The sequence below is a fragment of the Chlamydotis macqueenii genome, chromosome W, assembly GCF_036417535.1.
Source record: "Chlamydotis macqueenii isolate bChlMac1 chromosome W, bChlMac1.mat, whole genome shotgun sequence".
Classification (NCBI taxonomy): domain Eukaryota; kingdom Metazoa; phylum Chordata; class Aves; order Otidiformes; family Otididae; genus Chlamydotis; species Chlamydotis macqueenii.
Genome location: NC_141592.1, coordinates 10667060 through 10805848, shown reverse-complemented (window position 1 = coordinate 10805848; position 138789 = coordinate 10667060).

Below are 138789 nucleotides of genomic sequence, written 5' to 3'. Positions count from 1 at the left end.
GTCCACCAGAAAAAAGGTCCACCTCAGCAGGTCCACCAGAAAAAAGTCCACCAGAAAAAAGGTCCACCTCAGCAGGTCCACCAGAAAAAAGTTCCACCTCAGCAGGTCCACCAGAAAAAAAGTCCACCAGAAGAAAGGTCCACCTCAGCAGGTCCAGCAGAAAAAAGGTCCACCAGAAAAAAAGGTCCACCTCAGCAGGTCCACCAGAAAAAAGGTCCACCTCAGCAGGTCCACCAGAAAAAAGGTCCACCAGAAAAAACGTCCACCTCAGCAGGTCCACCAGAAAAAAGGTCCACCAGAAAAAAGGTCCACCTCAACAGGTCCACCAGAAAAAAGGTCCACCTCAGCAGGTCCACCAGAAAAAAGGTCCACCAGAAAAAAGGTCCACCTCAGCAGGTCCACCAGAAAAAAGGTCCACCTCAGCAGGTCCACCTCAGGAGGTCCACCAGAAAAATGGTCCACCAGAAAAAAGGTCCACCTCAGCAGGTCCACCAGAAAAAAGGTCCACCAGAAAAAAGGTCCACCTCAGCAGGTCCACCAGAAAAAAGGTCCACCTCAGCAGGTCCACCAGAAAAAAGGTCCACCAGAAAAAAGGTCCACCTCAGCAGGTCCACCAGAAAAAAGGTCCACCATAAAAAAAGGTCCACCTCAGCAGGTCCACCAGAAAAAAGTTCTACCAGAAAAAAGGTCCACCTCAGCAGGTCCACCTCAGCAGGTCCACCAGAAAAAAAGTCCACCAGAAAAAAGGTCCACCTCAGCAGGTCCACCGGAAAAAAGGTCCACCTCAGCAGGTCCACCAGAAAAAAGGTCAACCTCAGCAGGTCCACCAGAAAAAAGGTCAACCAGAAAAAAGGTCCACCTCAGCAGGTCCACCAGAAAAAAGGTCCACCAGTAAAAAGGTCCACCTCAGCAGGTCCACCAGAAAAAAGGTCCACCAGAAAAAAGGTCCACCTCAGCAGGTCCACCAGAAAAAAGGTCCACCAGAAAAAAGGTCCACCAGAAAAAAGGTCCACCTCAGCAGGTCCACCAGAAAAAAGGTCCACCAGAAAAAAGGTCCACCTCAGCAGGTCCACCAGAAAAAAGGTCCACCAGAAAAAAGGTCCACCTCAGCAGGTCCACCTGAAAAAAGGTCCACCAGAAAAAAGGTCCACCTCAGCAGGTCCACCAGAAAAAAAAGGTCCACCTCAGCAGGTCCACCAGAAAAAAGGTCCACCAGAAAAAAGGTCCACCTCAGCAGGTCCACCAGAAAAAAAAGGTCCACCTCAGCAGGTCCACCAGAAAAAAGGTCCACCAGAAAAAAGGTCCACCTCAGCAGGTCCACCAGAAAAAAGGTCCACCAGAAAAAAGGTCCACCTCAGCAGGTCCACCAGAAAAAAGGTCCACCAGAAAAAAGGTCCACCTCAGCAGGTCCACCAGAGAAAAGGTCCACCAGAAAAAAGGTCCACCTCAGCAGATCCACCTGAAAAAAGGTCCACCAGAAAAAAGGTCCACCTCAGAGGTCCACCAGAAAAAAAAGGTCCACCTCAGCAGGTCCACCAGAAAAAAGGTCCACCAGAAAAAAGGTCCACCTCAGCAGGTCCACCAGAAAAAAGTCCACCAGAAAAAAGGTCCACCTCAGCAGGTCCACCAGAAAAAAGGTCCACCTCAGCAGGTCCACCAGAAAAAAAGTCCACCAAAAGAAAGGTCCACCACAGCAGGTCCAGCAGAAAAAATGTCCACCATAAAAAAAGGTCCACCTCAGCAGGTCCACCAGAAAAAAGGTCCACCTCAGCAGGTCCACCAGAAAAAAGGTCCACCAGAAAAAACGTCCACCTCAGCAGGTCCACCAGAAAAAAGGTCCACCAGAAAAAAGGTCCACCTCAACAGGTCCACCAGAAAAAAGGTCCACCTCAGCAGGTCCACCAGAAAAAAGGTCCACCAGAAAAAAGGTCCACCTCAGCAGGTCCACCAGAAAAAAGGTCCACCTCAGCAGGTCCACCTCAGGAGGTCCACCAGAAAAATGGTCCACCAGAAAAAAGGTCCACCTCAGGAGGTCCACCAGAAAAAAGGTCCACCAGAAAAAAGGTCCACCTCAGCAGGTCCACCAGAAAAAAGGTCCACCTCAGCAGGTCCACCAGAAAAAAGGTCCACCAGAAAAAAGGTCCACCTCAGCAGGTCCACCAGAAAAAAGGTCCACCATAAAAAAAGGTCCACCTCAGCAGGTCCACCAGAAAAAAGTTCTACCAGAAAAAAGGTCCACCTCAGCAGGTCCACCTCAGCAGGTCCACCAGAAAAAAAGTCCACCAGAAAAAAGGTCCACCTCAGCAGGTCCACCGGAAAAAAGGTCCACCTCAGCAGGTCCACCAGAAAAAAGGTCAACCTCAGCAGGTCCACCAGAAAAAAGGTCAACCAGAAAAAAGGTCCACCTCAGCAGGTCCACCAGAAAAAAGGTCCACCAGTAAAAAGGTCCACCTCAGCAGGTCCACCAGAAAAAAGGTCCACCAGAAAAAAGGTCCACCTCAGCAGGTCCACCAGAAAAAAGGTCCACCAGAAAAAAGGTCCACCAGAAAAAAGGTCCACCTCAGCAGGTCCACCAGAAAAAAGGTCCACCAGAAAAAAGGTCCACCTCAGCAGGTCCACCAGAAAAAAGGTCCACCAGAAAAAAGGTCCACCTCAGCAGGTCCACCTGAAAAAAGGTCCACCAGAAAAAAGGTCCACCTCAGCAGGTCCACCAGAAAAAAAAGGTCCACCTCAGCAGGTCCACCAGAAAAATGTCCACCAGAAAAAAGGTCCACCTCAGCAGGTCCACCAGAAAAAAAAGGTCCACCTCAGCAGGTCCACCAGAAAAAAGGTCCACCAGAAAAAAGGTCCACCTCAGCAGGTCCACCAGAAAAAAGGTCCACCAGAAAAAAGGTCCACCTCAGCAGGTCCACCAGAAAAAAGGTCCACCAGAAAAAAGGTCCACCTCAGCAGGTCCACCAGAGAAAAGGTCCACCAGAAAAAAGGTCCACCTCAGCAGATCCACCTGAAAAAAGGTCCACCAGAAAAAAGGTCCACCTCAGAGGTCCACCAGAAAAAAAAGGTCCACCTCAGCAGGTCCACCAGAAAAAAGGTCCACCAGAAAAAAGGTCCACCTCAGCAGGTCCACCAGAAAAAAGTCCACCAGAAAAAAGGTCCACCTCAGCAGGTCCACCAGAAAAAAGGTCCACCTCAGCAGGTCCACCAGAAAAAAAGTCCACCAAAAGAAAGGTCCACCACAGCAGGTCCAGCAGAAAAAATGTCCACCATAAAAAAAGGTCCACCTCAGCAGGTCCACCAGAAAAAAGGTCCACCTCAGCAGGTCCACCAGAAAAAAGGTCCACCAGAAAAAACGTCCACCTCAGCAGGTCCACCAGAAAAAAGGTCCACCAGAAAAAAGGTCCACCTCAACAGGTCCACCAGAAAAAAGGTCCACCTCAGCAGGTCCACCAGAAAAAAAATCCACCAGAAAAAAGGTCCACCTCAGCAGGTCCACCAGAAAAAAGGTCCACCAGAAAAAAGGTCCACCTCAGCAGGTCCACCAGAAAAAAGGTCCACCAGAAAAAAGGTCCACCTCAGCAGGTCCACCAGAGAAAAGGTCCACCTCAGCAGGTCCACCAGAAAAAAGGTCCACCAGAAAAAAGGTCCACCAGAAAAAAGTTCCACCTCAGCAGGTCCACCAGAAAAAAGGTCCACCAGAAAAAAGGTCCACCTCAGCAGGTCCACCAGAAAAAAAGGTCCACCAGAAAAAAGGTCCACCTCAGCAGGTCCACCAGAAAAAAGGTCCACCATAAAAAAGGTCCACCTCAGCAGGTCCACCAGAAAAAAGGTCTACCAGAAAAAAGGTCCACCTCAGCAAGTCCACCAGAAAAAAGGTCCACCAGAAAAAAGGTCCACCTCAGCAGGTCCACCGGAAAAAAGGTCCACCTCAGCAGGTCCACCAGAAAAAAGGTCAAGCTCAGCAGGTCCATTAGAAAAAAGGTCCACCAGAAAAAAGGTCCACCTCAGCAGGTCCACCAGAAAAAAGGTCCACCAGTAAAAAGGTCCACCTCAGCAGGTCCACCAGAAAAAAGGTCTACCAGAAAAAAGGTCCACCTCAGCAGGTCCACCAGAAAAAAGGTCCACCAGAAAAAAGGTCCACCTCAGCAGGTCCACCAGAAAAAAAAGGTCCACCTCAGCAGGTCCACCAGAAAAAAGGTCCACCAGAAAAAAGGTCCACCTCAGCAGGTCCACCAGAAAAAAGGTCCACCAGAAAAAAGGTCCACCTCAGCAGGTCCACCAGAAAAAAAGGTCCACCGAAAAAAAGGTCCACCTCAGCAAGTCCACCAGAAAAAAGGTCCACCAGAAAAAAGGTCCACCTCAGCAGGTCCACCAGAAAAAAGGTCCACCAGAAAAAAGGTCCACCTCAGCAGGTCCACCAGAAAAAAGGTCCACCAGAAAAAAGCTCCACCTCAGCAGGTCCACCATAAAAAAGGTCCACCAGAAAAAAGGTCCACCTCAGCAGGTCCACCAGAAAAAACGTCCACCAGAAAAAAGGTCCACCTCAGCAGGTCCACCAGAAAAAAAGGTCCACCTCAGCAAGTCCACCAGAAAAAAGGTCCACCTCAGCAGGTCCACCAGAAAAAAGGTCCACCTCAGCAGGTCCACCAGAAAAAAAGTCCACCAGAAAAAAGGTCCACCTCAGCAGGTCCAGCAGAAAAAAGGTCCCCCAGAAAAAAAGGTCCACCTCAGCAGGTCCACCAGAAAAAAGGTCCACCAGAAAAAAGGTCCATCTCAGCAGGTCTACCAGAAAAAAGGTCCACCAGAAAGAAGTTCCACCTCAGCAGGTTCACCAGAAAAAAGGTCCACCAGAAAAAAGGTCCACCAGAAAAAAGGTCCATCTCAGCAGGTCCACCAGAAAAAAGGTCCACCAGAAAAAAGGTCCACCTCAGCAGGTCCACCAGAAAAAAGGTCCACCAGAAAAAAGGTCCACCTCAGCAGGTCCACCAGAAAAAAGGTCCACCAGAAAAAAGGTCCACCTCAGCAGGTCCACCAGAGAAAAGGTCCACCAGAAAAAAGTTCCACCTCAGCAGATCCACCTGAAAAAAGGTCCACCAGAAAAAAGGTCCACCTCAGAGGTCCACCAGAAAAAAAAGGTCCACCTCAGCAGGTCCACCAAAAAAAGGTCCACCAGAAAAAAGGTCCACCTCAGCAGGTCCACCAGAAAAAAGTCCACCAGAAAAAAGGTCCACCTCAGCAGGTCCACCAGAAAAAAGGTCCACCTCAGCAGGTCCACCAGAAAAAAAGTCCACCAGAAGAAAGGTCCACCTCAGCAGGTCCAGCAGAAAAAAGGTCCACCAGAAAAAAGGTCCACCTCAACAGGTCCACCAGAACAAAGGTCCACCTCAGCAGGTCCACCAGAAAAAAAATCCACCAGAAAAAAAGGTCCACCTCAGCAGGTCCACCAGAAAAAAGGTCCACCAGAAAAAAGGTCCACCTCAGCAGGTCCACCAGAAAAAAGGTCCACCTCAGCAGGTCCACCAGAAAAAAGGTCCACCAGAAAAAAGGTCCACCAGAAAAAAGGTCCACCTCAGCAGGTCCACCAGAAAAAAGGTCCACCAGAAAAAAGGTCCACCTCAGCAGGTCCACCAGAAAAATGTCCACCATAAAAAAGGTCCACCTCAGCAGGTCCACCAGAAAAAAGGTCTACCAGAAAAAAGGTCCACCTCAGCAGGTCCACCAGAAAAAAGGTCCACCAGAAAAAAGGTCCACCTCAGCAGGTCCACCGGAAAAAAGGTCCACCTCAGCAGGTCCACCGGAAAAAAGGTCAACCTCAGCAGGTCCACCAGAAAAAAGGTCCACCAGAAAAAAGGTCCACCTCAGCAGGTCCACCAGAAAAAAGGTCCACCAGTAAAAAGGTCCACCTCAGCAGGTCCACCAGAAAAAAGGTCTACCAGAAAAAAGGTCCACCTCAGCAGGTCCACCAGAAAAAAGGTCCACCAGAAAAAAGGTCCACCTCAGCAGGTCCACCAGAAAAAAAAGGTCCACCTCAGCAGGTCCACCAGACAAAAGGTCCACCAGAAAAAAGGTCCACCTCAGCAGGTCCACCAGAAAAAAGGTCCACCAGAAAAAAGGTCCACCTCAGCAGGTCCACCAGAAAAAAGGTCCACCAGAAAAAAAGGTCCACCTCAGCAAGTCCACCAGAAAAAAGGTCCACCAGAAAAAAGGTCCACCTCAGCAGGTCCACCAGAAAAAAGGTCCACCAGAAAAAAGGTCCACCTCAGCAGGTCCACCAGAAAAAAGGTCCACCAGAAAAAAGCTCCACCTCAGCAGGTCCACCAGAAAAAAGGTCCACCAGAAAAAAGGTCCACCTCAGCAGGTCCACCAGAAAAAACGTCCACCAGAAAAAAGGTCCACCTCAGCAGGTCCACCAGAAAAAAAGGTCCACCTCAGCAAGTCCACCAGAAAAAAGGTCCACCAGAAAAAAGGTCCACCTCAGCAGGTCCACCAGAAAAAAGGTCCACCTCAGCAGGTCCACCAGAAAAAAGGTCCACCAGAAAAAAGGTCCACCTCAGCAGGTCTACCAGAAAAAAGGTCCACCAGAAAGAAGTTCCACCTCAGCAGGTCCACCAGAAAAAAGGTCCACCAGAAAAAAGGTCCATCTCACCAGGTCCACCAGAAAAAAGGTCCACCAGAAAAAAGGTCCACCTCAGCAGGTCCACCAGAAAAAAAGGTCCACCTCAGCAGGTCCACCAGAAAAAAGGTCCACCTCAGCAGGTCCACCAGAAAAAAGGTCCACCAGAAATAACGTCCACCTCAGCAGGTCCACCAGAAAAAAAGGTCCACCAGAAAAAAGGTCCACCTCAAGAGGTCCACCAGAAAAAAGGTCCACCTCAGCAGGTCCACCAGAAAAAATATCCACCAGAAAAAAGGTCCACCAGAAAAAAGGTCCACCTCAGCAGGTCCACCAGAAAAAAGGTCCACCAGGAAAAAGGTCCACCAGAAAAAAGGTCCACCTCAGCAGGTCCACCAGAAAAAAGGTCCACTAGTAAAAAGGTCCACCTCAGCAGGTCCACCAGAAAAAATGTCCACCAGAAAAAAGGTCGACCTAAGCAGGTCCACCAGGAAAAAGGTCCACCAGAAAAAAGGTCCACCTCAGCAGGTCCACCAGAAAAAAGGACCACCTCAGCAGGTCCACCAGAAAAAAGGTCCACCAGAAAAAAGGTCCACCTCAGCAGGTCCACCAGAAAAAAGGTCCACCAGAACAAAGGTCCACCTCAGCAGGTCAACCAGAAAAAAGGTCCACCAGAAAAAAGGTCCACCTCAGCAGGTCCACCTCAGCAGGTCCACCAGAAAAAAGGTCCACCAGAAAAAAGGTCCACCTCAGCAGGTCCACTACTAAAAAGGTCCACCAGAAAAAAAATCCACCTCAGCAGGTCCACCGGAAAAAAGTCCACCTCAGCAGGTCCACCAGAAAAAAGGTCCACCTCAGCAGGTCCACCAGAAAAAAGGTCCACCAGAAAAAAGGTCCACCTCAGCAGGTCCACCAGAAAAAAGGTCCACCAGAAAAAAGGTCCACCTCAGCAGGTCCACCAGAAAAAAGGTCCACCAGAAAAAAGGTCCACCTCAGCAGGTCCACCAGAAAAAAGGTCTACCAGAAAAAAGGTCCACCTCAGCAGGTCCACCAGAAAAAAGGTCCACCAGAAAAAAGGTCCACCTCAGCAGGTCCACCAGAAAAAAAAGGTCCACCTCAGCAGGTCCACCAGAAAAAAGGTCCACCAGAAAAAAGGTCCACCTCAGCAGGTCCACCAGAAAAAAGGTCCACCAGAAAAAAGGTCCACCTCAGCAGGTCCACCAGAAAAAAGGTCCACCGAAAAAAAGGTCCACCTCAGCAAGTCCACCAGAAAAAAGGTCCACCAGAAAAAAGGTCCACCTCAGCAGGTCCACCAGAAAAAAGGTCCACCAGAAAAAAGGTCCACCTCAGCAGGTCCACCAGAAAAAAGGTCCACCAGAAAAAAGCTCCACCTCAGCAGGTCCACCAGAAAAAAGGTCCACCAGAAAAAAGGTCCACCTCAGCAGGTCCACCAGAAAAAACGTCCACCAGAAAAAAGGTCCACCTCAGCAGGTCCACCAGAAAAAAAGGTCCACCTCAGCAAGTCCACCAGAAAAAAGGTCCACCAGAAAAAAGGTCCACCTCAGCAGGTCCACCAGAAAAAAGGTCCACCTCAGCAGGTCCACCAGAAAAAAGGTCCACCAGAAAAAAGGTCCACCTCAGCAGGTCTACCAGAAAAAAGGTCCACCAGAAAGAAGTTCCACCTCAGCAGGTCCACCAGAAAAAAGGTCCACCAGAAAAAAGGTCCATCTCACCAGGTCCACCAGAAAAAAGGTCCACCAGAAAAAAGGTCCACCTCAGCAGGTCCACCAGAAAAAAAGGTCCACCTCAGCAGGTCCACCAGAAAAAAGGTCCACCTCAGCAGGTCCACCAGAAAAAAGGTCCACCAGAAATAACGTCCACCTCAGCAGGTCCACCAGAAAAAAAGGTCCACCAGAAAAAAGGTCCACCAGAAAAAAGGTCCACCTCAGCAGGTCCACCGGAAAAAAGGTCCACCTCAGCAGGTCCACCAGAAAAAAGGTCAAGCTCAGCAGGTCCATTAGAAAAAAGGTCCACCAGAAAAAAGGTCCACCTCAGCAGGTCCACCAGAAAAAAGGTCCACCAGTAAAAAGGTCCACCTCAGCAGGTCCACCAGAAAAAAGGTCTACCAGAAAAAAGGTCCACCTCAGCAGGTCCACCAGAAAAAAGGTCCACCAGAAAAAAGGTCCACCTCAGCAGGTCCACCAGAAAAAAAAGGTCCACCTCAGCAGGTCCACCAGAAAAAAGGTCCACCAGAAAAAAGGTCCACCTCAGCAGGTCCACCAGAAAAAAGGTCCACCAGAAAAAAGGTCCACCTCAGCAGGTCCACCAGAAAAAAGGTCCACCGAAAAAAAGGTCCACCTCAGCAAGTCCACCAGAAAAAAGGTCCACCAGAAAAAAGGTCCACCTCAGCAGGTCCACCAGAAAAAAGGTCCACCAGAAAAAAGGTCCACCTCAGCAGGTCCACCAGAAAAAATGTCCACCAGAAAAAAGCTCCACCTCAGCAGGTCCACCATAAAAAAGGTCCACCAGAAAAAAGGTCCACCTCAGCAGGTCCACCAGAAAAAACGTCCACCAGAAAAAAGGTCCACCTCAGCAGGTCCACCAGAAAAAAAGGTCCACCTCAGCAAGTCCACCAGAAAAAAGGTCCACCTCAGCAGGTCCACCAGAAAAAAGGTCCACCTCAGCAGGTCCACCAGAAAAAAGGTCCACCAGAAAAAAGGTCCACGTCAGCAGGTCCACCAGAGAAAAGGTCCACCAGAAAAAAGGTCCACCTCAGCAGATCCACCTGAAAAAAGGTCCACCAGAAAAAAGGTCCACCTCAGAGGTCCACCAGAAAAAAAAGGTCCACCTCAGCAGGTCCACCAAAAAAAGGTCCACCAGAAAAAAGGTCCACCTCAGCAGGTCCACCAGAAAAAAGTCCACCAGAAAAAAGGTCCACCTCAGCAGGTCCACCAGAAAAAAGGTCCACCTCAGCAGGTCCACCAGAAAAAAAGTCCACCAGAAGAAAGGTCCACCTCAGCAGGTCCAGCAGAAAAAAGGTCCACCAGAAAAAAGGTCCACCTCAACAGGTCCACCAGAACAAAGGTCCACCTCAGCAGGTCCACCAGAAAAAAAATCCACCAGAAAAAAAGGTCCACCTCAGCAGGTCCACCAGAAAAAAGGTCCACCAGAAAAAAGGTCCACCTCAGCAGGTCCACCAGAAAAAAGGTCGACCTAAGCAGGTCCACCAGAAAAAAGGTCCACCAGAAAAAAGGTCCACCAGAAAAAAGGTCCACCTCAGCAGGTCCACCAGAAAAAAGGTCCACCAGAAAAAAGGTCCACCTCAGCAGGTCCACCAGAAAAATGTCCACCATAAAAAAGGTCCACCTCAGCAGGTCCACCAGAAAAAAGGTCTACCAGAAAAAAGGTCCACCTCAGCAGGTCCACCAGAAAAAAGGTCCACCAGAAAAAAGGTCCACCTCAGCAGGTCCACCGGAAAAAAGGTCAACCTCAGCAGGTCCACCAGAAAAAAGGTCCACCAGAAAAAAGGTCCACCTCAGCAGGTCCACCAGAAAAAAGGTCCACCAGTAAAAAGGTCCACCTCAGCAGGTCCACCAGAAAAAAGGTCTACCAGAAAAAAGGTCCACCTCAGCAGGTCCACCAGAAAAAAGGTCCACCAGAAAAAAGGTCCACCTCAGCAGGTCCACCAGAAAAAAAAGGTCCACCTCAGCAGGTCCACCAGACAAAAGGTCCACCAGAAAAAAGGTCCACCTCAGCAGGTCCACCAGAAAAAAGGTCCACCAGAAAAAAGGTCCACCTCAGCAGGTCCACCAGAAAAAAGGTCCACCAGAAAAAAAGGTCCACCTCAGCAAGTCCACCAGAAAAAAGGTCCACCAGAAAAAAGGTCCACCTCAGCAGGTCCACCAGAAAAAAGGTCCACCAGAAAAAAGGTCCACCTCAGCAGGTCCACCAGAAAAAAGGTCCACCAGAAAAAAGCTCCACCTCAGCAGGTCCACCAGAAAAAAGGTCCACCAGAAAAAAGGTCCACCTCAGCAGGTCCACCAGAAAAAACGTCCACCAGAAAAAAGGTCCACCTCAGCAGGTCCACCAGAAAAAAAGGTCCACCTCAGCAAGTCCACCAGAAAAAAGGTCCACCAGAAAAAAGGTCCACCTCAGCAGGTCCACCAGAAAAAAGGTCCACCTCAGCAGGTCCACCAGAAAAAAGGTCCACCAGAAAAAAGGTCCACCTCAGCAGGTCTACCAGAAAAAAGGTCCACCAGAAAGAAGTTCCACCTCAGCAGGTCCACCAGAAAAAAGGTCCACCAGAAAAAAGGTCCATCTCACCAGGTCCACCAGAAAAAAGGTCCACCAGAAAAAAGGTCCACCTCAGCAGGTCCACCAGAAAAAAAGGTCCACCTCAGCAGGTCCACCAGAAAAAAGGTCCACCTCAGCAGGTCCACCAGAAAAAAGGTCCACCAGAAATAACGTCCACCTCAGCAGGTCCACCAGAAAAAAAGGTCCACCAGAAAAAAGGTCCACCTCAAGAGGTCCACCAGAAAAAAGGTCCACCTCAGCAGGTCCACCAGAAAAAATATCCACCAGAAAAAAGGTCCACCAGAAAAAAGGTCCACCTCAGCAGGTCCACCAGAAAAAAGGTCCACCAGGAAAAAGGTCCACCAGAAAAAAGGTCCACCTCAGCAGGTCCACCAGAAAAAAGGTCCACTAGTAAAAAGGTCCACCTCAGCAGGTCCACCAGAAAAAATGTCCACCAGAAAAAAGGTCGACCTAAGCAGGTCCACCAGGAAAAAGGTCCACCAGAAAAAAGGTCCACCTCAGCAGGTCCACCAGAAAAAAGGACCACCTCAGCAGGTCCACCAGAAAAAAGGTCCACCAGAAAAAAGGTCCACCTCAGCAGGTCCACCAGAAAAAAGGTCCACCAGAACAAAGGTCCACCTCAGCAGGTCAACCAGAAAAAAGGTCCACCAGAAAAAAGGTCCACCTCAGCAGGTCCACCTCAGCAGGTCCACCAGAAAAAAGGTCCACCAGAAAAAAGGTCCACCTCAGCAGGTCCACTACTAAAAAGGTCCACCAGAAAAAAAATCCACCTCAGCAGGTCCACCGGAAAAAAGTCCACCTCAGCAGGTCCACCAGAAAAAAGGTCCACCTCAGCAGGTCCACCAGAAAAAAGGTCCACCAGAAAAAAGGTCCACCTCAGCAGGTCCACCAGAAAAAAGGTCCACCAGAAAAAAGGTCCACCTCAGCAGGTCCACCAGAAAAAAGGTCCACCAGAAAAAAGGTCCACCTCAGCAGGTCCACCAGAAAAAAGGTCTACCAGAAAAAAGGTCCACCTCAGCAGGTCCACCAGAAAAAAGGTCCACCAGAAAAAAGGTCCACCTCAGCAGGTCCACCAGAAAAAAAAGGTCCACCTCAGCAGGTCCACCAGAAAAACGGTCCACCAGAAAAAAGGTCCACCTCAGCAGGTCCACCAGAAAAAAGGTCCACCAGAAAAAAGGTCCACCTCAGCAGGTCCACCAGAAAAAAGGTCCACCGAAAAAAAGGTCCACCTCAGCAAGTCCACCAGAAAAAAGGTCCACCAGAAAAAAGGTCCACCTCAGCAGGTCCACCAGAAAAAAGGTCCACCAGAAAAAAGGTCCACCTCAGCAGGTCCACCAGAAAAAAGGTCCACCAGAAAAAAGCTCCACCTCAGCAGGTCCACCAGAAAAAAGGTCCACCAGAAAAAAGGTCCACCTCAGCAGGTCCACCAGAAAAAACGTCCACCAGAAAAAAGGTCCACCTCAGCAGGTCCACCAGAAAAAAAGGTCCACCTCAGCAAGTCCACCAGAAAAAAGGTCCACCAGAAAAAAGGTCCACCTCAGCAGGTCCACCAGAAAAAAGGTCCACCTCAGCAGGTCCACCAGAAAAAAGGTCCACCAGAAAAAAGGTCCACCTCAGCAGGTCTACCAGAAAAAAGGTCCACCAGAAAGAAGTTCCACCTCAGCAGGTCCACCAGAAAAAAGGTCCACCAGAAAAAAGGTCCATCTCACCAGGTCCACCAGAAAAAAGGTCCACCAGAAAAAAGGTCCACCTCAGCAGGTCCACCAGAAAAAAAGGTCCACCTCAGCAGGTCCACCAGAAAAAAGGTCCACCTCAGCAGGTCCACCAGAAAAAAGGTCCACCAGAAATAACGTCCACCTCAGCAGGTCCACCAGAAAAAAAGGTCCACCAGAAAAAAGGTCCACCTCAAGAGGTCCACCAGAAAAAAGGTCCACCTCAGCAGGTCCACCAGAAAAAAAATCCACCAGAAAAAAGGTCCACCAGAAAAAAGGTCCACCTCAGCAGGTCCACCAGAAAAAAGGTCCACCAGGAAAAAGGTCCACCAGAAAAAAGGTCCACCTCAGCAGGTCCACCAGAAAAAAGGTCCACTAGTAAAAAGGTCCACCTCAGCAGGTCCACCAGAAAAAATGTCCACCAGAAAAAAGGTCGACCTAAGCAGGTCCACCAGGAAAAAGGTCCACCAGAAAAAAGGTCCACCTCAGCAGGTCCACCAGAAAAAAGGACCACCTCAGCAGGTCCACCAGAAAAAAGGTCCACCAGAAAAAAGGTCCACCTCAGCAGGTCCACCAGAAAAAAGGTCCACCAGAACAAAGGTCCACCTCAGCAGGTCAACCAGAAAAAAGGTCCACCAGAAAAAAGGTCCACCTCAGCAGGTCCACCTCAGCAGGTCCACCAGAAAAAAGGTCCACCAGAAAAAAGGTCCACCTCAGCAGGTCCACTACTAAAAAGGTCCACCAGAAAAAAAATCCACCTCAGCAGGTCCACCGGAAAAAAGTCCACCTCAGCAGGTCCACCAGAAAAAAGGTCCACCTCAGCAGGTCCACCAGAAAAAAGGTCCACCAGAAAAAAGGTCCACCTCAGCAGGTCCACCAGAAAAAAGGTCCACCAGAAAAAAGGTCCACCTCAGCAGGTCCACCAGAAAAAAGGTCCACCAGAAAAAAGGTCCACCTCAGCAGGTCCACCAGAGAAAAGGTCCACCTCAGCAGGTCCACCAGAAAAAAGGTCCACCAGAAAAAAGGTCCACCAGAAAAAAGGTCCACCTCAGCACGTCCACCAGAAAAAAGGTCCACCAGAAAAAAGGTCCACCTCAGCAGGTCCACCAGAAAAAAGTTCCACCATATAAAAGGTCCACCTCAGCAGGTCCACCAGAAAAAAAGGTTAACCATAAAAAAGGTCCACCTCAGCAGGTCCACCAGAAAAAAGGTCTACCAGAAAAAAGGTCCACCTCAGCAGGTCCACCAGAAAAAAGGTCCACCAGAAAAAAGGTCCACCTCAGCAGGTCCACCGGAAAAATGTCCACCTCAGCAGGTCCACCAGAAAAAAGGTCAACCTCAGCAGGTCCACCAGAAAAAAGGTCCACCAGAAAAAAGGTCAACCTCAGCAGGTCCACCAGAAAAAAGGTCCACCAGTAAAAAGGTCCACCTCAGCAGGTCCACCAGAAAAAAAGGTCCACCTCAGCAGTTCCACCAGAAAAAAGGTCCACCAGAAAAAATGTCCACCTCAGCAGGTCCACCAGAAAAAAGGTCCACCAGAAAAAAGGTCCACCTCAGCAGGTCCACCAGAAAAAAGGTCCACCAGAAAAAAGGTCCACCTCAGCAAGTCCACCAGAAAAAAGGTCCACCAGAAAAAAGGTCCACCTCAGCAGATCCACCTGAAAAAAAGGTCCACCAGAAAAAAGGTCCACCTCAGAGGTCCACCAGAAAAAAAAGGTCCACCTCAGCAGGTCCACCAGAAAAAAGGTCCACCAGAAAAAAGGTCCACCTCAGCAGGTCCACCAGAAAAAAGTCCACCAGAAAAAAGGTCCACCTCAGCAGGTCCACCAGAAAAAAGTTCCACCTCAGCAGGTCCACCAGAAAAAAAGTCCACCAGAAGAAAGGTCCACCTCAGCAGGTCCAGCAGAAAAAAGGTCCACCAGAAAAAAAGGTCCACCTCAGCAGGTCCACCAGAAAAAAGGTCCACCTCAGCAGGTCCACCAGAAAAAAGGTCCACCAGAAAAAACGTCCACCTCAGCAGGTCCACCAGAAAAAAGGTCCACCAGAAAAAAGGTCCACCTCAACAGGTCCACCAGAAAAAAGGTCCACCTCAGCAGGTCCACCAGAAAAAAGGTCCACCAGAAAAAAGGTGCACCAGAAAAAAGGTCCACCAGAAAAAAGGTCCACCTCAGCAGGTCCACCAAAAAAAAGGTCCACCAGAAAAAAGGTCCACCAGAATAAAGGTCCACCTCAGCAGGTCCACCAGAAAAAAATGTCCACTAGAAAAAAGGTCCACCTCAGCAGGTCCACCAGAAAAAATGTCCACCAGAAAAAAGGTCGACCTAAGCAGGTCCACCAGGAAAAAGGTCCACCAGAAAAAAGGTCCACCTCAGCAGGTCCACCAGACAAAAGGTCCACCAGAAAAAAGGTCCACCTCAGCAGGTCCACCAGAAAAAAGGTCCACCAGAAAAAACGTCCACCTCAGCAGGTCCCCCAGAAAAAAGGTCAACCTCAGCAGGTCCACCAGAAAAAAGGTCCACCAGAAAAAATGTCCACCTCAGCAGGTCCACCAGAAAAAAGTTCCACCAGAAAAAAGGTCCACCTCAGCAGGTCCACCAGAAAAAAGGTCCACCAGAAAAAAGGTCCACCTCAGCAGGTCCACCTCAGCAGGTCCACCAGAAAAAAGGTCCACCTCAGCAGGTCCACCAGAAAAAAGGTCCACCAGAAAAAAGGTCCACCTCAGCAGGTCCACCAGAAAAAAGGTCCACCAGAAAAAAGGTCCACCTCAGCAGGTCCACCAGAAAAAAAGGTCCACCTCAGCAGGTCCACCAGAAAAAAGGTCCACCTCAGCAGGTCCACCAGAAAAAAGGTCCACCAGAAAAAAGGTCCACCTCAGCAGGTCCACCAGAAAAAAGGTCCACCAGAAAAAAGGTCCACCTCAACAGGTCCACCAGAAAAAAGGTCCACCTCAGCAGGTCCACCAGAAAAAAAATCCACCAGAAAAAAGGTCCACCAGAAAAAAGGTCCACCTCAGCAGGTCCACCAGAAAAAAGGTCCACCAGAAAAAAGGTCCACCTCAGCAGGTCTACCAGAAAAAAGGTCCACTAGAAAAAAGGTCCACCTCAGCAGGTCCACCAGAAAAAATGTCCACCCGAAAAAAGGTCGACCTAAGCAGGTCCACCAGGAAAAAGGTCCACCTCAGCATGTCCACCAGAAAAAATGTCCACCAGAAAAAAGGTTCACCTCAGCAGGTCCACCAGAAAAAAGGTCAACCTCAGCAGGTCCACCAGAAAAAAGGTCCACCAGAAAAAAAGGTCCACCTCAGCAGGTCCACCAGAAAAAAGTTCCACCAGAAAAAAGGTCCACCTCAGCAGGTCTACCAGAAAAAAGGTCCACCAGAAAGAAGTTCCACCTCAGCAGGTTCACCAGAAAAAAGGTCCACCAGAAAAAAGGTCCACCAGAAAAAAGGTCCATCTCAGCAGGTCCACCAGAAAAAAAGTCCACCGGAAAAAAGGTCCACCTCAGCAGGTCCACCAGAAAAAAAGGTCCACCTCAGCAGGTCCACCAGAAAAAAGGTCCACCTCAGCAGGTCCACCAGAAAAAAGGTCCACCAGAAAAAAGGTCCACCTCAGCAGGTCCACCAGAAAAAAAGGTCCACCAGAAAAAAGGTCCACCTCAACAGGTCCACCAGAAAAAAGGTCCACCTCAGCAGGTCCACCAGAAAAAAAATCCACCAGAAAAAAGGTCCACCAGAAAAAAGGTCCACCTCAGCAGGTCCACCAGAAAAAAGGTCCACCAGAAAAAAGGTCCACCAGAAAAAAGGTCCACCTCAGCAGGTCCACCAGAAAAAAGGTCCACCAGAAAAAAGGTCCACCTCAGCAGGTCCACCAGAAAAAATGTCCACCAGAAAAAAGGTCGACCTAAGCAGGTCCACCAGGAAAAAGGTCCACCAGAAAAAAGGTCCACCTCAGCAGGTCCACCAGAAAAAAGGTCCACCAGAAAAAAGGTCGACCTCAGCAGGTCCACCAGAAAAAAGGTGCACCAGAAAAAAGGTCCACCTCAGCAGGTCCACCAGAAAAAAGGTCCACCAGAAAAAAGGTCCACCTCAGCAGGTCCACCAGGAAAAAGGTCCACCAGAAAAAAGGTCCACCTCAGCAGGTCCACCAGAAAAAAGGTGCACCAGAAAAAAGGTCCACCTCAGCAGGTCCACCAGAAAAAAGGTCCACCAGAAAAAAGGTCCACCTCAGCAGGTCCACCAGGAAAAAGGTCCACCAGAAAAAATGTCCACCTCAGCAGGTCCACCAGAAAAAAGGTCCACCAGAAAAAAGGTCGACCTCAGCAGGTCCACCAGAAAAAAGGTGCACCAAAAAAAGGTCCACCTCAGCAGGTCCACCAGAAAAAAGGTCCACCAGAAAAAAGGTCCACCTCAGCAGGTCCACCAGAAAAAAGGTCCACCAGAAAAAAGGTCCACCTCAGCAGGTCCACCAGAAAAAAGGTCCACCAGAAAAAAAGGTCCACCTCAGCAGGTCCACCAGAAAAAAGGTCCACCATAAAAAAAGGTCCACCTCAGCAGGTCCACCAGAAAAAAGGTCTACCAGAAAAAAGGTCCACCTCAGCAGGTCCACCTCAGCAGGTCCACCAGAAAAAAGGTCCACCAGAAAAAAGGTCCACCTCAGCAGGTCCACCGGAAAAAAGGTCCACCTCAGCAGGTCCACCAGAAAAAAGGTCAACCTCAGCAGGTCCACCAGAAAAAAGGTCCACCAGAAAAAAGCTCCACCTCAGCAGGTCCACCAGAAAAAAGGTCCACCAGAAAAAAGGTCCACCTCAGCAGGTCCACCAGAAAAAAGGTCCACCAGAAAAAAGGTCCACCTCAGCAGGTCCACCAGAAAAAAGGTCCACCAGAAAAAAGGTCCACCTCAGCAGGTCCACCAGAAAAAAGGTCCACCAGAAAAAAGGTCCACCTCAGCAGGTCCACCTCAGCAGGTCCACCAGAAAAAAGGTCCACCAGAAAAAAGGTCCACCTCAGCAGGTCCACCAGAAAAAAGGTCCACCAGAAAAAAGGTCCACCTCAGCAGGTCCACCAGAAAAAAAGTTCCACCTCAGCAGGTCCACCAGAAAAAAGGTCCACCTCAGCAGGTCCACCAGAAAAAAGGTCCACCAGAAAAAAGGTCCACCTCAGCAGGTCCACCAGAAAAAAGGTCCACCAGAAAAAAGGTCCACCAGAAAAAAGGTCCACCTCAACAGGTCCACCAGAAAAAAGGTCCACCTCAGCAGGTCCACCAGAAAAAAAATCCACCAGAAAAAAGGTCCACCAGAAAAAAGGTCCACCTCAGCAGGTCTACCAGAAAAAAGGTCCACTAGAAAAAAGGTCCACCTCAGCAGGTCCACCAGAAAAAATGTCCACCCGAAAAAAGGTCGACCTAAGCAGGTCCACCAGGAAAAAGGTCCACCTCAGCAGGTCCACCAGAAAAAATGTCCACCAGAAAAAAGGTTCACCTCAGCAGGTCCACCAGAAAAAAGGTCAACCTCAGCAGGTCCACCAGAAAAAAGGTCCACCAGAAAAAAGGTCCATCTCAGCAGGTCCACCAGAAAAAATTTACACCAGAAAAAAGGTCCACCTCAGCAGGTCTACCAGAAAAAAGGTCCACCAGAAAGAAGTTCCACCTCAGCAGGTTCACCAGAAAAAAGGTCCACTAGAAAAAAGGTCCACCTCAGCAGGTCCACCAGAAAAAATGTCCACCAGAAAAAAGGTCGACCTAAGCAGGTCCACCAGGAAAAAGGTCCACCAGAAAAAAGGTCCACCTCAGCAGGTCCACCAGACAAAAGGTCCACCAGAAAAAAGGTCCACCTCAGCAGGTCCACCAGAAAAAAGGTCCACCAGAAAAAACGTCCACCTCAGCAGGTCCCCCAGAAAAAAGGTCAACCTCAGCAGGTCCACCAGAAAAAAGGTCCACCAGAAAAAATGTCCACCTCAGCAGGTCCACCAGAAAAAAGTTCCACCAGAAAAAAGGTCCACCTCAGCAGGTCCACCAGAAAAAAGGTCCACCAGAAAAAAGGTCCACCTCAGCAGGTCCACCTCAGCAGGTCCACCAGAAAAAAGGTCCACCTCAGCAGGTCCACCAGAAAAAAGGTCCACCAGAAAAAAGGTCCACCTCAGCAGGTCCACCAGAAAAAAGGTCCACCAGAAAAAAGGTCCACCTCAGCAGGTCCACCAGAAAAAAAGGTCCACCTCAGCAGGTCCACCAGAAAAAAGGTCCACCTCAGCAGGTCCACCAGAAAAAAGGTCCACCAGAAAAAAGGTCCACCTCAGCAGGTCCACCAGAAAAAAGGTCCACCAGAAAAAAGGTCCACCTCAACAGGTCCACCAGAAAAAAGGTCCACCTCAGCAGGTCCACCAGAAAAAAAATCCACCAGAAAAAAGGTCCACCAGAAAAAAGGTCCACCTCAGCAGGTCCACCAGAAAAAAGGTCCACCAGAAAAAAGGTCCACCTCAGCAGGTCTACCAGAAAAAAGGTCCACTAGAAAAAAGGTCCACCTCAGCAGGTCCACCAGAAAAAATGTCCACCCGAAAAAAGGTCGACCTAAGCAGGTCCACCAGGAAAAAGGTCCACCTCAGCATGTCCACCAGAAAAAATGTCCACCAGAAAAAAGGTTCACCTCAGCAGGTCCACCAGAAAAAAGGTCAACCTCAGCAGGTCCACCAGAAAAAAGGTCCACCAGAAAAAAAGGTCCACCTCAGCAGGTCCACCAGAAAAAAGTTCCACCAGAAAAAAGGTCCACCTCAGCAGGTCTACCAGAAAAAAGGTCCACCAGAAAGAAGTTCCACCTCAGCAGGTTCACCAGAAAAAAGGTCCACCAGAAAAAAGGTCCACCAGAAAAAAGGTCCATCTCAGCAGGTCCACCAGAAAAAAAGTCCACCGGAAAAAAGGTCCACCTCAGCAGGTCCACCAGAAAAAAAGGTCCACCTCAGCAGGTCCACCAGAAAAAAGGTCCACCTCAGCAGGTCCACCAGAAAAAAGGTCCACCAGAAAAAAGGTCCACCTCAGCAGGTCCACCAGAAAAAAAGGTCCACCAGAAAAAAGGTCCACCTCAACAGGTCCACCAGAAAAAAGGTCCACCTCAGCAGGTCCACCAGAAAAAAAATCCACCAGAAAAAAGGTCCACCAGAAAAAAGGTCCACCTCAGCAGGTCCACCAGAAAAAAGGTCCACCAGAAAAAAGGTCCACCAGAAAAAAGGTCCACCTCAGCAGGTCCACCAGAAAAAAGGTCCACCAGAAAAAAGGTCCACCTCAGCAGGTCCACCAGAAAAAATGTCCACCAGAAAAAAGGTCGACCTAAGCAGGTCCACCAGGAAAAAGGTCCACCAGAAAAAAGGTCCACCTCAGCAGGTCCACCAGAAAAAAGGTCCACCAGAAAAAAGGTCGACCTCAGCAGGTCCACCAGAAAAAAGGTGCACCAGAAAAAAGGTCCACCTCAGCAGGTCCACCAGAAAAAAGGTCCACCAGAAAAAAGGTCCACCTCAGCAGGTCCACCAGGAAAAAGGTCCACCAGAAAAAAGGTCCACCTCAGCAGGTCCACCAGAAAAAAGGTGCACCAGAAAAAAGGTCCACCTCAGCAGGTCCACCAGAAAAAAGGTCCACCAGAAAAAAGGTCCACCTCAGCAGGTCCACCAGGAAAAAGGTCCACCAGAAAAAATGTCCACCTCAGCAGGTCCACCAGAAAAAAGGTCCACCAGAAAAAAGGTCGACCTCAGCAGGTCCACCAGAAAAAAGGTGCACCAAAAAAAGGTCCACCTCAGCAGGTCCACCAGAAAAAAGGTCCACCAGAAAAAAGGTCCACCTCAGCAGGTCCACCAGAAAAAAGGTCCACCAGAAAAAAGGTCCACCTCAGCAGGTCCACCAGAAAAAAGGTCCACCAGAAAAAAAGGTCCACCTCAGCAGGTCCACCAGAAAAAAGGTCCACCATAAAAAAAGGTCCACCTCAGCAGGTCCACCAGAAAAAAGGTCTACCAGAAAAAAGGTCCACCTCAGCAGGTCCACCTCAGCAGGTCCACCAGAAAAAAGGTCCACCAGAAAAAAGGTCCACCTCAGCAGGTCCACCGGAAAAAAGGTCCACCTCAGCAGGTCCACCAGAAAAAAGGTCAACCTCAGCAGGTCCACCAGAAAAAAGGTCCACCAGAAAAAAGCTCCACCTCAGCAGGTCCACCAGAAAAAAGGTCCACCAGAAAAAAGGTCCACCTCAGCAGGTCCACCAGAAAAAAGGTCCACCAGAAAAAAGGTCCACCTCAGCAGGTCCACCAGAAAAAAGGTCCACCAGAAAAAAGGTCCACCTCAGCAGGTCCACCAGAAAAAAGGTCCACCAGAAAAAAGGTCCACCTCAGCAGGTCCACCTCAGCAGGTCCACCAGAAAAAAGGTCCACCAGAAAAAAGGTCCACCTCAGCAGGTCCACCAGAAAAAAGGTCCACCAGAAAAAAGGTCCACCTCAGCAGGTCCACCAGAAAAAAAGTTCCACCTCAGCAGGTCCACCAGAAAAAAGGTCCACCACAGCAGGTCCACCAGAAAAAAGGTCCACCAGAAAAAAGGTCCACCTCAGCAGGTCCACCAGAAAAAAGGTCCACCAGAAAAAAGGTCCACCAGAAAAAAGGTCCACCTCAACAGGTCCACCAGAAAAAAGGTCCACCTCAGCAGGTCCACCAGAAAAAAAATCCACCAGAAAAAAGGTCCACCAGAAAAAAGGTCCACCTCAGCAGGTCTACCAGAAAAAAGGTCCACTAGAAAAAAGGTCCACCTCAGCAGGTCCACCAGAAAAAATGTCCACCCGAAAAAAGGTCGACCTAAGCAGGTCCACCAGGAAAAAGGTCCACCTCAGCAGGTCCACCAGAAAAAATGTCCACCAGAAAAAAGGTTCACCTCAGCAGGTCCACCAGAAAAAAGGTCAACCTCAGCAGGTCCACCAGAAAAAAGGTCCACCAGAAAAAAGGTCCATCTCAGCAGGTCCACCAGAAAAAATTTACACCAGAAAAAAGGTCCACCTCAGCAGGTCTACCAGAAAAAAGGTCCACCAGAAAGAAGTTCCACCTCAGCAGGTTCACCAGAAAAAAGGTCCACCAGAAAAAAGGTCCACCAGAAAAAAGGTCCATCTCAGCAGGTCCACCAGAAAAAAGGTCCACCGGAAAAAAGGTCCACCTCAGCAGGTCCACCAGAAAAAAAGGTCCACCTCAGCAGGTCCACCAGAAAAAAGGTCCACCTCAGCAGGTCCACCAGAAAAAAGGTCCACCAGAAAAAACCTCCACCTCAGCAGGTCCACCAGAAAAAAAGGTCCACCAGAAAAAAGGTCCACCTCAGCAGGTCCACCAGAAAAAAAATCCACCAGAAAAAAGGTCCACCAGAAAAAAGGTCCACCTCAGCAGGTCCAGTAGAAAAAAGGTCCACCAGAAAAAAGGTCCACCAGAAAAAAGGTCCACCTCAGCAGGTCCACCAGAAAAAAGGTCCACCAGAAAAAAGGTCCACCTCAGCAGGTCCACCAGAAAAAATGTCCACCAGAAAAAAGGTCGACCTAAGCAGGTCCACCAGAAAAAAGGTCCACCAGAAAAAAGGTCCACCTCAGCAGGTCCACCAGAAAAAAGGTCCACCAGAAAAAAGGTCGACCTCAGCAGGTCCACCAGAAAAAAGGTGCACCAGAAAAAAGGTCCACCTCAGCAGGTCCACCAGAAAAAAGGTCCACCAGAAAAAAAGGTCCACCTCAGCAGGTCCACCAGGAAAAAGGTCCACCAGGAAAAAGGTCCACCTCAGCAGGTCCACCAGAAAAAATGTCCACCAGAAAAAAGGTTCACCTCAGCAGGTCCACCAGAAAAAAAGGTCCACCTCAGCAGGTCCACCAGAAAAAAGGTCACCAGAAAAAAGGTCCATCTCAGCAGGTCCACCAGAAAAAAGGTCCACCAGAAAAAAGGTCCACCTCAGCAGGTCCATCAGAAAAAAAGGTCCACCTCAGCAGGTCCACCAGAAAAAAGGTCCACCTCAGCAGGTCCACCAGAAAAAAGGTCCACCAGAAAAAACGTCCACCTCAGCAGGTCCACCAGAAAAAAAGGTCCACCAGAAAAAAGGTCCACCTCAACAGGTCCACCAGAAAAAAGGTCCACCTCAGCAGGTCCACCAGAAAAAAAATCCACCAGAAAAAAGGTCCACCAGAAAAAAGGTCCACCTCAGCAGGTCCACCAGAAAAAAGGTCCACCAGAAAAAAGGTCCACCAGAAAAAGGTCCACCTCAGCAGGTCCACCAGAAAAAAGGTCCACCAGAAAAAAGGTCCACCTCAGCAGGTCCACCAGAAAAAATGTCCACCAGAAAAAAGGTCGACCTAAGCAGGTCCACCAGGAAAAAGGTCCACCAGAAAAAAGGTCCACCTCAGCAGGTCCACCAGAAAAAAGGTCCACCAGAAAAAAGGTCCACCTCAGCAGGTCCACCAGAAAAAAGGTGCACCAGAAAAAAGTCCACCTCAGCAGGTCCACCAGAAAAAAGGTCCACCAGAAAAAAGGTCCACCTCAGCAGGTCCACCAGGAAAAAGGTCCACCAGAAAAAAGGTCCACCTCAGCAGGTCCACCAGAAAAAAGGTCCACCAGAAAAAAGGTCGACCTCAGCAGGTCCACCAGAAAAAAGGTGCACCAGAAAAAAGGTCCACCTCAGCAGGTCCACCAGAAAAAAGGTCCACCAGAAAAAAAGGTCCACCTCAGCAGGTCCACCAGAAAAAAGGTCCACCATAAAAAAAGGTCCACCTCAGCAGGTCCACCAGAAAAAAGGTCTACCAGAAAAAAGGTCCACCTCAGCAGGTCCACCTCAGCAGGTCCACCAGAAAAAAGGTCCACCAGAAAAAAGGTCCACCTCAGCAGGTCCACCGGAAAAAAGGTCCACCTCAGCAGGTCCACCAGAAAAAAGGTCAACCTCAGCAGGTCCACCAGAAAAAAGGTCCACCAGAAAAAAGGTCCACCTCAGCAGGTCCACCAGAAAAAAGGTCCACCAGTAAAAAGGTCCACCTCAGCAGGTCCACCAGAAAAAAGGTCCACCAGAAAAAAGGTCCACCTCAGCAGGTCCACCAGAAAAAAGGTCCACCAGAAAAAAGGTCCACCTCAGCAGGTCCACCAGAAAAAAGGTCCACCAGAAAAAAGGTCCACCTCAGCAGGTCCACCAGAAAAAAGGTCCACCAGAAAAAAGGTCCACCTCAGCAGGTCCACCAGAAAAAAAGGTCCACCTCAGCAAGTCCACCAGAAAAAAGGTCCACCAGAAAAAAAATCCACCTCAGCAGGTCCAGCTGAAAAAAGGTCCACCAGAAAAAAGGTCCACTAGTAAAAAGGTCCACCTCAGCAGGTCCACCAGAAAAAATGTCCACCAGAAAAAAGGTCGACCTAAGCAGGTCCACCAGGAAAAAGGTCCACCAGAAAAAAGGTCCACCTCAGCAGGTCCACCAGAAAAAAAGGACCACCTCAGCAGGTCCACCAGAAAAAAGGTCCACCAGAAAAAAGGTCCACCTCAGCAGGTCCACCAGAAAAAAGGTCCACCAGAACAAAGGTCCACCTCAGCAGGTCAACCAGAAAAAAGGTCCACCAGAAAAAAGGTCCACCTCAGCAGGTCCACCTCAGCAGGTCCACCAGAAAAAAGGTCCACCAGAAAAAAGGTCCACCTCAGCAGGTCCACTACTAAAAAGGTCCACCAGAAAAAAAATCCACCTCAGCAGGTCCACCGGAAAAAAGTCCACCTCAGCAGGTCCACCAGAAAAAAGGTCCACCTCAGCAGGTCCACCAGAAAAAAGGTCCACCAGAAAAAAGGTCCACCTCAGCAGGTCCACCAGAAAAAAAAGGTCCACCTCAGCAGGTCCACCAGAAAAAAGGTCCACCAGAAAAAAGGTCCACCTCAGCAGGTCCACCAGAAAAAAAGGTCCACCAGAAAAAAGGTCCACCTCAGCAGGTCCACCAGAAAAAAGGTCCACCGAAAAAAAGGTCCACCTCAGCAAGTCCACCAGAAAAAAGGTCCACCAGAAAAAAGGTCCACCTCAGCAGGTCCACCAGAAAAAAGGTCCACCAGAAAAAAGGTCCACCTCAGCAGGTCCACCAGAAAAAAGGTCCACCAGAAAAAAGCTCCACCTCAGCAGGTCCACCAGAAAAAAGGTCCACCAGAAAAAAGGTCCACCTCAGCAGGTCCACCAGAAAAAACGTCCACCAGAAAAAAGGTCCACCTCAGCAGGTCCACCAGAAAAAAATGTCCACCTCAGCAAGTCCACCAGAAAAAAGGTCCACCAGAAAAAAGGTCCACCTCAGCAGGTCCACCAGAAAAAAGGTCCACCAGAAAAAAGGTCCACCTCAGCAGGTCTACCAGAAAAAAGGTCCACCAGAAAGAAGTTCCACCTCAGCAGGTCCACCAGAAAAAAGGTCCACCAGAAAAAAGGTCCATCTCACCAGGTCCACCAGAAAAAAGGTCCACCAGAAAAAAGGTCCACCTCAGCAGGTCCACCAGAAAAAAAGGTCCACCTCAGCAGGTCCACCAGAAAAAAGGTCCACCTCAGCAGGTCCACCAGAAAAAAGGTCCACCAGAAATAACGTCCACCTCAGCAGGTCCACCAGAAAAAAAGGTCCACCAGAAAAAAGGTCCACCTCAAGAGGTCCACCAGAAAAAAGGTCCACCTCAGCAGGTCCACCAGAAAAAAAATCCACCAGAAAAAAGGTCCACCAGAAAAAAGGTCCACCTCAGCAGGTCCACCAGAAAAAAGGTCCACCAGGAAAAAGGTCCACCAGAAAAAAGGTCCACCTCAGCAGGTCCACCAGAAAAAAGGTCCACTAGTAAAAAGGTCCACCTCAGCAGGTCCACCAGAAAAAATGTCCACCAGAAAAAAGGTCGACCTAAGCAGGTCCACCAGGAAAAAGGTCCACCAGAAAAAAGGTCCACCTCAGCAGGTCCACCAGAAAAAAGGACCACCTCAGCAGGTCCACCAGAAAAAAGGTCCACCAGAAAAAAGGTCCACCTCAGCAGGTCCACCAGAAAAAAGGTCCACCAGAACAAAGGTCCACCTCAGCAGGTCAACCAGAAAAAAGGTCCACCAGAAAAAAGGTCCACCTCAGCAGGTCCACCTCAGCAGGTCCACCAGAAAAAAGGTCCACCAGAAAAAAGGTCCACCTCAGCAGGTCCACTACTAAAAAGGTCCACCAGAAAAAAAATCCACCTCAGCAGGTCCACCGGAAAAAAGTCCACCTCAGCAGGTCCACCAGAAAAAAGGTCCACCTCAGCAGGTCCACCAGAAAAAAGGTCCACCAGAAAAAAGGTCCACCTCAGCAGGTCCACCAGAAAAAAGGTCCACCAGAAAAAAGGTCCACCTCAGCAGGTCCACCAGAAAAAAGGTCCACCAGAAAAAAGGTCCACCTCAGCAGGTCCACCAGAGAAAAGGTCCACCTCAGCAGGTCCACCAGAAAAAAGGTCCACCAGAAAAAAGGTCCACCAGAAAAAAGGTCCACCTCAGCACGTCCACCAGAAAAAAGGTCCACCAGAAAAAAGGTCCACCTCAGCAGGTCCACCAGAAAAAAGTTCCACCATATAAAAGGTCCACCTCAGCAGGTCCACCAGAAAAAAAGGTTAACCATAAAAAAGGTCCACCTCAGCAGGTCCACCAGAAAAAAGGTCTACCAGAAAAAAGGTCCACCTCAGCAGGTCCACCAGAAAAAAGGTCCACCAGAAAAAAGGTCCACCTCAGCAGGTCCACCGGAAAAATGTCCACCTCAGCAGGTCCACCAGAAAAAAGGTCAACCTCAGCAGGTCCACCAGAAAAAAGGTCCACCAGAAAAAAGGTCCACCTCAGCAGGTCCACCAGAAAAAAGGTCCACCAGTAAAAAGGTCCACCTCAGCAGGTCCACCAGAAAAAAAGGTCCACCTCAGCAGTTCCACCAGAAAAAAGGTCCACCAGAAAAAATGTCCACCTCAGCAGGTCCACCAGAAAAAAGGTCCACCAGAAAAAAGGTCCACCTCAGCAGGTCCACCAGAAAAAAGGTCCACCAGAAAAAAGGTCCACCTCAGCAAGTCCACCAGAAAAAAAGGTCCACCAGAAAAAAGGTCCACCTCAGCAGATCCACCTGAAAAAAGGTCCACCAGAAAAAAGGTCCACCTCAGAGGTCCACCAGAAAAAAAAGGTCCACCTCAGCAGGTCCACCAGAAAAAAGGTCCACCAGAAAAAAGGTCCACCTCAGCAGGTCCACCAGAAAAAAGTCCACCAGAAAAAAGGTCCACCTCAGCAGGTCCACCAGAAAAAAGTTCCACCTCAGCAGGTCCACCAGAAAAAAAGTCCACCAGAAGAAAGGTCCACCTCAGCAGGTCCAGCAGAAAAAAGGTCCACCAGAAAAAAAGGTCCACCTCAGCAGGTCCACCAGAAAAAAGGTCCACCTCAGCAGCTCCACCAGAAAAAAGGTCCACCAGAAAAAACGTCCACCTCAGCAGGTCCACCAGAAAAAAGGTCCACCAGAAAAAAGGTCCACCTCAACAGGTCCACCAGAAAAAAGGTCCACCTCAGCAGGTCCACCAGAAAAAAGGTCCACCAGAAAAAAGGTGCACCAGAAAAAAGGTCCACCAGAAAAAAGGTCCACCTCAGCAGGTCCACCAAAAAAAAGGTCCACCAGAAAAAAGGTCCACCAGAATAAAGGTCCACCTCAGCAGGTCCACCAGAAAAAAATGTCCATTAGAAAAAAGGTCCACCTCAGCAGGTCTACCAGAAAAAATGTCCACCAGAAAAAAGGTCGACCTAAGCAGGTCCACCAGGAAAAAGGTCCACCAGAAAAAAGGTCCACCTCAGCAGGTCCACCAGAAAAAAGGTCCACCAGAAAAAAGGTCCACCTCAGCAGGTCCACCAGAAAAAAGGTCCACCAGAAAAAACGTCCACCTCAGCAGGTCCCCCAGAAAAAAGGTCAACCTCAGCAGGTCCACCAGAAAAAAGGTCCACCAGAAAAAATGTCCACCTCAGCAGGTCCACCAGAAAAAAGTTCCACCAGAAAAAAGGTCCACCTCAGCAGGTCCACCAGAAAAAAGGTCCACCAGAAAAAAGGTCCACCTCAGCAGGTCCACCTCAGCAGGTCCACCAGAAAAAAGGTCCACCTCAGCAGGTCCACCAGAAAAAAGGTCCACCAGAAAAAAGGTCCACCTCAGCAGGTCCACCAGAAAAAAGGTCCACCAGAAAAAAGGTCCACCTCAGCAGGTCCACCAGAAAAAAAGGTCCACCTCAGCAGGTCCACCAGAAAAAAGGTCCACCTCAGCAGGTCCACCAGAAAAAAGGTCCACCAGAAAAAAGGTCCACCTCAGCAGGTCCACCAGAAAAAAGGTCCACCAGAAAAAAGGTCCACCTCAACAGGTCCACCAGAAAAAAGGTCCACCTCAGCAGGTCCACCAGAAAAAAAATCCACCAGAAAAAAGGTCCACCAGAAAAAAGGTCCACCTCAGCAGGTCCACCAGAAAAAAGGTCCACCAGAAAAAAGGTCCACCTCAGCAGGTCTACCAGAAAAAAGGTCCACTAGAAAAAAGGTCCACCTCAGCAGGTCCACCAGAAAAAATGTCCACCCGAAAAAAGGTTCACCTCAGCAGGTCCACCAGAAAAAAGGTCAACCTCAGCAGGTCCACCAGAAAAAAGGTCCACCAGAAAAAAAGGTCCACCTCAGCAGGTCCACCAGAAAAAAGTTCCACCAGAAAAAAGGTCCACCTCAGCAGGTCTACCAGAAAAAAGGTCCACCAGAAAGAAGTTCCACCTCAGCAGGTTCACCAGAAAAAAGGTCCACCAGAAAAAAGGTCCACCAGAAAAAAGGTCCACCTCAGCAGGTCCACCAGAAAAAAAGGTCCACCAGAAAAAAGGTCCACCTCAACAGGTCCACCAGAAAAAAGGTCCACCTCAGCAGGTCCACCAGAAAAAAAATCCACCAGAAAAAAGGTCCACCAGAAAAAAGGTCCACCTCAGCAGGTCCACCAGAAAAAAGGTCCACCAGAAAAAAGGTCCACCAGAAAAAAGGTCCACCTCAGCAGGTCCACCAGAAAAAAGGTCCACCAGAAAAAAGGTCCACCTCAGCAGGTCCACCAGAAAAAATGTCCACCAGAAAAAAGGTCGACCTAAGCAGGTCCACCAGGAAAAAGGTCCACCAGAAAAAAGGTCCACCTCAGCAGGTCCACCAGAAAAAAGGTCCACCAGAAAAAAGGTCGACCTCAGCAGGTCCACCAGAAAAAAGGTGCACCAGAAAAAAGGTCCACCTCAGCAGGTCCACCAGAAAAAAGGTCCACCAGAAAAAAGGTCCACCTCAGCAGGTCCACCAGGAAAAAGGTCCACCAGAAAAAAGGTCCACCTCAGCAGGTCCACCAGAAAAAAGGTGCACCAGAAAAAAGGTCCACCTCAGCAGGTCCACCAGAAAAAAGGTCCACCAGAAAAAAGGTCCACCTCAGCAGGTCCACCAGGAAAAAGGTCCACCAGAAAAAAAGGTCCACCTCAGCAGGTCCACCAGAAAAAAGGTCCACCAGAAAAAAGGTCGACCTCAGCAGGTCCACCAGAAAAAAGGTGCACCAAAAAAAGGTCCACCTCAGCAGGTCCACCAGAAAAAAGGTCCACCAGAAAAAAGGTCCACCTCAGCAGGTCCACCAGAAAAAAGGTCCACCAGAAAAAAGGTCCACCTCAGCAGGTCCACCAGAAAAAAGGTCCACCAGAAAAAAAGGTCCACCTCAGCAGGTCCACCAGAAAAAAGGTCCACCATAAAAAAAGGTCCACCTCAGCAGGTCCACCAGAAAAAAGGTCTACCAGAAAAAAAGGTCCACCTCAGCAGGTCCACCTCAGCAGGTCCACCAGAAAAAAGGTCCACCAGAAAAAAGGTCCACCTCAGCAGGTCCACCGGAAAAAAGGTCCACCTCAGCAGGTCCACCAGAAAAAAGGTCAACCTCAGCAGGTCCACCAGAAAAAAGGTCCACCAGAAAAAAGCTCCACCTCAGCAGGTCCACCAGAAAAAAGGTCCACCAGTAAAAAGGTCCACCTCAGCAGGTCCACCAGAAAAAAGGTCCACCAGAAAAAAGGTCCACCTCAGCAGGTCCACCAGAAAAAAGGTCCACCAGAAAAAAGGTCCACCTCAGCAGGTCCACCAGAAAAAAGGTCCACCAGAAAAAAGGTCCACCTCAGCAGGTCCACCAGAAAAAAGGTCCACCAGAAAAAAGGTCCACCTCAGCAGGTCCACCAGAAAAAAAGGTCCACCTCAGCAAGTCCACCAGAAAAAAGGTCCACCAGAAAAAAGGTCCACCTCAGCAGGTCCACCAGAAAAAAGTTCCACCAGAAAAAAGGTCCACCTCAGCAGGTCCACCAGAAAAAAGGTCCACCAGAAAAAAGGTCCACCTCAGCAGGTCCACCAGAAAAAAGGTCCACCAGAAAAAAGGTCCACCTCAGCAGGTCCACCAGAAAAAAGGTCCACCAGAAAAAAGGTCCACCTCAGCAGGTCCACCTCAGCAGGTCCACCAGAAAAAAGGTCCACCAGAAAAAAGGTCCACCTCAGCAGGTCCACCAGAAAAAAGGTCCACCAGAAAAAAGGTCCACCTCAACAGGTCCACCAGAAAAAAGGTCCACCTCAGCAGGTCCACCAGAAAAAAAATCCACCAGAAAAAAGGTCCACCAGAAAAAAGGTCCACCTCAGCAGGTCTACCAGAAAAAAGGTCCACTAGAAAAAAGGTCCACCTCAGCAGGTCCACCAGAAAAAATGTCCACCCGAAAAAAGGTCGACCTAAGCAGGTCCACCAGGAAAAAGGTCCACCTCAGCAGGTCCACCAGAAAAAATGTCCACCAGAAAAAAGGTTCACCTCAGCAGGTCCACCAGAAAAAAGGTCCACCAGAAAAAAGGTCCACCAGAAAAAAGGTCCATCTCAGCAGGTCCACCAGAAAAAAGGTCCACCGGAAAAAAGGTCCACCTCAGCAGGTCCACCAGAAAAAAAGGTCCACCTCAGCAGGTCCACCAGAAAAAAGGTCCACCTCAGCAGGTCCACCAGAAAAAAGGTCCACCAGAAAAAACCTCCACCTCAGCAGGTCCACCAGAAAAAAAGGTCCACCAGAAAAAAGGTCCACCTCAGCAGGTCCACCAGAAAAAAAATCCACCAGAAAAAAGGTCCACCAGAAAAAAGGTCCACCTCAGCAGGTCCACCAGAAAAAAGGTCCACCAGAAAAAAGGTCCACCTCAGCAGGTCCACCAGAAAAAATGTCCACCAGAAAAAAGGTCGACCTAAGCAGGTCCACCAGGAAAAAGGTCCACCAGAAAAAAGGTCCACCTCAGCAGGTCCACCAGAAAAAAGGTCCACCAGAAAAAAGGTCGACCTCAGCAGGTCCACCAGAAAAAAGGTGCACCAGAAAAAAGGTCCACCTCAGCAGGTCCACCAGAAAAAAGGTCCACCAGAAAAAAGGTCCACCTCAGCAGGTCCACCAGGAAAAAGGTCCACCAGGAAAAAGGTCCACCTCAGCAGGTCCACCAGAAAAAATGTCCACCAGAAAAAAGGTTCACCTCAGCAGGTCCACCAGAAAAAAAGGTCCACCTCAGCAGGTCCACCAGAAAAAAGGTCCACCAGAAAAAAGATCCATCTCAGCAGGTCCACCAGAAAAAAGGTCCACCAGAAAAAAGGTCCACCTCAGCAGGTCCATCAGAAAAAAAGGTCCACCTCAGCAGGTCCACCAGAAAAAAGGTCCACCTCAGCAGGTCCACCAGAAAAAAGGTCCACCAGAAAAAACGTCCACCTCAGCAGGTCCACCAGAAAAAAAGGTCCACCAGAAAAAAGGTCCACCTCAACAGGTCCACCAGAAAAAAGGTCCACCTCAGCAGTTCCACCAGAAAAAAAATCCACCAGAGAAAAGGTCCACCAGAAAAAAGGTCCACCTCAGCAGGTCCACCAGAAAAAAGGTCCACCAGAAAAAAGGTCCACCAGAAAAAGGTCCACCTCAGCAGGTCCACCAGAAAAAAGGTCCACCAGAAAAAAGGTCCACCTCAGCAGGTCCACCAGAAAAAATGTCCACCAGAAAAAAGGTCGACCTAAGCAGGTCCACCAGGAAAAAGGTCCACCAGAAAAAAGGTCCACCTCAGCAGGTCCACCAGAAAAAAGGTCCACCAGAAAAAAGGTCGACCTCAGCAGGTCCACCAGAAAAAAGGTGCACCAGAAAAAAGTCCACCTCAGCAGGTCCACCAGAAAAAAGGTCCACCAGAAAAAAGGTCCACCTCAGCAGGTCCACCAGGAAAAAGGTCCACCAGAAAAAAGGTCCACCTCAGCAGGTCCACCAGAAAAAAGGTCCACCAGAAAAAAGGTCGACCTCAGCAGGTCCACCAGAAAAAAGGTGCACCAGAAAAAAGGTCCACCTCAGCAGGTCCACCAGAAAAAAGGTCCACCAGAAAAAAGGTCCACCTCAGCAGGTCCACCAGAAAAAAGGTCCACCAGAAAAAAGGTCCACCTCAGCAGGTCCACCAGAAAAAAGGTCCACCAGAAAAAAAGGTCCACCTCAGCAGGTCCACCAGAAAAAAGGTCCACCATAAAAAAAGGTCCACCTCAGCAGGTCCACCAGAAAAAAGGTCTACCAGAAAAAAGGTCCACCTCAGCAGGTCCACCTCAGCAGGTCCACCAGAAAAAAGGTCCACCAGAAAAAAGGTCCACCTCAGCAGGTCCACCGGAAAAAAGGTCCACCTCAGCAGGTCCACCAGAAAAAAGGTCCACCAGAAAAAAGGTCCACCTCAGCAGGTCCACCAGAAAAAAGGTCCACCAGTAAAAAGGTCCACCTCAGCAGGTCCACCAGAAAAAAGGTCCACCAGAAAAAAGGTCCACCTCAGCAGGTCCACCAGAAAAAAGGTCCACCAGAAAAAAGGTCCACCTCAGCAGGTCCACCAGAAAAAAGGTCCACTAGAAAAAAGGTCCACCTCAGCAGGTCCACCAGAAAAAAGGTCCACCAGAAAAAAGGTCCACCTCAGCAGGTCCACCAGAAAAAAAGGTCCACCTCAGCAAGTCCACCAGAAAAAAGGTCCACCAGAAAAAAAATCCACCTCAGCAGGTCCAGCTGAAAAAAGGTCCACCAGAAAAAAGGTCCACCTCAGAGGTCCACCAGAAAAAAAAGGTCCACCTCAGCAGGTCCACCAGAAAAAAGGTCCACCAGAAAAAAGGTCCACCTCAGCAGGTCCACCAGAAAAAAGGTCCACCAGAAAAAAGGTCCACCTCAGCAGGTCCAGCAGAAAAAAGTTCCACCAGAAAAAAAGGTCCACCTCAGCAGGTCCACCAGAAAAAAGGTCCACCAGAAAGAAGTTCCACCTCAGCAGGTCCACCTCAGCAGGTTCACCAGAAAAAAGGTCCACCAGAAAAAAGCTCCACCTCAGCAGGTCCACCAGAAAAAAGGTCCACCTCAGCAGGTCCACCTCAGCAGGTCCACCAGAAAAAAAGGTCCACCTCAGCAGGTCCACCAGAAAAAAGGTCCACCTCAGCAGGTCCACCAGAAAAAAGGTCCACCAGAAAAAACGTCCACCTCAGCAGGTCCACCAGAAAAAAGGTCCACCAGAAAAAAGGTCCACCTCAACAGGTCCACCAGAAAAAAGGTCCATCTCAGCAGGTCCACCAGAAAAAAGGTCCACCGGAAAAAAGGTCCACCTCAGCAGGTCCACCAGAAAAAAAGGTCCACCTCAGCAGGTCCACCAGAAAAAAGGTCCACCTCAGCAGGTCCACCAGAAAAAAGGTCCACCAGAAAAAACCTCCACCTCAGCAGGTCCACCAGAAAAAAAGGTCCACCAGAAAAAAGGTCCACCTCAGCAGGTCCACCAGAAAAAAAATCCACCAGAAAAAAGGTCCACCAGAAAAAAGGTCCACCTCAGCAGGTCCACCAGAAAAAAGGTCCACCAGAAAAAAGGTCCACCTCAGCAGGTCCACCAGAAAAAAGGTCCACCAGAAAAAAGGTCCACCTCAGCAGGTCCACCAGAAAAAATGTCCACCAGAAAAAAGGTCGACCTAAGCAGGTCCACCAGGAAAAAGGTCCACCAGAAAAAAGGTCCACCTCAGCAGGTCCACCAGAAAAAAGGTCCACCAGAAAAAAGGTCGACCTCAGCAGGTCCACCAGAAAAAAGGTGCACCAGAAAAAAGGTCCACCTCAGCAGGTCCACCAGAAAAAAGGTCCACCAGAAAAAAGGTCCACCTCAGCAGGTCCACCAGGAAAAAGGTCCACCAGGAAAAAGGTCCACCTCAGCAGGTCCACCAGAAAAAATGTCCACCAGAAAAAAGGTTCACCTCAGCAGGTCCACCAGAAAAAAAGGTCCACCTCAGCAGGTCCACCAGAAAAAAGGTCCACCAGAAAAAAGGTCCATCTCAGCAGGTCCACCAGAAAAAAGGTCCACCAGAAAAAAGGTCCACCTCAGCAGGTCCATCAGAAAAAAAGGTCCACCTCAGCAGGTCCACCAGAAAAAAGGTCCACCTCAGCAGGTCCACCAGAAAAAAGGTCCACCAGAAAAAACGTCCACCTCAGCAGGTCCACCAGAAAAAAAGGTCCACCAGAAAAAAGGTCCACCTCAACAGGTCCACCAGAAAAAAGGTCCACCTCAGCAGTTCCACCAGAAAAAAAATCCACCAGAAAAAAGGTCCACCAGAAAAAAGGTCCACCTCAGCAGGTCCACCAGAAAAAAAGGTCCACCAGAAAAAAGGTCCACCAGAAAAAGGTCCACCTCAGCAGGTCCACCAGAAAAAAGGTCCACCAGAAAAAAGGTCCACCTCAGCAGGTCCACCAGAAAAAATGTCCACCAGAAAAAAGGTCGACCTAAGCAGGTCCACCAGGAAAAAGGTCCACCAGAAAAAAGGTCCACCTCAGCAGGTCCACCAGAAAAAAGGTCCACCAGAAAAAAGGTCCACCAGAAAAAGGTCCACCTCAGCAGGTCCACCAGAAAAAAGGTCCACCAGAAAAAACGTCCACCTCAGCAGGTCCACCAGAAAAAAGGTCCACCAGAAAAAAGGTCCACCTCAACAGGTCCACCAGAAAAAAGGTCCACCTCAGCAGGTCCACCAGAAAAAAGGTCCACCAGAAAAAAGGTGCACCAGAAAAAAGGTCCACCAGAAAAAAGGTCCACCTCAGCAGGTCCACCAAAAAAAAGGTCCACCAGAAAAAAGGTCCACCAGAATAAAGGTCCACCTCAGCAGGTCCACCAGAAAAAAATGTCCATTAGAAAAAAGGTCCACCTCAGCAGGTCTACCAGAAAAAATGTCCACCAGAAAAAAGGTCGACCTAAGCAGGTCCACCAGGAAAAAGGTCCACCAGAAAAAAGGTCCACCTCAGCAGGTCCACCAGAAAAAAGGTCCACCAGAAAAAAGGTCCACCTCAGCAGGTCCACCAGAAAAAAGGTCCACCAGAAAAAACGTCCACCTCAGCAGGTCCCCCAGAAAAAAGGTCAACCTCAGCAGGTCCACCAGAAAAAAGGTCCACCAGAAAAAATGTCCACCTCAGCAGGTCCACCAGAAAAAAGTTCCACCAGAAAAAAGGTCCACCTCAGCAGGTCCACCAGAAAAAAGGTCCACCAGAAAAAAGGTCCACCTCAGCAGGTCCACCTCAGCAGGTCCACCAGAAAAAAGGTCCACCTCAGCAGGTCCACCAGAAAAAAGGTCCACCAGAAAAAAGGTCCACCTCAGCAGGTCCACCAGAAAAAAGGTCCACCAGAAAAAAGGTCCACCTCAGCAGGTCCACCAGAAAAAAAGGTCCACCTCAGCAGGTCCACCAGAAAAAAGGTCCACCTCAGCAGGTCCACCAGAAAAAAGGTCCACCAGAAAAAAGGTCCACCTCAGCAGGTCCACCAGAAAAAAGGTCCACCAGAAAAAAGGTCCACCTCAACAGGTCCACCAGAAAAAAGGTCCACCTCAGCAGGTCCACCAGAAAAAAAATCCACCAGAAAAAAGGTCCACCAGAAAAAAGGTCCACCTCAGCAGGTCCACCAGAAAAAAGGTCCACCAGAAAAAAGGTCCACCTCAGCAGGTCTACCAGAAAAAAGGTCCACTAGAAAAAAGGTCCACCTCAGCAGGTCCACCAGAAAAAATGTCCACCCGAAAAAAGGTTCACCTCAGCAGGTCCACCAGAAAAAAGGTCAACCTCAGCAGGTCCACCAGAAAAAAGGTCCACCAGAAAAAAAGGTCCACCTCAGCAGGTCCACCAGAAAAAAGTTCCACCAGAAAAAAGGTCCACCTCAGCAGGTCTACCAGAAAAAAGGTCCACCAGAAAGAAGTTCCACCTCAGCAGGTTCACCAGAAAAAAGGTCCACCAGAAAAAAGGTCCACCAGAAAAAAGGTCCACCTCAGCAGGTCCACCAGAAAAAAAGGTCCACCAGAAAAAAGGTCCACCTCAACAGGTCCACCAGAAAAAAGGTCCACCTCAGCAGGTCCACCAGAAAAAAAATCCACCAGAAAAAAGGTCCACCAGAAAAAAGGTCCACCTCAGCAGGTCCACCAGAAAAAAGGTCCACCAGAAAAAAGGTCCACCAGAAAAAAGGTCCACCTCAGCAGGTCCACCAGAAAAAAGGTCCACCAGAAAAAAGGTCCACCTCAGCAGGTCCACCAGAAAAAATGTCCACCAGAAAAAAGGTCGACCTAAGCAGGTCCACCAGGAAAAAGGTCCACCAGAAAAAAGGTCCACCTCAGCAGGTCCACCAGAAAAAAGGTCCACCAGAAAAAAGGTCGACCTCAGCAGGTCCACCAGAAAAAAGGTGCACCAGAAAAAAGGTCCACCTCAGCAGGTCCACCAGAAAAAAGGTCCACCAGAAAAAAGGTCCACCTCAGCAGGTCCACCAGGAAAAAGGTCCACCAGAAAAAAGGTCCACCTCAGCAGGTCCACCAGAAAAAAGGTGCACCAGAAAAAAGGTCCACCTCAGCAGGTCCACCAGAAAAAAGGTCCACCAGAAAAAAGGTCCACCTCAGCAGGTCCACCAGGAAAAAGGTCCACCAGAAAAAAAGGTCCACCTCAGCAGGTCCACCAGAAAAAAGGTCCACCAGAAAAAAGGTCGACCTCAGCAGGTCCACCAGAAAAAAGGTGCACCAAAAAAAGGTCCACCTCAGCAGGTCCACCAGAAAAAAGGTCCACCAGAAAAAAGGTCCACCTCAGCAGGTCCACCAGAAAAAAGGTCCACCAGAAAAAAGGTCCACCTCAGCAGGTCCACCAGAAAAAAGGTCCACCAGAAAAAAAGGTCCACCTCAGCAGGTCCACCAGAAAAAAGGTCCACCATAAAAAAAGGTCCACCTCAGCAGGTCCACCAGAAAAAAGGTCTACCAGAAAAAAAGGTCCACCTCAGCAGGTCCACCTCAGCAGGTCCACCAGAAAAAAGGTCCACCAGAAAAAAGGTCCACCTCAGCAGGTCCACCGGAAAAAAGGTCCACCTCAGCAGGTCCACCAGAAAAAAGGTCAACCTCAGCAGGTCCACCAGAAAAAAGGTCCACCAGAAAAAAGCTCCACCTCAGCAGGTCCACCAGAAAAAAGGTCCACCAGTAAAAAGGTCCACCTCAGCAGGTCCACCAGAAAAAAGGTCCACCAGAAAAAAGGTCCACCTCAGCAGGTCCACCAGAAAAAAGGTCCACCAGAAAAAAGGTCCACCTCAGCAGGTCCACCAGAAAAAAGGTCCACCAGAAAAAAGGTCCACCTCAGCAGGTCCACCAGAAAAAAGGTCCACCAGAAAAAAGGTCCACCTCAGCAGGTCCACCAGAAAAAAAGGTCCACCTCAGCAAGTCCACCAGAAAAAAGGTCCACCAGAAAAAAGGTCCACCTCAGCAGGTCCACCAGAAAAAAGTTCCACCAGAAAAAAGGTCCACCTCAGCAGGTCCACCAGAAAAAAGGTCCACCAGAAAAAAGGTCCACCTCAGCAGGTCCACCAGAAAAAAGGTCCACCAGAAAAAAGGTCCACCTCAGCAGGTCCACCAGAAAAAAGGTCCACCAGAAAAAAGGTCCACCTCAGCAGGTCCACCTCAGCAGGTCCACCAGAAAAAAGGTCCACCAGAAAAAAGGTCCACCTCAGCAGGTCCACCAGAAAAAAGGTCCACCAGAAAAAAGGTCCACCTCAACAGGTCCACCAGAAAAAAGGTCCACCTCAGCAGGTCCACCAGAAAAAAAATCCACCAGAAAAAAGGTCCACCAGAAAAAAGGTCCACCTCAGCAGGTCTACCAGAAAAAAGGTCCACTAGAAAAAAGGTCCACCTCAGCAGGTCCACCAGAAAAAATGTCCACCCGAAAAAAGGTCGACCTAAGCAGGTCCACCAGGAAAAAGGTCCACCTCAGCAGGTCCACCAGAAAAAATGTCCACCAGAAAAAAGGTTCACCTCAGCAGGTCCACCAGAAAAAAGGTCCACCAGAAAAAAGGTCCACCAGAAAAAAGGTCCATCTCAGCAGGTCCACCAGAAAAAAGGTCCACCGGAAAAAAGGTCCACCTCAGCAGGTCCACCAGAAAAAAAGGTCCACCTCAGCAGGTCCACCAGAAAAAAGGTCCACCTCAGCAGGTCCACCAGAAAAAAGGTCCACCAGAAAAAACCTCCACCTCAGCAGGTCCACCAGAAAAAAAGGTCCACCAGAAAAAAGTTCCACCTCAGCAGGTCCACCAGAAAAAAAATCCACCAGAAAAAAGGTCCACCAGAAAAAAGGTCCACCTCAGCAGGTCCACCAGAAAAAAGGTCCACCAGAAAAAAGGTCCACCTCAGCAGGTCCACCAGAAAAAATGTCCACCAGAAAAAAGGTCGACCTAAGCAGGTCCACCAGGAAAAAGGTCCACCAGAAAAAAGGTCCACCTCAGCAGGTCCACCAGAAAAAAGGTCCACCAGAAAAAAGGTCGACCTCAGCAGGTCCACCAGAAAAAAGGTGCACCAGAAAAAAGGTCCACCTCAGCAGGTCCACCAGAAAAAAGGTCCACCAGAAAAAAGGTCCACCTCAGCAGGTCCACCAGGAAAAAGGTCCACCAGGAAAAAGGTCCACCTCAGCAGGTCCACCAGAAAAAATGTCCACCAGAAAAAAGGTTCACCTCAGCAGGTCCACCAGAAAAAAAGGTCCACCTCAGCAGGTCCACCAGAAAAAAGGTCCACCAGAAAAAAGATCCATCTCAGCAGGTCCACCAGAAAAAAGGTCCACCAGAAAAAAGGTCCACCTCAGCAGGTCCATCAGAAAAAAAGGTCCACCTCAGCAGGTCCACCAGAAAAAAGGTCCACCTCAGCAGGTCCACCAGAAAAAAGGTCCACCAGAAAAAACGTCCACCTCAGCAGGTCCACCAGAAAAAAAGGTCCACCAGAAAAAAGGTCCACCTCAACAGGTCCACCAGAAAAAAGGTCCACCTCAGCAGTTCCACCAGAAAAAAAATCCACCAGAGAAAAGGTCCACCAGAAAAAAGGTCCACCTCAGCAGGTCCACCAGAAAAAAGGTCCACCAGAAAAAAGGTCCACCAGAAAAAGGTCCACCTCAGCAGGTCCACCAGAAAAAAGGTCCACCAGAAAAAAGGTCCACCTCAGCAGGTCCACCAGAAAAAATGTCCACCAGAAAAAAGGTCGACCTAAGCAGGTCCACCAGGAAAAAGGTCCACCAGAAAAAAGGTCCACCTCAGCAGGTCCACCAGAAAAAAGGTCCACCAGAAAAAAGGTCGACCTCAGCAGGTCCACCAGAAAAAAGGTGCACCAGAAAAAAGTCCACCTCAGCAGGTCCACCAGAAAAAAGGTCCACCAGAAAAAAGGTCCACCTCAGCAGGTCCACCAGGAAAAAGGTCCACCAGAAAAAAGGTCCACCTCAGCAGGTCCACCAGAAAAAAGGTCCACCAGAAAAAAGGTCGACCTCAGCAGGTCCACCAGAAAAAAGGTGCACCAGAAAAAAGGTCCACCTCAGCAGGTCCACCAGAAAAAAGGTCCACCAGAAAAAAGGTCCACCTCAGCAGGTCCACCAGAAAAAAGGTCCACCAGAAAAAAGGTCCACCTCAGCAGGTCCACCAGAAAAAAGGTCCACCAGAAAAAAAGGTCCACCTCAGCAGGTCCACCAGAAAAAAGGTCCACCATAAAAAAAGGTCCACCTCAGCAGGTCCACCAGAAAAAAGGTCTACCAGAAAAAAGGTCCACCTCAGCAGGTCCACCTCAGCAGGTCCACCAGAAAAAAGGTCCACCAGAAAAAAGGTCCACCTCAGCAGGTCCACCGGAAAAAAGGTCCACCTCAGCAGGTCCACCAGAAAAAAGGTCCACCAGAAAAAAGGTCCACCTCAGCAGGTCCACCAGAAAAAAGGTCCACCAGTAAAAAGGTCCACCTCAGCAGGTCCACCAGAAAAAAGGTCCACCAGAAAAAAGGTCCACCTCAGCAGGTCCACCAGAAAAAAGGTCCACCAGAAAAAAGGTCCACCTCAGCAGGTCCACCAGAAAAAAGGTCCACTAGAAAAAAGGTCCACCTCAGCAGGTCCACCAGAAAAAAGGTCCACCAGAAAAAAGGTCCACCTCAGCAGGTCCACCAGAAAAAAAGGTCCACCTCAGCAAGTCCACCAGAAAAAAGGTCCACCAGAAAAAAAATCCACCTCAGCAGGTCCAGCTGAAAAAAGGTCCACCAGAAAAAAGGTCCACCTCAGAGGTCCACCAGAAAAAAAAGGTCCACCTCAGCAGGTCCACCAGAAAAAAGGTCCACCAGAAAAAAGGTCCACCTCAGCAGGTCCACCAGAAAAAAGGTCCACCAGAAAAAAGGTCCACCTCAGCAGGTCCAGCAGAAAAAAGTTCCACCAGAAAAAAAGGTCCACCTCAGCAGGTCCACCAGAAAAAAGGTCCACCAGAAAGAAGTTCCACCTCAGCAGGTCCACCTCAGCAGGTTCACCAGAAAAAAGGTCCACCAGAAAAAAGCTCCACCTCAGCAGGTCCACCAGAAAAAAGGTCCACCTCAGCAGGTCCACCTCAGCAGGTCCACCAGAAAAAAAGGTCCACCTCAGCAGGTCCACCAGAAAAAAGGTCCACCTCAGCAGGTCCACCAGAAAAAAGGTCCACCAGAAAAAACGTCCACCTCAGCAGGTCCACCAGAAAAAAGGTCCACCAGAAAAAAGGTCCACCTCAACAGGTCCACCAGAAAAAAGGTCCATCTCAGCAGGTCCACCAGAAAAAAGGTCCACCGGAAAAAAGGTCCACCTCAGCAGGTCCACCAGAAAAAAAGGTCCACCTCAGCAGGTCCACCAGAAAAAAGGTCCACCTCAGCAGGTCCACCAGAAAAAAGGTCCACCAGAAAAAACCTCCACCTCAGCAGGTCCACCAGAAAAAAAGGTCCACCAGAAAAAAGGTCCACCTCAGCAGGTCCACCAGAAAAAAAATCCACCAGAAAAAAGGTCCACCAGAAAAAAGGTCCACCTCAGCAGGTCCACCAGAAAAAAGGTCCACCAGAAAAAAGGTCCACCTCAGCAGGTCCACCAGAAAAAAGGTCCACCAGAAAAAAGGTCCACCTCAGCAGGTCCACCAGAAAAAATGTCCACCAGAAAAAAGGTCGACCTAAGCAGGTCCACCAGGAAAAAGGTCCACCAGAAAAAAGGTCCACCTCAGCAGGTCCACCAGAAAAAAGGTCCACCAGAAAAAAGGTCGACCTCAGCAGGTCCACCAGAAAAAAGGTGCACCAGAAAAAAGGTCCACCTCAGCAGGTCCACCAGAAAAAAGGTCCACCAGAAAAAAGGTCCACCTCAGCAGGTCCACCAGGAAAAAGGTCCACCAGGAAAAAGGTCCACCTCAGCAGGTCCACCAGAAAAAATGTCCACCAGAAAAAAGGTTCACCTCAGCAGGTCCACCAGAAAAAAAGGTCCACCTCAGCAGGTCCACCAGAAAAAAGGTCCACCAGAAAAAAGGTCCATCTCAGCAGGTCCACCAGAAAAAAGGTCCACCAGAAAAAAGGTCCACCTCAGCAGGTCCATCAGAAAAAAAGGTCCACCTCAGCAGGTCCACCAGAAAAAAGGTCCACCTCAGCAGGTCCACCAGAAAAAAGGTCCACCAGAAAAAACGTCCACCTCAGCAGGTCCACCAGAAAAAAAGGTCCACCAGAAAAAAGGTCCACCTCAACAGGTCCACCAGAAAAAAGGTCCACCTCAGCAGTTCCACCAGAAAAAAAATCCACCAGAAAAAAGGTCCACCAGAAAAAAGGTCCACCTCAGCAGGTCCACCAGAAAAAAAGGTCCACCAGAAAAAAGGTCCACCAGAAAAAGGTCCACCTCAGCAGGTCCACCAGAAAAAAGGTCCACCAGAAAAAAGGTCCACCTCAGCAGGTCCACCAGAAAAAATGTCCACCAGAAAAAAGGTCGACCTAAGCAGGTCCACCAGGAAAAAGGTCCACCAGAAAAAAGGTCCACCTCAGCAGGTCCACCAGAAAAAAGGTCCACCAGAAAAAAGGTCGACCTCAGCAGGTCCACCAGAAAAAAGGTGCACCAGAAAAAAGTCCACCTCAGCAGGTCCACCAGAAAAAAGGTCCACCAGAAAAAAGGTCCACCTCAGCAGGTCCACCAGGAAAAAGGTCCACCAGAAAAAAGGTCCACCTCAGCAGGTCCACCAGAAAAAAGGTCCACCAGAAAAAAGGTCGACCTCAGCAGGTCCACCAGAAAAAAGATGCACCAGAAAAAAGGTCCACCTCAGCAGGTCCACCAGAAAAAAGGTCCACCAGAAAAAAGGTCCACCTCAGCAGGTCCACCAGAAAAAAGGTCCACCAGAAAAAAGGTCCACCTCAGCAGGTCCACCAGAAAAAAGGTCCACCAGAAAAAAAGGTCCACCTCAGCAGGTCCACCAGAAAAAAGGTCCACCATAAAAAAAGGTCCACCTCAGCAGGTCCACCAGAAAAAAGGTCTACCAGAAAAAAGGTCCACCTCAGCAGGTCCACCTCAGCAGGTCCACCAGAAAAAAGGTCCACCAGAAAAAAGGTCCACCTCAGCAGGTCCACCGGAAAAAAGGTCCACCTCAGCAGGTCCACCAGAAAAAAGGTCAACCTCAGCAGGTCCACCAGAAAAAAGGTCCACCAGAAAAAAGGTCCACCTCAGCAGGTCCACCAGAAAAAAGGTCCACCAGTAAAAAGGTCCACCTCAGCAGGTCCACCAGAAAAAAGGTCCACCAGAAAAAAGGTCCACCTCAGCAGGTCCACCAGAAAAAAGGTCCACCAGAAAAAAGGTCCACCTCAGCAGGTCCACCAGAAAAAAGGTCCACCAGAAAAAAGGTCCACCTCAGCAGGTCCACCAGAAAAAAGGTCCACCAGAAAAAAGGTCCACCTCAGCAGGTCCACCAGAAAAAAAGGTCCACCTCAGCAAGTCCACCAGAAAAAAGGTCCACCAGAAAAAAAATCCACCTCAGCAGGTCCAGCTGAAAAAAGGTCCACCAGAAAAAAGGTCCACCTCAGAGGTCCACCAGAAAAAAAAGGTCCACCTCAGCAGGTCCACCAGAAAAAAGGTCCACCAGAAAAAAGGTCCACCTCAGCAGGTCCACCAGAAAAAAGGTCCACCAGAAAAAAGGTCCACCTCAGCAGGTCCAGCAGAAAAAAGTTCCACCAGAAAAAAAGGTCCACCTCAGTAGGTCCACCAGAAAAAAGGTCCACCAGAAAGAAGTTCCACCTCAGCAGGTCCACCTCAGCAGGTTCACCAGAAAAAAGGTCCACCAGAAAAAAGCTCCACCTCAGCAGGTCCACCAGAAAAAAGGTCCACCTCAGCAGGTCCACCTCAGCAGGTCCACCAGAAAAAAAGGTCCACCTCAGAAGGTCCACCAGAAAAAAGGTCCACCTCAGCAGGTCCACCAGAAAAAAGGTCCACCAGAAAAAACGTCCACCTCAGCAGGTCCACCAGAAAAAAGGTCCACCAGAAAAAAGGTCCACCTCAACAGGTCCACCAGAAAAAAGGTCCACCTCAGCAGGTCCACCAGAAAAAAAATCCACCAGAAAAAAGGTCCACCAGAAAAAAGGTCCACCTCAGCATGTCCACCAAAAAAAAGGTCCACCAGAAAAAAGGTCCACCAGAATAAAGGTCCACCTCAGCAGGTCCACCAGAAAAAAGGTCCACTAGAAAAAAAGGTCCACCTCAGCAGGTCCACCAGAAAAAATGTCACCCAGAAAAAAGGTCGACCTAAGCAGGTCCACCAGGAAAAAGGTCCACCAGAAAAAAGGTCCACCTCAGCAGGTCCACCAGAAAAAAGGTCCACCAGAAAAAAGGTCCACCTCAGCAGGTCCACCAGAAAAAAGGTCCACCAGAAAAAAGGTCCATCTCAGCAGGTCCACCAGAAAAAAGTTCCACCAGAAAAAAGGTCCACCTCAGCAGGTCTACCAGAAAAAAGGTCCACCAGAAAGAAGTTCCACCTCAGCAGGTTCACCAGAAAAAAGGTCCACCAGAAAAAAGGTCCACCAGAAAAAAAGGTCCATCTCAGCAGGTCCACCAGAAAAAAGGTCCACCGGATAAAAGGTCCACCTCAGCAGGTCCACCAGAAAAAAAGGTCCACCTCAGCAGGTCCACCAGAAAAAAGGTCCACCTCAGCAGGTCCACAAGAAAAAAGGTCCACCAGAAAAAACGTCCACCTCAGCAGGTCCACCAGAAAAAATGTCCACCAGAAAAAAGGTCCACCTCAGCAGCTCCACCAGAAAAAAAATCCACCAGAAAAAAGGTCCACCAGAAAAAAGGTCCACCTCAGCAGGTCCACCAGAAAAAAGGTCCACCAGAAAAAAGGTCCACCAGAAAAAAGGTCCACCTCAGCAGGTCCACCAGAAAAAAGGTCCACCAGAAAAAAGGTCCACCTCAGCAGGTCCACCAGAAAAAATGTCCACCAGAAAAAAGGTCGACCTAAGCAGGTCCACCAGGAAAAAGGTCCACCAGAAAAAAGGTCCACCTCAGCAGGTCCACCAGAAAAAAGGTCCACCAGAAAAAAGGTCGACCTCAGCAGGTCCACCAGAAAAAAGGTGCACCAGAAAAAAGGTCCACCTCAGCAGGTCCACCAGAAAAAAGGTCCACCAGAAAAAAGGTCCACCTCAGCAGGTCCACCAGGAAAAAGGTCCACCAGGAAAAAGGTCCACCTCAGCAGGTCCACCAGAAAAAATGTCCACCAGAAAAAAGGTTCACCTCAGCAGGTCCACCAGAAAAAAAGGTCCACCTCAGCAGGTCCACCAGAAAAAAGGTCCACCAGAAAAAAGGTCCATCTCAGCAGGTCCACCAGAAAAAAGGTCCACCAGAAAAAAGGTCCACCTCAGCAGGTCCATCAGAAAAAAAGGTCCACCTCAGCAGGTCCACCAGAAAAAAGGTCCACCTCAGCAGGTCCACCAGAAAAAAGGTCCACCAGAAAAAACGTCCACCTCAGCAGGTCCACCAGAAAAAAAGGTCCACCAGAAAAAAGGTCCACCTCAACAGGTCCACCAGAAAAAAGGTCCACCTCAGCAGGTCCACCAGAAAAAAAATCCACCAGAAAAAAGGTCCACCAGAAGAAAGGTCCACCTCAGCAGGTCCACCAGAAAAAAGGTCCACCAGAAAAAAGGTCCACCAGAAAAAGGTCCACCTCAGCAGGTCCACCAGAAAAAAGGTCCACCAGAAAAAAGGTCCACCTCAGCAGGTCCACCAGAAAAAATGTCCACCAGAAAAAAGGTCGACCTAAGCAGGTCCACCAGGAAAAAGGTCCACCAGAAAAAAGGTCCACCTCAGCAGGTCCACCAGAAAAAAGGTCCACCAGAAAAAAGGTCGACCTCAGCAGGTCCACCAGAAAAAAGGTGCACCAGAAAAAAGTCCACCTCAGCAGGTCCACCAGAAAAAAGGTCCACCAGAAAAAAGGTCCACCTCAGCAGGTCCACCAGGAAAAAGGTCCACCAGAAAAAAGGTCCACCTCAGCAGGTCCACCAGAAAAAAGGTCCACCAGAAAAAAGGTCGACATCAGCAGGTCCACCAGAAAAAAGGTGCACCAGAAAAAAGGTCCACCTCAGCAGGTCCACCAGAAAAAAGGTCCACCAGAAAAAAGGTCCACCTCAGCAGGTCCACCAGAAAAAAGGTCCACCAGAAAAAAGGTCCACCTCAGCAGGTCCACCAGAAAAAAGGTCCACCAGAAAAAAAGGTCCACCTCAGCAGGTCCACCAGAAAAAAGGTCCACCATAAAAAAAGGTCCACCTCAGCAGGTCCACCAGAAAAAAGGTCTACCAGAAAAAAGGTCCACCTCAGCAGGTCCACCTCATCAGGTCCACCAGAAAAAAGGTCCACCAGAAAAAAGGTCCACCTCAGCAGGTCCACCGGAAAAAAGTTCCACCTCAGCAGGTCCACCAGAAAAAAGGTCAACCTCAGCAGGTCCACCAGAAAAAAGGTCCACCAGAAAAAAGGTCCACCTCAAGAGGTCCACCAGAAAAAAGGTCCACCAGTAAAAAGGTCCACCTCAGCAGGTCCACCAGAAAAAAGGTCCACCAGAAAAAAGGTCCACCTCAGCAGGTCCACCAGAAAAAAGGTCCACCAGAAAAAAGGTCCACCTCAGCAGGTCCACCAGAAAAAAGGTCCACCAGAAAAAAGGTCCACCTCAGCAGGTCCACCTGAAAAAAAGGTCCACCTCAGCAGGTCCACCAGAAAAAAGGTCCACCAGAAAAAAAATCCACCTCAGCAGGTCCAGCTGAAAAAAGGTCCACCAGAAAAAAGGTCCACCTCAGAGGTCCACCAGAAAAAAAAGGTCCACCTCAGCAGGTCCACCAGAAAAAAGGTCCACCAGAAAAAAGGTCCACCTCAGCAGGTCCACCAGAAAAAAGGTCCACCAGAAAAAAGGTCCACCTCAGCAGGTCCACCAGAAAAAAGGTCCACCAGTAAAAAGGTCCACCTCAGCAGGTCCACCAGAAAAAAGGTCCACCAGAAAAAAGGTCCACCTCAGCAGGTCCACCAGAAAAAAAATCCACCAGAAAAAAGGTCCACCAGAAAAAAGGTCCACCTCAGCAGGTCCACCAGAAAAAAGGTCCACCAGAAAAAAGGTCCACCAGAAAAAAGGTCCACCTCAGCAGGTCCACCAGAAAAAAGGTCCACCAGAAAAAAGGTCCACCTCAGCAGGTCCACCAGAAAAAATGTCCACCAGAAAAAAGGTCGACCTAAGCAGGTCCACCAGGAAAAAGGTCCACCAGAAAAAAGGTCCACCTCAGCAGGTCCACCAGAAAAAAGGTCCACCAGAAAAAAGGTCGACCTCAGCAGGTCCACCAGAAAAAAGGTGCACCAGAAAAAAGGTCCACCTCAGCAGGTCCACCAGAAAAAAGGTCCACCAGAAAAAAGGTCCACCTCAGCAGGTCCACCAGGAAAAAGGTCCACCAGGAAAAAGGTCCACCTCAGCAGGTCCACCAGAAAAAATGTCCACCAGAAAAAAGGTTCACCTCAGCAGGTCCACCAGAAAAAAAGGTCCAGCTCAGCAGGTCCACCAGAAAAAAGGTCCACCAGAAAAAAGGTCCATCTCAGCAGGTCCACCAGAAAAAAGGTCCACCAGAAAAAAGGTCCACCTCAGCAGGTCCATCAGAAAAAAAGGTCCACCTCAGCAGGTCCACCAGAAAAAAGGTCCACCTCAGCAGGTCCACCAGAAAAAAGGTCCACCAGAAAAAACGTCCACCTCAGCAGGTCCACCAGAAAAAAAGGTCCACCAGAAAAAAGGTCCACCTCAACAGGTCCACCAGAAAAAAGGTCCACCTCAGCAGGTCCACCAGAAAAAAAATCCACCAGAAAAAAGGTCCACCAGAAAAAAGGTCCACCTCAGCAGGTCCACCAGAAAAAAGGTCCACCAGAAAAAAGGTCCACCAGAAAAAGGTCCACCTCAGCAGGTCCACCAGAAAAAAGGTCCACCAGAAAAAAGGTCCACCTCAGCAGGTCCACCAGAAAAAATGTCCACCAGAAAAAAGGTCGACCTAAGCAGGTCCACCAGGAAAAAGGTCCACCAGAAAAAAGGTCCACCTCAGCAGGTCCACCAGAAAAAAGGTCCACCAGAAAAAAGGTCGACCTCAGCAGGTCCACCAGAAAAAAGGTGCACCAGAAAAAAGTCCACCTCAGCAGGTCCACCAGAAAAAAGGTCCACCAGAAAAAAGGTCCACCTCAGCAGGTCCACCAGGAAAAAGGTCCACCAGAAAAAAGGTCCACCTCAGCAGGTCCACCAGAAAAAAGGTCCACCAGAAAAAAGGTCGACCTCAGCAGGTCCACCAGAAAAAAGGTGCACCAGAAAAAAGGTCCACCTCAGCAGGTCCACCAGAAAAAAGGTCCACCAGAAAAAAGGTCCACCTCAGCAGGTCCACCAGAAAAAAGGTCCACCAGAAAAAAGGTCCACCTCAGCAGGTCCACCAGAAAAAAGGTCCACCAGAAAAAAAGGTCCACCTCAGCAGGTCCACCAGAAAAAAGGTCCACCATAAAAAAAGGTCCACCTCAGCAGGTCCACCAGAAAAAAGGTCTACCAGAAAAAAGGTCCACCTCAGCAGGTCCACCTCATCAGGTCCACCAGAAAAAAGGTCCACCAGAAAAAAGGTCCACCTCAGCAGGTCCACCGGAAAAAAGTTCCACCTCAGCAGGTCCACCAGAAAAAAGGTCAACCTCAGCAGGTCCACGAGAAAAAAGGTCCACCAGAAAAAAGGTCCACCTCAGCAGGTCCACCAGAAAAAAGGTCCACCAGTAAAAAGGTCCACCTCAGCAGGTCCACCAGAAAAAAGGTCCACCAGAAAAAAGGTCCACCTCAGCAGGTCCACCAGAAAAAAGGTCCACCAGAAAAAAGGTCCACCTCAGCAGGTCCACCAGAAAAAAGGTCCACCAGAAAAAAGGTCCACCTCAGCAGGTCCACCTGAAAAAAAGGTCCACCTCAGCAGGTCCACCAGAAAAAAGGTCCACCAGAAAAAAAATCCACCTCAGCAGGTCCAGCTGAAAAAAGGTCCACCAGAAAAAAGGTCCACCTCAGAGGTCCACCAGAAAAAAAAGGTCCACCTCAGCAGGTCCACCAGAAAAAAGGTCCACCAGAAAAAAGGTCCACCTCAGCAGGTCCACCAGAAAAAAGGTCCACCAGAAAAAAGGTCCACCTCAGCAGGTCCAGCAGAAAAAAGTTCCACCAGAAAAAAAGGTCCACCTCAGCAGGTCCACCAGAAAAAAGGTCCACCAGAAAGAAGTTCCACCTCAGCAGGTCCACCTCAGCAGGTTCACCAGAAAAAAGGTCCACCAGAAAAAAGCTCCACCTCAGCAGGTCCACCAGAAAAAAGGTCCACCTCAGCAGGTCCACCAGAAAAAAGGTCCACCAGAAAAAAAGGTCCACCTCAGCAGGTCCACCAGAAAAAAGGTCCACCTCAGCAGGTCCACCAGAAAAAAGGTCCACCAGAAAAAACGTCCACCTCAGCAGGTCCACCAGAAAAAAGGTCCACCAGAAAAAAGGTCCACCTCAACAGGTCCACCAGAAAAAAGGTCCACCTCAGCAGGTCCACCAGAAAAAAAATCCACCAGAAAAAAGGTCCACCAGAAAAAAGGTCCACCTCAGCATGTCCACCAAAAAAAAGGTCCACCAGAAAAAAGGTCCACCAGAATAAAGGTCCACCTCAGCAGGTCCACCAGAAAAAAGGTCCACTAGAAAAAAGGTCCACCTCAGCAGGTCCACCAGAAAAAATGTCACCCAGAAAAAAGGTCGACCTAAGCAGGTCCACCAGGAAAAAGGTCCACCAGAAAAAAGGTCCACCTCAGCAGGTCCACCAGAAAAAAGGTCCACCAGAAAAAAGGTCCACCTCAGCAGGTCCACCAGAAAAAAAGGTCCACCAGAAAAAAGGTCCACCTCAGCAGGTCCACCAGAAAAAAGGTCCACCATATAAAAGGTCCACCTCAGCAGGTCCACCAGAAAAAAGGTTAACCATAAAAAAGGTCCACCTCAGCAGGTCCACCAGAAAAAAGGTCTACCAGAAAAAAAGGTCCACCTCAGCAGGTCCACCAGAAAAAAGGTCCACCAGAAAAAAGGTCCACCTCAGCAGGTCCACCGGAAAAAAGGTCCACCTCAGCAGGTCCACCAGAAAAAAAGGTCAACCTCAGCAGGTCCACCAGAAAAAATGTCCACCAGAAAAAAGGTCCACCTCAGCAGGTCCACCAGAAAAAAGGTCCACCAGTAAAAAGGTCTACCTCAGCAGGTCCACCAGAAAAAAAGGTCCACCTCAGCAGTTCCACCAGAAAAAAGGTCCACCAGAAAAAATGTCCACCTCAGCAGGTCCACCAGAAAAAAGGTCCACCAGAAAAAAGGTCCACCTCAGCAGGTCCACCAGAAAAAGGTCCACCAGAAAAAAGGTCCACCTCAGCAGGTCCACCAGAAAAAAAAGGTCCACCTCAGCAGGTCCACCAGAAAAAAGGTCCACCAGAAAAAAGGTCCACCTCAGCAGGTCCACCAGAAATAAGGTCCACCAGAAAAAAGGTCCACCTCAGCAGGTCCACCAGAAAAAAAGTCCACCAGAAAAAAGGTCCACCTCAGCAAGTCCACCAGAAAAAAGGTCCACCAGAAAAAAGGTCCACCTCAGCAGATCCACCTGAAAAAAGGTCCACCAGAAAAAAGGTCCACCTCAGAGGTCCACCAGAAAAAAAAGGTCCACCTCAGCAGGTCCACCAGAAAAAAGGTCCACCAGAAAAAAGGTCCACCTCAGCAGGTCCACCAGAAAAAAGTCCACCAGAAAAAAGGTCCACCTCAGCAGGTCCACCAGAAAAAAGGTCCACCTCAGCAGGTCCACCAGAAAAAAAGTCCACCAGAAGAAAGGTCCACCTCAGCAGGTCCAGCAGAAAAAAGGTCCACCAGAAAAAAAGGTCCACCTCAGCAGGTCCACCAGAAAAAATGTCCACCTCAGCAGGTCCACCAGAAAAAAGGTCAACCAGAAAAAAGGTCCACCTGAGCAGGTCCACCAGAAAAAAGGTCCACCAGAAAAAAGGTCCACCTCAACAGGTCCACCAGAAAAAAGGTCCACCTCAGCAGGTCCACCAGAAAAAAGGTCCACCAGAAAAAAGGTCCACCTCACCAGGTCCACCAAAAAATAGGTCCACCAGAAAAAAGGTCCACCAGAATAAAGGTCCACCTCAGCAGGTCCACCAGAAAAAAATGTCCACTAGAAAAAAGGTCCACCTCAGCAGGTCCACCAGAAAAAATGTCCACCAGAAAAAAGGTCGACCTAAGCAGGTCCACCAGGAAAAAGGTCCACCAGAAAAAAGGTCCACCTCAGCAGGTCCACCAGAAAAAAGGTCCACCAGAAAAAAGGTCCACCTCAGCAGGTCCACCAGAAAAAAGGTCCACCAGAAAAAAAGGTTCACCTCAGCAGGTCCCCCAGAAAAAAGGTCAACCTCAGCAGGTCCACCAGAAAAAAGGTCCACCAGAAAAAAGGTCCACCTCAGCAGGTCCACCAGAAAAAAGTTCCACCAGAAAAAAGGTCCACCACAGCAGGTCCACCAGAAAAAAGGTCCACCAGAAAAAAGGTCCACCTCAGCAGGTCCACCAGAAAAAAGGTCCACCAGAAAAAAGGTCCACCTCAGCAGGTCCACCAGGAAAAAGGTCCACCAGAAAAAAGGTCCACCAGGAAAAAGGTCCACCTCAGCAGGTCCACCAGAAAAAAGGTCCACCAGAAAAAAGGTCCACCTCAGCAGGTCCACCAGAAAAAAAAGGTCCACCTCAGCAGGTCCACCAGAAAAAAGGTCCACCTCAGCAGGTCCACCAGAAAAAAGGTCCACCAGAAAAAAGGTCCACCTCAGCAGGTCCACCAGAAAAAAGGTCCACCAGAAAAAAGGTCCACCTCAACAGGTCCACCAGAAAAAAGGTCCACCTCAGCAGGTCCACCAGAAAAAAAATCCACCAGAAAAAAGGTCCACCAGAAAAAAGGTCCACCTCAGCAGGTCCACCAGAAAAAAGGTCCACCAGAAAAAAGGTCCACCAGAAAAAAGGTCCACCTCAGCAGGTCTACCAGAAAAAAGGTCCACTAGAAAAAAGGTCCACCTCAGCAGGTCCACCAGAAAAAATGTCCACCCGAAAAAAGGTCGACCTAAGCAGGTCCACCAGGAAAAAGGTCCACCTCAGCAGGTCCACCAGAAAAAATGTCCACCAGAAAAAAGGTTCACCTCAGCAGGTCCACCAGAAAAAAGGTCAACCTCAGCAGGTCCACCAGAAAAAAGGTCCACCAGAAAAAAGGTCCACCTCAGCAGGTCCACCAGAAAAAAGTTCCACCAGAAAAAAGGTCCACCTCAGCAGGTCTACCAGAAAAAAGGTCCACCAGAAAGAAGTTCCACCTCAGCAGGTTCACCAGAAAAAAGGTCCACCAGAAAAAAGGTCCACCAGAAAAAAGGTCCATCTCAGCAGGTCCACCAGAAAAAAGGTCCACCAGAAAAAAGGTCCACCTCAGCAGGTCCACCAGAAAAAAAGGTCCACCTCAGCAGGTCCACCAGAAAAAAGGTCCACCTCAGCAGGTCCACCAGAAAAAAGGTCCACCAGAAAAAACGTCCACCTCAGCAGGTCCACCAGAAAAAAAGCTCCACCAGAAAAAAGGTCCACCTCAACAGGTCCACCAGAAAAAAGGTCCACCTCAGCAGGTCCACCAGAAAAAAAATCCACCAGAAAAAAGGTCCACCAGAAAAAAGGTCCACCTCAGCAGGTCCACCAGAAAAAAGGTCCACCAGAAAAAAGGTCCACCAGAAAAAAGGTCCACCTCAGCAGGTCCACCAGAAAAAAGGTCCACCAGAAAAAAGGTCCACCTCAGCAGGTCCACCAGAAAAAATGTCCACCAGAAAAAAGGTCGACCTAAGCAGGTCCACCAGGAAAAAGGTCCACCAGAAAAAAGGTCCACCTCAGCAGGTCCACCAGAAAAAAGGTCCACCAGAAAAAAGGTCGACCTCAGCAGGTCCACCAGAAAAAAAGGTCCACCAGAAAAAAGGTCCACCTCAGCAGGTCCACCAGAAAAAAGGTCCACCAGAAAAAAGGTCCACCTCAGCAGGTCCACCAGGAAAAAGCTCCACCAGAAAAAAGGTCCACCTCAGCAGGTCCACCAGAAAAAAGGTCCACCAGAAAAAAGGTCGACCTCAGCAGGTCCACCAGAAAAAAGGTGCACCAGAAAAAAGGTCCACCTCAGCAGGTCCACCAGAAAAAAGGTCCACCAGAAAAAAGGTCCACCTCAGCAGGTCCACCAGAAAAAAGGTCCACCAGAAAAAAGGTCCACCTCAGCAGGTCCACCAGAAAAAAGGTCCACCAGAAAAAAAGGTCCACCTCAGCAGGTCCACCAGAAAAAAGGTCCACCATAAAAAAAGGTCCACCTCAGCAGGTCCACCAGAAAAAAGGTCTACCAGAAAAAAGGTCCACCTCAGCAGGTCCACCTCAGCAGGTCCACCAGAAAAAAGGTCCACCAGAAAAAAGGTCCATCTCAGCAGGTCCACCAGAAAAAAGGTCCACCTCAGCAGGTCCACCAGAAAAAAAGTCAACCTCAGCAGGTCCACCAGAAAAAAGGTCCACCAGAAAAAAGGTCCACCTCAGCAGGTCCACCAGAAAAAATGTCCACCAGTAAAAAAATCCACCTCAGCAGGTCCACCTGAAAAAAGGTCCACCAGAAAAAAGGTCCACCTCAGAGGTCCACCAGAAAAAAAAGGTCCACCTCAGCAGGTCCACCAGAAAAAAGGTCCACCAGAAAAAAGGTCCACCTCAGCAGGTCCACCAGAAAAAAGGTCCACCAGAAAAAAGGTCCACCTCAGCAGGTCCAGCAGAAAAAAGTTCCACCAGAAAAAAAGGTCCACCTCAGGAGGTCCACCAGAAAAAAGGTCCACCAGAAAGAAGTTCCACCTCAGCAGGTCCACCTCAGCAGGTTCACCAGAAAAAAGGTCCACCAGAAAAAAGCTCCACCTCAGCAGGTCCACCAGAAAAAAGGTCCACCTCAGCAGGTCCACCTCAGCAGGTCCACCAGAAAAAAAAGGTCCACCTCAGCAGGTCCACCAGAAAAAAGGTCCACCTCAGCAGGTCCACCAGAAAAAAGGTCCACCAGAAAAAACGTCCACCTCAGCAGGTCCACCAGAAAAAAGGTCCACCAGAAAAAAGGTCCACCTCAACAGGTCCACCAGAAAAAAGGTCCACCTCAGCAGGTCCACCAGAAAAAAAATCCACCAGAAAAAAGGTCCACCAGAAAAAAGGTCCACCTCAGCATGTCCACCAAAAAAAAGGTCCACCAGAAAAAAGGTCCACCAGAATAAAGGTCCACCTCAGCAGGTCCACCAGAAAAAAGGTCCACTAGAAAAAAGGTCCACCTCAGCAGGTCCACCAGAAAAAATGTCACCCAGAAAAAAGGTCCACCTCAGCAGGTCCACCAGAAAAAAGGTCCACCAGAAAAAAGGTCCACCTCAGCAGGTCCACCAGAAAAAAGGTCCACCAGAAAAAAGGTCCACCTCAGCAGGTCCACCAGAAAAAAGGTCCACCAGAAAAAAGGTCCACCTCAGCAGGTCCACCAGAAAAAAAGGTCCACCTCAGCAGGTCCAGCAGAAAAAAGGTCCACCAGAAAAAAGCTCCACCTCAGCAGGTCCACCTCAGCAGGTCCACCAGAAAAAAAGGTCCACCTCAGCAGGTCCACCAGAAAAAAAGCTCCACCAGAACAAAGGTCCACCTCAGCAAGTCCACCAGAAAAAAGGTCCACCAGAAAAAAGGTCCACCTCAGCAGGTCCACCAGAAAAAAGGACCACCTCAGCAGGTCCACCAGAAAAAAGGTCCACCAGAAAAAAGGTCCACCTCAGCAGGTCCACCAGAAAAAAGGTCCACCAGAACAAAGGTCCACCTCAGCAGGTCCACCAGAAAAAAGGTCCACCAGAAAAAAGGTCCACCTCAGCAGGTCCACCTCAGCAGGTCCACCAGAAAAAAGGTCCACCAGAAAAAAGGTCCACCTCAGCAGGTCCACTACTAAAAGGTCCACCAGAAAAAAAATCCACCTCAGCAGGTGCACCGGAAAAAAGTCCACCTCAGCAGGTCCACCAGAAAAAAAGGTCCACCTCAGCAGGTCCACTAGAAAAAAGGTCCACCAGAAAAAAGGTCCACCTCAGCAGGTCCACCAGAAAAAAGGTCCACCAGAAAAAAGGTCCACCTCAGCAGGTCCACCAGAAAAAAGGTCCACCAGAAAAAAGGTCCACCTCAGCAGGTCCACCAGAAAAAAGGTCCACCAGAAAAAAGGTCCACCTCAGCAGGTCCACCAGAAAAAAGGTCCACCAGAAAAAAGGTCCACCTCAGCAGGTCCACCAGAAAAAAGGTCCACCATAAAAAAGGTCCACCTCAGCAGGTCCACCAGAAAAAAGGTCTACCAGAAAAAAGGTCCACCTCAGCAGGTCACCAGAAAAAAGGTCCACCAGAAAAAAGGTCCACCTCAGCAGGTCCACCAGAAAAAAGGTCCACCTCAGCAGGTCCACCAGAAAAAAGGTCCACCAGAAAAAAGGTCCACCTCAGCAGGTCCACCAGAAAAAAGGTCCACCAGAAAAAAGGTCCACCTCAGCAGGTCCACCTCAGCAGGTCCACCAGAAAAAAAGGTCCACCTCAGCAGGTCCACCAGAAAAAAAGCTCCACCAGAACAAAGGTCCACCTCAGCAGGTCCACCAGAAAAAAGGTCCACCAGAAAAAAGGTCCACCTCAGCAGGTCCACCAGAAAAAAGGACCACCTCAGCAGGTCCACCAGAAAAAAGGTCCACCAGAAAAAAGGTCCACCTCAGCAGGTCCACCAGAAAAAAGGTCCACCAGAACAAAGGTCCACCTCAGCAGGTCCACCAGAAAAAAGGTCCACCAGAAAAAAGGTCCACCTCAGCAGGTCCTCCTCAGCAGGTCCACCAGAAAAAAGGTCCACCAGAAAAAAGGTCCACCTCAGCAGGTCCACTACTAAAAAGGTCCACCAGAAAAAAAATCCACCTCAGCAGGTCCACCGGAAAAAAGTCCACCTCAGCAGGTCCACCAGAAAAAAAGGTCCACCTCAGCAGGTCCACCAGAAAAAAGGTCCACCAGAAAAAAGGTCCACCTCAGCAGGTCCACCAGAAAAAAGGTCCACCAGAGAAAAGGTCCACCTCAGCAGGTCCACCAGAAAAAAGGTCCACCAGAAAAAAGGTCCACCTCAGCAGGTCCACCAGAAAAAAGGTCCACAAGAAAAAAGGTCCACCTCAGCAGGTCCACCAGAAAAAAAAGGTCCACCTCAGCAGGTCCACCAGAAAAAAGGTCCACCAGAAAAAAGGTCCACCTCAGCAGGTCCACCAGAAAAAAGGTCCACTAGAAAAAAGGTCCACCTCAGCAGGTCCACCAGAAAAAATGTCCACCAGAAAAAAGGTCGACCTAAGCAGGTCCACCAGGAAAAAGGTCCACCAGAAAAAAGTCCACCTCAGCAGGTCCACCAGAAAAAAGGTCCACCAGAAAAAAGGTCCACCTCAGCAGGTCCACCAGAAAAAAGGTCCACCAGAAAAAAGGTCCAGCTCAGCAGGTCCACCAGAAAAAAGGTCCACCAGAAAAAAGGTCCACCTCAGCAGGTCCACCAGAAAAAAGGTCCACCAGAAAAAAGGTCCACCTCAGCAGGTCCACCAGAAAAAAGGTCCACCAGAAAAAAGGTCCACCTCAGCAGGTCCACCAGAAAAAAAGGTCCACCTCAGCAGGTCCAGCAGAAAAAAGGTCCACCAGAAAAAAGCTCCACCTCAGCAGGTCCACCTCAGCAGGTCCACCAGAAAAAAAGGTCCACCTCAGCAGGTCCACCAGAAAAAAAGCTCCACCAGAACAAAGGTCCACCTCAGCAGGTCCACCAGAAAAAAGGTCCACCAGAAAAAAGGTCCACCTCAGCAGGTCCACCAGAAAAAAGGACCACGTCAGCAGGTCCACCAGAAAAAAGGTCCACCAGAAAAAAGGTCCACCTCAGCAGGTCCACCAGAAAAAAGGTCCACCAGAAAAAAGGTCCACCTCAGCAGGTCCACCTCAGCAGGTCCACCAGAAAAAAAGGTCCACCTCAGCAGGTCCACCAGAAAAAAAGCTCCACCAGAACAAAGGTCCACCTCAGCAGGTCCACCAGAAAAAAGGTCCACCAGAAAAAAGGTCCACCTCAGCAGGTCCACCAGAAAAAAGGACCACCTCAGCAGGTCCACCAGAAAAAAGGTCCACCAGAAAAAAGGTCCACCTCAGCAGGTCCACCAGAAAAAAGGTCCACCAGAACAAAGGTCCACCTCAGCAGGTCCACCAGAAAAAAGGTCCACCAGAAAAAAGGTCCACCTCAGCAGGTCCTCCTCAGCAGGTCCACCAGAAAAAAGGTCCACCAGAAAAAAGGTCCACCTCAGCAGGTCCACTACTAAAAAGGTCCACCAGAAAAAAAATCCACCTCAGCAGGTCCACCGGAAAAAAGTCCACCTCAGCAGGTCCACCAGAAAAAAAGGTCCACCTCAGCAGGTCCACCAGAAAAAAGGTCCACCAGAAAAAAGGTCCACCTCAGCAGGTCCACCAGAAAAAAGGTCCACCAGAAAAAAGGTCCACCTCAGCAGGTCCACCAGAAAAAAGGTCCACCAGAAAAAAGGTCCACCTCAGCAGGTCCACCAGAAAAAAGGTCCACCAGAAAAAAGGTCCACCTCAGCAGGTCCACCAGAAAAAAAAGGTCCACCTCAGCAGGTCCACCAGAAAAAAGGTCCACCAGAAAAAAGGTCCACCTCAGCAGGTCCACCAGAAAAAAGGTCCACTAGAAAAAAGGTCCACCTCAGCAGGTCCACCAGAAAAAATGTCCACCAGAAAAAAGGTCGACCTAAGCAGGTCCACCAGGAAAAAGGTCCACCAGAAAAAAGTCCACCTCAGCAGGTCCACCAGAAAAAAGGTCCACCAGAAAAAAGGTCCACCTCAGCAGGTCCACCAGAAAAAAGGTCCACCAGAAAAAAGGTCCAGCTCAGCAGGTCCACCAGAAAAAAGGTCCACCAGAAAAAAGGTCCACCTCAGCAGGTCCACCAGAAAAAAGGTCCACCAGAAAAAAGGTCCACCTCAGCAGGTCCACCAGAAAAAAGGTCCACCAGAAAAAAGGTCCACCTCAGCAGGTCCACCAGAAAAAAAGGTCCACCTCAGCAGGTCCAGCAGAAAAAAGGTCCACCAGAAAAAAGCTCCACCTCAGCAGGTCCACCTCAGCAGGACCACCAGAAAAAAAGGTCCACCTCAGCAGGTCCACCAGAAAAAAAGCTCCACCAGAACAAAGGTCCACCTCAGCAGGTCCACCAGAAAAAAGGTCCACCAGAAAAAAGGTCCACCTCAGCAGGTCCACCAGAAAAAAGGACCACGTCAGCAGGTCCACCAGAAAAAAGGTCCACCAGAAAAAAGGTCCACCTCAGCAGGTCCACCAGAAAAAAGGTCCACCAGAAAAATGGTCCACCTCAGCAGATCCACCTGAAAAAAGGTCCACCAGAAAAAAGGTCCACCTCAGAGGTCCACCAGAAAAAAAAGGTCCACCTCAGCAGGTCCACCAGAAGAAAGGTCCACCAGAAAAAAGGTCCACCTCAGCAGGTCCACCAGAAAAAAGTCCACCAGAAAAAAGGTCCACCTCAGCAGGTCCACCAGAAAAAAAGGTCCACCTCAGCAGGTCCACCAGAAAAAAAGTCCACCAGAAAAAAGGTCCACCTCAGCAGGTCCACCAGAAAAAAGGTCCACCAGAAAAAAACGTCCACCTCAGCAGGTCCACCAGAAAAAAAGCTCCACCAGAAAAAAGGTCCACCTCAACAGGTCCACCAGAAAAAAGGTCCACCTCAGCAGGTCCACCAGAAAAAAAATCCACCAGAAAAAAGGTCCACCAGAAAAAAGGTCCACCTCAGCAGGTCCACCAGAAAAAAGGTCCACCAGAAAAAAGGTCCACCAGAAAAAAGGTCCACCTCAGCAGGTCCACCAGAAAAAAGGTCCACCAGAAAAAAGGTCCACCTCAGCAGGTCCACCAGAAAAAATGTCCACCAGAAAAAAGGTCGACCTAAGCAGGTCCACCAGGAAAAAGGTCCACCAGAAAAAAGGTCCACCTCAGCAGGTCCACCAGAAAAAAGGTCCACCAGAAAAAAGGTCGACCTCAGCAGGTCCACCAGAAAAAAAGGTCCACCAGAAAAAAGGTCCACCTCAGCAGGTCCACCAGAAAAAAGGTCCACCAGAAAAAAGGTCCACCTCAGCAGGTCCACCAGGAAAAAGCTCCACCAGAAAAAAGGTCCACCTCAGCAGGTCCACCAGAAAAAAGGTCCACCAGAAAAAAGGTCGACCTCAGCAGGTCCACCAGAAAAAAGGTGCACCAGAAAAAAGGTCCACCTCAGCAGGTCCACCAGAAAAAAGGTCCACCAGAAAAAAGGTCCACCTCAGAGGGTCCACCAGAAAAAAGGTCCACCAGAAAAAAGGTCCACCTCAGCAGGTCCACCAGAAAAAAGGTCCACCAGTAAAAAAATCCACCTCAGCAGGTCCACCTGAAAAAAGGTCCACCAGAAAAAAGGTCCACCTCAGAGGTCCACCAGAAAAAAAAGGTCCACCTCAGCAGGTCCACCAGAAAAAAGGTCCACCAGAAAAAAGGTCCACCTCAGCAGGTCCACCAGAAAAAAGGTCCACCTCAGCAGGTCCACCTCAGCAGGTCCACCAGAAAAAAAAGGTCCACCTCAGCAGGTCCACCAGAAAAAAGGTCCACCTCAGCAGGTCCACCAGAAAAAAGGTCCACCAGAAAAAACGTCCACCTCAGCAGGTCCACCAGAAAAAAGGTCCACCAGAAAAAAGGTCCACCTCAACAGGTCCACCAGAAAAAAGGTCCACCTCAGCAGGTCCACCAGAAAAAAAATCCACCAGAAAAAAGGTCCACCAGAAAAAAGGTCCACCTCAGCATGTCCACCAAAAAAAAGGTCCACCAGAAAAAAGGTCCACCAGAATAAAGGTCCACCTCAGCATGTCCACCAGAAAAAAGGTCCACTAGAAAAAAGGTCCACCTCAGCAGGTCCACCAGAAAAAATGTCACCCAGAAAAAAGGTCCACCTCAGCAGGTCCACCAGAAAAAAGGTCCACCAGAAAAAAGGTCCACCTCAGCAGGTCCACCAGAAAAAAGGTCCACCAGAAAAAAGGTCCACCTCAGCAGGTCCACCAGAAAAAAGGTCCACCAGAAAAAAGGTCCACCTCAGCAGGTCCACCAGAAAAAAAGGTCCACCTCAGCAGGTCCAGCAGAAAAAAGGTCCACCAGAAAAAAGCTCCACCTCAGCAGGTCCACCTCAGCAGGTCCACCAGAAAAAAAGGTCCACCTCAGCAGGTCCACCAGAAAAAAAATCCACCAGAAAAAAGGTCCACCAGAAAAAAGGTCCACCTCAGCAGGTCCACCAGAAAAAAGGTCCACCAGAAAAAAGGTCCACCTCAGCAGGTCCACCAGAAAAAAGGTCCACCAGAAAAAAGGTCCACCTCAGCAGGTCCACCAGAAAAAATGTCCACCAGAAAAAAGGTCGACCTAAGCAGGTCCACCAGGAAAAAGGTCCACCAGAAAAAAGGTCCACCTCAGCAGGTCCACCAGAAAAAAGGTCCACCAGAAAAAAGGTCGACCTCAGCAGGTCCACCAGAAAAAAAGGTCCACCAGAAAAAAGGTCCACCTCAGCAGGTCCACCAGAAAAAAGGTCCACCAGAAAAAAGGTCCACCTCAGCAGGTCCACCAGGAAAAAGCTCCACCAGAAAAAAGGTCCACCTCAGCAGGTCCACCAGAAAAAAGGTCCACCAGAAAAAAGGTCGACCTCAGCAGGTCCACCAGAAAAAAGGTGCACCAGAAAAAAGGTCCACCTCAGCAGGTCCACCAGAAAAAAGGTCCACCAGAAAAAAGGTCCACCTCAGAGGGTCCACCAGAAAAAAGGTCCACCAGAAAAAAGGTCCACCTCAGCAGGTCCACCAGAAAAAAGGTCCACCAGAAAAAAAGGTCCACCTCAGCAGGTCCACCAGAAAAAAGGTCCACCATAAAAAAAGGTCCACCTCAGCAGGTCCACCAGAAAAAAGGTCTACCAGAAAAAAGGTCCACCTCAGCAGGTCCACCTCAGCAGGTCCACCAGAAAAAAGGTCCACCAGAAAAAAGGTCCATCTCAGCAGGTCCACCAGAAAAAAGGTCCACCTCAGCAGGTCCACCAGAAAAAAAGTCAACCTCAGCAGGTCCACCAGAAAAAAGGTCCACCAGAAAAAAGGTCCACCTCAGCAGGTCCACCAGAAAAAAGGTCCACCAGTAAAAAAATCCACCTCAGCAGGTCCACCTGAAAAAAGGTCCACCAGAAAAAAGGTCCACCTCAGAGGTCCACCAGAAAAAAAAGGTCCACCTCAGCAGGTCCACCAGAAAAAAGGTCCACCAGAAAAAAGGTCCACCTCAGCAGGTCCACCAGAAAAAAGGTCCACCAGAAAAAAGGTCCACCTCAGCAGGTCCAGCAGAAAAAAGTTCCACCAGAAAAAAAGGTCCACCTCAGGAGGTCCACCAGAAAAAAGGTCCACCAGAAAGAAGTTCCACCTCAGCAGGTCCACCTCAGCAGGTTCACCAGAAAAAAGGTCCACCAGAAAAAAGCTCCACCTCAGCAGGTCCACCAGAAAAAAGGTCCACCTCAGCAGGTCCACCTCAGCAGGTCCACCAGAAAAAAAAGGTCCACCTCAGCAGGTCCACCAGAAAAAAGGTCCACCTCAGCAGGTCCACCAGAAAAAAGGTCCACCAGAAAAAACGTCCACCTCAGCAGGTCCACCAGAAAAAAGGTCCACCAGAAAAAAGGTCCACCTCAACAGGTCCACCAGAAAAAAGGTCCACCTCAGCAGGTCCACCAGAAAAAAAATCCACCAGAAAAAAGGTCCACCAGAAAAAAGGTCCACCTCAGCATGTCCACCAAAAAAAAGGTCCACCAGAAAAAAGGTCCACCAGAATAAAGGTCCACCTCAGCAGGTTTACCAGAAAAAAGGTCCACTAGAAAAAAGGTCCACCTCAGCAGGTCCACCAGAAAAAATGTCACCCAGAAAAAAGGTCCACCTCAGCAGGTCCACCAGAAAAAAGGTCCACCAGAACAAAGGTCCACCTCAGCAGGTCCACCAGAAAAAAGGTCCACCAGAAAAAAGGTCCACCTCAGCAGGTCCACCAGAAAAAAGGTCCACCAGAAAAAAGGTCCACCTCAGCAGGTCCACCAGAAAAAAAGGTCCACCTCAGCAGGTCCAGCAGAAAAAAGGTCCACCAGAAAAAAGCTCCACCTCAGCAGGTCCACCTCAGCAGGTCCACCAGAAAAAAAGGTCCACCTCAGCAGGTCCACCAGAAAAAAAGCTCCACCAGAACAAAGGTCCACCTCAGCAAGTCCACCAGAAAAAAGGTCCACCAGAAAAAAGGTCCACCTCAGCAGGTCCACCAGAAAAAAGGACCACCTCAGCAGGTCCACCAGAAAAAAGGTCCACCAGAAAAAAGGTCCACCTCAGCAGGTCCACCAGAAAAAAGGTCCACCAGAACAAAGGTCCACCTCAGCAGGTCCACCAGAAAAAAGGTCCACCAGAAAAAAAGGTCCACCTCAGCAGGTCCACCTCAGCAGGTCCACCAGAAAAAAGGTCCACCAGAAAAAAGGTCCACCTCAGCAGGTCCACTACTAAAAGGTCCACCAGAAAAAAAATCCACCTCAGCAGGTGCACCGGAAAAAAGTCCACCTCAGCAGGTCCACCAGAAAAAAAGGTCCACCTCAGCAGGTCCACTAGAAAAAAGGTCCACCAGAAAAAAGGTCCACCTCAGCAGGTCCACCAGAAAAAAGGTCCACCAGAAAAAAGGTCCACCTCAGCAGGTCCACCAGAAAAAAGGTCCACCAGAAAAAAGGTCCACCTCAGCAGGTCCACCAGAAAAAAGGTCCACCAGAAAAAAGGTCCACCTCAGCAGGTCCACCAGAAAAAAGGTCCACCAGAAAAAAGGTCCACCTCAGCAGGTCCACCAGAAAAAAGGTCCACCATAAAAAAGGTCCACCTCAGCAGGTCCACCAGAAAAAAGGTCTACCAGAAAAAAGGTCCACCTCAGCAGGTCACCAGAAAAAAGGTCCACCAGAAAAAAGGTCCACCTCAGCAGGTCCACCAGAAAAAAGGTCCACCTCAGCAGGTCCACCAGAAAAAAGGTCCACCAGAAAAAAGGTCCACCTCAGCAGGTCCACCAGAAAAAAGGTCCACCAGAAAAAAGGTCCACCTCAGCAGGTCCACCTCAGCAGGTCCACCAGAAAAAAAGGTCCACCTCAGCAGGTCCACCAGAAAAAAAGCTCCACCAGAACAAAGGTCCACCTCAGCAGGTCCACCAGAAAAAAGGTCCACCAGAAAAAAGGTCCACCTCAGCAGGTCCACCAGAAAAAAGGACCACCTCAGCAGGTCCACCAGAAAAAAGGTCCACCAGAAAAAAGGTCCACCTCAGCAGGTCCACCAGAAAAAAGGTCCACCAGAACAAAGGTCCACCTCAGCAGGTCCACCAGAAAAAAGGTCCACCAGAAAAAAGGTCCACCTCAGCAGGTCCTCCTCAGCAGGTCCACCAGAAAAAAGGTCCACCAGAAAAAAGGTCCACCTCAGCAGGTCCACTACTAAAAAGGTCCACCAGAAAAAAAATCCACCTCAGCAGGTCCACCGGAAAAAAGTCCACCTCAGCAGGTCCACCAGAAAAAAAGGTCCACCTCAGCAGGTCCACCAGAAAAAAGGTCCACCAGAAAAAAGGTCCACCTCAGCAGGTCCACCAGAATAAAGGTCCACCAGAAAAAAGGTCCACCTCAGCAGGTCCACCAGAAAAAAGGTCCACCAGAAAAAAGGTCCACCTCAGCAGGTCCACCAGAAAAAAGGTCCACCAGAAAAAAGGTCCACCTCAGCAGGTCCACCAGAAAAAAAAGGTCCACCTCAGCAGGTCCACCAGAAAAAAGGTCCACCAGAAAAAAGGTCCACCTCAGCAGGTCCACCAGAAAAAAGGTCCACTAGAAAAAAGGTCCACCTCAGCAGGTCCACCAGAAAAAATGTCCACCAGAAAAAAGGTCGACCTAAGCAGGTCCAACAGGAAAAAGGTCCACCAGAAAAAAGTCCACCTCAGCAGGTCCACCAGAAAAAAGGTCCACCAGAAAAAAGGTCCACCTCAGCAGGTCCACCAGAAAAAAGGTCCACCAGAAAAAAGGTCCAGCTCAGCAGGTCCACCAGAAAAAAGGTCCACCAGAAAAAAGGTCCACCTCAGCAGGTCCACCAGAAAAAAGGTCCACCAGAAAAAAGGTCCACCTCAGCAGGTCCACCAGAAAAAAGGTCCACCAGAAAAAAGGTCCACCTCAGCAGGTCCACCAGAAAAAAAGGTCCACCTCAGCAGGTCCAGCAGAAAAAAGGTCCACCAGAAAAAAGCTCCACCTCAGCAGGTCCACCTCAGCAGGTCCACCAGAAAAAAAGGTCCACCTCAGCAGGTCCACCAGAAAAAAAGCTCCACCAGAACAAAGGTCCACCTCAGCAGGTCCACCAGAAAAAAGGTCCACCAGAAAAAAGGTCCACCTCAGCAGGTCCACCAGAAAAAAGGACCACGTCAGCAGGTCCACCAGAAAAAAGGTCCACCAGAAAAAAGGTCCACCTCAGCAGGTCCACCAGAAAAAAGGTCCACCAGAAAAAAGGTCCACCTCAGCAGGTCCACCTCAGCAGGTCCACCAGAAAAAAAGGTCCACCTCAGCAGGTCCACCAGAAAAAAAGCTCCACCAGAACAAAGGTCCACCTCAGCAGGTCCACCAGAAAAAAGGTCCACCAGAAAAAAGGTCCACCTCAGCAGGTCCACCAGAAAAAAGGACCACCTCAGCAGGTCCACCAGAAAAAAGGTCCACCAGAAAAAAGGTCCACCTCAGCAGGTCCACCAGAAAAAAGGTCCACCAGAACAAAGGTCCACCTCAGCAGGTCCACCAGAAAAAAGGTCCACCAGAAAAAAGGTCCACCTCAGCAGGTCCTCCTCAGCAGGTCCACCAGAAAAAAGGTCCACCAGAAAAAAGGTCCACCTCAGCAGGTCCACTACTAAAAAGGTCCACCAGAAAAAAAATCCACCTCAGCAGGTCCACCGGAAAAAAGTCCACCTCAGCAGGTCCACCAGAAAAAAAGGTCCACCTCAGCAGGTCCACCAGAAAAAAGGTCCACCAGAAAAAAGGTCCACCTCAGCAGGTCCACCAGAAAAAAGGTCCACCAGAAAAAAGGTCCACCTCAGCAGGTCCACCAGAAAAAAGGTCCACCAGAAAAAAGGTCCACCTCAGCAGGTCCACCAGAAAAAAGGTCCACCAGAAAAAAGGTCCACCTCAGCAGGTCCACCAGAAAAAAAAGGTCCACCTCAGCAGGTCCACCAGAAAAAAGGTCCACCTCAGCAGGTCCACCAGAAAAAAGGTCCACTAGAAAAAAGGTCCACCTCAGCAGGTCCACCAGAAAAAATGTCCACCAGAAAAAAGGTCGACCTAAGCAGGTCCACCAGGAAAAAGGTCCACCAGAAAAAAGTCCACCTCAGCAGGTCCACCAGAAAAAAGGTCCACCAGAAAAAAGGTCCACCTCAGCAGGTCCACCAGAAAAAAGGTCCACCAGAAAAAAGGTCCAGCTCAGCAGGTCCACCAGAAAAAAGGTCCACCAGAAAAAAGGTCCACCTCAGCAGGTCCACCAGAAAAAAGGTCCACCAGAAAAAAGGTCCACCTCAGCAGGTCCACCAGAAAAAAGGTCCACCAGAAAAAAGGTCCACCTCAGCAGGTCCACCAGAAAAAAAGGTCCACCTCAGCAGGTCCAGCAGAAAAAAGGTCCACCAGAAAAAAGCTCCACCTCAGCAGGTCCACCTCAGCAGGACCACCAGAAAAAAAGGTCCACCTCAGCAGGTCCACCAGAAAAAAAGCTCCACCAGAACAAAGGTCCACCTCAGCAGGTCCACCAGAAAAAAGGTCCACCAGAAAAAAGGTCCACCTCAGCAGGTCCACCAGAAAAAAGGACCACGTCAGCAGGTCCACCAGAAAAAAGGTCCACCAGAAAAAAGGTCCACCTCAGCAGGTCCACCAGAAAAAAGGTCCACCAGAAAAATGGTCCACCTCAGCAGATCCACCTGAAAAAAGGTCCACCAGAAAAAAGGTCCACCTCAGAGGTCCACCAGAAAAAAAAGGTCCACCTCAGCAGGTCCACCAGAAGAAAGGTCCACCAGAAAAAAGGTCCACCTCAGCAGGTCCACCAGAAAAAAGTCCACCAGAAAAAAGGTCCACCTCAGCAGGTCCACCAGAAAAAAAGGTCCACCTCAGCAGGTCCACCAGAAAAAAAGTCCACCAGAAGAAAGGTCCACCTCAGCAGGTCCAGCAGAAAAAAGGTCCACCAGAAAAAAAGGTCCACCTCAGCAGGTCCACCAGAAAAAAGGTCCACCTCAGCAGGTCCACCAGAAAAAAGGTCCACCAGAAAAAACGTCCACCTCAGCAGGTGCACCAGAAAAAAGGTCCACCAGAAAAAAGGTCCACCTCAACAGGTCCACCAGAAAAAAGGTCCACCTCAGCAGGTCCACCAGAAAAAAGGTCCACCAGAAAAAAGGTCCACCTCAGCAGGTCCACCAAAAAAAAGGTCCACCAGAAAAAAGGTCCACCAGAATAAAGGTCCACCTCAGCAGGTCCACCAGAAAAAAATGTCCACTAGAAAAAAGGTCCACCTCAGCAGGTCCACCAGAAAAAATGTCCACCAGAAAAAAGGTCGACCTAAGCAGGTCCACCAGGAAAAAGGTCCACCAGAAAAAAGGTCCACCTCAGCAGGTCCACCAGAAAAAATGTCCACCAGAAAAAAGGTTCACCTCAGCAGGTCCACCAGAAAAAAGGTCAACCTCAGCAGGTCCACCAGAAAAAAGGTCCACCAGAAAAAAGGTCCACCTCAGCAGGTCCACCAGAAAAAAGTTCCACCAGAAAAAAGGTCCACCTCAGCAGGTCTACCAGAAAAAAGGTCCACCAGAAAGAAGTTCCACCTCAGCAGGTTCACCAGAAAAAAGGTCCACCAGAAAAAAGGTCCACCAGAAAAAAGGTCCATCTCAGCAGGTCCACCAGAAAAAAGGTCCACCAGAAAAAAGGTCCACCTCAGCAGGTCCACCAGAAAAAAAGGTCCACCTCAGCAGGTCCACCAGAAAAAAGGTCCACCTCAGCAGGTCCACCAGAAAAAAGGTCCACCTCAGCAGGTCCACCAGAAAAAAAATCCACCAGAAAAAAGGTCCACCAGAAAAAAGGTCCACCTCAGCAGGTCCACCTCAGCAGGTCCACCAGAAAAATGGTCCACCAGAAAAAAGGTCCACCTCAGCAGGTCCACCAGAAAAAAGGTCCACCAGAAAAAAGGTCCACCTCAGCAGGTCCACCAGAAAAAAGGTCCACCTCAGCAGGTCCACCAGAAAAAAGGTCCACCAGAAAAAAGGTCCACCTCAGCAGGTCCACCAGAAAAAAGGTCCACCAGAAAAAAGGTCCACCTCAGCAGGTCCACCAGAAAAAAAGGTCCACCTCAGCAGGTCCACCAGAAAAAAGGTCCACCAGAAAAAAAATCCGCCTCAGCAGGTCCACCTGAAAAAAGGTCCACCAGAAAAAAGGTCCACCTCAGAGGTCCACCAGAAAAAAAAGGTCCACCTCAGCAGGTCCACCAGAAAAAAGGTCCACCAGAAAAAAGGTCCACCTCAGCAGGTCCACCAGAAAAAAGGTCCACCAGAAAAAAGGTCCACCTCAGCAGGTCCAGCAGAAAAAAGTTCCACCAGAAAAAAAGGTCCACCTCATCAGGTCCACCAGAAAAAAGGTCCACCAGAAAGAAGTTCCACCTCAGCAGGTCCACCTCAGCAGGTTCACCAGAAAAAAGGTCCACCAGAAAAAAGCTCCACCTCAGCAGGTCCACCAGAAAAAAGGTCCACCAGAAAAAAGGTCCACCTCAGCAGGTCCACCAGAAAAAAAGGTCCACCTCAGCAGGTCCACCAGAAAAAAGGTCCACCTCAGCAGGTCCACCAGAAAAAACGTCCACCTCAACAGGTCCACCAGAAAAAAGGTCCACCTCAGCAGGTCCACCAAAAAAAAAGGTCCACCAGAAAAAAGGTCCACCAGAATAAAGGTCCACCTCAGCAGGTCCACCAGAAAAAAGGTCCACTAGAAAAAAGGTCCACCTCAGCAGGTCCACCAGAAAAAATGTCACCCAGAAAAAAGGTCGACCTAAGCAGGTGCACCAGGAAAAAGGTCCACCAGAAAAAAGGTCCACCTCAGCAGGTCCACCAGAAAAAAGGTCCACCAGAAAAAAGGTCTACCTCAGCAGGTCCACCAGAAAAAAGGTCCACCAGAAAAAAGGTCCACCTCAGCAGGTCCACCAGAAAAAAGGTCCACCAGAAAAAAGGTCCACCTCAGCAGGTCCACCAGAAAAAAGGTCCACCAGAAAAAAGGTCCACCTCAGCAGGTCCACCAGAAAAAAGGTCCACCAGAAAAAAGGTCCACCTCAGCAGGTCCACCAGAAAAAAAGGTCCACCTCAGCAGGTCCAGCAGAAAAAAGGTCCACCAGAAAAAAGCTCCACCTCAGCAGGTCCACCTCAGCAGGTCCACCAGAAAAAAAGGTCCACCTCAGCAGGTCCACCAGAAAAAAAGCTCCACCAGAACAAAGGTCCACCCAAGCAGGTCCACCAGAAAAAAGGTCCACCAGAAAAAAGGTCCACCTCAGCAGGTCCACCAGAAAAAAGGACCACCTCAGCAGGTCCACCAGAAAAAAGGTCCACCAGAAAAAAGGTCCACCTCAGCAGGTCCACCAGAAAAAATGTCCACCAGAACAAAGGTCCACCTCAGCAGGTCCACCAGAAAAAAGGTCCACCAGAAAAAAGGTCCACCTCAGCAGGTCCACCTCAGCAGGTCCACCAGAAAAAAGGTCCACCAGTAAAAAGGTCCACCTCAGCAGGTCCACCAGAAAAAAGGTCCACCTCAGCAGTTCCACCAGAAAAAAGGTCCACCAGAAAAAATGTCCACCTCAGCAGGTCCACCAGAAAAAAGGTCCACCAGAAAAAACGTCCACCTCAGCAGGTCCACCAGAAAAAAGGTCCACCAGAAAAAAGGTCCACCTCAGCAGGTCCACCAGAAAAAAAAGGTCCACCTCAGCAGGTCCACCAGAAAAAAGGTCCACCAGAAAAAATGTCCACCTCAGCAGGTCCACCAGAAAAAAGGTCCACCAGAAAAAAGGTCCACCTCAGCAGGTCCACCAGAAAAAAGGTCCACCAGAAAAAAGGTCCACATCAGCAAGTCCACCAGAAAAAAGGTCCACCAGAAAAAAGGTCCACCTCAGCAGATCCACCTGAAAAAAGGTCCACCAGAAAAAAGGTCCACCTCAGAGGTCCACCAGAAAAAAAAGGTCCACCTCAGCAGGTCCAGCAGAAAAAAGGTCCACCAGAAAAAAAGGTCCACCTCAGCAGGTCCACCAGAAAAAAGGTCCACCTCAGCAGGTCCACCAGAAAAAAGGTCCACCAGAAAAAACGTCCACCTCAGCAGGTCCACCAGAAAAAAGGTCCACCAGAAAAAAGGTCCACCTCAACAGGTCCACCAGAAAAAAGGTCCACCTCAGCAGGTCCACCAGAAAAAAGGTCCACCAGAAAAAAGGTCCACCTCAGCAGGTCCACCAAAAAAAAGGTCCACCAGAAAAAAGGTCCACCAGAATAAAGGTCCACCTCAGCAGGTCCACCAGAAAAAAATGTCCACTAGAAAAAAGGTCCACCTCAGCAGGTCCACCAGAAAAAATGTCCACCAGAAAAAAGGTCGACCTAAGCAGGTCCACCAGGAAAAAGGTCCACCAGAAAAAAGGTCCACCTCAGCAGGTCCACCAGAAAAAATGTCCACCAGAAAAAAGGTTCACCTCAGCAGGTCCACCAGAAAAAAGGTCAACCTCAGCAGGTCCACCAGAAAAAAGGTCCACCAGAAAAAAGGTCCACCTCAGCAGGTCCACCAGAAAAAAGTTCCACCAGAAAAAAGGTCCACCTCAGCAGGTCTACCAGAAAAAAGGTCCACCAGAAAGAAGTTCCACCTCAGCAGGTTCACCAGAAAAAAGGTCCACCAGAAAAAAGGTCCACCAGAAAAAAGGTCCATCTCAGCAGGTCCACCAGAAAAAAGGTCCACCAGAAAAAAGGTCCACCTCAGCAGGTCCACCAGAAAAAAAGGTCCACCTCAGCAGGTCCACCAGAAAAAAGGTCCACCTCAGCAGGTCCACCAGAAAAAAGGTCGACCAGAAAAAACGTCCACCTCAGCAGGTCCACCAGAAAAAAAGGTCCACCAGAAAAAAGGTCCACCTCAACAGGTCCACCAGAAAAAAGGTCCACCTCAGCAGGTCCACCAGAAAAAAAATCCACCAGAAAAAAGGTCCACCAGAAAAAAGGTCCACCTCAGCAGGTCCACCAGAAAAAAGGTCCACCAGAAAAAAGGTCCACCAGAAAAAAGGTCCACCTCAGCAGGTCCACCAGAAAAAAGGTCCACCAGAAAAAAGGTCCACCTCAGCAGGTCCACCAGAAAAAAGGTCCACCTCAGCAGGTCCACCTCAGCAGGTCCACCAGAAAAATGATCCACCAGAAAAAAGGTCCACCTCAGCAGGTCCACCAGAAAAAAGGTCCACCAGAAAAAAGGTCCACCTCAGCAGGTCCACCAGAAAAAAGGTCCACCAGAAAAAAGGTCCACCTCAGCAGGTCCACCAGAAAAAAGGTCCACCAGAAAAAAGGTCCACCTCAGCAGGTCCACCAGAAAAAAAGGTCCACCTCAGCAAGTCCACCAGAAAAAAGGTCCACCAGAAAAAAAATCCACCTCAGCAGGTCCACCTGAAAAAAGGTCCACCAGAAAAAAGGTCCACCTCAGAGGTCCACCAGAAAAAAAAGGTCCACCTCAGCAGGTCCACCAGAAAAAAGGTCCACCAGAAAAAAGGTCCACCTCAGCAGGTCCACCAGAAAAAAGGTCCACCAGAAAAAAGGTCCACCTCAGCAGGTCCAGCAGAAAAAAGTTCCACCAGAAAAAAAGGTCCACCTCAGCAGGTCCACCAGAAAAAAGGTCCACCAGAAAGAAGTTCCACCTCAGCAGGTCCACCTCAGCAGGTTCACCAGAAAAAAGGTCCACCAGAAAAAAGCTCCACCTCAGCAGGTCCACCAGAAAAAAGGTCCACCAGAAAAAAGGTCCACCTCAGCAGGTCCACCAGAAAAAAAGGTCCACCTCAGCAGGTCCACCAGAAAAAAGGTCCACCTCAGCAGGTCCACCAGAAAAAAGGTCCACCAGAAAAAACGTCCACCTCAGCAGGTCCACCAGAAAAAAGGTCCACCAGAAAAAAGGTCTACCTCAGCAGGTCCACCAGAAAAAAGGTCCACCAGAAAAAAGGTCCACCTCAGCAGGTCCACCAGAAAAAAGGTCCACCAGAAAAAAGGTCCACCTCAGCAGGTCCACCAGAAAAAAGGTCCACCAGAAAAAAGGTCCACCTCAGCAGGTCCACCAGAAAAAAGGTCCACCAGAAAAAAGGTCCACCTCAGCAGGTCCACCAGAAAAAAAGGTCCACCTCAGCAGGTCCAGCAGAAAAAAGGTCCACCAGAAAAAAGCTCCACCTCAGCAGGTCCACCTCAGCAGGTCCACCAGAAAAAAAGGTCCACCTCAGCAGGTCCACCAGAAAAAAAGCTCCACTAGAACAAAGGTCCACCCAAGCAGGTCCACCAGAAAAAAGGTCCACCAGAAAAAAGGTCCACCTCAGCAGGTCCACCAGAAAAAAGGACCACCTCAGCAGGTCCACCAGAAAAAAGGTCCACCTCAGCAGGTCCACCTCAGCAGGTCCACCAGAAAAAATGTCCACCAGAACAAAGGTCCACCTCAGCAGGTCCACCAGAAAAAAGGTCCACCAGAAAAAAGGTCCACTTCAGCAGGTCCACCTCAGCAGGTCCACCAGAAAAAAGGTCCACCAGTAAAAAGGTCCACCTCAGCAGGTCCACCAGAAAAAAGGTCCACCTCAGCAGTTCCACCAGAAAAAAGGTCCACCAGAAAAAATGTCCACCTCAGCAGGTCCACCAGAAAAAAGGTCCACCAGAAAAAACGTCCACCTCAGCAGGTCCACCAGAAAAAAAGGTCCACCAGAAAAAAGGTCCACCTCAGCAGGTCCACCAGAAAAAAAAGGTCCACCTCAGCAGGTCCACCAGAAAAAAGGTCCACCAGAAAAAAGGTCCACCTCAGCAGGTCCACCAGAAAAAAGGTCCACCAGAAAAAAGGTCCACCTCAGCAGGTCCACCAGAAAAGAGGTCCACCAGAAAAAAGGTCCACCTCAGCAGGTCCACCTCAGCAGGTCCACCAGAAAAAAGGTCCACCAGAAAAAAGGTCCACCTCAGCAGGTCCACTACTAAAAATGTCCACCAGAAAAAAAATCCACCTCAGCAGGTCCACCGGAAAAAAGTCCACCTCAGCAGGTCCACCAGAAAAAAGGTCCACCTCAGCAGGTCCACCAGAAAAAAGGTCCACCAGAAAAAAGGTCCACCTCATCAGGTCCACCAGAAAAAAGGTCCACCAGAAAAAAGGTCCACCTCAGCAGGTCCACCAGAAAAAAGGTCCACCAGAAAAAAGGTCCACCTCAGCAGGTCCACCAGAGAAAAGGTCCACCTCAGCAGGTCCACCAGAAAAAAGGTCCACCAGAAAAAAGGTCCACCAGAAAAAAGGTCCACCTCAGCAGGTCCACCAGAAAAAAGGTCCACCAGAAAAAAGGTCCACCTCAGCAGGTCCACCAGAAAAAAGGTCCACCAGAAAAAAGGTCCACCTCAGCAGGTCCACCAGAAAAAAGGTCCACCAGAAAAAAAGGTCCACCTCAGCAGGTCCACTAGAAAAAAGGTCCACCAGAAAAAAGTTCCACCTCAGCAGGTCCACCAGAAAAAAGGTCCACCTCAGCAGGTCCACCAGAAAAAAGGTCCACCAGAAAAAAAGTCCACCTCAGCAGGTCCATCAGAAAAAAGGTCCACCAGAAAAAAGCTCCACCTCAGCAGGTCCACCAGAAAAAAGGTCCACCAGAAAAAAGGTCCACCTCAGCAGGTCCACCAGAAAAAAGGTCCACCAGAAAAAAGGTCCACCTCAGCAGGTCCACCAGAAAAAAGGTCCACCACAAAAAAGGTCCACCTCAGCAGGTCCACCAGAAAAAAGGTCCACCAGAAAAAAGGTCCACCTCAGCAGGTCCACCAGAAAAAAGGTCCACCAGAAAAAAGGTCCACCTCAGCAGGTCCACCAGAAAAAAGGTCCACCAGAAAAAAGGTCCACATCAGCAAGTCCACCAGAAAAAAGGTCCACCAGAAAAAAGGTCCACCTCAGCAGATCCACCTGAAAAAAGGTCCACCAGAAAAAAGGTCCACCTCAGAGGTCCACCAGAAAAAAAAGGTCCACCTCAGCAGGTCCACCAGAAAAAAGGTCCACCAGAAAAAAGGTCCACCTCAGCAGGTCCACCAGAAAAAAGTCCACCAGAAAAAAGGTCCACCTCAGCAGGTCCACCAGAAAAAAGGTCCACCTCAGCAGGTCCACCAGAAAAAAAGTCCACCAGAAGAAAGGTCCACCTCAGCAGGTCCAGCAGAAAAAAGGTCCACCAGAAAAAAAGGTCCACCTCAACAGGTCCACCAGAAAAAAGGTCCACCTCAGCAGGTCCACCAGAAAAAAGGTCCACCAGAAAAAACGTCCACCTCAGCAGGTCCACCAGAAAAAAGGGCCACCAGAAAAAAGGTCCACCTCAACAGGTCCACCAGAAAAAAGGTCCACCTCAGCAGGTCCACCAGAAAAAAAATCCACCAGAAAAAAAGTCCACCAGAAAAAAGGTCCACCAGAAAAAAGGTCCACCAGAATAAAGGTCCACCTCAGCAGGTCCACCAGAAAAAATGTCCACTAGAAAAAAGGTCCACCTCAGCAGGTCCACCAAAAAAAATGTCCACCAGAAAAAAGGTCGACCTAAGCAGGTCCACCAGGAAAAAGGTCCACCAGAAAAAAGGTCCACCTCAGCAGGTCCACCAGAAAAAAGGTCCACCAGAAAAAAGGTTGAACAGAAAAAAGGTCCACCTCAGCAGGTCCACCAGAAAAAAGGTCCACCAGAAAGAAGGTCCACCTCAGCAGGTCCACCAGAAAAAAGGTCCACCAGAAAAAAGGTCCACCTCAGCAGGTCCACCAGAAAAAAGGTCCACCAGAAAAAACGTCCACCTCAGCAGGTCCACCAGAAAAAAGGTCCACCAGAAAAAAGGTCCACCTCAGCAGGTCCACCAGAAAAAAGGTCCACCAGAAAAAAAGGTCCACCTCAGCAGGTCCACTAGAAAAAAGGTCCACCAGAAAAAAGGTCCACCTCAGCAGGTCCACCAGAAAAAAGGTCCACCTCAGCAGGTCCACCAGAAAAAAGGTCCACCAGAAAAAAAGGTCCACCTCAGCAGGTCCATCAGAAAAAAGGTCCACCAGAAAAAAGGTCCACCTCAGCAGGTCCACCAGAAAAAACGTCCACCAGAAAAAAGGTCCACCTCAGCAGGTCCACCAGAAAAAAGGTCCACCAGAAAAAAGGTCCACCTCAGCAGGTCCACCAGAAAAAAGGTCCACCAGAAAAAAGGTCCACCTCAGCAGGTCCACCAGAAAAAAGGTCCACCAGAAAAAAGGTCCACCTCAGCAGGTCCACCAGAAAAAAGGTCCACCAGAAAAAAGGTCTACCTCAGCAGGTCCACCAGGAAAAAGGTCCACCAGAAAAAAGGTCCACCTCAGCAGGTCCACCAGAAAAAAGGTCCACCAGAAAAAAGGTCCACCTCAGCAGGTTCACCAGAAAAAAAGCTCCACCAGAACAAAGGTCCACCTCAGCAGGTCCACCAGAAAAAAGGTCCACCAGAAAAAAGATCCACCTCAGCAGGTCCACCAGAAAAAAGGACCACGTCAGCAGGTCCACCAGAAAAAAGGTCCACCAGAAAAAAGGTCCACCTCAGCAGGTCCACCAGAAAAAAGGTCCACCAGAAAAAAGGTCCACCTCAGCAGGTCCACCAGAAAAGAGGTCCACCAGAAAAAAGGTCCACCTCAGCAGGTCCACCTCAGCAGGTCCACCAGAAAAAAGGTCCACCAGAAAAAAGGTCCACCTCAGCAGGTCCACTACTAAAAAGGTCCACCAGAAAAAAAATCCACCTCAGCAGGTCCACCGGAAAAAAGTCCACCTCAGCAGGTCCACCAGAAAAAAGGTCCACCTCAGCAGGTCCACCAGAAAAAAGGTCCACCAGAAAAAAGGTCCACCTCATCAGGTCCACCAGAAAAAAGGTCCACCAGAAAAAAGGTCCACCTCAGCAGGTCCACCAGAAAAAAGGTCCACCAGAAAAAAGGTCCACCTCAGCAGGTCCACCAGAGAAAAGGTCCACCTCAGCAGGTCCACCAGAAAAAAGGTCCACCAGAAAAAAGGTCCACCTCAGCAGGTCCACCAGAGAAAAGGTCCACCTCAGCAGGTCCACCAGAAAAAAGGTCCACCAGAAAAAAGGTCCACCAGAAAAAAGGTCCACCAGAAAAAAGGTCCACCTCAGCAGGTCCACCAGAAAAAAGGTCCACGAGAAAAAAAGGTCCACCTCAGCAGGTCCACTAGAAAAAAGGTCCACCAGAAAAAAGTTCCACCTCAGCAGGTCCACCAGAAAAAAGGTCCACCTCAGCAGGTCCACCAGAAAAAAGGTCCACCAGAAAAAAAAGTCCACCTCAGCAGGTCCATCAGAAAAAAGGTCCACCAGAAAAAAGCTCCACCTCAGCAGGTCCACCAGAAAAAAGGTCCACCAGAAAAAAGGTCCACCTCAGCAGGTCCACCAGAAAAAAGGTCCACCACAAAAAAGGTCCACCTCAGCAGGTCCACCAGAAAAAAGGTCCACCAGAAAAAAGGTCCACCTCAGCAGGTCCACCAGAAAAAAGGTCCACCAGAAAAAAGGTCTACCTCAGCAGGTCCACCAGAAAAAAGGTCCACCAGAAAAAAGGTCCACCTCAGCAGGTCCACCAGAAAAAAGGTCCACCAGAAAAAAGGTCCACCTCAGCAGGTCCACCACAAAAAAGGTCCACCAGAAAAAAGGTCCACCTCAGCAGGTCCACCGGAAAAAAAGGTCCACCAGAAAAAAGGTCCACCTCAGCAGGTCCACCAGAAAAAAGGTCCACCAGAAAAAAGGTCCACCTCAGCAGGTCCACCAGAAAAAAGGTCCACCAGAAAAAAGGTCCACCTCAGCAGGTCCACCAGAACAAAGGTCCACCAGAAAAAAGGTCCACCTCAGCAGGTCCACCAGAAAAAATGTCCACCTCAGCAGGTCCAGCAGAAAAAAGGTCCACCAGAACAAAGGTCCACCTCAGCAGGTCCACCAGAAGAAAGGTCCACCAGAACAAAGGTCCACCTCAGCAGGTCCACCAGAAAAAAGGTCCACCAGAAAAAAGGTCCACCTCAGCAGGTCCACCAGAAAAAAGGTTGAACAGAAAAAAGGTCCACCTCAGCAGGTCCACCAGAAAAAAGGTCCACCAGAAAAAAGGTCCACCTCAGCAGGTCCACCAGAAAAAAGGTCCACCAGAAAAAAGGTCCACCTCAGCAGGTCCACCAGAAAAAAGGTCCACCAGAAAAAAGGTCCACCTCAGCAGGTCCACCAGAAAAAAGGTCCACCAGAAAAAAGGTCCACCTCAGCAGGTCCACCAGAAAAAAGGTCCACCAGAAAAAAGGTCCACCTCAGCAGGTCCACCAGAAAAAAGGTCCACCAGAAAAAAAGGTCCACCTCAGCAGGTCCACCAGAAAAAAGGTCCACCAGAAAAAAGTTCCACCTCAGCAGGTCCACCAGAAAAAAGGTCCACCTCAGCAGGTCCACCAGAAAAAAGGTCCACCAGAAAAAAAGGTCCACCTCAGCAGGTCCATCAGAAAAAAGGTCCACCAGAAAAAAGGTCCACCTCAGCAGGTCCACCAGAAAAAAGGTCCACCAGAAAAAAGGTCCACCTCAGCAGGTCCACCAGAAAAAAGGTCCACCAGAAAAAAGGTCCACCTCAGCAGGTCCACCAGAAAAAAGGTCCACCAGAAAAAAGGTCCACCTCAGCAGGTCCACCAGAAAAAAGGTCCACCAGAAAAAAGGTCCACCTCAGCAGGTCCACCAGAAAAAAAGGTCCACCAGAAAAAAGGTCTACCTCAGCAGGTCCACCAGAAAAAAGGTCTACCAGAAAAAAGGTCCACCTCAGCAGGTCCACCAGAAAAAAGGTCCACCAGAAAAAAGGTCCACCTCAGCAGGTCCACCAGAAAAAAGGTCCACCTCAGCAGGTCTACCGGAAAAAAGGTCCACCAGAAAAAAGGTCCACCTCAGCAGGTCCACCAGAACAAAGGTCCACCAGAAAAAAGGTCCACCTCAGCAGGTCCACCAGAAAAAAGGTCCACTAGAAAAAAGGTCCACCTCAGCAGGTCCACCAGAAAAAAGGTCCACCAGAAAAAAGGTCGACCTAAGCAGGTCCACCAGGAAAAAGGTCCACCAGAAAAAAGGTCCACCTCAGCAGGTCCACCACAAAAAAGGTCCACCAGAAAAAAGGTCCACCTCAGCAGGTCCACCAGAAAAAAGGTCCACCAGAAAAAAGGTCCACCTCAGCAGGTCCACCAGAACAAAGGTCCACCAGAAAAAAGGTCCACCTCAGCAGGTCCACCAGAAAAAATGTCCACCTCAGCAGGTGCACCAGAAAAAAGGTCCACTAGAAAAAAGGTCCACCTCAGCAGGTCCACCAGAAAAAAGGTCCACCAGAAAAAAGGTCGACCTAAGCAGGTCCACCAGGAAAAAGGTCCACCAGAAAAAAGGTCCACCTCAGAAGGTCCACCAGAAAAAAGGTCCACCAGAAAAAAGGTCCACCTCAGCAGGTCCACCAGAAAAAAGGTCCACCAGAAAAAATGTCCACCTCAGCAGGTCCAGCAGAAAAAAGGTCCACCAGAACAAAGGTCCACCTCAGCAGGTCCACCAGAAAAAAGGTCCACCAGAACAAAGGTCCACCTCAGCAGGTCCACCAGAAAAAAGGTCCACCAGAAAAAAAGGTCCACCTCAGCAGGTCCACCAGAAAAAAGGTCCACCAGAAAAAAGGTCCACCTCAGCAGGTCCACCAGAAAAAAGGTCCACCAGAAAAAAGGTCCACCTCAGAGGTCCACCAGAAAAAAAGGTCCACCTCAGCAGGTCCACCAGAAAAAAGGTCCACCAGAAAAAAGGTCCACCTCAGCAGGTCCACCAGAAAAAAGGTCCACCAGAAAAAAGGTCCACCTCAGCAGGTCCACTAGAAAAAAGGTCCACCAGAAAAAAGTTCCACCTCAGCAGGTCCACCAGAAAAAAGGTCCACCTCAGCAGGTCCACCAGAAAAAAGGTCCACCAGAAAAAAGGTCCACCTCAGCAGGTCCACCAGAAAAAAGGTCCACCAGAAAAAAGCTCCTCCTCAGCAGGTCCACCAGAAAAAAGGTCCACCAGAAAAAAGGTCCACCTCAGCAGGTCCACCAGAAAAAAGGTCCACCAGAAAAAAGGTCCACCTCAGCAGGTCCACCTCAGCAGGTCCACCAGAAAAAAAGGTCCACCTCAGCAGGTCCACCAGAAAAAAGGTCCACCAGAAAAAAGGTCCACCTCAGCAGGTCCACCAGAAAAAAGGTCCACCAGAAAAAAGGTCCACCAGAAAAAAGGTCCACCTCAGCAGGTCCACCAGAAAAAAGGTCCACCAGAAAAAAGGTCCACCTCAGCAGGTCCACCATAAAAAAGGTCCACTAGAAAAAAGGTCCACCTCAGCAGGTCCACCAGAAAAAAGGTCCACCAGAAAAAAGGTCGACCTAAGCAGGTCCACCAGGAAAAAGGTCCACCAGAAAAAAGGTCCACCTCAGCAGGTCCACCAGAAAAAAGGTCCACCAGAAAAAGGTCCACCTCAGCAGGTCCACCAGAAAAAAGGTCCACCAGAAAAAAAGGTCCACCTCAGCAGGTCCACTAGAAAAAAGGTCCACCAGAAAAAAGTTCCACCTCAGCAGGTCCACCAGAAAAAAGGTCCACCTCAGCAGGTCCACCAGAAAAAAGGTCCACCAGAAAAAAAGGTCCACCTCAGCAGGTCCACCGGAAAAAAGGTCCACCAGAAAAAAGCTCCTCCTCAGCAGGTCCACCAGAAAAAAGGTCCACCAGAAAAAAGGTCCACCTCAGCAGGTCCACCAGAAAAAAGGTCCACCAGAAAAAAGGTCCACCTCAGCAGGTCCACCTCAGCAGGTCCACCAGAAAAAAAGGTCCACCTCAGCAGGTCCACCAGAAAAAAGGTCCACCAGAAAAAAGGTCCACCTCAGCAGGTCCACCAGAAAAAAGGTCCACCAGAAAAAAGGTCCACCAGAAAAAAGGTCCACCTCAGCAGGTCCACCAGAAAAAAGGTCCACCAGAAAAAAGGTCCACCTCAGCAGGTCCACCAGAAAAAGGTCCACCAGAAAAAAGGTCCACCTCAGCAGGTCCACCAGAAAAAAGGTCCACCAGAAAAAAGGTCCACCTCAGCAGGTCCACCAGAAAAAAGGTCCACCAGAAAAAAGGTCCACCTCAGCAGGTCCACCAGAAAAAAAGGTCCACCAGAAAAAAGGTCCACCTCAGCAGGTCCACCAGAAAAAAGGTCCACCAGAAAAAAAGGTCCACCTCAGCAGGTCCACTAGAAAAAAGGTCCACCAGAAAAAAGTTCCACCTCAGCAGGTCCACCAGAAAAAAGGTCCACCTCAGCAGGTCCACCAGAAAAAAGGTCCACCAGAAAAAAAGGTCCACCTCAGCAGGTCCATCAGAAAAAAGGTCCACCAGAAAAAAGGTCCACCTCAGCAGGTCCACCAGAAAAAAGGTCCACCAGAAAAAAGGTCCACCTCAGCAGGTCCACCAGAAAAAAGGTCCACCAGAAAAAAGGTCCACCTCAGCAGGTCCACCAGAAAAAAGGTCCACCAGAAAAAAGGTCCACCTCAGCAGGTCCACCAGAAAAAAGGTCAACCAGAAAAAAGGTCCACCTCAGCAGGTCCACCAGAAAAAAGGTCCACCAGAAAAAAGGTCTACCTCAGCAGGTCCACCAGAAAAAATGTCCACCAGAAAAAAGGTCCACCTCAGCAGGTCCACCAGAAAAAAGGTCCACCAGAAAAAAGGTCCACCTCAGCAGGTCCACCAGAAAAAAAGGTCCACCAGAAAAAAGGTCCACCTCAGCAGGTCCACCAGAAAAAAGGTCCACCAGAAAAAAGGTCCACCTCAGCAGGTCCACCAGAAAAAAGGTCCACCAGAAAAAAGGTCAACCTCAGCAGGTGCACCAGAAAAAAGGTCCAGTAGAAAAAAGGTCCACCTCAGCAGGTCCACCAGAAAAAAGGTCCACCAGAAAAAAGGTCGACCTAAGCAGGTCCACCAGGAAAAAGGTCCACCAGAAAAAAGGTCCACCTCAGCAGGTCCACCAGAAAAAAGGTCCACCAGAAAAAAGGTCCACCTCAGCAGGTCCACCAGAAAAAAGGTCCACCAGAAAAAAGGTCCACCTCAGCAGGTCCACCAGAACAAAGGTCCACCAGAAAAAAGGTCCACCTCAGCAGGTCCACCAGAAAAAATGTCCACCTCAGCAGGTCCAGCAGAAAAAAGGTCCACCAGAACAAAGGTCCACCTCAGCAGGTCCACCAGAAGAAAGGTCCACCAGAACAAAGGTCCACCTCAGCAGGTCCACCAGAAAAAAGGTCCACCAGAAAAAAGGTCCACCTCAGCAGGTCCACCAGAAAAAAGGTTGAACAGAAAAAAGGTCCACCTCAGCAGGTCCACCAGAAAAAAGGTCCACCAGAAAAAAGGTCCACCTCAGCAGGTCCACCAGAAAAAAGGTCCACCAGAAAAAAGGTCCACCTCAGCAGGTCCACCAGAAAAAAGGTCCACCAGAAAAAAGGTCCACCTCAGCAGGTCCACCAGAAAAAAGGTCCACCAGAAAAAAGGTCCACCTCAGCAGGTCCACCAGAAAAAAGGTCCACCAGAAAAAAGGTCCACCTCAGCAGGTCCACCAGAAAAAAGGTCCACCAGAAAAAAAGGTCCACCTCAGCAGGTCCACCAGAAAAAAGTTCCACCAGAAAAAAGTTCCACCTCAGCAGGTCCACCAGAAAAAAGGTCCACCTCAGCAGGTCCACCAGAAAAAAGGTCCACCAGAAAAAAAGGTCCACCTCAGCAGGTCCATCAGAAAAAAGGTCCACCAGAAAAAAGGTCCACCTCAGCAGGTCCACCAGAAAAAAGGTCCACCAGAAAAAAGGTCCACCTCAGCAGGTCCACCAGAAAAAAGGTCCACCAGAAAAAAGGTCCACCTCAGCAGGTCCACCAGAAAAAAGGTCCACCAGAAAAAAGGTCCACCTCAGCAGGTCCACCAGAAAAAAGGTCCACCAGAAAAAAGGTCCACCTCAGCAGGTCCACCAGAAAAAAAAGGTCCACCAGAAAAAAGGTCTACCTCAGCAGGTCCACCAGAAAAAAGGTCTACCAGAAAAAAGGTCCACCTCAGCAGGTCCACCAGAAAAAAGGTCCACCAGAAAAAAGGTCCACCTCAGCAGGTCCACCAGAAAAAAGGTCCACCTCAGCAGGTCTACCGGAAAAAAGGTCCACCAGAAAAAAGGTCCACCTCAGCAGGTCCACCAGAAAAAAGGTCCACCAGAAAAAAGGTCCACCTCAGCAGGTCCACCAGAAAAAAGGTCCACTAGAAAAAAGGTCCACCTCAGCAGGTCCACCAGAAAAAAGGTCCACCAGAAAAAAGGTCGACCTAAGCAGGTCCACCAGGAAAAAGGTCCACCAGAAAAAAGGTCCACCTCAGCAGGTCCACCAGAAAAAAGGTCCACCAGAAAAAAGGTCCACCTCAGCAGGTCCACCAGAAAAAAGGTCCACCAGAAAAAAGGTCCACCTCAGCAGGTCCACCAGAACAAAGGTCCACCAGAAAAAAGGTCCACCTCAGCAGGTCCACCAGAAAAAATGTCCACCTCAGCAGGTGCACCAGAAAAAAGGTCCACTAGAAAAAAGGTCCACCTCAGCAGGTCCACCAGAAAAAAGGTCCACCAGAAAAAAGGTCGACCTAAGCAGGTCCACCAGGAAAAAGGTCCACCAGAAAAAAGGTCCACCTCAGAAGGTCCACCAGAAAAAAGGTCCACCAGAAAAAAGGTCCACCTCAGCAGGTCCACCAGAAAAAAGGTCCACCAGAAAAAATGTCCACCTCAGCAGGTCCAGCAGAAAAAAGGTCCACCAGAACAAAGGTCCACCTCAGCAGGTCCACCAGAAAAAAGGTCCACCAGAACAAAGGTCCACCTCAGCAGGTCCACCAGAAAAAAGGTCCACCAGAAAAAAAGGTCCACCTCAGCAGGTCCACCAGAAAAAAGGTCCACCAGAAAAAAGGTCCACCTCAGCAGGTCCACCAGAAAAAAGGTCCACCAGAAAAAAGGTCCACCTCAGAGGTCCACCAGAAAAAAAGGTCCACCTCAGCAGGTCCACCAGAAAAAAGGTCCACCAGAAAAAAGGTCCACCTCAGCAGGTCCACCAGAAAAAAGGTCCACCAGAAAAAAGGTCCACCTCAGCAGGTCCACTAGAAAAAAGGTCCACCAGAAAAAAGTTCCACCTCAGCAGGTCCACCAGAAAAAAGGTCCACCTCAGCAGGTCCACCAGAAAAAAGGTCCACCAGAAAAAAGGTCCACCTCAGCAGGTCCACCAGAAAAAAGGTCCACCAGAAAAAAGCTCCTCCTCAGCAGGTCCACCAGAAAAAAGGTCCACCAGAAAAAAGGTCCACCTCAGCAGGTCCACCAGAAAAAAGGTCCACCAGAAAAAAGGTCCACCTCAGCAGGTCCACCTCAGCAGGTCCACCAGAAAAAAAGGTCCACCTCAGCAGGTCCACCAGAAAAAAGGTCCACCAGAAAAAAGGTCCACCTCAGCAGGTCCACCAGAAAAAAGGTCCACCAGAAAAAAGGTCCACCAGAAAAAAGGTCCACCTCAGCAGGTCCACCAGAAAAAAGGTCCACCAGAAAAAAGGTCCACCTCAGCAGGTCCACCATAAAAAAGGTCCACTAGAAAAAAGGTCCACCTCAGCAGGTCCACCAGAAAAAAGGTCCACCAGAAAAAAGGTCGACCTAAGCAGGTCCACCAGGAAAAAGGTCCACCAGAAAAAAGGTCCACCTCAGCAGGTCCACCAGAAAAAAGGTCCACCAGAAAAAGGTCCACCTCAGCAGGTCCACCAGAAAAAAGGTCCACCAGAAAAAAAGGTCCACCTCAGCAGGTCCACTAGAAAAAAGGTCCACCAGAAAAAAGTTCCACCTCAGCAGGTCCACCAGAAAAAAGGTCCACCTCAGCAGGTCCACCAGAAAAAAGGTCCACCAGAAAAAAAGGTCCACCTCAGCAGGTCCACCAGAAAAAAGGTCCACCAGAAAAAAGCTCCTCCTCAGCAGGTCCACCAGAAAAAAGGTCCACCAGAAAAAAGGTCCACCTCAGCAGGTCCACCAGAAAAAAGGTCCACCAGAAAAAAGGTCCACCTCAGCAGGTCCACCTCAGCAGGTCCACCAGAAAAAAAGGTCCACCTCAGCAGGTCCACCAGAAAAAAGGTCCACCAGAAAAAAGGTCCACCTCAGCAGGTCCACCAGAAAAAAGGTCCACCAGAAAAAAGGTCCACCAGAAAAAAGGTCCACCTCAGCAGGTCCACCAGAAAAAAGGTCCACCAGAAAAAAGGTCCACCTCAGCAGGTCCACCAGAAAAAGGTCCACCAGAAAAAAAGGTCCACCTCAGCAGGTCCACCAGAAAAAAGGTCCACCAGAAAAAAGGTCCACCTCAGCAGGTCCACCAGAAAAAAGGTCCACCAGAAAAAAGGTCCACCTCAGCAGGTCCACCAGAAAAAAGGTCCACCAGAAAAAAGGTCCACCTCAGCAGGTCCACCAGAAAAAAGGTCCACCAGAAAAAAAGGTCCACCTCAGCAGGTCCACTAGAAAAAAGGTCCACCAGAAAAAAGTTCCACCTCAGCAGGTCCACCAGAAAAAAGGTCCACCTCAGCAGGTCCACCAGAAAAAAGGTCCACCAGAAAAAAAGGTCCACCTCAGCAGGTCCATCAGAAAAAAGGTCCACCAGAAAAAAGGTCCACCTCAGCAGGTCCACCAGAAAAAAGGTCCACCAGAAAAAAGGTCCACCTCAGCAGGTCCACCAGAAAAAAGGTCCACCAGAAAAAAGGTCCACCTCAGCAGGTCCACCAGAAAAAAGGTCCACCAGAAAAAAGGTCCACCTCAGCAGGTCCACCAGAAAAAAGGTCAACCAGAAAAAAGGTCCACCTCAGCAGGTCCACCAGAAAAAAGGTCCACCAGAAAAAAGGTCTACCTCAGCAGGTCCACCAGAAAAAATGTCCACCAGAAAAAAGGTCCACCTCAGCAGGTCCACCAGAAAAAAGGTCCACCAGAAAAAAGGTCCACCTCAGCAGGTCCACCAGAAAAAAGGTCCACCAGAAAAAAGGTCCACCTCAGCAGGTCCACCAGAAAAAAGGTCCACCAGAAAAAAGGTCCACCTCAGCAGGTCCACCAGAAAAAAGGTCCACCAGAAAAAAGGTCAACCTCAGCAGGTGCACCAGAAAAAAGGTCCAGTAGAAAAAAGGTCCACCTCAGCAGGTCCACCAGAAAAAAGGTCCACCAGAAAAAAGGTCGACCTAAGCAGGTCCACCAGGAAAAAAGTCCACCAGAAAAAAGGTCCACCTCAGCAGGTCCACCAGAAAAAAGGTCCACCAGAAAAAAGGTCCACCTCAGCAGGTCCACCAGAAAAAAGGTCCACCAGAAAAAAGGTCCACCTCAGCAGGTCCACCAGAACAAAGGTCCACCAGAAAAAAGGTCCACCTCAGCAGGTCCACCAGAAAAAATGTCCACCTCAGCAGGTCCAGCAGAAAAAAGGTCCACCAGAACAAAGGTCCACCTCAGCAGGTCCACCAGAAGAAAGGTCCACCAGAACAAAGGTCCACCTCAGCAGGTCCACCAGAAAAAAGGTCCACCAGAAAAAAGGTCCACCTCAGCAGGTCCACCAGAAAAAAGGTTGAACAGAAAAAAGGTCCACCTCAGCAGGTCCACCAGAAAAAAGGTCCACCAGAAAAAAGGTCCACCTCAGCAGGTCCACCAGAAAAAAGGTCCACCAGAAAAAAGGTCCACCTCAGCAGGTCCACCAGAAAAAAGGTCCACCAGAAAAAAGGTCCACCTCAGCAGGTCCACCAGAAAAAAGGTCCACCAGAAAAAAGGTCCACCTCAGCAGGTCCACCAGAAAAAAGGTCCACCAGAAAAAAGGTCCACCTCAGCAGGTCCACCAGAAAAAAGGTCCACCATAAAAAAAGGTCCACCTCAGCAGGTCCACCAGAAAAAAGGTCCACCAGAAAAAAGTTCCACCTCAGCAGGTCCACCAGAAAAAAGGTCCACCTCAGCAGGTCCACCAGAAAAAAGGTCCACCAGAAAAAAAGGTCCACCTCAGCAGGTCCATCAGAAAAAAGGTCCACCAGAAAAAAGGTCCACCTCAGCAGGTCCACCAGAAAAAAGGTCCACCAGAAAAAAGGTCCACCTCAGCAGGTCCACCAGAAAAAAGGTCCACCAGAAAAAAGGTCCACCTCAGCAGGTCCACCAGAAAAAAGGTCCACCAGAAAAAAGGTCCACCTCAGCAGGTCCACCAGAAAAAAGGTCCACCAGAAAAAAGGTCCACCTCAGCAGGTCCACCAGAAAAAAAAGGTCCACCAGAAAAAAGGTCTACCTCAGCAGGTCCACCAGAAAAAAGGTCTACCAGAAAAAAGGTCCACCTCAGCAGGTCCACCAGAAAAAAGGTCCACCAGAAAAAAAGGTCCACCTCAGCAGGTCCACCAGAAAAAAGGTCCACCTCAGCAGGTCTACCGGAAAAAAGGTCCACCAGAAAAAAGGTCCACCTCAGCAGGTCCACCAGAAAAAAGGTCCACCAGAAAAAAGGTCCACCTCAGCAGGTCCACCAGAAAAAAGGTCCACTAGAAAAAAGGTCCACCTCAGCAGGTCCACCAGAAAAAAGGTCCACCAGAAAAAAGGTCGACCTAAGCAGGTCCACCAGGAAAAAGGTCCACCAGAAAAAAGGTCCACCTCAGCAGGTCCACCAGAAAAAAGGTCCACCAGAAAAAAGGTCCACCTCAGCAGGTCCACCAGAAAAAAGGTCCACCAGAAAAAAGGTCCACCTCAGCAGGTCCACCAGAACAAAGGTCCACCAGAAAAAAGGTCCACCTCAGCAGGTCCACCAGAAAAAATGTCCACCTCAGCAGGTGCACCAGAAAAAAGGTCCACTAGAAAAAAGGTCCACCTCAGCAGGTCCACCAGAAAAAAGGTCCACCAGAAAAAAGGTCGACCTAAGCAGGTCCACCAGGAAAAAGGTCCACCAGAAAAAAGGTCCACCTCAGAAGGTCCACCAGAAAAAAGGTCCACCAGAAAAAAGGTCCACCTCAGCAGGTCCACCAGAAAAAAGGTCCACCAGAAAAAATGTCCACCTCAGCAGGTCCAGCAGAAAAAAGGTCCACCAGAACAAAGGTCCACCTCAGCAGGTCCACCAGAACAAAGGTCCACCAGAAAAAAGGTCCACCTCAGCAGGTCCACCAGAAAAAATGTCCACCTCAGCAGGTGCACCAGAAAAAAGGTCCACCAGAAAAAAGGTCCACCTCAGCAGGTCCACCAGAAAAAAGGTCCACCAGAAAAAAGGTCCACCTCAGCAGGTCCACCAGAAAAAAGGTCCACCAGAAAAAAGGTCCACCTCAGAGGTCCACCAGAAAAAAAGGTCCACCTCAGCAGGTCCACCAGAAAAAAGGTCCACCAGAAAAAAGGTCTACCTCAGCAGGTCCACCAGAAAAAAGGTCCACCAGAAAAAAGGTCCACCTCAGCAGGTCCACTAGAAAAAAGGTCCACCAGAAAAAAGTTCCACCTCAGCAGGTCCACCAGAAAAAAGGTCCACCTCAGCAGGTCCACCAGAAAAAAGGTCCACCAGAAAAAAGGTCCACCTCAGCAGGTCCACCAGAAAAAAGGTCCACCAGAAAAAAGGTCCACCTCAGCAGGTCCACCAGAAAAAAGGTCCACCAGAAAAAAGGTCCACCTCAGCAGGTCCACCAGAAAAAAGGTCCACCAGAAAAAAGGTCCACCTCAGCAGGTCCACCTCAGCAGGTCCACCAGAAAAAAAGGTCCACCTCAGCAGGTCCACCAGAAAAAAGGTCCACCAGAAAAAAGGTCCACCTCAGCAGGTCCACCAGAAAAAAGGTCCACCAGAAAAAAGGTCCACCAGAAAAAAGGTCCACCTCAGCAGGTCCACCAGAAAAAAGGTCCACCAGAAAAAAGGTCCACCTCAGCAGGTCCACCATAAAAAAGGTCCACTAGAAAAAAGGTCCACCTCAGCAGGTCCACCAGAAAAAAGGTCCACCAGAAAAAAGGTCGACCTAAGCAGGTCCACCAGGAAAAAGGTCCACCAGAAAAAAGGTCCACCTCAGCAGATCCACCAGAAAAAAGGTCCACCAGAAAAAGGTCCACCTCAGCAGGTCCACCAGAAAAAAGGTCCACCAGAAAAAAAGGTCCACCTCAGCAGGTCCACTAGAAAAAAGGTCCACCAGAAAAAAGTTCCACCTCAGCAGGTCCACCAGAAAAAAGGTCCACCTCAGCAGGTCCACCAGAAAAAAGGTCCACCAGAAAAAAAGGTCCACCTCAGCAGGTCCACCAGAAAAAAGGTCCACCAGAAAAAAGCTCCTCCTCAGCAGGTCCACCAGAAAAAAGGTCCACCAGAAAAAAGGTCCACCTCAGCAGGTCCACCAGAAAAAAGGTCCACCAGAAAAAAGGTCCACCTCAGCAGGTCCACCTCAGCAGGTCCACCAGAAAAAAAGGTCCACCTCAGCAGGTCCACCAGAAAAAAGGTCCACCAGAAAAAAGGTCCACCTCAGCAGGTCCACCAGAAAAAATGTCCACCAGAAAAAAGGTCCACCAGAAAAAAGGTCCACCTCAGCAGGTCCACCAGAAAAAAGGTCCACCAGAAAAAAAGGTCCACCTCAGCAGGTCCACCAGAAAAAGGTCCACCAGAAAAAAAGGTCCACCTCAGCAGGTCCACCAGAAAAAAGGTCCACCAGAAAAAAGGTCCACCTCAGCAGGTCCACCAGAAAAAAGGTCCACCAGAAAAAAGGTCCACCTCAGCAGGTCCACCAGAAAAAAGGTCCACCAGAAAAAAGGTCCACCTCAGCAGGTCCACCAGAAAAAAGGTCCACCAGAAAAAAAGGTCCACCTCAGCAGGTCCACTAGAAAAAAGGTCCACCAGAAAAAAGTTCCACCTCAGCAGGTCCACCAGAAAAAAGGTCCACCTCAGCAGGTCCACCAGAAAAAAGGTCCACCAGAAAAAAAGGTCCACCTCAGCAGGTCCATCAGAAAAAAGGTCCACCAGAAAAAAGGTCCACCTCAGCAGGTTAACCAGAAAAAAGGTCCACCAGAAAAAAGGTCCACCTCAGCAGGTCCACCAGAAAAAAGGTCCACCAGAAAAAAGGTCCACCTCAGCAGGTCCACCAGAAAAAAGGTCAACCAGAAAAAAGGTCCACCTCAGCAGGTCCACCAGAAAAAAGGTCCACCAGAAAAAAGGTCTACCTCAGCAGGTCCACCAGAAAAAATGTCCACCAGAAAAAAGGTCCACCTCAGCAGGTCCACCAGAAAAAAGGTCCACCAGAAAAAAGGTCCACCTCAGCAGGTCCACCAGAAAAAAGGTCCACCAGAAAAAAGGTCCACCTCAGCAGGTCCACCAGAAAAAAGGTCCACCAGAAAAAAGGTCCACCTCAGAAGGTCCACCAGAAAAAAGGTCCACCAGAAAAAAGGTCAACCTCAGCAGGTGCACCAGAAAAAAGGTCCAGTAGAAAAAAGGTCCACCTCAGCAGGTCCACCAGAAAAAAGGTCCACCAGAAAAAAGGTCGACCTAAGCAGGTCCACCAGGAAAAAGGTCCACCAGAAAAAAGGTCCACCTCAGCAGGTCCACCAGAAAAAAGGTCCACCAGAAAAAAGGTCCACCTCAGCAGGTCCACCAGAAAAAAGGTCCACCAGAAAAAAGGTCCACCTCAGCAGGTCCACCAGAACAAAGGTCCACCAGAAAAAAGGTCCACCTCAGCAGGTCCACCAGAAAAAATGTCCACCTCAGCAGGTCCAGTAGAAAAAAGGTCCACCAGAACAAAGGTCCACCTCAGCAGGTCCACCAGAAAAAAGGTCCACCAGAACAAAGGTCCACCTCAGCAGGTCCACCAGAAAAAAGGTCCACCAGAAAAAAAGGTCCACCTCAGCAGGTCCACCAGAAAAAAGGTCCACCAGAAAAAAGGTCCACCTCAGCAGGTCCACCAGAAAAAAGGTCCACCAGAAAAAAGGTCCACCTCAGCAGGTCCACCAGAAAAAAGGTCCACCAGAAAAAAGGTCCACCTCAGCAGGTCCACCAGAAAAAAGGTTGAACAGAAAAAAGGTCCACCTCAGCAGGTCCACCAGAAAAAAGGTCCACCAGAAAAAAGGTCCACCTCAGCAGGTCCACCAGAAAAAAGGTCCACCAGAAAAAAGGTCCACCTCAGCAGGTCCACCAGAAAAAAGGTCCACCAGAAAAAAAGGTCCACCTCAACAGGTCCACTAGAAAAAAGGTCCACCAGAAAAAAGTTCCACCTCAGCAGGTCCACCAGAAAAAAGGTCCACCTCAGCAGGTCCACCAGAAAAAAAGGTCCACCTCAACAGGTCCACTAGAAAAAAGGTCCACCAGAAAAAAGTTCCACCTCAGCAGGTCCACCAGAAAAAAGGTCCACCTCAGCAGGTCCACCAGAATAAAGGTCCACCAGAAAAAAAGGTCCACCTCAGCAGGTCCACCAGAAAAAAGGTCCACCAGAAAAAAGGTCCACCTCAGCAGGTCCACCAGATAAAAGGTCCACCAGAAAAAAGGTCCACCTCAGCAGGTCCACCAGAAAAAAGGTCCACCAGAAAAAAGGTCCACCTCAGCAGGTCCACCAGAAAAAAGGTCCACCAGAAAAAAGGTCCACCTCAGCAGGTCCACCAGAAAAAAGGTCCACCAGAAAAAAGGTCTACCTCAGCAGGTCCACCAGAAAAAAGGTCCACCAGAAAAAAGGTCCACCTCAGCAGGTCCACCAGAAAAAAGGTCCACCAGAAAAAAGGTCCACCTCAGCAGGTCCACCAGAAAAAAGGTCCACCAGAAAAAAGGTCCACCTCAGCAGGTCCACCAGAAAAAAGGTCCACCAGAAAAAAGGTCCACCTCAGCAGGTCCACCAGAAAAAAGGTCCACTAGAAAAAAGGTCCACCTCAGCAGGTCCACCAGAAAAAAGGTCCACCAGAAAAAAGGTCGACCTCAGCAGGTCCACCAGAAAAAAGGTCCACCAGAAAAAAAGGTCCACCTCAGCAGGTCCACTAGAAAAAAGGTCCACCAGAAAAAAGTTCCACCTCAGCAGGTCCACCAGAAAAAAGGTCCACCTCAGCAGGTCCACCAGAAAAAAGGTCCACCAGAAAAAAAGGTCCACCTCAGCAGGTCCATCAGAAAAAAGGTCCACCAGAAAAAAGGTCCACCTCAGCAGGTCCACCAGAAAAAAGGTCCACCAGAAAAAAGGTCCACCTCAGCAGGTCCACCAGAAAAAAGGTCCACCAGAAAAAAGGTCCACCTCAGCAGGTCCACCAGAAAAAAGGTCCACCAGAAAAAAGGTCCACCTCAGCAGGTCCACCAGAAAAAAGGTCCACCAGAAAAAAGGTCTACCTCAGCAGGTCCACCAGAAAAAATGTCCACCAGAAAAAAGGTCCACCTCAGCAGGTCCACCAGAAAAAAGGTCCACCAGAAAAAAGGTCCACCTCAGCAGGTCCACCAGAAAAAAGGTCCACCAGAAAAAAGGTCCACCTCAGCAGGTCCACTGGAAAAAAGGTCCACCAGAAAAAAGGTCCACCTCAGCAGGTCCACCAGAAAAAAGGTCCACCAGAAAAAAGGTCAACCTCAGCAGGTGCACCAGAAAAAAGGTCCACTAGAAAAAAGGTCCACCTCAGCAGGTTCACCAGAAAAAAGGTCCACCAGAAAAAAGGTCCACCAGAAAAAAGGTCCACCTCAGCAGGTCCACCAGAAAAAAGGTCCACCAGAAAAAAGGTCCACCTCAGCAGGTCCACCAGAAAAAAGGTCCACCAGAAAAAAGGTCCACCTCAGCAGGTCCACCAGAACAAAGGTCCACCAGAAAAAAGGTCCACCTCAGCAGGTCCACCAGAAAAAATGTTTACCTCAGCAGGTCCAGCAGAAAAAAGGTCCACCAGAACAAAGGTCCACCTCAGCAGGTCCACCAGAAAAAAGGTCCACCAGAACAAAGGTCCACCTCAGCAGGTCCACCAGAAAAAAGGTCCACCAGAAAAAAAGGTCCACCTCAGCAGGTCCACCAGAAAAAAGGTTGAACAGAAAATGGTCCACCTCAGCAGGTCCACCAGAAAAAAGGTCCACCAGAAAAAAGGTCCACCTCAGCAGGTCCACCAGAAAAAAGGTCCACCAGAAAAAAGGTCCACCTCAGCAGGTCCACCAGAAAAAAGGTCCACCAGAAAAAAGGTCCACCTCAGCAGGTCCACCAGAAAAAAGGTTGAACAGAAAAAAGGTCCACCTCAGCAGGTCCACCAGAAAAAAGGTCCACCAGAAAAAAGGTCCACCTCAGCAGGTCCACCAGAAAAAAGGTCCACCAGAAAAAAGGTCCACCTCAGCAGGTCCACCAGAAAAAAGGTCCACCAGAAAAAAAGGTCCACCTCAACAGGTCCACTAGAAAAAAGGTCCACCAGAAAAAAGTTCCACCTCAGCAGGTCCACCAGAAAAAAGGTCCACCTCAGCAGGTCCACCAGAAAAAAAGGTCCACCTCAACAGGTCCACTAGAAAAAAGGTCCACCAGAAAAAAGTTCCACCTCAGCAGGTCCACTAGAAAAAAGGTCCACCTCAGCAGGTCCCCCAGAAAAAAGGTCCACCAGAAAAAAAGGTCCACCTCAGCAGGTCCATCAGAAAAAAGGTCCACCAGAAAAAAGGTCCACCTCAGCAGGTCCACCAGAAAAAAGGTCCACCAGAAAAAAGGTCCACCTCAGCAGGTCCACCAGAAAAAAGGTCCACCAGAAAAAAGGTCCACCTCAGCAGGTCCACCAGAAAAAAGGTCCACCAGAAAAAAGGTCCACCTCAGCAGGTCCACCAGAAAAAAGGTCCACCAGAAAAAAGGTCCACCTCAGCAGGTCCACCAGAAAAAAGGTCCACTAGAAAAAAGTTCCACCTCAGCAGGTCCACCAGAAAAAAGGTCCACCTCAGCAGGTCCACCAGAAAAAAGGTCCACCAGAAAAAAAGGTCCACCTCAGCAGGTCCATCAGAAAAAAGGTCCACCAGAAAAAAGGTCCACCTCAGCAGGTCCACCAGAAAAAAGGTCCACCAGGAAAAAGGTCCACATCAGCAGGTCCACCAGAAAAAAGGTCCACCAGAAAAAAGGTCCACCTCAGCAGGTCCACCAGAAAAAAGGTCCACCAGAAAAAAGGTCCACCTCAGCAGGTCCACCAGAAAAAAGGTCCACCAGAAAAAAGGTCCACCTCAGCAGGTCCACCAGAAAAAAGGTCCACCAGAAAAAAGGTCTACCTCAGCAGGTCCACCAGAAAAAATGTCCACCAGAAAAAAGGTCCACCTCAGCAGGTCCACCAGAAAAAAGGTCCACCAGAAAAAAGGTCCACCTCAGCAGGTCCACCAGAAAAAAGGTCCACCAGAAAAAAGGTCCACCTCAGCAGGTCCACTGGAAAAAAGGTCCACCAGAAAAAAGGTCCACCTCAGCAGGTCCACCAGAAAAAAGGTCCACCAGAAAAAAGGTCAACCTCAGCAGGTGCACCAGAAAAAAGGTCCACTAGAAAAAAGGTCCACCTCAGCAGGTCCACCAGAAAAAAGGTCCACCAGAAAAAAGGTCCACCTCAGCAGGTCCACCAGAAAAAAGGTCCACCAGAAAAAAGGTCCACCTCAGCAGGTCCACCAGAAAAAAGGTCCACCAGAAAAAAGGTCCACCTCAGCAGGTCCACCAGAAAAAAGGTCCACCAGAAAAAAGGTCCACCTCAGCAGGTCCACCAGAACAAAGGTCCACCAGAAAAAAGGTCCACCTCAGCAGGTCCACCAGAAAAAATGTCCACCTCAGCAGGTCCACCAGAAAAAAGGTCCACCAGAACAAAGGTCCACCTCAGCAGGTCCACCAGAAAAAAGGTCCACCAGAACAAAGGTCCACCTCAGCAGGTCCACCAGAAAAAAGGTCCACCAGAAAAAAAGGTCCACCTCAGCAGGTCCACCAGAAAAAAGGTTGAACAGAAAAAAGGTCCACCTCAGCAGGTCCACCAGAAAAAAGGTCCACCAGAAAAAAGGTCCACCTCAGCAGGTCCACCAGAAAAAAGGTCCACCAGAAAAAAGGTCCACCTCAGCAGGTCCACCAGAAAAAAGGTTGAACAGAAAAAAGGTCCACCTCAGCAGGTCCACCAGAAAAAAGGTCCACCAGAAAAAAGGTCCACCTCAGCAGGTCCACCAGAAAAAAGGTCCACCAGAAAAAAGGTCCACCTCAGCAGGTCCACCAGAAAAAAGGTCCATTAGAAAAAAAGGTCCACCTCAACAGGTCCACTAGAAAAAAGGTCCACCAGAAAAAAGTTCCACCTCAGCAGGTCCACCAGAAAAAAGGTCCACCTCAGCAGGTCCACCAGAAAAAAAGGTCCACCTCAACAGGTCCACTAGAAAAAAGGTCCACCAGAAAAAAGTTCCACCTCAGCAGGTCCACCAGAAAAAAGGTCCACCTCAGCAGGTCCACCAGAAAAAAGGTCCACCAGAAAAAAAGGTCCACCTCAGCAGGTCCATCAGAAAAAAGGTCCACCAGAAAAAAGGTCCACCTCAGCAGGTCCACCAGAAAAAAGGTCCACCAGAAAAAAGGTCCACCTCAGCAGGTCCACCAGAAAAACGGTCCACCAGAAAAAAGGTCCACCTCAGCAGGTCCACCAGAAAAAAGGTCCACCAGAAAAAAGGTCCACCTCAGCAGGTCCACCAGAAAAAAGGTCCACCAGAAAAAAGGTCCACCTCAGCAGGTCCACCAGAAAAAAGGTCCACCAGAAAAAAGGTCCACCTCAGCAGGTCCACCAGAAAAAAGGTCCACCAGAAAAAAGGTCCACCTCAGCAGGTCCACCAGAAAAAAGGTCCACCAGAAAAAAGGTCCACCTCAGCAGGTCCACCAGAAAAAAGGTCCACCAGAAAAAAGGTCCACCTCAGCAGGTCCACCAGAAAAAAGGTCCACTAGAAAAAAGGTCCACCTCAGCAGGTCCACCAGAAAAAAGGTCCACCAGAAAAAAGGTCGACCTAAGCAGGTCCACCAGGAAAAAGGTCCACCAGAAAAAAGGTCCACCTCAGCAGGTCCACCAGAAAAAAGGTCCACCAGAAAAAAGGTCCACCTCAGCAGGTCCACCAGAAAAAAGGTCCACCAGAAAAAAGGTCCACCTCAGCAGGTCCACCAGAAAAAAGGTCCACCTCAGCAGGTCCACCAGAAAAAATGTCCACCTCAGCAGGTCCAGCAGAAAAAAGGTCCACCAGAACAAAGGTCCACCTCAGCAGGTCCACCAGAAAAAAGGTCCACCAGAAAAAAGGTCCACCTCAGCAGGTCCACCAGAAAAAAGGTCCACCAGAAAAAAGGTCCACCTCAGCAGGTCCACCAGAAAAAAGGTCCACCAGAAAAAAGGTCCACCTCAGCAGGTCCACCAGAAAAAAGGTCCACCAGAAAAAAGGTCCACCTCAGCAGGTCCACCAGAAAAAAGGTCCACCTCAGCAGATCCACCAGAAAAAAAATCCACCAGAAAAAAGGTCCACCAGAAAAAAGGTCCACCTCAGCAGGTCCACCAGAAAAAAAGTTCCACCAGAAAAAATATCCACCAGAAAAAAGGTCGACCTCAGCAGGTCCACCAGAAAAAAGGTCTACCTCAGCAGGTCCACCAGAAAAAAGGTCCACCAGAAAAAAGTTCCACCTCAGCAGGTCCACCAGAAAAAAGGTCCACCAGAAAAAAGGTCCACCTCAGCAGGTCCACCAGAAAAAAGGTCCACCAGAAAAAAGGTCCACCTCAGCAGGTCCACCAGAACAAAGGTCCACCAGAAAAAAGGTCCACCAGAAAAAAGGTCCACCTCAGCAGGTCCACCAGAAAAAAGGTCCACCAGAAAAAAGGTCGACCTAAGCAGGTCCACCAGGAAAAAGGTCCACCAGAAAAAAGGTCCACCTCAGCAGGTCCACCAGAAAAAAGGTCCACCAGAAAAAAGGTCCACCTCAGCAGGTCCACCAGAAAAAAGGTCCACCAGAAAAAAGGTCCACCTCAGCAGGTCCACCAGAACAAAGGTCCACCAGAAAAAAGGTCCACCTCAGCAGGTCCACCAGAAAAAATGTCCACCTCAGCAGGTCCAGCAGAAAAAAGGTCCACCAGAACAAAGGTCCACCTCAGCAGGTCCACCAGAAGAAAGGTCCACCAGAACAAAGGTCCACCTCAGCAGGTCCACCAGAAAAAAGGTCCACCAGAAAAAAGGTCCACCTCAGCAGGTCCACCAGAAAAAAGGTTGAACAGAAAAAAGGTCCACCTCAGCAGGTCCACCAGAAAAAAGGTCCACCAGAAAAAAGGTCCACCTCAGCAGGTCCACCAGAAAAAAGGTCCACCAGAAAAAAGGTCCACCTCAGCAGGTCCACCAGAAAAAAGGTCCACCAGAAAAAAGGTCCACCTCAGCAGGTCCACCAGAAAAAAGGTCCACCAGAAAAAAGGTCCACCTCAGCAGGTCCACCAGAAAAAAGGTCCACCAGAAAAAAGGTCCACCTCAGCAGGTCCACCAGAAAAAAGGTCCACCAGAAAAAAAGGTCCACCTCAGCAGGTCCACCAGAAAAAAGGTCCACCAGAAAAAAGTTCCACCTCAGCAGGTCCACCAGAAAAAAGGTCCACCTCAGCAGGTCCACCAGAAAAAAGGTCCACCAGAAAAAAAGGTCCACCTCAGCAGGTCCATCAGAAAAAAGGTCCACCAGAAAAAAGGTCCACCTCAGCAGGTCCACCAGAAAAAAGGTCCACCAGAAAAAAGGTCCACCTCAGCAGGTCCACCAGAAAAAAGGTCCACCAGAAAAAAGGTCCACCTCAGCAGGTCCACCAGAAAAAAGGTCCACCAGAAAAAAGGTCCACCTCAGCAGGTCCACCAGAAAAAAGGTCCACCAGAAAAAAGGTCCACCTCAGCAGGTCCACCAGAAAAAAAGGTCCACCAGAAAAAAGGTCTACCTCAGCAGGTCCACCAGAAAAAAGGTCTACCAGAAAAAAGGTCCACCTCAGCAGGTCCACCAGAAAAAAGGTCCACCAGAAAAAAGGTCCACCTCAGCAGGTCCACCAGAAAAAAGGTCCACCTCAGCAGGTCTACCGGAAAAAAGGTCCACCAGAAAAAAGGTCCACCTCAGCAGGTCCACCAGAAAAAAGGTCCACCAGAAAAAAGGTCCACCTCAGCAGGTCCACCAGAAAAAAGGTCCACTAGAAAAAAGGTCCACCTCAGCAGGTCCACCAGAAAAAAGGTCCACCAGAAAAAAGGTCGACCTAAGCAGGTCCACCAGGAAAAAGGTCCACCAGAAAAAAGGTCCACCTCAGCAGGTCCACCAGAAAAAACCTCCACCAGAAAAAAGGTCCACCTCAGCAGGTCCACCAGAAAAAAGGTCCACCAGAAAAAAGGTCCACCTCAGCAGGTCCACCAGAACAAAGGTCCACCAGAAAAAAGGTCCACCTCAGCAGGTCCACCAGAAAAAATGTCCACCTCAGCAGGTGCACCAGAAAAAAGGTCCACTAGAAAAAAGGTCCACCTCAGCAGGTCCACCAGAAAAAAGGTCCACCAGAAAAAAGGTCGACCTAAGCAGGTCCACCAGGAAAAAGGTCCACCAGAAAAAAGGTCCACCTCAGAAGGTCCAGCAGAAAAAAGGTCCACCAGAACAAAGGTCCACCTCAGCAGGTCCACCAGAAAAAAGGTCCACCAGAACAAAGGTCCACCTCAGCAGGTCCACCAGAAAAAAGTTCCACCAGAAAAAAAGGTCCACCTCAGCAGGTCCACCAGAAAAAAGGTCCACCAGAAAAAAGGTCCACCTCAGCAGGTCCACCAGAAAAAAGGTCCACCAGAAAAAAGGTCCACCTCAGAGGTCCACCAGAAAAAAAGGTCCACCTCAGCAGGTCCACCAGAAAAAAGGTCCACCAGAAAAAAGGTCCACCTCAGCAGGTCCACCAGAAAAAAGGTCCACCAGAAAAAAGGTCCACCTCAGCAGGTCCACTAGAAAAAAGGTCCACCAGAAAAAAGTTCCACCTCAGCAGGTCCACCAGAAAAAAGGTCCACCTCAGCAGGTCCACCAGAAAAAAGGTCCACCAGAAAAAAGGTCCACCTCAGCAGGTCCACCAGAAAAAAGGTCCACCAGAAAAAACCTCCTCCTCAGCAGGTCCACCAGAAAAAAGGTCCACCAGAAAAAAAGGTCCACCTCAGCAGGTCCACCAGAAAAAAGGTCCACCAGAAAAAAGGTCCACCTCAGCAGGTCCACCTCAGCAGGTCCACCAGAAAAAAAGGTCCACCTCAGCAGGTCCACCAGAAAAAAGGTCCACCAGAAAAAAGGTCCACCTCAGCAGGTCCACCAGAAAAAAGGTCCACCAGAAAAAAGGTCCACCAGAAAAAAGGTCCACCTCAGCAGGTCCACCAGAAAAAAGGTCCACCAGAAAAAAGGTCCACCTCAGCAGGTCCACCATAAAAAAGGTCCACTAGAAAAAAGGTCCACCTCAGCAGGTCCACCAGAAAAAAGGTCCACCAGAAAAAAGGTCGACCTAAGCAGGTCCACCAGGAAAAAGGTCCACCAGAAAAAAGGTCCACCTCAGCAGGTCCACCAGAAAAAAGGTCCACCAGAAAAAAGGTCCACCTCAGCAGGTCCACCAGAAAAAAGGTCCACCAGAAAAAAAGGTCCACCTCAGCAGGTCCACTAGAAAAAAGGTCCACCAGAAAAAAGTTCCACCTCAGCAGGTCCACCAGAAAAAAGGTCCACCTCAGCAGGTCCACCAGAAAAAAGGTCCACCAGAAAAAAAGGTCCACCTCAGCAGGTCCACCAGAAAAAAGGTCCACCAGAAAAAAGCTCCTCCTCAGCAGGTCCACCAGAAAAAAGGTCCACCAGAAAAAAGGTCCACCTCAGCAGGTCCACCAGAAAAAAGGTCCACCAGAAAAAAGGTCCACCTCAGCAGGTCCACCTCAGCAGGTCCACCAGAAAAAAAGGTCCACCTCAGCAGGTCCACCAGAAAAAAGGTCCACCAGAAAAAAGGTCCACCTCAGCAGGTCCACCAGAAAAAAGGTCCACCAGAAAAAAGGTCCACCAGAAAAAAGGTCCACCTCAGCAGGTCCACCAGAAAAAAGGTCCACCAGAAAAAAGGTCCACCTCAGCAGGTCCACCAGAAAAAGGTCCACCAGAAAAAAGGTCCACCTCAGCAGGTCCACCAGAAAAAAGGTCCACCAGAAAAAAGGTCCACCTCAGCAGGTCCACCAGAAAAAAGGTCCACCAGAAAAAAGGTCCACCTCAGCAGGTCCACCAGAAAAAAGGTCCACCAGAAAAAAGGTCCACCTCAGCAGGTCCACCAGAAAAAAGGTCCACCAGAAAAAAAGGTCCACCTCAGCAGGTCCACTAGAAAAAAGGTCCACCAGAAAAAAGTTCCACCTCAGCAGGTCCACCAGAAAAAAGGTCCACCTCAGCAGGTCCACCAGAAAAAAGGTCCACCAGAAAAAAAGGTCCACCTCAGCAGGTCCATCAGAAAAAAGGTCCACCAGAAAAAAGGTCCACCTCAGCAGGTCCACCAGAAAAAAGGTCCACCAGAAAAAAGGTCCACCTCAGCAGGTCCACCAGAAAAAAGGTCCACCAGAAAAAAGGTCCACCTCAGCAGGTCCACCAGAAAAAAGGTCCACCAGAAAAAAGGTCCACCTCAGCAGGTCCACCAGAAAAAAGGTCAACCAGAAAAAAGGTCCACCTCAGCAGGTCCACCAGAAAAAAGGTCCACCAGAAAAAAGGTCTACCTCAGCAGGTCCACCAGAAAAAATGTCCACCAGAAAAAAGGTCCACCTCAGCAGGTCCACCAGAAAAAAGGTCCACCAGAAAAAAGGTCCACCTCAGCAGGTCCACCAGAAAAAAGGTCCACCAGAAAAAAGGTCCACCTCAGCAGGTCCACTGGAAAAAAGGTCCACCAGAAAAAAGGTCCACCTCAGCAGGTCCACCAGAAAAAAGGTCCACCAGAAAAAAGGTCAACCTCAGCAGGTGCACCAGAAAAAAGGTCCAGTAGAAAAAAGGTCCACCTCAGCAGGTCCACCAGAAAAAAGGTCCACCAGAAAAAAGGTCGACCTAAGCAGGTCCACCAGGAAAAAGGTCCACCAGAAAAAAGGTCCACCTCAGCAGGTCCACCAGAAAAAAGGTCCACCAGAAAAAAGGTCCACCTCAGCAGGTCCACCAGAAAAAAGGTCCACCAGAAAAAAGGTCCACCTCAGCAGGTCCACCAGAACAAAGGTCCACCAGAAAAAAGGTCCACCTCAGCAGGTCCACCAGAAAAAATGTCCACCTCAGCAGGTCCAGTAGAAAAAAGGTCCACCAGAACAAAGGTCCACCTCAGCAGGTCCACCAGAAAAAAGGTCCACCAGAACAAAGGTCCACCTCAGCAGGTCCACCAGAAAAAAGGTCCACCAGAAAAAAAGGTCCACCTCAGCAGGTCCACCAGAAAAAAGGTCCACCAGAAAAAAGGTCCACCTCAGCAGGTCCACCAGAAAAAAGGTCCACCAGAAAAAAGGTCCACCTCAGCAGGTCCACCAGAAAAAAGGTCCACCAGAAAAAAGGTCCACCTCAGCAGGTCCACCAGAAAAAAGGTTGAACAGAAAAAAGGTCCACCTCAGCAGGTCCACCAGAAAAAAGGTCCACCAGAAAAAAGGTCCACCTCAGCAGGTCCACCAGAAAAAAGGTCCACCAGAAAAAAGGTCCACCTCAGCAGGTCCACCAGAAAAAAGGTCCACCAGAAAAAAAGGTCCACCTCAACAGGTCCACTAGAAAAAAGGTCCACCAGAAAAAAGTTCCACCTCAGCAGGTCCACCAGAAAAAAGGTCCACCTCAGCAGGTCCACCAGAAAAAAAGGTCCACCTCAACAGGTCCACTAGAAAAAAGGTCCACCAGAAAAAAGTTCCACCTCAGCAGGTCCACCAGAAAAAAGGTCCACCTCAGCAGGTCCACCAGAAAAAAGGTCCACCAGAAAAAAAGGTCCACCTCAGCAGGTCCATCAGAAAAAAGGTCCACCAGAAAAAAGGTCCACCTCAGCAGGTCCACCAGATAAAAGGTCCACCAGAAAAAAGGTCCACCTCAGCAGGTCCACCAGAAAAAAGGTCCACCAGAAAAAAGGTCCACCTCAGCAGGTCCACCAGAAAAAAGGTCCACCAGAAAAAAGGTCCACCTCAGCAGGTCCACCAGAAAAAAGGTCCACCAGAAAAAAGGTCTACCTCAGCAGGTCCACCAGAAAAAAGGTCCACCAGAAAAAAGGTCCACCTCAGCAGGTCCACCAGAAAAAAGGTCCACCAGAAAAAAGGTCCACCTCAGCAGGTCCACCAGAAAAAAGGTCCACCAGAAAAAAGGTCCACCTCAGCAGGTCCACCAGAAAAGAGGTCCACCAGAAAAAAGGTCCACCTCAGCAGGTCCACCAGAAAAAAGGTCCACTAGAAAAAAGGTCCACCTCAGCAGGTCCACCAGAAAAAAGGTCCACCAGAAAAAAGGTCGACCTCAGCAGGTCCACCAGAAAAAAGGTCCACCAGAAAAAAAGGTCCACCTCAGCAGGTCCACCAGAAAAAAGGTCCACCAGAAAAAAGTTCCACCTCAGCAGGTCCACCAGAAAAAAGGTCCACCTCAGCAGGTCCACCAGAAAAAAGGTCCACCAGAAAAAAAGGTCCACCTCAGCAGGTCCATCAGAAAAAAGGTCCACCAGAAAAAAGGTCCACCTCAGCAGGTCCACCAGAAAAAAAGGTCCACCAGAAAAAAGGTCCACCTCAGCAGGTCCACCAGAAAAAAGGTCCACCAGAAAAAAGGTCCACCTCAGCAGGTCCACCAGAAAAAAGGTCCACCAGAAAAAAGGTCCACCTCAGCAGGTCCACCAGAAAAAAGGTCCACCAGAAAAAAGGTCCACCTCAGCAGGTCCACCAGAAAAAAGGTCCACCAGAAAAAAGGTCTACCTCAGCAGGTCCACCAGAAAAAATGTCCACCAGAAAAAAGGTCCACCTCAGCAGGTCCACCAGAAAAAAGGTCCACCAGAAAAAAGGTCCACCTCAGCAGGTCCACCAGAAAAAAGGTCCACCAGAAAAAAGGTCCACCTCAGCAGGTCCACTGGAAAAAAGGTCCACCAGAAAAAAGGTCCACCTCAGCAGGTCCACCAGAAAAAAGGTCCACCAGAAAAAAGGTCAACCTCAGCAGGTGCACCAGAAAAAAGGTCCACTAGAAAAAAGGTCCACCTCAGCAGGTTCACCAGAAAAAAGGTCCACCAGAAAAAAGGTCCACCAGAAAAAAGGTCCACCTCAGCAGGTCCACCAGAAAAAAGGTCCACCAGAAAAAAGGTCCACCTCAGCAGGTCCACCAGAAAAAAGGTCCACCAGAAAAAAGGTCCACCTCAGCAGGTCCACCAGAACAAAGGTCCACCAGAAAAAAGTTCACCTCAGCAGGTCCACCAGAAAAAAGGTCCACCTCAGCAGGTCCACCAGAAAAAAAGGTCCACCTCAACAGGTCCACTAGAAAAAAGGTCCACCAGAAAAAAGTTCCACCTCAGCAGGTCCACTAGAAAAAAGGTCCACCTCAGCAGGTCCACCAGAAAAAAGGTCCACCAGAAAAAAAGGTCCACCTCAGCAGGTCCATCAGAAAAAAGGTCCACCAGAAAAAAGGTCCACCTCAGCAGGTCCACCAGAAAAAAGGTCCACCAGAAAAAAGGTCCACCTCAGCAGGTCCACCAGAAAAAAGGTCCACCAGAAAAAAGGTCCACCTCAGCAGGTCCACCAGAAAAAAGGTCCACCAGAAAAAAGGTCCACCTCAGCAGGTCCACCAGAAAAAAGGTCCACCAGAAAAAAGGTCCACCTCAGCAGGTCCACCAGAAAAAAGGTCCACCAGAAAAAAGGTCCACCTCAGCAGGTCCACCAGAAAAAAGGTCCACTAGAAAAAAGGTCCACCTCAGCAGGTCCACCAGAAAAAAGGTCCACCAGAAAAAAGGTCGACCTCAGCAGGTCCACCAGAAAAAAGGTCCACCAGAAAAAAAGGTCCACCTCAGCAGGTCCACTAGAAAAAAGGTCCACCAGAAAAAAGTTCCACCTCAGCAGGTCCACCAGAAAAAAGGTCCACCTCAGCAGGTCCACCAGAAAAAAGGTCCACCAGAAAAAAAGGTCCACCTCAGCAGGTCCATCAGAAAAAAGGTCCACCAGAAAAAAGGTCCACCTCAGCAGGTCCACCAGAAAAAAGGTCCACCAGAAAAAAGGTCCACATCAGCAGGTCCACCAGAAAAAAGGTCCACCAGAAAAAAGGTCCACCTCAGCAGGTCCACCAGAAAAAAGGTCCACCAGAAAAAAGGTCCACATCAGCAGGTCCACCAGAAAAAAGGTCCACCAGAAAAAAGGTCCACCTCAGCAGGTCCACCAGAAAAAAGGTCCACCAGAAAAAAGGTCTACCTCAGCAGGTCCACCAGAAAAAAGGTCCACCAGAAAAAAGGTCCACCTCAGCAGGTCCACCAGAAAAAAGGTCCACGAGAAAAAAGGTCCACCTCAGCAGGTCCACCAGAAAAAAGGTCCACCAGAAAAAAGGTCCACCTCAGCAGGTCCACTGGAAAAAAGGTCCACCAGAAAAAAGGTCCACCTCAGCAGGTCCACCAGAAAAAAGGTCCACCAGAAAAAAGGTCAACCTCAGCAGGTGCACCAGAAAAAAGGTCCACTAGAAAAAAGGTCCACCTCAGCAGGTCCACCAGAAAAAAGGTCCACCAGAAAAAAGGTCCACCTCAGCAGGTCCACCAGAAAAAAGGTCCACCAGAAAAAAGGTCCACCTCAGCAGGTCCACCAGAAAAAAGGTCCACCAGAAAAAAGGTCCACCTCAGCAGGTCCACCAGAAAAAAGGTCCACCTCAGCAGGTCCACCAGAAAAAAGGTCCACCAGAAAAAAGTTCCACCTCAGCAGGTCCACCAGAAAAAAGGTCCACCAGAAAAAAGGTCCACCTCAGCAGGTCCACCAGAAAAAAGGTCCACCAGAAAAAAGGTCCACCTCAGCAGGTCCACCAGAACAAAGGTCCACCAGAAAAAAGGTCCACCTCAGCAGGTCCACTAGAAAAAAGGTCCACCAGAAAAAAGGTCCACCTCAGCAGGTCCACCAGAAAAAAGGTCCACCAGAAAAAAGGTCCACCTCAGCAGGTCCACCAGAAAAAAGGTCCACGAGAAAAAAGGTCCACCTCAGCAGGTCCACCAGAAAAAAGGTCCACCAGAAAAAAGCTCCACCTCAGCAGGTCCACCAGAAAAAAGGTCCACCAGAAAAAAGGTCCACCTCAGAGGTCCACCAGAAAAAAAGGTCCACCTCAGGAGGTCCACCAGAAAAAAGGTCCACCAGAAAAAAGGTCCACCTCAGCAGGTCCACCAGAAAAAAGGTCCACCAGAAAAAAGGTCCACCTCAGCAGGTCCACTAGAAAAAAGGTCCACCAGAAAAAAGTTCCACCTCAGCAGGTCCACCAGAAAAAAGGTCCACCTCAGCAGGTCCACCAGAAAAAAGGTCCACCAGAAAAAAGGTCCACCTCAGCAGGTCCACCAGAAAAAAGGTCCACCAGAAAAAAGGTCCACCTCAGCAGGTCCACCTCAGCAGGTCCACCAGAAAAAAAGGTCCACCTCAGCAGGTCCACCAGAAAAAAGGTCCACCAGAAAAAAGGTCCACCTCAGCAGGTCCACCAGAAAAAAGGTCCACCAGAAAAAAGGTCCACCGGAAAAAAGGTCCACCAGAAAAAAGGTCCACCTCAGCAGGTCCACCAGAAAAAAAGTTCCACCAGAAAAAATATCCACCAGAAAAAAGGTCGACCTCAGCAGGTCCACCAGAAAAAAGGTCCACCTCAGCAGGTCCACCAGAAAAAAGGTCCACCAGAAAAAAGTTCCACCTCAGCAGGTCCACCAGAAAAAAGGTCCACCAGAAAAAAGGTCCACCTCAGCAGGTCCACCAGAAAAAAGGTCCACCAGAAAAAAGGTCCACCTCAGCAGGTCCACCAGAACAAAGGTCCACCAGAAAAAAGGTCCACCTCAGCAGGTCCACTAGAAAAAAGGTCCACCAGAAAAAAGGTCCACCTCAGCAGGTCCACCAGAAAAAAGGTCCACCAGAAAAAAGGTCCACCTCAGCAGGTCCACCAGAAAAAAGGTCCACCAGAAAAAAGGTCCACCTCAGCAGGTCCACCAGAAAAAAGGTCCACCAGAAAAAAGGTCCACCTCAGCAGGTCCACCAGAAAAAAGGTCCACCAGAAAAAAGGTCCACCTCAGAGGTCCACCAGAAAAAAAGGTCCACCTCAGGAGGTCCACCAGAAAAAAGGTCCACCAGAAAAAAGGTCCACCTCAGCAGGTCCACCAGAAAAAAGGTCCACCAGAAAAAAGGTCCACCTCAGCAGGTCCACTAGAAAAAAGGTCCACCAGAAAAAAGTTCCACCTCAGCAGGTCCACCAGAAAAAAGGTCCACCTCAGCAGGTCCACCAGAAAAAAGGTCCACCAGAAAAAAGGTCCACCTCAGCAGGTCCACCAGAAAAAAGGTCCACCAGAAAAAAGGTCCACCTCAGCAGGTCCACCTCAGCAGGTCCACCAGAAAAAAAGGTCCACCTCAGCAGGTCCACCAGAAAAAAGGTCCACCAGAAAAAAGGTCCACCTCAGCAGGTCCACCAGAAAAAAGGTCCACCAGAAAAAAGGTCCACCGGAAAAAAGGTCCACCAGAAAAAAGGTCCACCTCAGCAGGTCCACCAGAAAAAAGGTCCACCAGAAAAAAGGTCCACCCCAGCAGGTCCACCATAAAAAAGGTCCACTAGAAAAAAGGTCCACCTCAGCAGGTCCACCAGAAAAAAGGTCCACCAGAAAAAAGGTCGACCTAAGCAGGTCCACCAGGAAAAAGGTCCACCAGAAAAAAGGTCCACCTCAGCAGGTCCACCAGAAAAAAGGTCCACCAGAAAAAAGGTCCACCTCAGCAGGTCCACCAGAACAAAGGTCCACCAGAAAAAAGGTCCACCTCAGCAGGTCCACCAGAACAAAGGTCCACCAGAAAAAAGGTCCACCTCAGCAGGTCCACCAGAAAAAATGTCCACCTCAGCAGGTCCAGCAGAAAAAAGGTCCACCAGAAAAAAGCTCCACCTCAGCAGGTCCACCTCAGCAGGTCCACCAGAAAAAAAGGTCCACCTCAGGAGGTCCACCAGAAAAAAGGTCCACCAGAAAAAAGGTCCACCTCAGCAAGTCCACCAGAAAAAAGGTCCACCAGAAAAAAGGTCCACCTCAGCAGATCCACCTGAAAAAAAGTCCACCAGAAAAAAGGTCCACCTCAGAGGTCCACCAGAAAAAAAAGGTCCACCTCAGCAGGTCCACCAGAAAAAAGGTCCACCAGAAAAAAGGTCCACCTCAGCAGGTCCACCAGAAAAAAGTCCACCAGAAAAAAGGTCCACCTCAGCAGGTCCACCAGAAAAAAGGTCCACCTCAGCAGGTCCACCAGAAAAAAAGTCCACCAGAAGAAAGGTCCACCTCAGCAGGTCCAGCAGAAAAAAGGTCCACCAGAAAAAAAGGTCCACCTCAACAGGTCCACCAGAAAAAAGGTCCACCAGAAAAAACGTCCACCTCAGCAGGTCCACCAGAAAAAAGGTCCACCAGAAAAAAGGTCCACCTCAACAGGTCCACCAGAAAAAAGGTCCACCTCAGCAGGTCCACCAGAAAAAAAATCCACCAGAAAAAAGGTCCACCAGAAAAAAGGTCCACCAGAAAAAAGGTCCACCTCAGCAGGTCCACCAAAAAAAAGGTCCACCAGAAAAAAGGTCCACCAGAATAAAGGTCCACCTCAGCAGGTCCACCAGAAAAAATGTCCACTAGAAAAAAGGTCCACCTCAGCAGGTCCACCAGAAAAAATGTCCACCAGAAAAAAGGTCGACCGAAGCAGGTCCACCAGGAAAAAGGTCCACCAGAAAAAAGGTCCACCTCAGCAGGTCCACCAGAAAAAAGGTCCACCAGAAAAAAGGTCCACCTCAGCAGGTCCACCAGAAAAAAGGCTGAACAGAAAAAAGGTGCACCTCAGCAGGTCCACCAGAAAAAAGGTCCACCAGAAAAAAGGTCCACCTCAGCAGGTCCACCAGAAAAAAGGTCCACCAGAAAAAAGGTCCACCTCAGCAGGTCCACCAGAAAAAAGGTCCACCAGAAAAAAGGTCCACCTCAGCAGGTCCACCAGAAAAAAGGTCCACCAGAAAAAAGGTCCACCTCAGCAGGTCCACCAGAAAAAAGGTCCACCAGAAAAAAGGTCCACCTCAGCAGGTCCACCAGAAAAAAGGTCCACCAGAAAAAAAGGTCCACCTCAGCAGGTCCACTAGAAAAAAGGTCCACCAGAAAAAAGTTCCACCTCAGCAGGTCCACCAGAAAAAAGGTCCACCTCAGCAGGTCCACCAGAAAAAAGGTCCACCAGAAAAAAAGGTCCACCTCAGCAGGTCCATCAGAAAAAAGGTCCACCAGAAAAAAGGTCCACCTCAGCAGGTCCACCAGAAAAAAGGTCCACCAGAAAAAAGGTCCACCTCAGCAGGTCCACCAGGAAAAAGGTCCACCAGAAAAAAGGTCCACCTCAGCAGGTCCACCAGAAAAATGGTCCACCAGAAAAAAGGTCCACCTCAGCAGGTCCACCAGAAAAAAGGTCCACCAGAAAAAAGGTCCACCTCAGCAGGTCCACCAGAAAAAAGGTCCACCAGAAAAAAGGTCTACCTCAGCAGGTCCACCAGAAAAAAAGGTCCACCAGAAAAAAGGTCCACCTCAGCAGGTCCACCAGAAAAAAGGTCCACCAGAAAAAAGGTCCACCTCAGCAGGTCCACCAGAAAAAAGGTCCACCAGAAAAAAGGTCCACCTCAGCAGGTCCACCGGAAAAAAAGGTCAACCAGAAAAAAGGTCCACCTCAGCAGGTCCACCAGAAAAAAGGTCCACCAGAAAAAAGGTCCACCTCAGCAGGTCCACCAGAAAAAATGTCCACCAGAAAAAAGGTCCACCTCAGCAGGTCCACCAGAAAAAAGGTCCACCAGAAAAAAGGTCGACCTAAGCAGGTCCACCAGGAAAAAGGTCCACCAGAAAAAAGGTCCACCTCAGCAGGTCCACCAGAAAAAAGGTCCACCAGAAAAAAGGTCCACCTCAGCAGGTCCACCAGAAAAAAGGTCCACCAGAAAAAAGGTCCACCTCAGCAGGTCCACCAGAACAAAGGTCCACCAGAAAAAAGGTCCACCTCAGCAGGTCCACCAGAAAAAATGTCCACCTCAGCAGGTCCAGTAGAAAAAAGGTCCACCAGAACAAAGGTCCACCTCAGCAGGTCCACCAGAAAAAAGGTCCACCAGAACAAAGGTCCACCTCAGCAGGTCCACCAGAAAAAAGGTCCACCAGAAAAAAGGTCCAGCTCAGCAGGTCCACCAGAAAAAAGGTTGAACAGAAAAAAGGTCCACCTCAGCAGGTCCACCAGAAAAAAGGTCCACCAGAAAAAAGGTCCACCTCAGCAGGTCCACCAGAAAAAAGGTCCACCAGAAAAAAGGTCCACCTCAGCAGGTCCACCAGAAAAAAGGTCCACCAGAAAAAAGGTCCACCTCAGCAGGTCCACCAGAAAAAAGGTCCACCAGAAAAAAGGTCCACCTCAGCAGGTCCACCAGAAAAAAGGTCCACCAGAAAAAAAGGTCCACCTCAACAGGTCCACTAGAAAAAAGGTCCACCAGAAAAAAGTTCCACCTCAGCAGGTCCACCAGAAAAAAGGTCCACATCAGCAGGTCCACCAGAAAAAAGGTCCACCAGAAAAAAAGGTCCACCTCAGCAGGTCCATCAGAAAAAAGTTCCACCAGAAAAAAGGTCCACCTCAGCAGGTCCACCAGAAAAAAGGTCCACCAGAAAAAAGGTCCACCTCAGCAGGTCCACCAGAAAAAAGGTCCACCAGAAAAAAGGTCCACCTCAGCAGGTCCACCAGAAAAAAGGTCCACCAGAAAAAAGGTCCACCTCAGCAGGTCCACCAGAAAAAAGGTCCACCAGAAAAAAGGTCCACCTCAGCAGGTCCACCAGAAAAAAGGTCCACCAGAAAAAAGGTCTACCTCAGCAGGTCCACCAGAAAAAAGTTCCACCAGAAAAAAGGTCCACCTCAGCAGGTCCACCAGAAAAAAGGTCCACCAGAAAAAAGGTCCACCTCAGCAGGTCCACCAGAAAAAAGGTCCACCAGAAAAAAGGTCCACCTCAGCAGGTCCACCGGAAAAAAGGTCCACCAGAAAAAAGGTCCACCTCAGCAGGTCCACCAGAAAAAAGGTCCACCAGAAAAAAGGTCCACCTCAGCAGGTCCACCAGAAAAAAGGTCCACTAGAAAAAAGGTCCACCTCAGCAGGTCCACCAGAAAAAAGGTCCACCAGAAAAAAGGTCGACCTAAGCAGGTCCACCAGGAAAAAGGTCCACCAGAAAAAAGGTCCACCTCAGCAGGTCCACCAGAAAAAAGGTCCACCTCAGCAGGTCCACCAGAAAAAAGGTCCACCAGAAAAAAGGTCCACCTCAGCAGGTCCACCAGAACAAATGTCCACCAGAAAAAAGGTCCACCTCAGCAGGTCCACCAGAAAAAATGTCCACCTCAGCAGGTCCAGCAGAAAAAAGGTCCACCAGAACAAAGGTCCACCTCAGCAGGTCCACCAGAAAAAAGGTCCACCAGAAAAAAGGTCCACCTCAGCAGGTCCACCAGAAAAAAGGTCCACCAGAAAAAAGGTCCACATCAGCAGGTCCACCAGAAAAAAGGTCCACCAGAAAAAAGGTCCACCTCAGCAGGTCCACCAGAAAAAAGGTCCACCAGAAAAAAGGTCCACCTCAGCAGGTCCACCAGAAAAAAGGTCCACCTCAGCAGATCCACCAGAAAAAAAATCCACCAGAAAAAAGGTCCACCAGAAAAAAGGTCCACCTCAGCAGGTCCACCAGAAAAAAAGTTCCACCAGAAAAAAGGTCCACGAGAAAAAAGGTCGACCTCAGCAGGTCCACCAGAAAAAAGGTCCACCTCAGCAGGTCCACCAGAAAAAAGGTCCACCAGAAAAAAGTTCCACCTCAGCAGGTCCACCAGAAAAAAGGTCCACCAGAAAAAAGGTCCACCTCAGCAGGTCCACCAGATAAAAATGTCCACCTCAGCAGGTCCCGCAGAAAAAAGGTCCACCAGAAAATAGCTCCACCTCAGCAGGTCCACCAGAAAAAACGTCCACCAGAAAAAAGGTCCACCTCAGCAGGTCCACCAGAAAAAAGGTCCACCAGAAAAAAGGTCCACCTCAGCAGGTCCACCAGAAAAAAGGTCCACCAGAAAAAATATCCACGAGAAAAAAGGTCGACCTCAGCAGGTCCACCAGAAAAAAGGTCCACCTCAGCAGGTCCACCAGAAAAAAGGTCCACCAGAAAAAAGTTCCACCTCAGCAGGTCCACCAGAAAAAAGGTCCACCAGAAAAAAGGTCCACCTCAGCAGGTCCACCAGATAAAAATGTCCACCTCAGCAGGTCCAGCAGAAAAAAGGTCCACCAGAAAAAAGCTCCACCTCAGCAGGTCCACCAGAAAAAACGTCCACCAGAAAAAAGGTCCACCTCAGCAGGTCCACCAGAAAAAAGGTCCACCAGAAAAAAGGTCCACCTCAGCAGGTCCACCAGAAAAAAGGTCCACCAGAAAAAAGGTCCACCTCAGCAGGTCCACCAGAAAAAAGGTCCACCAGAAAAAAGGTCCACCTCAGCAGGTCCACCAGAAAAAAGGTCCACCAGAAAAAAGGTCCACCTCAGCAGGTCCACCAGAAAAAAGGTCCACCAGAAAAAAGGTCCACCTCAGCAGGTCCACCAGAAAAAAGGTCCACCAGAAAAAAGGTCCACCTCAGAGGTCCACCAGAAAAAAAGGTCCACCTCAGCAGGTCCACCAGAAAAAAGGTCCACCAGAAAAAAGGTCCACCTCAGCAGGTCCACCAGAAAAAAGGTCCACCAGAAAAAAGGTCCACCTCAGCAGGTCCACTAGAAAAAAGGTCAACCAGAAAAAAGTTCCACCTCAGCAGGTCCACCAGAAAAAAGGTCCACCTCAGCAGGTCCACCAGAAAAAAGGTCCACCAGAAAAAAGGTCCACCTCAGCAGGTCCACCAGAAAAAAGGTCCACCAGAAAAAAGGTCCACCTCAGCAGGTCCACCAGAAAAAAGGTCCACCAGAAAAAAGGTCCACCTCAGCAGGTCCACCAGAAAAAAGGTCCACCTCAGCAGGTTTACCTCAGCAGGTCCACCAGAAAAAAAGGTCCACCTCAGCAGGTCCACCAGAAAAAAGGTCCACCAGAAAAAAGGTCCACCTCAGCAGGTCCACCAGAAAAAAGGTCCACCAGAAAAAAGGTCCACCGGAAAAAAGGTCCACCAGAAAAAAGGTCCACCTCAGCAGGTCCACCAGAAAAAAGGTCCACCAGAAAAAAGGTCCACCTCAGCAGGTCCACTAGAAAAAAGGTCCACCAGAAAAAAAGTTCCACCTCAGCAGGTCCACCAGAAAAAAGGTCCACCTCAGCAGGTCCACCAGAAAAAAGGTCCACCAGAAAAAAGGTCCACCTCAGCAGGTCCACCAGAAAAAAGGTCCACCAGAAAAAAGCTCCACCTCAGCAGGTCCACCAGAAAAAAGGTCCACCAGAAAAAAGGTCCACCTCAGCAGGTCCACCAGAAAAAAGGTCCACCTCAGCAGGTCCACCTCAGCAGGTCCACCAGAAAAAAAGGTCCACCTCAGCAGGTCCACCAGAAAAAAGGTCCACCAGAAAAAAGGTCCACCTCAGCAGGTCCACCAGAAAAAAGGTCCACCAGAAAAAAGGTCCACCGGAAAAAAGGTCCACCAGAAAAAAGGTCCACCTCAGCAGGTCCACCAGAAAAAAGGTCCACCAGAAAAAAGGTCCACCTCAGCAGGTCCACCATAAAAAAGGTCCACTAGAAAAAAGGTCCACCTCAGCAGTTCCACCAGAAAAAAGGTCCACCAGAAAAAAGGTCGACCTAAGCAGGTCCACCAGGAAAAAGGTCCACCAGAAAAAAGGTCCACCTCAGCAGGTCCACCAGAAAAAAGGTCCACCAGAAAAAAGGTCCACCTCAGCAGGTCCACCAGAAAAAAGGTCCACCAGAAAAAAGGTCCACCTCAGCAGGTCTACCAGAACAAAGGTCCACCAGAAAAAAGGTCCACCTCAGCAGGTCCACCAGAAAAAATGTCCACCTCAGCAGGTCCAGCAGAAAAAAGGTCCACCAGAAAAAAGCTCCACCTCAGCAGGTCCACCTCAGCAGGTCCACCAGAAAAAAAGGTCCACCTCAGGAGGTCCATTAGAAAAAAGGTCCACCAGAACAAAGGTCCACGTCAGCAGGTCCACCAGAAAAAAGGTCCACCAGAAAAAAGGTCCACCTCAGCAGGTCCACCAGAAAAAAGGTCCACCAGAAAAAAGGTCCACCTCAGCAGGTCCACCAGAAAAAAGGTCCACCAGAAAAAAGGTCCACCTCAGCAGGTCCACCAGAAAAAAGGTCCACCAGAAAAAAGGTCCACCTCAGCAGGTCCACCAGAAAAAAAGGTCCACGTCAGCAGGTCCACCGGAAAAAAGGTCCACCAGAAAAAAGGTCCACCAGAAAAAAAGGTCCACCTCAGCAGGTCCACCAGAAAAAAGGTAGACCTCAGCAGGTCCACCAGAAAAAAGGTCCACCAGAAAAAAGGTCCACCTCAGCAGGTCCACCAGAAAAAAGGTCCACCAGAAAAAAGGTCCACCTCAGCAGGTCCACCAGAAAAAAAGGTCCACCTCAGCAGGTCCACCAGAAAAAAGGTCCACCAGACAAAAGGTCCACCTCAGCAGGTCCACCAGAAAAAAGGTCCACCAGAAAAAAGGTCCACATCAGCAGGTCCACCAGAAAAAAGGTCCACCTCAGCAGGTCCACCAGAAAAAAAGGTATACCAGAAAAAAGGTCCACCTCAGCAGGTCCACCAGAAAAAAGGTCTACCAGAAAAACGGTCCACCTCAGCAGGTCCACCTCAGCAGGTTAACCAGAAAAAAGGTCCACCAGAAAAAAGGTCCACCAGAAAAAAGGTCCACCTCAGCAGGTCCACCAGAAAAAAGGTCCACCAGAAAAAAGCTCCACCAGAAAAAATCTCCACCTCAGCAGGTCCACCTCAGCAGGTCCACCAGAAAAAAAGGTCCACCTCAGCAGGTCCACCAGAAAAAAAGGTCCACCAGAAAAAAGGTCCATCTCAGCAGGTCCACCAGAAAAAAGGTCCACCAGAAAAAAGGTCCACCTCAGCAGGTCCACCAGAAAAAGGTCCACCAGAAAAAAGTTCCACCTCAGCAGGTCCACCAGAAAAAAAGGTCCACCTCAGCAGGTCCACCAGAAAAAAGGTCCACCTCAGCAGGTCCACCTCAGCAGGTCCACCAGAAAAAAGGTCCATCTCAGCAGGTCCACCAGAAAAAAGGTCCACCAGAAAAAAGGTCCACCTCAGCAGGTCCACCAGAAAAAAGGTCCACCAGAAAAAAGGTCCACCTCAGCAGGTCCACCAGAAAAAAGGTCCACCAGAAAAAAGCTCCACCTCAGCAGGTCCCCCTCAGCAGGTCCACCAGAAAAAAAGGTCCACCTCAGCAGGTCCACCAGAAAAAAGGTCCACCAGAACAAAGGTCCACGTCAGCAGGTCCACCAGAAAAAAGGTCCACCAGAAAAAAGGTGCACCTCAGCAGGTCCACCAGAAAAAAGGTCCACCAGAAAAAAGGTCCACCAGAAAAAAGGTCCACCTCAGCAGGTCCACCAGAAAAAAAGGTCCACCTCAGCAGGTCCACCAGAAAAAAGGTCCACCAGAAAAAAGGTCCACCAGAAAAAAGGTCCACCTCAGCAGGTCCACCAGAAAAAAGGTCCACCAGAACAAAGGTCCACCAGAAAAAAGGTCCACCTCAGCAGGTCCACCAGAAAAAAGGTCCACCAGAAAAAAGGTCCACCTCAGCAGGTCCACCAAAAAAAAGATCCATCAGTAAAAAGGTCCACCTCAGCAGGTCCACCAGAAAAAAAGGTCCACCAGAAAAAAGGTCCACCTCAGCAGGTCTACCAGAATAAAGGTCCACCAGAAAAAAGGTCCACCTCAGCAGGTCCACCAGAAAAAAGGTCCACCAGAAAAAAGGTCCACCTCAGCAGGTCCACCAGAAAAATGTCCACCAGAAAAAAGGTCCACCAAAAAAAAGGTCCACCTCAGCAGGTCCACCAGAAAAAATGTCCACCTCAGAGGTCCACCAGAAAAAAAGGTCCACCTCAGCAGGTCCACCAGAAAAAAGGTCCACCAGAAAAAAGGTCCACCTCAGCAGGTCCACCAGAACAAAGGTCCACCAGAAAAAAAGGTCCACCTCAGCAGGTCCACCAGAAAAAATGTCCACCTCAGCAGGTCCACCAGAAAAAAGGTCCACCAGAAAAAAGCTCCACCTCAGCAGGTCCACCTCAGCAGGTCCACCAGAAAAAAAGGTCCACCTCAGGAGGTCCACCAGAAAAAAGGTCCACCAGAAAAAAGGTCCACCTCAGCAGGTCCACCAGAAAAAAGGTCCACCTCAGCAGGTCCACCTCAGCAGGTCCACCAGAAAAAAAGGTCCACCTCAGCAGGTCCACCAGAAAAAAGGTCCACCAGAAAAAAGGTCCACCTCAGCAGGTCCACCAGAAAAAAGGTCCACCAGAAAAAAGGTCCACCGGAAAAAAGGTCCACCAGAAAAAAGGTCCACCTCAGCAGGTCCACCAGAAAAAAGGTCCACCAGAAAAAAGGTCCACCTCAGCAGGTCCACTAGAAAAAAGGTCCACCAGAAAAAAAGTTCCACCTCAGCAGGTCCACCAGAAAAAAGGTCCACCTCAGCAGGTCCACCAGAAAAAAGGTCCACCAGAAAAAAGGTCCACCTCAGCAGGTCCACCAGAAAAAAGGTCCACCAGAAAAAAGGTCCACCTCAGCAGGTCCACCAGAAAAAAGGTCCACCAGAAAAAAGGTCCACCTCAGCAGGTCCACCAGAAAAAAGGTCCACCTCAGCAGGTCCACCTCAGCAGGTCCACCAGAAAAAAAGGTCCACCTCAGCAGGTCCACCAGAAAAAAGGTCCACCAGAAAAAAGGTCCACCTCAGCAGGTCCACCAGAAAAAAGGTCCACCAGAAAAAAGGTCCACCGGAAAAAAGGTCCACCAGAAAAAAGGTCCACCTCAGCAGGTCCACCAGAAAAAAGGTCCACCAGAAAAAAGGTCCACCTCAGCAGGTCCACCATAAAAAAGGTCCACTAGAAAAAAGGTCCACCTCAGCAGTTCCACCAGAAAAAAGGTCCACCAGAAAAAAGGTCGACCTAAGCAGGTCCACCAGGAAAAAGGTCCACCAGAAAAAAGGTCCACCTCAGCAGGTCCACCAGAAAAAAGGTCCACCAGAAAAAAGGTCCACCTCAGCAGGTCCACCAGAAAAAAGGTCCACCAGAAAAAAGGTCCACCTCAGCAGGTCTACCAGAACAAAGGTCCACCAGAAAAAAGGTCCACCTCAGCAGGTCCACCAGAAAAAATGTCCACCTCAGCAGGTCCAGCAGAAAAAAGGTCCACCAGAAAAAAGCTCCACCTCAGCAGGTCCACCTCAGCAGGTCCATCAGAAAAAAAGGTCCACCTCAGGAGGTCCATTAGAAAAAAGGTCCACCAGAACAAAGGTCCACGTCAGCAGGTCCACCAGAAAAAAGGTCCACCAGAAAAAAGGTCCACCTCAGCAGGTCCACCAGAAAAAAGGTCCACCAGAAAAAAGGTCCACCTCAGCAGGTCCACCAGAAAAAAGGTCCACCAGAAAAAAGGTCCACCTCAGCAGGTCCACCAGAAAAAAGGTCCACCAGAAAAAAGGTCCACCTCAGCAGGTCCACCAGAAAAAAAGGTCCACGTCAGCAGGTCCACCGGAAAAAAGGTCCACCAGAAAAAAGGTCCACCAGAAAAAAAGGTCCACCTCAGCAGGTCCACCAGAAAAAAGGTCGACCTCAGCAGGTCCACCAGAAAAAAGGTCCACCAGAAAAAAGGTCCACCTCAGCAGGTCCACCAGAAAAAAGGTCCACCAGAAAAAAGGTCCACCTCAGCAGGTCCACCAGAAAAAAAGGTCCACCTCAGCAGGTCCACCAGAAAAAAGGTCCACCAGACAAAAGGTCCACCTCAGCAGGTCCACCAGAAAAAAGGTCCACCAGAAAAAAGGTCCACATCAGCAGGTCCACCAGAAAAAAAGGTCCACCTCAGCAGGTCCACCAGAAAAAAAGGTATACCAGAAAAAAGGTCCACCTCAGCAGGTCCACCAGAAAAAAGGTCTACCAGAAAAACGGTCCACCTCAGCAGGTCCACCTCAGCAGGTTAACCAGAAAAAAGGTCCACCAGAAAAAAGGTCCACCAGAAAAAAGGTCCACCTCAGCAGGTCCACCAGAAAAAAGGTCCACCAGAAAAAAGCTCCACCAGAAAAAATCTCCACCTCAGCAGGTCCACCTCAGCAGGTCCACCAGAAAAAAAGGTCCACCTCAGCAGGTCCACCAGAAAAAAAGGTCCACCAGAAAAAAGGTCCATCTCAGCAGGTCCACCAGAAAAAAGGTCCACCAGAAAAAAGGTCCACCTCAGCAGGTCCACCAGAAAAAGGTCCACCAGAAAAAAGTTCCACCTCAGCAGGTCCACCAGAAAAAAAGGTCCACCTCAGCAGGTCCACCAGAAAAAAGGTCCACCTCAGCAGGTCCACCTCAGCAGGTCCACCAGAAAAAAGGTCCATCTCAGCAGGTCCACCAGAAAAAAGGTCCACCATAAAAAAGGTCCACCTCAGCAGGTCCACCAGAAAAAAGGTCCACCAGAAAAAAGGTCCACCTCAGCAGGTCCACCAGAAAAAAGGTCCACCAGAAAAAAGCTCCACCTCAGCAGGTCCCCCTCAGCAGGTCCACCAGAAAAAAAGGTCCACCTCAGCAGGTCCACCAGAAAAAAGGTCCACCAGAACAAAGGTCCACGTCAGCAGGTCCACCAGAAAAAAGGTCCACCAGAAAAAAGGTCCACCTCAGCAGGTCCACCAGAAAAAATTTCCACCAGAAAAAAGGTGCACCTCAGCAGGTCCACCAGAAAAAAGGTCCACCAGAAAAAAGGTCCACCAGAAAAAAGGTCCACCTCAGCAGGTCCACCAGAAAAAAAGGTCCACCTCAGCAGGTCCACCAGAAAAAAGGTCCACCAGAAAAAAGGTCCACCTCAGCAGGTCCACCAGAAAAAAGGTCCACCAGAACAAAGGTCCACCAGAAAAAAGGTCCACCTCAGCAGGTCCACCAGAAAAAAGGTCCACCAGAAAAAAGGTCCACCTCAGCAGGTCCACCAAAAAAAAGATCCATCAGTAAAAAGGTCCACCTCAGCAGGTCCACCAGAAAAAAGGTCCACCAGAAAAAAGGTCCACCTCAGCAGGTCTACCAGAATAAAGGTCCACCAGAAAAAAGGTCCACCTCAGCAGGTCCACCAGAAAAAAGGTCCACCAGAAAAAAGGTCCACCTCAGCAGGTCCACCAGAAAAATGTCCACCAGAAAAAAGGTCCACCAAAAAAAAGGTCCACCTCAGCAGGTCCACCAGAAAAAATGTCCACCTCAGAGGTCCACCAGAAAAAAAGGTCCACCTCAGCAGGTCCACCAGAAAAAAGGTCCACCAGAAAAAAGGTCCACCTCAGCAGGTCCACCAGAACAAAGGTCCACCAGAAAAAAAGGTCCACCTCAGCAGGTCCACCAGAAAAAATGTCCACCTCAGCAGGTCCAGCAGAAAAAAGGTCCACCAGAAAAAAGCTCCACCTCAGCAGGTCCACCTCAGCAGGTCCACCAGAAAAAAAGGTCCACCTCAGGAGGTCCACCAGAAAAAAGGTCCACCAGAAAAAAGGTCCACCTCAGCAAGTCCACCAGAAAAAAGGTCCACCAGAAAAAAGGTCCACCTCAGCAGATCCACCTGAAAAAAAGTCCACCAGAAAAAAGGTCCACCTCAGAGGTCCACCAGAAAAAAAAAGGTCCACCTCAGCAGGTCCACCAGAAAAAAGGTCCACCAGAAAAAAGGTCCACCTCAGCAGGTCCACCAGAAAAAAGTCCACCAGAAAAAAGGTCCACCTCAGCAGGTCCACCAGAAAAAAGGTCCACCAGAAAAAAGGTCCACCTCAGCAGGTCCACCAGAAAAAAGGTCCACCAGAAAAAAGCTCCACCTCAGCAGGTCCACCAGAAAAAACGTCCACCAGAAAAAAGGTCCACCTCAGCAGGTCCACCTCAGCAGGTCCACCTCAGCAGGTCCACCAGAAAAAAAGGTCCACCAGAAAAAAGGTCCACCAGAAAAAAGGTCCACCGGAAAAAAGGTCCACCAGAAAAAAGGTCCACCTCAGCAGGTCCACCAGAAAAAAGGTCCACCAGAAAAAAGGTCCACCTCAGCAGGTCCACTAGAAAAAAGGTCCACCAGAAAAAAAGTTCCACCTCAGCAGGTCCACCAGAAAAAAGGTCCACCTCAGCAGGTCCACCAGAAAAAAGGTCCACCAGAAAAAAGGTCCACCTCAGCAGGTCCACCAGAAAAAAGGTCCACCAGAAAAAAGCTCCACCTCAGCAGGTCCACCAGAAAAAAGGTCCACCAGAAAAAAGGTCCACCTCAGCAGGTCCACCAGAAAAAAGGTCCACCTCAGCAGGTCCACCTCAGCAGGTCCACCAGAAAAAAAGGTCCACCTCAGCAGGTCCACCAGAAAAAAGGTCCACCAGAAAAAAGGTCCACCTCAGCAGGTCCACCAGAAAAAAGGTCCACCAGAAAAAAGGTCCACCGGAAAAAAGGTCCACCAGAAAAAAGGTCCACCTCAGCAGGTCCACCAGAAAAAAGGTCCACCAGAAAAAAGGTCCACCTCAGCAGGTCCACCATAAAAAAGGTCCACTAGAAAAAAGGTCCACCTCAGCAGTTCCACCAGAAAAAAGGTCCACCAGAAAAAAGGTCGACCTAAGCAGGTCCACCAGGAAAAAGGTCCACCAGAAAAAAGGTCCACCTCAGCAGGTCCACCAGAAAAAAGGTCCACCAGAAAAAAGGTCCACCTCAGCAGGTCCACCAGAAAAAAGGTCCACCAGAAAAAAGGTCCACCTCAGCAGGTCCACCAGAACAAAGGTCCACCAGAAAAAAGGTCCACCTCAGCAGGTCCACCAGAAAAAATGTCCACCTCAGCAGGTCCAGCAGAAAAAAGGTCCACCAGAAAAAAGCTCCACCTCAGCAGGTCCACCTCAGCAGGTCCACCAGAAAAAAAGGTCCACCTCAGGAGGTCCATTAGAAAAAAGGTCCACCAGAACAAAGGTCCACGTCAGCAGGTCCACCAGAAAAAAGGTCCACCAGAAAAAAGGTCCACCTCAGCAGGTCCACCAGAAAAAAGGTCCACCAGAAAAAAGGTCCACCTCAGCAGGTCCACCAGAAAAAAGGTCCACCAGAAAAAAGGTCCACCTCAGCAGGTCCACCAGAAAAAAGGTCCACCAGAAAAAAGGTCCACCTCAGCAGGTCCACCAGAAAAAAAGGTCCACGTCAGCAGGTCCACCGGAAAAAAGGTCCACCAGAAAAAAGGTCCACCAGAAAAAAAGGTCCACCTCAGCAGGTCCACCAGGAAAAAGGTCGACCTCAGCAGGTCCACCAGAAAAAAGGTCCACCAGAAAAAAGGTCCACCTCAGCAGGTCCACCAGAAAAAAGGTCCACCAGAAAAAAGGTCCACCTCAGCAGGTCCACCAGAAAAAAAGGTCCACCTCAGCAGGTCCACCAGAAAAAAGGTCCACCAGACAAAAGGTCCACCTCAGCAGGTCCACCAGAAAAAAGGTCCACCAGAAAAAAGGTCCACATCAGCAGGTCCACCAGAAAAAAAGGTCCACCTCAGCAGGTCCACCAGAAAAAAAGGTATACCAGAAAAAAGGTCCACCTCAGCAGGTCCACCAGAAAAAAGGTCTACCAGAAAAACGGTCCACCTCAGCAGGTCCACCTCAGCAGGTTAACCAGAAAAAAGGTCCACCAGAAAAAAGGTCCACCAGAAAAAAGGTCCACCTCAGCAGGTCCACCAGAAAAAAGGTCCACCAGAAAAAAGCTCCACCAGAAAAAATCTCCACCTCAGCAGGTCCACCTTAGCAGGTCCACCAGAAAAAAAGTTCCACCTCAGCAGGTCCACCAGAAAAAAAGGTCCACCAGAAAAAAGGTCCATCTCAGCAGGTCCACCAGAAAAAAGGTCCACCAGAAAAAAGGTCCACCTCAGCAGGTCCACCAGAAAAAAAGGTCCACCAGAAAAAAGGTCCACCTCAGCAGGTCCACCAGAAAAAAGGTCCACCAGAAAAAAGGTCCACCTCAGCAGGTCTACCAGAACAAAGGTCCACCAGAAAAAAGGTCCACCTCAGCAGGTCCACCAGAAAAAATGTCCACCTCAGCAGGTCCAGCAGAAAAAAGGTCCACCAGAAAAAAGCTCCACCTCAGCAGGTCCACCTCAGCAGGTCCACCAGAAAAAAAGGTCCACCTCAGGAGGTCCATTAGAAAAAAGGTCCACCAGAACAAAGGTCCACGTCAGCAGGTCCACCAGAAAAAAGGTCCACCAGAAAAAAGGTCCACCTCAGCAGGTCCACCAGAAAAAAGGTCCACCAGAAAAAAGGTCCACCTCAGCAGGTCCACCAGAAAAAAGGTCCACCAGAAAAAAGGTCCACCTCAGCAGGTCCACCAGAAAAAAGGTCCACCAGAAAAAAGGTCCACCTCAGCAGGTCCACCAGAAAAAAAGGTCCACCTCAGCAGGTCCACCGGAAAAAAGGTCCACCAGAAAAAAGGTCCACCAGAAAAAAAGGTCCACCTCAGCAGGTCCACCAGAAAAAAGGTCCACCTCAGCAGGTCCACCAGAAAAAAGGTCCACCAGAAAAAAGGTCCACCTCAGCAGGTCCACCAGAAAAAAGGTCCACCAGAAAAAAGGTCCACCTCAGCAGGTCCACCAGAAAAAAAGGTCCACCTCAGCAGGTCCACCAGAAAAAAGGTCCACCAGACAAAAGGTCCACCTCAGCAGGTCCACCAGAAAAAAGGTCCACCAGAAAAAAGGTCCACATCAGCAGGTCCACCAGAAAAAAAGGTCCACCTCAGCAGGTCCACCAGAAAAAAAGGTATACCAGAAAAAAGGTCCACCTCAGCAGGTCCACCAGAAAAAAGGTCTACCAGAAAAACGGTCCACCTCAGCAGGTCCACCTCAGCAGGTTAACCAGAAAAAAGGTCCACCAGAAAAAAGGTCCACCAGAAAAAAGGTCCACCTCAGCAGGTCCACCAGAAAAAAGGTCCACCAGAAAAAAGCTCCACCAGAAAAAATCTCCACCTCAGCAGGTCCACCTCAGCAGGTCCACCAGAAAAAAAGGTCCACCTCAGCAGGTCCACCAGAAAAAAAGGTCCACCAGAAAAAAGGTCCATCTCAGCAGGTCCACCAGAAAAAAGGTCCACCTCAGCAGGTCCACCAGAAAAAGGTCCACCAGAAAAAAGTTCCACCTCAGCAGGTCCACCAGAAAAAAAGGTCCACCTCAGCAGGTCCACCAGAAAAAAGGTCCACCTCAGCAGGTCCACCTCAGCAGGTCCACCAGAAAAAAGGTCCATCTCAGCAGGTCCACCAGAAAAAAGGTCCACCAGAAAAAAGGTCCACCTCAGCAGGTCCACCAGAAAAAAGGTCCACCAGAAAAAAGGTCCACCTCAGCAGGTCCACCAGAAAAAAGGTCCACCAGAAAAAAGCTCCACCTCAGCAGGTCCACCTCAGCAGGTCCACCAGAAAAAAAGGTCCACCTCAGCAGGTCCACCAGAAAAAAGGTCCACCAGAACAAAGGTCCACGTCAGCAGGTCCACCAGAAAAAAGGTCCACCAGAAAAAAGGTCCACCTCAGCAGGTCCACCAGAAAAAAGTTCCACCAGAAAAAAGGTGCACCTCAGCAGGTCCACCAGAAAAAAGGTCCACCAGAAAAAAGGTCCACCAGAAAAAAGGTCCACCTCAGCAGGTCCACCAGAAAAAAAGGTCCACCTCAGCAGGTCCACCAGAAAAAAGGTCCACCAGAAAAAAGTTCCACCTCAGCAGGTCCACCAGAAAAAAGGTCCACCAGAAAAAAGGTCCACCAGAAAAAAGGTCCACCTCAGCAGGTCCACCAGAAAAAAGGTCCACCAGAAAAAAGGTCCACCTCAGCAGGTCCACCAAAAAAAAGATCCATCAGTAAAAATGTCCACCTCAGCAGGTCCACCAGAAAAAAGGTCCACCAGAAAAAAGGTCCACCTCAGCAGGTCTACCAGAATAAAGGTCCACCAGAAAAAAGGTCCACCTCAGCAGGTCCACCAGAAAAAAGGTCCACCAGAAAAAAGGTCCACCTCAGCAGGTCCACCAGAAAAATGTCCACCAGAAAAAAGGTCCACCAAAAAAAAGGTCCACCTCAGCAGGTCCACCAGAAAAAATGTCCACCTCAGAGGTCCACCAGAAAAAAAGGTCCACCTCAGCAGGTCCACCAGAAAAAAGGTCCACCAGAAAAAAGGTCCACCTCAGCAGGTCCACCAGAACAAATGTCCACCAGAAAAAAAGGTCCACCTCAGCAGGTCCACCAGAAAAAAGGTCCACCTCAGCAGGTCCACCAGAAAAAAGGTCCACCAGAAAAAAGCTCCACCTCAGCAGGTCCACCTCAGCAGGTCCACCAGAAAAAAAGGTCCACCTCAGGAGGTCCACCAGAAAAAAGGTCCACCAGAAAAAAGGTCCACCTCAGCAAGTCCACCAGAAAAAAGGTCCACCAGAAAAAAGGTCCACCTCAGCAGGTCCACCAGAAAAAAGTCCACCAGAAAAAAGGTCCACCTCAGCAGGTCCACCAGAAAAAAAGGTCCACCTCAGCAGGTCCACCAGAAAAAAGGTCCACCAGAAAAAAGGTCCACCTCAGCAGGTCCACCAGAAAAAAGGTCCACCAGAAAAAAGGTCCACCGGAAAAAAGGTCCACCAGAAAAAAGGTCCACCTCAGCAGGTCCACCAGAAAAAAGGTCCACCAGAAAAAAGGTCCACCTCAGCAGGTCCACCATAAAAAAGGTCCACCAGAAAAAAGGTCCACCTCAGCAGGTCCACCAGAAAAAAGGTCCACCAGAAAAAAGGTCGACCTAAGCAGGTCCACCAGGAAAAAGGTCCACCAGAAAAAAGGTCCACCTCAGCAGGTCCACCAGAAAAAAGGTCCACCAGAAAAAAGGTCCACCTCAGCAGGTCCACCAGAAAAAAGGTCCACCAGAAAAAAGGTCCACGTCAGCAGGTCCACCAGAACAAAGGTCCACCAGAAAAAAGGTCCACCTCAGCAGGTCCACCAGAAAAAATGTCCACCTCAGCAGGTCCAGCAGAAAAAAGGTCCACCAGAAAAAAGCTCCACCTCAGCAGGTCCACCTCAGCAGGTCCACCAGAAAAAAAGGTCCACCTCAGGAGGTCCACCAGAAAAAAGGTCCACCAGAACAAAGGTCCACGTCAGCAGGTCCACCAGAAAAAAGGTCCACCAGAAAAAAGGTCCACCTCAGCAGGTCCACCAGAAAAAAGGTCCACCAGAAAAAAGGTCCACCTCAGCAGGTCCACCAGAAAAAAGGTCCACCAGAAAAAAGGTCCACCTCAGCAGGTCCACCAGAAAAAAAGGTCCACCTCAGCAGGTCCACCGGAAAAAAAATCCACCAGAAAAAAGGTCCACCAGAAAAAAAGGTCCACCTCAGCAGGTCCACCAGAAAAAAGGTCCACCTCAGCAGGTCCACCAGAAAAAAGGTCCACCAGAAAAAAGGTCCACCTCAGCAGGTCCACCAGAAAAAAGGTCCACCAGAAAAAAGGTCCACCTCAGCAGGTCCACCAGAAAAAAAGGTCCACCTCAGCAGGTCCACCAGAAAAAAGGTCCACCAGACAAAAGGTCCACCTCAGCAGGTCCACCAGAAAAAAGGTCCACCAGAAAAAAGGTCCACCTCAGCAGGTCCACCAGAAAAAAGGTCCACCAGAAAAAAGGTCCACCTCAGCAGGTCCACCAGAAAAAAGGTCCACTAGAAAAAAGGTCCACCTCAGCAGGTCCACCAGAAAAAAGGTCCACCAGAAAAAAGGTCGACCTAAGCAGGTCCACCAGGAAAAAGGTCCACCAGAAAAAAGGTCCACCTCAGCAGGTCCACCAGAAAAAAGGTCCACCAGAAAAAAGGTCCACCTCAGCAGGTCCACCAGAAAAAAGGTCCACCAGAAAAAAGGTCCACCTCAGCAGGTCCACCAGAACAAAGGTCCACCAGAAAAAAGGTCCACCTCAGCAGGTCCACCAGAAAAAATGTCCACCTCAGCAGGTCCAGCAGAAAAAAGGTCCACCAGAACAAAGGTCCACCTCAGCAGGTCCACCAGAAAAAAGGTCCACCAGAAAAAAGGTCCACCTCAGCAGGTCCACCAGAAAAAAGGTCCACCAGAAAAAAGGTCCACCTCAGCAGGTCCACCAGAAAAAAGGTCCACCAGAAAAAAGGTCCACCTCAGCAGGTCCACCAGAAAAAAGGTGCACCAGAAAAAAGGTCCACCTCAGCAGGTCCACCAGAAAAAAGGTCCACCTCAGCAGATCCACCAGAAAAAAAATCCACCAGAAAAAAGGTCCACCAGAAAAAAGGTCCACCTCAGCAGGTCCACCAGAAAAAAAGTTCCACCAGAAAAAATATCCACCAGAAAAAAGGTCGACCTCAGCAGGTCCACCAGAAAAAAGGTCCACCTCAGGAGGTCCACCAGAAAAAAGGTCCACCAGAAAAAAGTTCCACCTCAGCAGGTCCACCAGAAAAAAGGTCCACCAGAAAAGAGGTCCACCTCAGCAGGTCCACCAGATAAAAATGTCCACATCAGCAGGTCCAGCAGAAAAAAGGTCCACCAGAAAAAAGCTCCACCTCAGCAGGTCCACCAGAAAAAAGGTCCACCAGAAAAAAGGTCCACCTCAGCAGGTCCACCAGAAAAAAGGTCCACCAGAAAAAAGGTCCACCTCAGCAGGTCCACCAGAAAAAAGGTCCACCAGAAAAAAGGTCCACCTCAGCAGGTCCACCAGAAAAAAGGTCCACCAGAAAAAAGGTCCACCTCAGCAGGTCCACCAGAAAAAAGGTCCACCAGAAAAAAGGTCCACCTCAGCAGGTCCACCAGAAAAAAGGTCCACCAGAAAAAAGGTCCACCTCAGAGGTCCACCAGAAAAAAAGGTCCACCTCAGCAGGTCCACCAGAAAAAAGGTCCACCAGAAAAAAGGTCCACCTCAGCAGGTCCACCAGAAAAAAGGTCCAACAGAAAAAAGGTCCACCTCAGCAGGTCCACTAGAAAAAAGGTCCACCAGAAAAAAGTTCCACCTCAGCAGGTCCACCAGAAAAAAGGTCCACCTCAGCAGGTCCACCAGAAAAAAGGTCCACCAGAAAAAAGGTCCACCTCAGCAGGTCCACCAGAAAAAAGGTCCACCAGAAAAAAGCTCCACCTCAGCAGGTCCACCAGAAAAAAGGTCCACCAGAAAAAAGGTCCACCTCAGCAGGTCCACCAGAAAAAAGGTCCACCTCAGCAGGTCCACCTCAGCAGGTCCACCTCAGTAGGTCCACCAGAAAAAAAGGTCCACCTCAGCAGGTCCACCAGAAAAAAGGTCCACCAGAAAAAAGGTCCACCTCAGCAGGTCCACCAGAAAAAAGGTCCACCAGAAAAAATGTCCACCAGAAAAAAGGTCCACCTCAGCAGGTCCACTAGAAAAAAGGTCCACCAGAAAAAAGTTCCACCTCAGCAGGTCCACCAGAAAAAAGGTCCACCTCAGCAGGTCCACCAGAAAAAAGGTCCACCAGAAAAAATGTCCACCAGAAAAAAGGTCCACCTCAGCAGGTCCACTAGAAAAAAGGTCCACCAGAAAAAAGGTCGACCTAAGCAGGTCCACCAGGAAAAAGGTCCACCAGAAAAAAGGTCCACCTCAGCAGGTCCACCAGAAAAAAGGTCCACCAGAAAAAAGGTCCACCTCAGCAGGTCCACCAGAAAAAAGGTCCACCAGAAAAAAGGTCCACGTCAGCAGGTCCACCAGAACAAAGGTCCACCAGAAAAAAGGTCCACCTCAGCAGGTCCACCAGAAAAAATGTCCACCTCAGCAGGTCCAGCAGAAAAAAGGTCCACCAGAAAAAAGCTCCACCTCAGCAGGTCCACCTCAGCAGGTCCACCAGAAAAAAAGGTCCACCTCAGCAGGTCCAGCAGAAAAAAGGTCCACCAGAACAAAGGTCCACGTCAGCAGGTCCACCAGAAAAAAGGTCCACCAGAAAAAAGGTCCACCTCAGCAGGTCCACCAGAAAAAAGGTCCACCAGAAAAAAGGTCCACCTCAGCAGGTCCACCAGAAAAAAGGTCCACCAGAAAAAAGGTCCACCTCAGCAGGTCCACCAGAAAAAAAGGTCCACCTCAGCAGGTCCACCGGAAAAAAGGTCCACCAGAAAAAAGGTCCACCAGAAAAAAAGGTCCACCTCAGCAGATCCACCAGAAAAAAGGTCCACCTCAGCAGGTCCACCAGAAAAAAGGTCCACCAGAAAAAAGGTCCACCTCAGCAGGTCCACCAGAAAAAAGGTCCACCAGAAAAAAGGTCCACCTCAGCAGGTCCACCAGAAAAAAAGGTCCACCTCAGCAGGTCCACCAGAAAAAAGGTCCACCAGAAAAAAGGTCCACCTCAGCAGGTCCACCAGAAAAAAGGTCCACCAGAAAAAAGTTCCACCTCAGCAGGTCCACCAGAAAAAAAGGTCCACCTCAGCAGGTCCACCAGAAAAAAGGTCCACCTCAGCAGGTCCACCTCAGCAGGTCCACCAGAAAAAAGGTCCATCTCAGCAGGTCCACCAGAAAAAAGGTCCACCAGAAAAAAGGTCCACCTCAGCAGGTCCACCAGAAAAAAGGTCCACCAGAAAAAAGGTCCACCTCAGCAGGTCCACCAGAAAAAAGGTCCACCAGAAAAAAGCTCCACCTCAGCAGGTCCACCTCAGCAGGTCCACCAGAAAAAAAGGTCCACCTCAGCAGGTCCACCAGAAAAAAGGTCCACCAGAACAAAGGTCCACGTCAGCAGGTCCACCAGAAAAAAGGTCCACCAGAAAAAAGGTCCACCTCAGCAGGTCCACCAGAAAAAAGTTCCACCAGAAAAAAGGTGCACCTCAGCAGGTCCACCAGAAAAAAGGTCCACCAGAAAAAAGGTCCACCAGAAAAAAGGTCCACCTCAGCAGGTCCACCAGAAAAAAAGGTCCACCTCAGCAGGTCCACCAGAAAAAAGGTCCACCAGAAAAAAGTTCCACCTCAGCAGGTCCACCAGAAAAAAGGTCCACCAGAAAAAAGGTCCACCAGAAAAAAGGTCCACCTCAGCAGGTCCACCAGAAAAAAGGTCCACCAGAAAAAAGGTCCACCTCAGCAGGTCCACCAAAAAAAAGATCCATCAGTAAAAAGGTCCACCTCAGCAGGTCCACCAGAAAAAAGGTCCACCAGAAAAAAGGTCCACCTCAGCAGGTCTACCAGAATAAAGGTCCACCAGAAAAAAGGTCCACCTCAGCAGGTCCACCAGAAAAAAGGTCCACCAGAAAAAAGGTCCACCTCAGCAGGTCCACCAGAAAAATGTCCACCAGAAAAAAGGTCCACCAAAAAAAAGGTCCACCTCAGCAGGTCCACCAGAAAAAATGTCCACCTCAGAGGTCCACCAGAAAAAAAGGTCCACCTCAGCAGGTCCACCAGAAAAAAGGTCCACCAGAAAAAAGGTCCACCTCAGCAGGTCCACCAGAACAAATGTCCACCAGAAAAAAAGGTCCACCTCAGCAGGTCCACCAGAAAAAAGGTCCACCTCAGCAGGTCCACCAGAAAAAAGGTCCACCAGAAAAAAGCTCCACCTCAGCAGGTCCACCTCAGCAGGTCCACCAGAAAAAAAGGTCCACCTCAGGAGGTCCACCAGAAAAAAGGTCCACCAGAAAAAAGGTCCACCTCAGCAAGTCCACCAGAAAAAAGGTCCACCAGAAAAAAGGTCCACCTCAGCAGGTCCACCAGAAAAAAGTCCACCAGAAAAAAGGTCCACCAGAATAAAGGTCCACCTCAGCAGGTCCACCAGAAAAAAGGTCCACCAGAAAAAAGGTCCACCGGAAAAAAGGTCCACCAGAAAAAAGGTCCACCTCAGCAGGTCCACCAGAAAAAAAGGTCCACCAGAAAAAAGGTCCACCTCAGCAGGTCCACCATAAAAAAGGTCCACTAGAAAAAAGGTCCACCTCAGCAGGTCCACCAGAAAAAAGGTCCACCAGAAAAAAAGGTCGACCTAAGCAGGTCCACCAGGAAAAAGGTCCACCAGAAAAAAGGTCCACCTCAGCAGGTCCACCAGAAAAAAGGTCCACCAGAAAAAAGGTCCACCTCAGCAGGTCCACCAGAAAAAAGGTCCACCAGAAAAAAGGTCCACCTCAGCAGGTCTACCAGAACAAAGGTCCACCAGAAAAAAGGTCCACCTCAGCAGGTCCACCAGAAAAAAGGTCCACCTCAGCAGGTCCAGCAGAAAAAAGGTCCACCAGAAAAAAGCTCCACCTCAGCAGGTCCACCTCAGCAGGTCCACCAGAAAAAAAGGTCCACCTCAGGAGGTCCATTAGAAAAAAGGTCCACCAGAACAAAGGTCCACGTCAGCAGGTCCACCAGAAAAAAGGTCCACCAGAAAAAAGGTCCACCTCAGCAGGTCCACCAGAAAAAAGGTCCACCAGAAAAAAGGTCCACCTCAGCAGGTCCACCAGAAAAAAGGTCCACCAGAAAAAAGGTCCACCTCAGCAGGTCCACCAGAAAAAAGGTCCACCAGAAAAAAGGTCCACCTCAGCAGGTCCACCAGAAAAAAAGGTCCACCTCAGCAGGTCCACCGGAAAAAAGGTCCAGCAGAAAAAAGGTCCACCAGAAAAAAAGGTCCACCTCAGCAGGTCCACCAGAAAAAAGGTCCACCTCAGCAGGTCCACCAGAAAAAAGGTCCACCAGAAAAAAGGTCCACCTCAGCAGGTCCACCAGAAAAAAGGTCCACCAGAAAAAAGGTCCACCTCAGCAGGTCCACCAGAAAAAAAGGTCCACCTCAGCAGGTCCACCAGAAAAAAGGTCCACCAGACAAAAGGTCCACCTCAGCAGGTCCACCAGAAAAAAGGTCCACCAGAAAAAAGGTCCACATCAGCAGGTCCACCAGAAAAAAAGGTCCACCTCAGCAGGTCCACCAGAAAAAAAGGTATACCAGAAAAAAGGTCCACCTCAGCAGGTCCACCAGAAAAAAGGTCTACCAGAAAAACGGTCCACCTCAGCAGGTCCACCTCAGCAGGTTAACCAGAAAAAAGGTCCACCAGAAAAAAGGTCCACCAGAAAAAATGTCCACCTCAGCAGGTCCACCAGAAAAAAGGTCCACCAGAAAAAAGCTCCACCAGAAAAAATCTCCACCTCAGCAGGTCCACCTCAGCAGGTCCACCAGAAAAAAAGGTCCACCTCAGCAGGTCCACCAGAAAAAAAGGTCCACCAGAAAAAAGGTCCATCTCAGCAGGTCCACCAGAAAAAAGGTCCACCAGAAAAAAGGTCCACCTCAGCAGGTCCACCAGAAAAAGGTCCACCAGAAAAAAGTTCCACCTCAGCAGGTCCACCAGAAAAAAAGGTCCACCTCAGCAGGTCCACCAGAAAAAAGGTCCACCTCAGCAGGTCCACCTCAGCAGGTCCACCAGAAAAAAGGTCCATCTCAGCAGGTCCACCAGAAAAAAGGTCCACCAGAAAAAAGGTCCACCTCAGCAGGTCCACCAGAAAAAAGGTCCACCAGAAAAAAGGTCCACCTCAGCAGGTCCACCAGAAAAAAGGTCCACCAGAAAAAAGCTCCACCTCAGCAGGTCCACCTCAGCAGGTCCACCAGAAAAAAAGGTCCACCTCAGCAGGTCCACCAGAAAAAAGGTCCACCAGAACAAAGGTCCACGTCAGCAGGTCCACCAGAAAAAAGGTCCACCAGAAAAAAGGTCCACCTCAGCAGGTCCACCAGAAAAAAGTTCCACCAGAAAAAAGGTGCACCTCAGCAGGTCCACCAGAAAAAAGGTCCACCAGAAAAAAGGTCCACCAGAAAAAAGGTCCACCTCAGCAGGTCCACCAGAAAAAAAGGTCCACCTCAGCAGGTCCACCAGAAAAAAGGTCCACCAGAAAAAAGTTCCACCTCAGCAGGTCCACCAGAAAAAAGGTCCACCAGAAAAAAGGTCCACCAGAAAAAAGGTCCACCTCAGCAGGTCCACCAGAAAAAAGGTCCACCAGAAAAAAGGTCCACCTCAGCAGGTCCACCAAAAAAAAGATCCATCAGTAAAAAGGTCCACCTCAGCAGGTCCACCAGAAAAAAGGTCCACCAGAAAAAAGGTCCACCTCAGCAGGTCTACCAGAATAAAGGTCCACCAGAAAAAAGGTCCACCTCAGCAGGTCCACCAGAAAAAAGGTCCACCAGAAAAAAGGTCCACCTCAGCAGGTCCACCAGAAAAATGTCCACCAGAAAAAAGGTCCACCAAAAAAAAGGTCCACCTCAGCAGGTCCACCAGAAAAAATGTCCACCTCAGAGGTCCACCAGAAAAAAAGGTCCACCTCAGCAGGTCCACCAGAAAAAAGGTCCACCAGAAAAAAGGTCCACCTCAGCAGGTCCACCAGAACAAATGTCCACCAGAAAAAAAGGTCCACCTCAGCAGGTCCACCAGAAAAAAGGTCCACCTCAGCAGGTCCACCAGAAAAAAGGTCCACCAGAAAAAAGCTCCACCTCAGCAGGTCCACCTCAGCAGGTCCACCAGAAAAAAAGGTCCACCTCAGGAGGTCCACCAGAAAAAAGGTCCACCAGAAAAAAGGTCCACCTCAGCAAGTCCACCAGAAAAAAGGTCCACCAGAAAAAAGGTCCACCTCAGCAGGTCCACCAGAAAAAAGTCCACCAGAAAAAAGGTCCACCTCAGCAGGTCCACCAGAAAAAAAGGTCCACCTCAGCAGGTCCACCAGAAAAAAGGTCCACCAGAAAAAAGGTCCACCTCAGCAGGTCCACCAGAAAAAAGGTCCACCAGAAAAAAGGTCCACCGGAAAAAAGGTCCACCAGAAAAAAGGTCCACCTCAGCAGGTCCACCAGAAAAAAGGTCCACCAGAAAAAAGGTCCACCTCAGCAGGTCCACCATAAAAAAGGTCCACCAGAAAAAAGGTCCACCTCAGCAGGTCCACCAGAAAAAAGGTCCACCAGAAAAAAGGTCGACCTAAGCAGGTCCACCAGGAAAAAGGTCCACCAGAAAAAAGGTCCACCTCAGCAGGTCCACCAGAAAAAAGGTCCACCAGAAAAAAGGTCCACCTCAGCAGGTCCACCAGAAAAAAGGTCCACCAGAAAAAAGGTCCACGTCAGCAGGTCCACCAGAACAAAGGTCCACCAGAAAAAAGGTCCACCTCAGCAGGTCCACCAGAAAAAATGTCCACCTCAGCAGGTCCAGCAGAAAAAAGGTCCACCAGAAAAAAGCTCCACCTCAGCAGGTCCACCTCAGCAGGTCCACCAGAAAAAAAGGTCCACCTCAGGAGGTCCACCAGAAAAAAGGTCCACCAGAACAAAGGTCCACGTCAGCAGGTCCACCAGAAAAAAGGTCCACCAGAAAAAAGGTCCACCTCAGCAGGTCCACCAGAAAAAAGGTCCACCAGAAAAAAGGTCCACCTCAGCAGGTCCACCAGAAAAAAGGTCCACCAGAAAAAAGGTCCACCTCAGCAGGTCCACCAGAAAAAAGGTCCACCAGAAAAAAGGTCCACCTCAGCAGGTCCACCAGAAAAAAAGGTCCACCTCAGCAGGTCCACCGGAAAAAAGGTCCACCAGAAAAAAGGTCCACCAGAAAAAAAGGTCCACCTCAGCAGGTCCACCAGAAAAAAGGTCCACCTCAGGAGGTCCACCAGAAAAAAGGTCCACCAGAAAAAAGGTCCACCTCAGCAGGTCCACCAGAAAAAAGGTCCACCAGAAAAAAGGTCCACCTCAGCAGGTCCACCAGAAAAAAAGATCCACCTCAGCAGGTCCACCAGAAAAAAGGTCCACCAGACAAAAGGTCCACCTCAGCAGGTCCACCAGAAAAAAGGTCCACCAGAAAAAAGGTCCACCTCAGCAGGTCCACCAGAAAAAAGGTCCACCAGAAAAAAGGTCCACCTCAGCAGGTCCACCAGAAAAAAGGTCCACTAGAAAAAAGGTCCACCTCAGCAGGTCCACCAGAAAAAAGGTCCACCAGAAAAAAGGTCGACCTAAGCAGGTCCACCAGGAAAAAGGTCCACCAGAAAAAAGGTCCACCTCAGCAGGTCCACCAGAAAAAATGTCCACCAGAAAAAAGGTCCACCTCAGCAGGTCCACCAGAAAAAAGGTCCACCAGAAAAAAGGTCCACCTCAGCAGGTCCACAAGAACAAAGGTCCACCAGAAAAAAGGTCCACCTCAGCAGGTCCACCAGAAAAAATGTCCACCTCAGCAGGTCCAGCAGAAAAAAGGTCCACCAGAACAAAGGTCCACCTCAGCAGGTCCACCAGAAAAAAGGTCCACCAGAAAAAAGGTCCACCTCAGCAGGTCCACCAGAAAAAAGGTCCACCAGAAAAAAGGTCCACCTCAGCAGGTCCACCAGAAAAAAGGTCCACCAGAAAAAAGGTCCACCTCAGCAGGTCCACCAGAAAAAAGGTCCACCAGAAAAAAGGTCCACCTCAGCAGGTCCACCAGAAAAAAGGTCCACCTCAGCAGATCCACCAGAAAAAAAATCCACCAGAAAAAAGGTCCACCAGAAAAAAGGTCCACCTCAGCAGGTCCACCAGAAAAAAAGTTCCACCAGAAAAAATATCCACCAGAAAAAAGGTCGACCTCAGCAGGTCCACCAGAAAAAAGGTCCACCTCAGGAGGTCCACCAGAAAAAAGGTCCACCAGAAAAAAGTTCCACCTCAGCAGGTCCACCAGAAAAAAGGTCCACCAGAAAAGAGGTCCACCTCAGCAGGTCCACCAGATAAAAATGTCCACCTCAGCAGGTCCAGCAGAAAAAAGGTCCACCAGAAAAAAGCTCCACCTCAGCAGGTCCACCAGAAAAAACGTCCACCAGAAAAAAGGTCCACCTCAGCAGGTCCACCAGAAAAAAGGTCCACCAGAAAAAAGGTCCACCTCAGCAGGTCCACCAGAAAAAAGGTCCACCAGAAAAAAGGTCCACCTCAGCAGGTCCACCAGAAAAAAGGTCCACCAGAAAAAAGGTCCACCTCAGCAGGTCCACCAGAAAAAAGGTCCACCAGAAAAAAGGTCCACCTCAGCAGGTCCACCAGAAAAAAGGTCCACCAGAAAAAAGGTCCACCTCAGCAGGTCCACCAGAAAAAAGGTCCACCAGAAAAAAGGTCCACCTCAGAGGTCCACCAGAAAAAAAGGTCCACCTCAGCAGGTCCACCAGAAAAAAGGTCCACCAGAAAAAAGGTCCACCTCAGCAGGTCCACCAGAAAAAAGGTCCAACAGAAAAAAGGTCCACCTCAGCAGGTCCACTAGAAAAAAGGTCCACCAGAAAAAAGTTCCACCTCAGCAGGTCCACCAGAAAAAAGGTCCACCTCAGCAGGTCCACCAGAAAAAAGGTCCACCAGAAAAAAGGTCCACCTCAGCAGGTCCACCAGAAAAAAGGTCCACCAGAAAAAAGCTCCACCTCAGCAGGTCCACCAGAAAAAAGGTCCACCAGAAAAAAGGTCCACCTCAGCAGGTCCACCAGAAAAAAGGTCCACCTCAGCAGGTCCACCTCAGCAGGTCCACCTCAGTAGGTCCACCAGAAAAAAAGGTCCACCTCAGCAGGTCCACCAGAAAAAAGGTCCACCAGAAAAAAGCTCCACCTCAGCAGGTCCACCAGAAAAAAGGTCCACCAGAAAAAAGGTCCACCTCAGCAGGTCCACCAGAAAAAAGGTCCACCTCAGCAGGTCCACCTCAGCAGGTCCACCTCAGTAGGTCCACCAGAAAAAAAGGTCCACCTCAGCAGGTCCACCAGAAAAAAGGTCCACCAGAAAAAAGGTCCACCTCAGCAGGTCCACCAGAAAAAAAGGTCCACCAGAAAAAAGGTCCACCAGAAAAAAGGTCCACCTCAGCAGGTCCACTAGAAAAAAGGTCCACCAGAAAAAAGTTCCACCTCAGCAGGTCCACCAGAAAAAAGGTCCACCTCAGCAGGTCCACCAGAAAAAAGGTCCACCAGAAAAAAGGTCCACCTCAGCAGGTCCACCATAAAAAAGGTCCACCAGAAAAAAGGTCCACGTCAGCAGGTCCACCAGAAAAAAGGTCCACCAGAAAAAAGGTCCACCTCAGCAGGTCCACCAGAAAAAAGGTCCACCAGAACAAAGGTCCACCTCAGCAGGTCCACCAGAAAAAAGGTCCACCAGAAAAAAGGTCCACCTCAGCAGGTCCACCAGAAAAAAAGGTCCACCTCAGCAGGTCCACCGGAAAAAAGGTCCACCAGAAAAAAGGTCCACCAGAAAAAAAGGTCCACCTCAGCAGATCCACCAGAAAAAAGGTCCACCTCAGCAGGTCCACCAGAAAAAAGGTCCACCAGAAAAAAGGTCCACCTCAGCAGGTCCACCAGAAAAAAGGTCCACCAGAAAAAAGGTCCACCTCAGCAGGTCCACCAGAAAAAAAGGTCCACCTCAGCAGGTCCACCAGAAAAAAGGTCCACCAGAAAAAAGGTCCACCTCAGCAGGTCCACCAGAAAAAAGGTCCACCAGAAAAAAGTTCCACCTCAGCAGGTCCACCAGAAAAAAAGGTCCACCTCAGCAGGTCCACCAGAAAAAAGGTCCACCTCAGCAGGTCCACCTCAGCAGGTCCACCAGAAAAAAGGTCCATCTCAGCAGGTCCACCAGAAAAAAGGTCCACCAGAAAAAAGGTCCACCTCAGCAGGTCCACCAGAAAAAAGGTCCACCAGAAAAAAGGTCCACCTCAGCAGGTCCACCAGAAAAAAGGTCCACCAGAAAAAAGCTCCACCTCAGCAGGTCCACCTCAGCAGGTCCACCAGAAAAAAAGGTCCACTTCAGCAGGTCCACCAGAAAAAAGGTCCACCAGAACAAAGGTCCACGTCAGCAGGTCCACCAGAAAAAAGGTCCACCAGAAAAAAGGTCCACCTCAGCAGGTCCACCAGAAAAAAGTTCCACCAGAAAAAAGGTGCACCTCAGCAGGTCCACCAGAAAAAAGGTCCACCAGAAAAAAGGTCCACCAGAAAAAAGGTCCACCTCAGCAGGTCCACCAGAAAAAAAGGTCCACCTCAGCAGGTCCACCAGAAAAAAGGTCCACCAGAAAAAAGTTCCACCTCAGCAGGTCCACCAGAAAAAAGGTCCACCAGAAAAAAGGTCCACCAGAAAAAAGGTCCACCTCAGCAGGTCCACCAGAAAAAAGGTCCACCAGAAAAAAGGTCCACCTCAGCAGGTCCACCAAAAAAAAGATCCATCAGTAAAAAGGTCCACCTCAGCAGGTCCACCAGAAAAAAGGTCCACCAGAAAAAAGGTCCACCTCAGCAGGTCTACCAGAATAAAGGTCCACCAGAAAAAAGGTCCACCTCAGCAGGTCCACCAGAAAAAAGGTCCACCAGAAAAAAGGTCCACCTCAGCAGGTCCACCAGAAAAATGTCCACCAGAAAAAAGGTCCACCAAAAAAAAGGTCCACCTCAGCAGGTCCACCAGAAAAAATGTCCACCTCAGAGGTCCACCAGAAAAAAAGGTCCACCTCAGCAGGTCCACCAGAACAAATGTCCACCAGAAAAAAAGGTCCACCTCAGCAGGTCCACGAGAAAAAAGGTCCACCTCAGCAGGTCCACCAGAAAAAAGGTCCACCAGAAAAAAGCTCCACCTCAGCAGGTCCACCTCAGCAGGTCCACCAGAAAAAAAGGTCCACCTCAGGAGGTCCACCAGAAAAAAGGTCCACCAGAAAAAAGGTCCACCTCAGCAAGTCCACCAGAAAAAAGGTCCACCAGAAAAAAGGTCCACCTCAGCAGGTCCACCAGAAAAAAGTCCACCAGAAAAAAGGTCCACCTCAGCAGGTCCACCAGAAAAAAAGGTCCACCTCAGCAGGTCCACCAGAAAAAAGGTCCACCGGAAAAAAGGTCCACCTCAGCAGGTCCACCAGAAAAAAGGTCCACCAGAAAAAAGGTCCACCGGAAAAAAGGTCCACCAGAAAAAAGGTCCACCTCAGCAGGTCCACCAGAAAAAAGGTCCACCAGAAAAAAGGTCCACCTCAGCAGGTCCACCATAAAAAAGGTCCACCAGAAAAAAGGTCCACCTCAGCAGGTCCACCAGAAAAAAGGTCCACCAGAAAAAAGGTCGACTTAAGCAGGTCCACCAGGAAAAAGGTCCACCAGAAAAAAGGTCCACCTCAGCAGGTCCACCAGAAAAAAGGTCCACCAGAAAAAAGGTCCACCTCAGCAGGTCCACCAGAAAAAAGGTCCACCAGAAAAAAGGTCCACGTCAGCAGGTCCACCAGAACAAAGGTCCACCAGAAAAAAGGTCCACCTCAGCAGGTCCACCAGAAAAAATGTCCACCTCAGCAGGTCCAGCAGAAAAAAGGTCCACCAGAAAAAAGCTCCACCTCAGCAGGTCCACCTCAGCAGGTCCACCAGAAAAAAAGGTCCACCTCAGGAGGTCCACCAGAAAAAAGGTCCACCAGAACAAATGTCCACGTCAGCAGGTCCACCAGAAAAAAGGTCCACCTCAGCAGGTCCACCGGAAAAAAGGTCCACCAGAAAAAAGGTCCACCAGAAAAAAAGGTCCACCTCAGCAGGTCCACCAGAAAAAAGGTCCACCTCAGCAGGTCCACCAGAAAAAAGGTCCACCAGAAAAAAGGTCCACCTCAGCAGGTCCACCAGAAAAAAGGTCCACCAGAAAAAAGGTCCACCTCAGCAGGTCCACCAGAAAAAAGGTCCACCAGAAAAAAGGTCCACCTCAGCAGGTCCACCAGAAAAAAGGTCCACTAGAAAAAAGGTCCACCTCAGCAGGTCCACCAGAAAAAAGGTCCACCAGAAAAAAGGTCGACCTAAGCAGGTCCACCAGGAAAAAGGTCCACCAGAAAAAAGGTCCACCTCAGCAGGTCCACCAGAAAAAAGGTCCACCAGAAAAAAGGTCCACCTCAGCAGGTCCACCAGAAAAAAGGTCCACCAGAAAAAAGGTCCACCTCAGCAGGTCCACCAGAAAAAAGGTCCACTAGAAAAAAGGTCCACCTCAGCAGGTCCACCAGAAAAAAGGTCCACCAGAAAAAAGGTCGACCTAAGCAGGTCCACCAGGAAAAAGGTCCACCAGAAAAAAGGTCCACCTCAGCAGGTCCACCAGAAAAAAGGTCCACCAGAAAAAAGGTCCACCTCAGCAGGTCCACCAGAAAAAAGGTCCACCAGAAAAAAGGTCCACCTCAGCAGGTCCACCAGAACAAAGGTCCACCAGAAAAAAGGTCCACCTCAGCAGGTCCACCAGAAAAAATGTCCACCTCAGCAGGTCCACCAGAAAAAAGGTCCACCAGAAAAAAGGTCCACCTCAGCAGGTCCACCAGAAAAAAGGTCCACCAGAAAAAAGGTCCACCTCAGCAGGTCCACCAGAAAAAAGGTCCACCAGAAAAAAGGTCCACCTCAGCAGGTCCACCAGAAAAAAGGTCCACCAGAAAAAAGGTCCACCTCAGCAGGTCCACCAGAAAAAAGGTCCACCTCAGCAGATCCACCAGAAAAAAAATCCACCAGAAAAAAGGTCCACCAGAAAAAAGGTCCACCTCAGCAGGTCCACCAGAAAAAAAGTTCCACCAGAAAAAATATCCACCAGAAAAAAGGTCGACCTCAGCAGGTCCACCAGAAAAAAGGTCCACCTCAGGAGGTCCACCAGAAAAAAGGTCCACCAGAAAAAAGTTCCACCTCAGCAGGTCCACCAGAAAAAAGGTCCACCAGAAAAAAGGTCCACCTCAGCAGGTCCACCAGATAAAAATGTCCACCTCAGCAGGTCCAGCAGAAAAAAGGTCCACCAGAAAAAAGCTCCACCTCAGCAGGTCCACCAGAAAAAACGTCCACCAGAAAAAAGGTCCACCTCAGCAGGTCCACCAGAAAAAAGGTCCACCAGAAAAAAGGTCCACCTCAGCAGGTCCACCAGAAAAAAGGTCCACCAGAAAAAAGGTCCACCTCAGCAGGTCCACCAGAAAAAAGGTCCACCAGAAAAAAGGTCCACCTCAGCAGGTCCACCAGAAAAAAGGTCCACCAGAAAAAAGGTCCACATCAGCAGGTCCACCAGAAAAAAGGTCCACCAGAAAAAAGGTCCACCTCAGCAGGTCCACCAGAAAAAAGGTCCACCAGAAAAAAGGTCCACCTCAGAGGTCCACCAGAAAAAAAGGTCCACCTCAGCAGGTCCACCAGAAAAAAGGTCCACCAGAAAAAAGGTCCACCTCAGCAGGTCCACCAGAAAAAAGGTCCACCAGAAAAAAGATCCACCTCAGCAGGTCCACTAGAAAAAAGGTCCACCAGAAAAAAGTTCCACCTCAGCAGGTCCACCAGAAAAAAGGTCCACCTCAGCAGGTCCACCAGAAAAAAGGTCCACCAGAAAAAAGCTCCACCTCAGCAGGTCCACCAGAAAAAAGGTCCACCAGAAAAAAGGTCCACCTCAGCAGGTCCACCAGAAAAAAGGTCCACCTCAGCAGGTCCACCTCAGCAGGTCCACCTCAGTAGGTCCACCAGAAAAAAAGGTCCACCTCAGCAGGTCCACCAGAAAAAAGGTCCACCAGAAAAAAGGTCCACCTCAGCAGGTCCACCAGAAAAAAGGTCCACCAGAAAAAAGGTCCACCAGAAAAAAGGTCCACCTCAGCAGGTCCACTAGAAAAAAGGTCCACCAGAAAAAAGTTCCACCTCAGCAGGTCCACCAGAAAAAAGGTCCACCTCAGCAGGTCCACCAGAAAAAAGGTCCACCAGAAAAAAGGTCGACCTAAGCAGGTCCACCAGGAAAAAGGTCCACCAGAAAAAAGGTCCACCTCAGCAGGTCCACCAGAAAAAAGGTCCACCAGAAAAATCTCCACCTCAGCAGGTCCACCAGAAAAAAGGTCCACCAGAAAAAAGGTCCACGTCAGCAGGTCCACCAGAACAAAGGTCCACCAGAAAAAAGGTCCACCTCAGCAGGTCCACCAGAAAAAAATGTCCACCTCAGCAGGTCCAGCAGAAAAAAGGTCCACCAGAAAAAAGCTCCACCTCAGCAGGTCCACCTCAGCAGGTCCACCAGAAAAAAAGGTCCACCTCAGCAGGTCCACCAGAAAAAAGGTCCACCAGAACAAAGGTCCACGTCAGCAGGTCCACCAGAAAAAAGGTCCACCAGAAAAAAGGTCCACCTCAGCAGGTCCACCAGAAAAAAGGTCCACCAGAAAAAAGGTCCACCTCAGCAGGTCCACCAGAAAAAAGGTCCACCAGAAAAAAGGTCCACCTCAGCAGGTCCACCAGAAAAAAAGGTCCACCTCAGCAGGTCCACCGGAAAAAAGGTCCACCAGAAAAAAGGTCCACCAGAAAAAAAGGTCCACCTCAGCAGATCCACCAGAAAAAAGGTCCACCTCAGCAGGTCCACCAGAAAAAAGGTCCACCAGAAAAAAGGTCCACCTCAGCAGGTCCACCAGAAAAAAGGTCCACCAGAAAAAAGGTCCACCTCAGCAGGTCCACCAGAAAAAAAGGTCCACCTCAGCAGGTCCACCAGAAAAAAGGTCCACCAGAAAAAAGGTCCACCTCAGCAGGTCCACCAGAAAAAGGTCCACCAGAAAAAAGTTCCACCTCAGCAGGTCCACCAGAAAAAAAGGTCCACCTCAGCAGGTCCACCAGAAAAACGGTCCACCTCAGCAGGTCCACCTCAGCAGGTCCACCAGAAAAAAGGTCCATCTCAGCAGGTCCACCAGAAAAAAGGTCCACCAGAAAAAAGGTCCACCTCAGCAGGTCCACCAGAAAAAAAGTCCATCAGAAAAAAGGTCCACCTCAGCAGGTCCACCAGAAAAAAGGTCCACCAGAAAAAAGGTCCACCTCAGCAGGTCCACCAGAAAAAAGTTCCACCAGAAAAAAGGTGCACCTCAGCAGGTCCACCAGAAAAAAGGTCCACCAGAAAAAAGGTCCACCAGAAAAAAGGTCCACCTCAGGAGGTCCACCAGAAAAAAAGGTCCACCTCAGCAGGTCCACCAGAAAAAA